The sequence below is a fragment of the Ursus maritimus genome, assembly GCF_017311325.1.
Source record: "Ursus maritimus isolate PB19 chromosome X unlocalized genomic scaffold, ASM1731132v1 scaffold_X1, whole genome shotgun sequence".
Lineage (NCBI taxonomy): Eukaryota > Metazoa > Chordata > Mammalia > Carnivora > Ursidae > Ursus > Ursus maritimus.
In genome coordinates this window covers 104,723,868-104,868,046 of record NW_024423319.1, presented here as the reverse complement: position 1 = coordinate 104,868,046, position 144,179 = coordinate 104,723,868, and the positions used below count along the sequence as shown (strand labels likewise).

At 42.4% G+C, this 144,179-nt stretch overlaps 2 protein-coding genes and 1 non-coding gene across 10 annotated transcripts in view; 1 reads left to right on the top strand and 2 right to left on the bottom strand.

Annotated features, from left to right (window-relative positions):
* Positions 1–13,141: 13,141 nt before the first annotated feature.
* LOC121103862 lies at positions 13,142–13,225 on the bottom strand. The gene has a single exon (XR_005836152.1). It is a non-coding gene; the product is annotated as a small nucleolar RNA SNORD35 (small nucleolar RNA).
* An 18,326-nt stretch (positions 13,226–31,551) lies between these two features.
* Positions 31,552–96,423, top strand: PDK3 (pyruvate dehydrogenase kinase 3). Of its 2 annotated transcripts, XM_040633390.1 has the most exons (12): positions 31,553–31,856; positions 54,257–54,398; positions 58,242–58,313; positions 61,752–61,936; positions 63,803–63,892; positions 76,732–76,809; positions 84,222–84,298; positions 85,604–85,705; positions 86,087–86,197; positions 89,336–89,449; positions 90,757–90,896; positions 95,729–96,423. In XM_040633390.1, exons 1-12 carry the CDS (start codon positions 31,751–31,753, stop codon positions 95,757–95,759), a joined length of 1,248 nt encoding a protein of 415 aa, XP_040489324.1. In that variant the 5' UTR covers positions 31,553–31,750; the 3' UTR covers positions 95,760–96,423. The 2 variants fall into 2 exon arrangements, with proteins under 2 accessions (XP_040489330.1, XP_040489324.1); XM_040633396.1 differs by lacking the exon at positions 86,087–86,197 and having other exon boundaries at positions 31,552–31,856.
* Positions 96,424–113,263: 16,840 nt separating this feature from the next.
* Positions 113,264–144,179, bottom strand: part of PCYT1B (phosphate cytidylyltransferase 1B, choline) — a 132,832-nt gene continuing 101,916 nt past the window's right edge. For 3 of the 7 annotated variants that reach the window (XM_040633353.1, XM_040633349.1, XM_040633363.1), the window contains exon 8: positions 116,268–117,256. In XM_040633353.1, the coding sequence (XP_040489287.1) occupies positions 117,044–117,256 (213 nt within the window). In that variant the 3' untranslated portion in view covers positions 116,268–117,043. Of the gene's footprint in view, positions 114,031–114,121; positions 114,158–116,267; positions 117,257–144,179 lie in introns of those variants that run through there. The other 4 variants (XM_040633371.1, XM_040633380.1, XM_040633357.1 and 1 more) reach the window with 4 other exon arrangements.

Below are 144,179 nucleotides of genomic sequence, written 5' to 3'. Positions count from 1 at the left end.
TTTGAAAGATGATTAAAAAAGGCTTCTTTATAAGTTAACTTTAAGAGGGAAAAGGAAATGCCTGGTTTATGAAGCATAAGAAATGGGGTGAGTAGAAATCAGACACTTAAAGTAGAAAAGGAAGAGAAAGGAGTTCGAGCAAGAAGAGAGATGGGTCTGGGGTAAGTTGGCACTTCCAGGGTGTGAAAGGTGCATGGCTGACCCCCAGTAGAGGGAATGACCGGCTAGCTTACTGTTGGACTTAGAGTAGGACCATTGGCTCATTGGAGCAGAGCCTCCCAGGTACTAATGCGCAGGAAGTGTGGGCAGGTGTCTTCTGTGTTAGACAGGGTAATAAACAGTAAAAGCAAAAACAGATATAGAACCACCTTCTGATTCCTGGGGAAATGTCAAGCTCTCCCCACTTTCACTCTTAAATGTCTGCATGAGAATGCTCTTTCCTGGCTGGGGTTCGCAGGAGTCCTTTCCTGAGGAGTGCCCAGTGGATCCTGGCCAGGAGGTCTGCGCCAGCAAAGCTCAGAGCTGCTGATGCATTTGCCCACATGATTTCAAAGCAGTGGTGGGTTCTGTCTTGTATTTATACACCCAACAGAAAGAATCTATTTTAGAGAAAACAGGCGAAGAAGAGAGCTGAGGGTAGCAATTTCATAGCCTGCTCTGTAATTTAGTGTGGGGTTTTGTGCTGAAGGAGAAAATAATCCCTGTGTTAACAGACAATGGAGGATGAGAGAACGAAGGATCAAGCAATTTGGACCCTGATCCTGTGAATTTTCAATGTGTTGGGAAGGGAGGAAAACTTTTGACTTTTTCTTGTTCCATTTTAACATCATAGAGAGACATTGGTTATTTGTGGAGTCAGACGCACAGATTAAGATATAGATAGATAGATAGATAGATAAATAGCGGGGTGGGCAGTGTAATAATAGGATAAGAGGAGCTGAGACTACTGACCAAGGACATGGGCTCTGAAGTCAGACTGCTGCCTGGGTCTGAGTCACAGCCACCACGAATATGTCACTTTGGGCAGGTTATGTAACCTCTCTGTGCCCCCAGTGTCCTCAACTGTGAAATGGGATAATAAGAGTACATACCTCGTGGAGCCTGGCACAAAGTAAGCCAATAAAAGTTTGCTTTTATTTTATTATCATTAGTATTACTCACCAGGATATTAAGAGAGAACAGATGAGAATCATCTACCCTAGCCTGAGAAGGTCAGAGAGAATCACCTGCCAGGGTAGTGGAGGTGGTGGGCTGGGCTGAGTCTCGGATGATTAATAGGAATTGGCAAGAGAGGAGGGAGATAATATCCCCATTCCAGGCAGACTGGGGTCTGTGGCTTAGGAACAGAGCATCTGTAAGGAAGGTTTTTATGTGATTTATATTTTTTGAATATCACTATTGCTGCCACATTTGACAAATAGGTAAACACATGTATGGAAGTCACAGTGGTTTTCTCCAGTCCATAGAAAATGACTGGAGTGCAAGGGGGTTCAAGAACCTCTTGTGATGTCTCCACATCTCCCCAGGGTCTGCAGTCTACAGTTTGGAAATTATTGCTGGAGTCTGTTGTATCCTGGACGCAGGCCCTGCTTTCCTTCAACAGTGCTGTCCAGATGGAGAGCCACTGAAAGTTTTCAAACAGGGGAACCATGATGGAAATGGTTATTCTACATCTATTTCAGTGAGTCTCCTTTCAGTGCACCTTTATGTGTAGCTGACTCAAATCAAAAAACTACATTTCCCAGACTCCCTGGAAGCTGTGCAATTTCAGTCCCCCCAATCAGATGTGGTCACGTGAGACAAATCCAGACCGCCTTTAAGTGGGGAGAGAGGCATGGTGGGAAGCTTCTGTGTTGCAGGTGTATCTTTCAAGAGGTCTGGTGTGCCTGTGAAGCCAATGGTTCCAATAGCGGCTTCCTGAATCCCCAGATTATATGTGAGGTTGGCAACCCTGGGGCCAGCTGTTGAAAGGGTGTCGGTTCGCCGTCAAGAGAACCCAGTCAGCCCGTGTCTGGTGTTGGCTGTATCCTGGACCCAGATCCTGCTTTCTTTCTACATTTAGCCAGTCCAGGGTCAACCCCACTCTCTGTGTCTCCTTTTCCCCACCTATAGCCCACAGGTTTGAGAAGGGAATCTCTGCCCTGGGTCTAGGTGACTTTCCTCCCAGAAGGCACCTGGGCTTCTTAGGCAGATTTCCCCCACCCTCCCCTTTATTGCAAATTTGAACATTTCCTTCCTTCACTTCCCCAGATACCTTGCCACAAAGTAATGCCACTTTGTGGGGGAAGAGTGATATAGCCTTGGGGGGGTCATGCTGAAACAACAGGCTCAATGATCTAGGTAAACTAACTGAAATGGAGGGGCAGGAGTTCCCAGGTTATTTATAAAGGAAGCAAGTTGAGACAGAAGGAGCTGTCCTCTCAAGTGGAAAGAATGGCCCTTCAGGATCTTGAAGCAAGCACTTAAAGAGAAGTGAGATGAATAAACTGTGGGAGTGAGCTGGGGAGGGGTGACCTACACCAGGCCCAACGAGGTCTCCACCAGTCCTAGAGACAGTCCCCAGGTGCAGTGTGGGCTGTGCGCTGCACTCAGACACCTGGCAAAGGGCACTGAGCAGGAACTGAAATCCGGCCCATGCCCCACTTGCCCAGTGGAGAGCCCCAGCACGGGGCTGTGTGCTGCAGGAGGAAGGGGCAGGTGCCTTTTAAAATCCACACTGAGGTGTCACGGGGGCAGCCATAGTTCCAGGTGGTGGGATAGGGAGGAGAGGCCCAGACACTGTCCATCTCAAAGGCTTCTGACACCTGGAAGGGTGTCCTCTCCCTGCCTCAAGGCACTGACACCCGGTTTGCAGAGTTGTCTTCCCAGCCCTCCTCCAGCTCTGAGACAGCAGTTTGCCCTTTTATTACGTAAGCACATGCGATGGGCAAGGTGGCATTGAGTGTTACTGTTTCCTCTGCCAAGTGTTTTCGTGCTATAAAACTGCAGAGTACGAACTCTGCAATCATTCTTTGGACTTTAAAAATTGCTTAGGAAAGAAGAGGGTGTGGGGAGGAAGGGGAGGAGGAAGACAGGGAGAGACAAAGTCCTCTTGGATCGCAAACTGCCAGTTTCCCTTCTAGAGTGACTAACTGCGTTTGGTCTTTTGTTCCTTGCCTGGGGAACATGTTCGACAAGTATAAAACTGAATTGGGTTGTTTATAGCAAGGCTTTGAAGATTCCAGGCTTTCTGCTGTAATAGCAGTGCAGGCTGTGTCTTCTGCTGCCTGGAACCATGGCCACCAAAAACAGACAACAGGTCTGACCAGAATGAGCTGCTTGGGCACCAAGGCCCTCAGCCTGCTGATAACTGGGCAGAACCTCTGTAGGGAGTGGGGTGGAGAAGGCGGGGAAGAAGGATGTGTCAGCAACAGCATGGGCACAGCCCTTGTGCGCACTGGGCGAGAAAAATGAAAGGGCAGAGAGTATGGTAGGAAGAAAGTCCACTTTCAGGGGTTTCAACCAAAAACGTCGATCACTAAAACCACTTTTTAACAAGCACAAAGCAAAGGGAAATGCTGTGCGCAAGTCGGTTCGCGCCATCTCCAGCAGATGCGCCACTCCCCCGCTTGCAGTCCCCAGCATTTACCATTTTCGTGCACACTTGCTCAGCTTCCGACAGTCAGCGGTGGCTGCTTGCACCTGAGACTCTCTCCAGACACAGCGCCCTCGCTTCTCAGGCAGGGTGACTCGGATGTGTGCCTCTAGTCACCCAGGGTTCCCCAGCAGGTTCACGCTCCAGCGGCCCACAGTAGCAAATTGCTTGCCAACACACCCTTAAGTGGCTCCCTTTCCTTCCCTTCATTGCCTAAGCTCCCCACTGCCCTACCGATGTTTCCTGAACTCTCCCAAATCACCTACTTGCACTGGAATCCTTCTATCAGCGCCCAGTTCTGGGGGAACCCAAGCTAAAACATCCTCCTACCTTTATCCATTTTGTTTAAATCGGCTCTCTTCCCTTGTTAAGTAGGTTTAACTTTGCTCTAAACTTCTCATCCTCAAACTTACCACCAGGTTGGAGTGGCTCTTCTATCCACACAGCTTGTTTGATACAAGGGGTATCCACCTTTTGAAAGTCCTTTTGTGATTCTTTTTTTTCTAAAGATTTTATTTATTTATTTGAGAGAACAGAGTGACAGAGAGAACACGAATGGTGTGTGGTGGGGTGGGCAGAGGGAGAAGCAGACTCCCCACTGAGCGGAGAGCCTGACAAGAAGCTCGATGCCAAGATCCTGAGATCATGACCTGGCTGAAGGCAGACGCTTAAGCTACTGAGCCACCCAGGTGCTCCTTCTTTTGTGATTTGTAAGGAACTTTGCCAATTCCTTGATAGACCTTAATTTGCTGTGTTAGATATTTGTTCTGGTACCTGAATTATAGACGAGCTTTCTCTTAGTAAATGTATTTTCTGATAGACGATGTGAGTGGGATCATGTTTAAAATATATTAAGGGAATTTAGAACTCAAACTAATTGTCTTGTGAGTCCTTTTATAAAACAAACCCAAATTTATGAACTTGCATGTATTTTCTTTCCTTAAATTTAACTATACCCACCTTGCTTTAAATGGGACTTCACCTATAGTCTCCCCCATTTTTAAAAATTTTTAGGTCATCTCTATACCCAACATGGGGCTGGAACTTAAAACCCTGAGATCAAGAGTCACATGCTCTACCGACTGAGCCAGCCACGTGCCCCTAGTCTCCCCTATTTTAATGCTACTTCTGCTAATGTCATTTAGCCTGTTTCTAAGGATCTAATACCGAACTATCTGAAATACAATATTGATGGCACAGAGCCTACAGGAAATTAGTTTTGTTCTCCAGCATCACTTTAGGACTACCATTGTATGTCTTTTTGTGTCATTAATTTGTGGAGAGATGCTGGATAAATCACAGACTCTGCATTCTTCCATTCTTCCAGCATATTAGTCAGTAAATTAATATTTGAAGTTGTATGAACTAAAGAAAGAATGGGACTATAGCCCTTCCTTAGAAACAAAATACTAGGGCTCATTTCAGTATAAAAGTAATATATAGGGGCGCCTGGGTGGCACAGCGGTTAAGCGTCTGCCTTCGGCTCAGGGCGTGATCCTGGCGTTATGGGATCGAGCCCCACATCGGGCTCTTCTGCTATGAGCCTGCTTCTTCCTCTCCCACTCCCCCTGCTTGTGTTCCCTCTCTCGCTGGCTGTTTCTGTCTCTGTCGAATAAATAAATAAAATCTTTAAAAAAAAAAAGTAATATATACACAGAGAAAACTAGAATTCAGAAAAAAGGAAGAAATGCATCTGTATGTCTTCTGCATAAAGAAACTCAGCGTCACATTTTAGTTTATTTTCTTCCTACCTCTCTATGTACAGTTTTTGTGTTCTTATTATCATCGTGGCATTGGCACGTTCTGTTATTATCTCTTGTTGGGCATCAGACATCATCTTAATAGCAACATCAAATTCCAGGGAGTACATACACCATAGTCTCCTTACCCAGTTCTCTACGTTCAGGTACTTTCTCCCTATTTTTACCATTATAAATGATGCCCAGCATGATTTAGTTTGTGTGACAGTATGTTCCCCTGGATCTTTCCCCAGCACTTGTAATCCTTGTGAGTGTTAATTCATGGTGGGTAGGTCCCACACTACACAGATAATGAGATCATGAGTTTCTGTACCTCTCCTCTGCACATCCTGAGCACCTGCTCTGTGTGGGGCACCTTGAAGGAGCCAAAGATGAATAAGACCCAGCATCTGTCTGCAAGGAGCTTGGCCTCTGGAAGAGGAACACAGACCTGTAATCCATAAATAATAGCAACCTGGTAAGAATGTTCTACACAGGGTATTAGGAGAGCACAAAGGAGCACGTCTCTGACTCTCCCTAGTGAAGGGTTTTAGAAGCGTAAGATTTTTCCAGACAGTGCAGATAAAGAAAATAAGAAAATAAATCAGGGGAGTGTGATAGCAATGGGTGGAGGGCAGCCACAGTAGACAGAGCAGATGGGATAGGCCTCTCTGAAGAGGTGATGTTTAAACTGAGACCTAAATGACAAGAAGGTTTCAGCCACTGAAGGACCTGGTAGAAGAGTGTTTAAGGCAAAGGATCAGCCGGCACCAAGGAGACAGGAGTGATCTTGGCTTGTTCAAGGAAGAGAATGGTGGGAGTGACATGAGTGAAAGTAGAGTGGAAGTAGAGTGGCTGTCAGGGAAAGGGAGAGCAAAGTGAGGTGGGTCAAATGAAAGGATAGCAGGGCAGCTTTGAGAGCTCAGCTGTTGTTGGAGAACATGTGTCAGGAGCGGTTCCAACACATAAGGTTGTGTGACTTTGTCAGCATTTCTTAGTAACACCGGAAGTAGAGAAGGCAGATGGTCTGACTGATAAATTGTTGGAGGTTGCAGAACAAGTGTAGTGAATGGACAGTGGAGTAATGGAGTGGAATGTACTGGGAATGGAGTGTTTGTAGTGTTGTGCTCTAAGGGCCAGGCTAGATAAGAAAAGAATGGAAAGTAAGAAGGTGGAAGACGAGGGTGTGACAAACAGGGAGAAAACAGAAGGCTGGGGGATTGGAGGTCTCAGAGGGTGTACGGAGCCTATGAGATGGAAACAAGGTAGAGAGAAAGCTAGAAGGACAAAGAGTTTTACTCCGAGAATAGAATACTGGAGTTTAAGAAAGCAGGTAGAGTTCAGACAGCTGTGGGTGATGTCAAGGTCCATTGCTGAAGTAAAATGGAGGTGATCAGGGAAGTATGGTGCAAGATAGGGTGTTACTTGATATAATCAAATCAAAACTTTTGTGCATCAAAGGACACCATCAAGAGAGTGAAAAGACATGAGGCGCCTGGCTGGCTCAGTTGCGGGAGCATGTGACTCTTGATCTTGGGGTCATGAGTTCGAGCCCCACATTGGGTGTGGAGATTACTTAAAAATAAAATCTTTAAAAAAAAGAAAGTGAAAAGACAACCTTCAGAAAGGGAGAAAATATTTGCTAATTACTTATGTGATAAGGGTCTGGTATCAAAAATGTGTATAAATAACTCTTACTACTCAGTGATAAAAAGATAAGTAACCCATTTAAAAATAGGTAAAGAATCTGAATAGATATTTCTCCAAAGACAACGTACAGTCAATAAGCACATGAAAAGATGCTCAACATTATTAGCCATCGAGGAAATGCAGACCAAAACTGCAATGAGATACTGCTTCACACCTAGTACCAGAATGGTTATAATCAAGTAATCAGATAATAAGCAACCCTTGGCAAGGATATGGAAAAATGGGAACCCTCATACACTGCTAGTGGGAATGTAAAATGGTGCAGCTGCTTTAGAAAATATTTTGGCAGTTTCTTAAAATGTTAAAATTAAAGTTACCATATGACCCAGCAATTTCACTCCTAGGTATATACCCAAGAGTAACTAAAGCATACACCCATACAAAAACTTCTACCCAAAAGTTCATAGCAGCATTCCTTAATAGCCATACAATGCAGCAACTCAGGGGCGCCTGGGTGGGTCAGTCGGTGAAGCATCTGCCTTCTGCTCAGGTCATGATCTCAGGATTCTGGGATCAAGCCCCGTGTAGGGCTCCCTGCTCAGTGGGGAGTCTGCTCCTCCTTCCTGCTTGTGTGCACGCACGCTCTCTCTCTGTCGCTATTTCTCTCTCTCAAATAAATAAATAAAATCTTAAAAAAAAAACAATGTAGCAACTCAGATGACCCTCGAAAATGTTATGCTAATTGAATGGAGACAGTTACTACTTTAACTTAGTAGTTGCTCATGGTAGATTAGGGGATGGAGATAAGCATTTTCTAAATGAAATAGAATAGGCTAGATTAGATTAGACTAGATCAGATCTTTATATCCCAGCACAAGTGCCATTTCCTCAAGAAGTCTTCCCTAACTGGGTCAAATCCCCCTCCCTTGGAACCTGTCCTTGATAGCACTAAGCACAGTTGGAAGTTTGTGTTTGTTTGCATGATGATTGGATGGACGTTGGGATCCCAGGATGTGACTAGAAATGCCCTGCGTCTCTAGCACTTAGCACACAGTTGATGGCACATAGCAGGTTATTTCTAAAGATCTGCTCAAGGAAGGAAGGAAAGAAACTGGTAAGTGGGGGGGGGTGTCAAAGTTGTAGATGCAAAGAATAGAGTAACCTAGAAGGAAAGGAATAAAATGGGGGATGTAGATGAGGTCTCTAAAATAAAGGGCTCTAAGACATTGTTTTTCAAACTAGGGGACACAACACATTAGTGAATTGCAAAAATGATACACTAAGTTGTGGCCAGAATTTTTTTAATGAAATGGAATAGGGTAAGTCAGAAAATATCAGAGGGGTGCCTGGGTCACTCAGTCTGGCGCTTGATTGCAGCTCCTGTCATGATCTCAGGATGGTGAGATAGAGCCCCGCCTCGCACAGGGCATGGAGCCTCCTTAAGATTCTCTCTCTCTCTCTCTGCCCCTTCTCCCACTCCCCACGCCCACACACACTCTCTCTCTAAAAGAAAAAAGAAAATATCAGAGAATATAGCACATACCAAATTTTTCATGAAACTTTTGATTCAACTGTATACACATGCGTGCATGTATATATGGTATACACGAACATACATACATGTACACATGTGTGTTGTGTCATGATTCTACTGCTTTTCAATTTTTAAAAATTGAGACACTCCTATACCATACCTTCTGGTTCGAACATTCCTGACTGTATTTCTTTTCTGAAGCACTGATCATTCTAGTAGATTGAGATACAGACTGTGAATGTAAGACCTTTGGTGGTTTGTACCAGTAATAGCATAGCATATTTTAAAAGTCATTTGTTAAGTACAAATTAAACATTAATTTCTGAAGTATAAATTGAACATTAATGGAATTTCTTAAGTATAAACATTAATTTGAGTTTTTAGGAACAAGTTAAACAATGGTTGCAATCTCTATTAAGATGTTTTTCAGTCTCTAAAATGTACCAACAATTATGATTATTTCTTTTTTTTTAAATTTTTTTAAAAGATTTTATTTATTTATTTGACAGAGATAGAGACAGCCAGCGAGAGAGGGAACACAAGCAGGGGGAGTGGGAGAGGAAGAAGCAGGCTCATAGTGGAGGAGCCTGATGTGGGGCTCGATCCCATAACGCCGGGATCACGCCCTGAGCCGAAGGCAGACGCTTAACCGCTGTGCCACCCAGGTGCCCCAATTATGATTATTTCTAATCATTTATGATTAAGAAACCCAGGAAGCCAGTGTTTAGTTTTGTGGCAAAATGCATGTCCTTAATTTAATTTCTTTTACCACGAGTTATTTCAAAATGGTTTAATTGTAAAATTTCTTTGAATGCATGGAACACATCAAATGAGCCTAACAATTCTTTCATTTTGGAACTGTGTGCGATGGGAAGCCCAGGGCCTTTGGAGCCATTCTGGTATGCAAGGAATCCTGGCTTTGTCACTTACTGGCTGTTTGACATTTGACAAGTTGGTATATTGGGATCTTGGCTTCCTTGTCTATAAAACAGAAAAAATAATTTAGGTGGAAATTGCCTTTTGTGGAGGTCAAATTGGTCAACTGTCAGCAATTTCATGTGGCTCAAACTAATGATTATCTTACCCGGTGGTTGTGAGGATCAAACAAGACAATATTTGTTTAATACCTGGCACAATGCCTATTAAATGTTAGCATTCCCTTTGATAAAGGTGAAAAATACTAGTGTCATTGTTTAATTATCTCTTTTAAATTGGCGTCATACACATTGGTCCATTGCACATTATATGCTTATTTCATTGGTGTCTTGCCTTGTTGCCGAAAGAAGTTAAGGAGACTATTTGCACATAGTTGGTACTAGATAAATATTTGGATACTAGTGAATTAATGTTTCTGTTGAGTTTTGTTTCCTTGGTCATTTTTGAGCCATCATTTGGTACTTAAGTAGAATTTGATGAAACATTAAAGAGCCCAGTTTGGACTGTTCTTTTCCAAGAGTTTGTGACAAAGTCTTGTTTTGTACTTCTATGACAGGCTGTTTTTTCATAGGAGCCAGCCCCATCCGATGGTGTCTGGTGAATGTTTAACAACAGAGTCTCTGGAAGCAAGGGTGTGTGGGTGGTGGTGGACCTAATATGTAGCACTGGCCAATTTCCATGCAAATACTTTCGTCACCTGTCACTGCTGATTTCAGGCTAGCAACTTGACATCACTGCATGCACAGTTGGGAAGAGGTGAGTGCAGTGAGCTCTTCCTAGCTAGACCCAAGATGCTCCAGCCCCACCGCTGGCCCCAAGACACATGAAACCCAACCTGAGGGCAGTGCTCTGTAGACTGGAACTGAGTGTGCATGTAGGATGTCTGATTTATATTTATGCTGCTAATAAAGAATTTTCATAATTACTGAGTATTTTTGAAAAACACAACTAACAGAGTAACTGAAAAAGTGGGACAAAACAATAATTACAATATTTATCATTATCCTACATCTGTATGACACCTTCTCATTAAATTGCTGTTCTTGAGGAGACAACCTGCAGGGTTTTGCTCTTCTTTTTTCCTTTGGTCAACTTATTATTTTAATGACTAAAATACTAAGTAAGTATTCCCCCTAAATAGTGCTACGTCAGCTTCTACGACATCGGCCAAAGCAACCTTTTTCATGACACATCTCCAAAGGCAAGAGAAACAAAAGATAAAATGAACTTGTGGGACTTCATCAAGATAAAAAGCTTCGCAGAGCCAAGGAAACAGTCAAAAAAACTAAGAGGCAGCCCACGGAATGGGAGAATATATTTGCAAATGATACTACAGATAAAAGACTGGTATCCAAGATCTACAAAGAACTTCTCAAACTCAATACGCGAGAAACAAATAAACAAATCATAAAATGGGCAGAAGATATGAACAGACACTTTTCCAATGATGACATAAAAATGGCTAACAGACACATGAAAAAAATGTTCAGAATCATTAGCCATGAGGGAAATTCAAATCAAAACCACACTGAGATACCACCTTACGCCAGTTAGAATGGCAAAACTTGACAACGCAAGAAACAACAATTGCTGGAGAGGATGTGGAGAAAGGGGATCCCTCCTACATTGTTGGTGGGAATGCAAGTTGGTACAGGCACTCTGGAAAACAGTGTGGAGGTCCCTTAAAAAGTTAAAAATTGAGCTACCCTATGACCCAGCCTTTGCAACACTGGGTATTTACCCCAAAGATACAGACGTAGTGAAGAGGAGGGCCATATGCACCCCAATGTTCATAGCAGCATTGTCCACAATAGCTAAATCGTGGAAGGAACCGAGATGCCCTTCAACAGATGACTGGATTAAGAAGTTGTGGTCCATATATACAATGGAATATTACTCAGCTATCAGAAAGAACGAGTTCTCAACATTTGCTGCAACATGGACAGGACTGGAGGAGATAATGCTAAGTGAAATAAGTCAAGCAGAGAAAGACAATTATCATATGATTTCTCTCATCTATGGAACATAAGAACTAGGAAGATGGGTAGGGGAAGAAAGGGATAAAGAAAGGGGGGGTAATCAGAAGGGGGAATGAAGCATGAGAGACTATGGACTCTGGGAAACAAACTGAGGGCTTCAGAGGGGAGGGGGTGGGAGAATGGGATAGGCTGGTGATGGGTAGTAAGAAGGGCATGCATTGCATGGTGCACTGGGTGTTATACACAACTAATGAATCATGGAACTTTACATCAGAAACCAGGGATGGGGGCACCTGGGTGGCACAGCAGTTAAGTGTCTGCCTTCGACTCAGGGCGTGATCCCGGCGTTGTGGGATCGAGCCCCACATCAGGCTCCTCCACTATGAGCCTGCTTCTTCCTCTCCCACTCCTCCTGCCTGTGTTCCCTCTCTCACTGGCTGTCTCTATCTCTGTCAAATAAATAAATAAAATCTTTAAAAAAAAAAAAAAAAGAAACCAGGGACGTACTGTATGGTGACTAACATAATATAATAAAAAAAATTTTAAAAAAATAAAAATAAAAAAAATAAAAAGTGCTACGTAATATTATTTATTGACTCTCTTGATGATCTAACTGGCTCAGATCTTGGGAAACTCCTTTTTGGTGGGATTGTAAAATCCAACATCAATTTTTTTTTTTAATGTGAGGGAATGCAAGTCACAGTTGGGGGAATTGCTGAGGCTGTGGGTTATTTTATGAGTGATGTATCTTACGATTTAAAAAATGCTTCTGCAAATTAAAGATTTTACTCTAAATCAGGGGTACTAAATGGGAGGTGGTATTGTCCTGGGGTAGGGGTGGATTTAAGAAATCCATGGTGGCATTTTTTTTGTTGTTGTCACAATGATTGGGGAGCACTGTTGACATTTAAAGGGTCGGGCTGGAGATGCTAGAACTGAACATCATCCCATGTTGTGAATGACCTTCAGATATCCTGCTGAACTGTCACGTAGGTGAAATAAACACCTAATTTTCTAAGAATGCAAACACAGTATAAGTTGAAGGATACTTGCCTTTAGTTTTGCTTAGAACTTTCCCAAAGTTGTTCACCATGTTGGGAAGTCATAGCACCATGGGCAGTACTGATTTCGTCATTTGAGTTGCCACTAAAGCCCACTGTGTCAGTCTTGGCCTTGAGCTGTCACTCACACTAATACTATGATAGTGTAAGCATTGAGCTACCTTATTTTGTCTTCTAGGATTGCCATGCCTGAGAGTTTCCATTTTGAAGTGCATGTTAATTTAGTATACATTACTTTCTCTTTATTTGTCCTTTCTGACAGGGTATTATGTTGATTTTTTTATTTTTACAATTATGCATGTGGTATCCCCTATGGGTTTCATTTCAGGTTAGTACAGGAGGGCTACTGAATATTTGTTATTAAAGGGATCATTGGGTCTGAGATCCAATAACTAATCTAAATAACTAATCCTTAACATAATATGACAATACCATTTCCGTTTCCAAGGTCCCCAGCATATCTGCCTGCAGTCTGACATTAAAGAGTGGCACATCATTGTCCCTTGGCTTCAAGACTATAAGCAGATTGTTGAACTCTGCCCCAGTCACTATCATTTGTGGCCCCAAATAACAATTTTATCCATTTTCTTTTTTTCCTCCTTTTTTCCTTCCTGGCATCAGCAGAGCCATTGGCGCTACTGCCACTGCCTACAGTGGCACCCGCAGCCCATCATGAGAAAAAATCATCTGCTGAGTTTTACCCATTTTCTTGATCAGTGCTTACAGTATTGTCATTTTGTTCGTCAGAACATCTGGTGCCCTCTTGGACAAGGACGTACTCAAAAAGTCCAGTGGATCAAATATTACGGCAGTTGTAAAATGAGGCGAACCTCAGTTTCCTTGAGTTTAAAATTTGCCCCTCAGGAGTGTGGAGGCAGGCATTAGCAAGCACTTCCGTTTTGTCTCATGCTGTGCGTAGTGGCATTAAACACCCTTGTAAGAAAATAAGCACTTAGTGCTGTGCACACAATAACAAAAAATAAATATATACTTTGAGCTGGATTCAAATATGAACCTACAGGTCATGTTGTCAACCCAGTGAAAAAGGAAAAAAAAAACTGCATCACCAGTGAATAAACCCGTAATGAATACGCGGGGCTAACCTTCGGCAAGTTTGCAGGGCGGCTGGCATTTGTTTCCAGCACTTGTATCTTCTTTCTCCCGTGCCCTTTCCTTCCCTCAGCACCTCTTGTGCCGGCAAGCCTAAGGCTCTCAGTCCATGTGGAATCAGCAAGCGTTTTTGAGCTACTTTTTTTTTTTTAAAGATTTTATTTATTTATTTGTCAGAGAGAGAGTGCGCACATACAAGCAGGGGGAGCAGCAGGGAGAGGGAGAGGGAGAAGCAGACTCTCCGCTGAGCAAGAGCTCGATGTGGGGCTCGATCCCAGGACCCTGGGATCATGACCTGAGCCAAAGGCAGACCCTTAACCGACTGTGCCACCCAGGCACCCCTTGAGCTACTTCTGGTGTTTATCAGGCAATGTGGTAGGCATGAGCAAACCCTTGTCTGATTTGAAGGAATCTCCCTGTCGGAAGGAAAGGGGGCTGATACACTTTTTTTCTCACTATAGGATTCTTTTTAGAGCAGATGGGCTCTTTCTGGCGATCAGAATAATTGTTATCCTGGACAGGCAGATGTGACTGGGAAGGGGCATGAGGGCTCCTGGGGAGGTGGTGATATTGTGTTTCTTTTTTTTTTATTGTGGTAAAATATACATATCATAAAATTTACCACCTTAACTGTTTCTAAGTGTGCAGTTCAGTAGTGTTAAGTGTGGTGACATTGTTAAGAAATAAATCTCCAGAACTTTTTCATCTTGTAAAACTGAAACTCTGTACCCATTGAACAATAACTTGTTTTTCCTGTCCCCAACCCTGGTAACCACCATTCTACTTTCTATTTCTATAAATTTGACCACTCTAGATACCTAATACAGGGAGAATCATACAGTATTTACCCTTTGGTGACGGTTGATTTCACATAGTTATGATGTCCTTCACGTTTCATCCATATTGTATCATGTGACAGGATTTCCCTCCTAATGTTGTATGATTCTCCCTGTATTAGGTATCTAGAGTGGTCAAATTTATAGAAATAGAAAGTAGAATGGTGGTTACCAGGGTTGGGGACAGGAAAAACAAGTTATACCTGAGTATGTTCACTTTGGGAAAATTCATCTAGCAGTGCATTTGTTAACTCGACACACTTCTATATGCGTGTTATACTTCCAAAAAGGACTTTAATTTAAAAATTAGATGGAAATAAAATTTAAAAATCATTGCTACCGTTTCTACTAAGCTATTAGTAACTTGTGTTAATGTTTCCCAGAGGTGTTAGGGAAGGTAATGCTTAACTTGAAGGGGTGCTTGCTGAAGGCAGAACTTCAGAAGAGATGGCTTGGGGCACTTGGGTGTCTCAGTTGGTGGAGTGTCTGCCTTCTGCTCAGGTCATGATCCCAGGGTCCTGGGATCGAGCCCCATGTCGGGCTCCGCATTCAGTGGAGAGCCTGCTTCTCCCTCTGCCCCTGCCGCCCTCCCTTCCCCCCCGCTTGTGCTCACTTTCTCTTTCTCTCAAATAAATAAATAAAATCTTAAAAAAAAAAAGAAGAGATGGCTTCACACAGGCCCTATTCAAATTTTACCTGATGTGTGGTTCTGAGCCCCTTTATACAAAAGCCTGGTACTGCCCATCACAATCCAAAATCACTAAAAATTAATACCCTGCCACCACCAAACAAGGGCAGAAGGTAAAGGGGGAAAAAAAACCCTGTCCTTAAAGAGGGGAATGAAATTGGGAAGAAAGCCCATTGAAGAAAATTTTAGGAGAAAGAACAAAACAGCGTTGGAAGACGACAATCAGGTAGGGTTGTCAGATTTAGAAAAGCAAAGAGCCAAACAGACCAGCAATCAATACAGGACACCCAGTGAAACTTGAATTTCAGATAATCAACAAATAGGTTTTTTTAAAGTAGAAATATGTTCCGAATAGTGCATAGGACATACTTGTACTAAAAACCTATTTGTTGTTTGTCTGAAATTCAGCTTCTGCTGGGTGCCCTGTATTTTACCTGGCAACCCTAGATGCAAGGGAAGGAAGAGGGAGATAAAATCATATGGAACACAAAAATGTTTTTTCAATGCAGGGAACCAGCTCAAAGCCAGAGTCTCTGACAAGTACCTAGTACTGGATAATATTCCCTGTCCTAAATGAGGAAAAGAACTGTCCACTAGGAATTGGTTTGATTTTGCAATTAAGAAAAAATTAGACTTTTCTTGAATGTCTTGCTAGGGGTCCAGAGTTTAATCCGAATTTTGTCACATTGGCTATCTCCCGGAGAGCTGAGCGAAACAATAGGATAGCCTAGGATAATGGTGTGTGGGGCTGCAGGCGGGAAGGGCAAGGGACTTCCTCCCAAGACCTTAGTGCCTGTTAGTGACTTATCTTGTCAGTTTTCATCGGAAGAAATTTTGATGTGTATAAATAGGGGTTGCCATTAAAAGTACTGCATCAGTACTGGTGAGGAAAACAAATTCCTGAGCACTCCGCCCTCCCTATTCATCAACGCGAAAGCATCCAAGATTCACTTAAGGTGAATGAAGGCATTTGTTCTGGAAGAGTTGGCCTTGTCGTACAATTTCTGATTCGCTTTGAAGCCCTGCAGTTAAACCCTTCTAATTCTGAGTCAATAGAAGGGATAATCAGGCCTGATGAATGAAAGTTCTCAGGCTCATTGTTTGAAAGAAATAATTTTTAAAATTGCAAGTATATAATAAGGATTAAGTAATTAACAAGATAAGTCTAGGCTAGAGTTTTGCAAGGCCCATTTTAATGATTTGTTTTTAAATCAGAAGTATAATTGCATGCAGTTAAATGCAGATGTCCTTTAAACAGTTTGTTAGTAGACATAGGTAAACTATATGTTCTATGATTGTTTTACACCATTAATTGCTTAGTAAGCTTTTCTTTCATAGAGTGTTTAAAGTAAACTTTGGCCTAGCTCAGTTCGAATTATCACAAAACTTTAAAACAGTGAAGACTGAATTTATTACATGGAAGCTGTATCTGTGACTGTTATCGAGTGGATATGTAGAATCTTGGATGGTACTTTTTATGGCTTTATGAAACTGTCAGTAGCCCTGACCTGTATGTCCTTGGACAGTTTCCTTAGGTGTCTATACCTTAACTTTCTCATCTCCAAAATGAGGGGGTGGATCAGATGGTCTCTAGCCTCGGAGCTCTAAAACATCATGACTAGATCACACTAAAGCTGTGTTCATCTCGGGGATCGGTAACTTAGAACAACTTACCTAGAGCTTTCCTTGGTAGTGATGTTTATTATCTTAATAAATAAAAGTAAGGAGAGTATAGAAAAAGTGTTCTCAATAGCTTCTTGTCCCCTTGGAAATCTTTCATGGGTAAATAATCAGAACTTGGGGGAAAAAACCAGAATACCCATAAAGCAATAATGTCTAGAAGAGACCAAGGATTGAAGAACCGAGACACAATGACTACAGGGGGAATAGATGCCAGGAGAGAACAACATGCCTGTCTTTGCTTCCTCAAAAAACCAGATTGTGCCTGCTTGGAACAAGAGAGTCACTCCTCGCTAGGACATTGAGTGCTGCCAGAAGCAGTATCTTCTGTTTGATTCCCATTACAGTCAGGAAAAGCATGTAATGGCAACTGTAACACAAGATGAGAGACTACGGCTGGGACGGAGTGTTTCCACCCACCCCAACCCCGAGGTGAATGGTTTACGTAGCATCCTGAGGAGCAGGCTCTCTCATCTCCAGAATCTTCATACCCATTAAGTCAAGTGTTTAAGATGCAAATTATTTGGATCACGAAACTGTTTTTGTTTTCACACTCATTGCCAAATATTTGTGCACTTTCTGAAATTGTTGTACAAATTTATAAGTGTTTCTAAAAATGTTCAGCCACAGCTTCTTGCTAAGACTCTTCCATGTGAGGCAGCTTGTGACCATGCCCGCAGCCAGCTTCTCGAGAAAGCCGCAGCTTGGGAGGGAGACTTGCAGCTGGGAGGGTAGAGTGTGGCATCAAACAAGGCAAGGTCACTTCAACTGCTTCGCCAGCTTCATTCCTTCCCCACCCCATGGCTCTGCCTTTCTCACCAAGGGGACAGAAATCTGGAAAGATATTGTAAGCGCCCCTGAGGACGGTATATGTGGACATTATGGAGTGTTTGTGCATACTGGAGGACAGACTAATCAAAGCTAATTTATAAGGGGGTCTAGGAGAAAGAGAGTTGTAATGTGGTCAGTATCATGTGTACAGAGTGTGTATGGTGTGTGATATTTTGTAGCAAACTTCAGAATTTTTTCCAGAAAACTTGGCAAAAATTTCACCCTCTTAGGCATAGGAGGTGTGGTAGGCTGAAGAATGCTCCTCCCCAAAGATATCTACCTGTTTATCCCCAGAACCTGTGACTATGTTACTTCACATGGCTGAAGGGACTTTGCAGATATGATTAAACTAAGGGTCTTGAGACAGGGAGGTGATTCTGGATTATCTGGATAGGCCCAGTGTCATTACAAAGGTTCTTAAAGGAGGGAAGCCTCTAGAAAGCAGAAAAGGCACAGACATAGATTCTCCTTTAGAGCTTTCAGAAAGAATGCAGCCATGCTGATTCCTTGATTTTAGGACTTCTGACCTCTAGAACTGTAAGAGAATAAATTTGTGCTGTTTTGAGCCACTAAGTTTGTGGCAATTTGTTACAGAAGCAATAGGAAACGAATGTAGGAAGATTCAACAGGGTGTTTTCAATTCAGCGAGAGTGGTTTGGTGAGTGTTGGGGTAATGGCAGTTGGGAATGTTCAGAGAGTCAGTTACTATACAGGGTTTTCTTGGGAGCCTGCTGTGAGCTACGAACTGAGACCTCAGTGGTGGACAAACAGACATGGGCTCTGCCAATATGGAACTTACAGCCACAAGAGGAAGACTGGCATTAAACCAAAAATTGCTATTAATTAACTCAGGTATGCAGTGTGTTATGAAGTACTTCATGGCTCTCTGAGAATGATTAAAAGGAGATCTACTCCTTCTGCATGGTCAGGGAAGGTTTCCCTGAGGATGTGATGTTTAAGGCAGACACTAAGGATGAGCAGGAGTTAGCTGTTTCAGGTCAGTGGGGGTGGAAGGAACCTTGCAGAAAGATGGAAGAGTTTTTCCAAAAGCTGTAGGCAGGCAAAGTGTTGTGTTTTAAGGAGTTAAACTAAGTCCAGTACTGTTGGAGCCAACAGAATAAGGGCTAGTACTATACAAGAGGAGATGGAGGGGTGACTGGAGGCTAGGCTAGGCAGGGCCTTCTAGGCCACTGAAGGACAATGGTATGTCCATATTTATAATTTTGAAGATCACTTAGGCTGTAGTGGATGAAAGAATGGATTGAGGGGCAAGAAAAGATACCAAGAGACCAGTTATAAGGACACTGCAACAGCCTGGGTAAGAAGTAATGGTAGCCCTGGCCAGGATGGTGGCAGTCAGATGGAGAGAAGCAGAAGGGTTCAAGAGATTGATATATGGGACAGAGAATCAAAAGATTTGATGATTGTTGGAGTGTGAGAAGTGACAGAGAGGGAGGTGTTAAGGATGATGCCTAGGTTCATAGATGAAGCAACCTGGTCAGCAGAACTTCCATTTTCTAAGGAAGGGAACAATGCTGGAAGAGAAGAATTTTGGTGGGAAGATCGTGAGTATGACTTGGGACATGTATAGCTTGAAGGAGTCACTGAGACATTCAGGTGGAAATGTCAAATAGGCATTTGCACACACAGGGGCAGGAGATTTAAACTTAGGAGTCAGAATTTCAATGGTAAGTGAAGGCCTGGGGATAGTGGAGATTGCCTAGGAAGGGAGAAGCTGGTAACAGGAGAGCCTAGGAGTCTCAAAGGAAGCAGAGGTCAGGGAAAAGACCAGGAAGTGACTAGAACACAAGGAGAAAAACAAGGAGGGTGTGGGGAAAGAGAGTTTTTCAAAAAGGAGGGAGTGGCCGTGAGGTCCAGAAAAATAAGGACTAAAAAGTATTCCTTGGACATGAAGATCATTGGAGACCTCGGCATGAATTTGGTGTGGTGGAGGAAAGGGGACAGAACCTAGGAACTGTCATCTCCTCTAAGTGTTTCTGGCAGACTCTAGTCAGAACAGGGTCTTCAGGGAAAGCTAGAAACTAGGAAGAAGTCCAATGGGAAACTGTTGCTCGTGAGCGGCTGAATTACATGCACCGCCACCGCCACCACTGCGCATGCGCGGCAGTACTTTGCCCTCCCAGAAAGACAAATGTAGGTGGTGGACAAGGCTCCGGATTCCTGGGGCCTTAACCGTATCTCCTTGTTCACTTGTCACCTTTGGCCAGAATCACTCCATCATTCCTTCTTTCTCTTAGCTCTCTGGTCCTTGCTAGCAGCCATCTCAGTCTCCATTCTTGGTTATTCTGAGACTGGACCAATGAACTCACCCTCTCATTCTCTTTCTTACTTTTGTTCTCCTGGTGTTAGAGAGATTTTGTGTCTCCAGGGAGTCTGAGTGAATTGACATTTCAGAGCAATTTTTTCTTATCCAGTGTGTATGCAGTAGTTCTTCATGGAGCATGGCCAGTCCTGTGAGCAGACAAACAAAAATAGCATATTAGGTGAGTGACTTCATGGAGAAGTGTGAGGGGAGAGTACAAGTCTCCTCCCTTGTGAGAGGCCAAGAAGGCTACTGGAAGAGCCAGAGTTGCTTCTGGTTGAAGGTTCAAATGATGGTGAGACAAAATGTTCCTTTATTTTTTATTGTCTACTGAAATCCAGCTTATATATAGTTCAGATGGAATTCCTTGACCATGACTATGAGGTTCATATAGGAGTCCAACCTCCTCCACTTTTATGAGGCAACAGAGCATAAGAATGGGAACAGGTGGGGCGCCTGGGTGGCACAGCGGTTAAGCGCCTGCCTTCGGCTCAGGGCATGATCCCGGCGTTCTGGGATCGAGTCCCGCATCGGGCTCCTCCGCTGTGAGCCTGCTTCTTCCTCTCCCACTCCCCCTGCTGTGTTCCCTCTCTCGCTGGCTGTCTCTCTGTCACATAAATAAATAAAATCTTTAAAAAAAAAAAAAAAAAAGAATGGGAACAGGTGTTCCTCGGGTTATGCTGCCAAATAAAACTTACTCAAGACCAAAGTGACTTTTCTCTCCGAAACCAGAGCAACAACAAGAATCCCGAGAAGGAAAACACACACACGCACACAGAGTGAAAGAATGAAGCCATTTTGACGGAAAGGAATAAAAGAAGAAAAGGGTTACAGAAGGAGAAACAAAATATAGCTCTGACTAAAGCAATAAGCTTGAGTGGTGAAAAAATAGTTGGAGAATAATATCAGAGTTCTGAACTTGGCTTATGAACATGAACATAGCTTTTACTTGTCCATTTGGGGGTAGTTATTCCCCCCTTCACTATTTCCTTCACCCTTAGGTTAGGAAATTATTCTCTCGAGTAAAACATTATTTTCTCTTGTTTTCTGGGAAAGTGCTTGTGCTAACTCTTCCCTCAGAATCTGTTGAATAAGTTAGTAGCTGATGAAAGATAGCAGTGGGTGACTACATTGGCATTGATAAATAATTGAGTATTATAGTTAGAGTTCTTCTCAGAGACTCACCATCTTTTTTCTAGAGATCAACTGAAGTCCAGCCCTCTCACTTTACGTATGAGGAGCTGGGCATGGAAAGATGAAGCAATTTCCCAAAGCCACAGAGCTACTTAGCGGCAGATCTAGCCCTGGGACTTTGGGGTTAGGTGTCTACTAGGCTATGCTGTCCTGTTCAAATGTACCAAACAGTCACAGTGCCCAGAATTTAAAGCTTCCTCAGGCCAGGAGGATACCATCTCCACTTCCCACAACAAATCTTTAAAGGAGGCTTTATCACTCCCATTTCCCAGGTGAGAAAACCAAAGCTCAGAGAGGTTAGCTAACTTACTTAAGACCACACTGTCAGTACATAGTAGAACTGCCTAATCTTGTGGGATAACCAAGTAGGGATTACCAGTGTCTAGTGTCCCTCAGTGGGGACAGGCGATGGTCTGCCTGGTGTCACAAGGAATGCCCAAAAGGCCACACAACCAAAATTATTAATCCAGCTCCTTGGCTGTGGTGCCTAAAGGTTGAACTTGGGGTCACTGCTAGGAAAGAGCAGAGTCCTGAGGGAATGGGATGCTGAGGAGTTATGTTTTCTTGGGAAGGGAAACTATGTGGAGCAAAGGGGAACGTTTCAGGCTGAGTAGGATGATACTTGTCAAGTGGAGACAGGGTGAGGGGAAGGGTTCTCTGAAGAGAGAACAGATCCTGTCCAGCTCCGAATGGTATCTGGAATGAGGCTGGATCTTTGAGTCCCTAACTGGGCTGAGGTGTTTATGGAATTCGATAGCATGCATTTATAGAAACTGATCAGTATGCTGTGACTGTACCATTTTCAAAGGGGGTCCATGGTTACATAGAACTGAATTAATTATAATCCTGGGCTCAAGATAAACAGGTTCATGCATGGTTCTCTCTTTAAATAAATACATGAACAAATGTGAACACTTGTGAATCCAACATCCAAACCCAAAACTAGAGCAGTTTTTGCTCAATGAAGCTGTCTGACAGTACCAAGTTTTGAAGAGGAGGATATGGCTTGACCAAACCTTTTATTCATCCCTAGGAATATCAATTAGTTTAATCAATTTGCATTATTTTGTAGTGTTAAACATTCTCATGGAATCTATAAACCCATCCGAAAAATAACCTTATTTGTAAATCATGGGGCTAAGTAGCAAATTTTTCTTCCTGCTACTTGCAAAAGCATCGACAAATACAGGACTCTTTCTTTTTTGAGTGGGGAAAGTCTAGGTCTTCAACAACACCCGCTCAGAACCCCTTTCCAAGTTACAGTTAGGCGAAAAGGAAGGCAATACTGTATCACTTGTCACCAGTCATGTGTTTGTCGAATTGGCATCTGGGACTAGGGAGGTGTAGTCCTATTTTTTAATGAGGCTTGTCTGTGCAAAGCAATTTGAGTTTTAGAGAACTCATCTACTTGCATTTGTTTGGCATCACTTCCTCTTCTCGTGTAGGTCTTCAAGTCATGGCAGAGACAAAAGCCTTGGCAACTAAATCACACCCTGAACAATAAACCAGTGTTGGATTTCCTGGCTCTACCATACATCAGCGGATGGCCATGGGCAAATTCCTGAACTTGTCTGAGCATCAGGTTTCTCATCTGTAAGTGGGTAAATTCACATGTGCCTTGTGGGGCTACTATAAGGATTAAAAGAGGGGACTGCTCCTAACCAGCTATGGAACAGAGGAGCCCAGCAGCAAATGTTAGTTACCTTTTCTATAGAAACAGGAGTGTAAGGGACACCCTGCAACGTATCTAGCCCAACACTTGTCTCATCAAAATTTAGTGTGATCCCCAAATGCGAGGCACAGATGTAATTTTACATTTTCTAGAAGCCACACTTAAAAATGAGCAAAAAAACAAATGAAATTAATTTTAATATCTGATTTAACCGATTTAACTGATGTTTCTAACATGTTATCATTTCAACATGTATAAAAATTATTGATGAGATATTTTGTATTACTATTATTATCATTATTATTATTAGCATACTGAGTCTTCGAAATCCCATGTGAATTTTACACTTACAACACGTTTCAATTCGGATTGTCACATTTCAAGGGCTCAAGAGCCCCGCTCAGCTAGTGGTGCTCTTTAGATTTTGAAATCTGGCTTCCTCAAGTCTATTCTAGTGCACATTTCAAACAGTGGGAGGTGATTGACCCCATTCCTTTTCCTTTAATATTGCTAATTTATAGTTGCCTCATAGATGGGACGTGGGTCAGATTATCCTAGAGCAGGGGTCCCCATTCTCCTTGGGAGAAACGACTGGTTTTCTTGTCCTCAAAGCTTCCAAACCTCCAGAAAATTAGGATAATTGGAGGGAGGGGAAGGTGAAAAGAGTTGGGGCTGACAATAAAGCTCCAGCGCCCCGGAGAAGAGTCCTTCCTGGGATCTTCACAAGCCTCCTCGATGGAAGGAAGTCTTAGTAACTTTGGAACTGACTCAAGTTTGCTGTCAGGTTCACGTTCAGTGGTCATGATGGTTGGGGCTGGGAGGAGGCTGCACCTTGGCCAACAGCTTGGATGGATAAGGGCTGTACTCAACTTGCTGATGTGAGAAACGCCAAGTTTTCCAGATATAGGTGGCACCTTAGATGTCAGAGTCCACTGCAAATAATGGCTCATGCTCAGTTAATTATGGGCACTAAGTAAATATTAATAGAAACTGATAAGATCATGATTTGGATAAAAACAGAAGAACAGTCAATTCTGACAAGTTGCTATATAATTAACTTTCATCTTTTGGAGTAAAGGAGAACTGAATAAGGCTATTCATGTTACCTATTCTGGGTTCATATTTTTGGATCATGTTCCCACCCAGAGACTCCAAGGATTTCCTAAATGTCAACCTAACCATGGTATCACTCAAAACGCTCTTTGGTGGTTCTTGTATTGTTGGCATTTTGCTCTGTTACCTTCCAGAAATTTTCCATGAAGTTTTTGTGATCTCTTCGTAGCTGAGCTCAAATTTAATACATCATTTCTTATCTTGCTTTTACCCACTTATAATATTTGCATTTTCCATGTTCTCATAGAGACCTCAGACAACACATTTTAATGACAGTCTAATGGTCCACTGAGTGCTTGGGCCATGATTTACTTAACCATTTTCCATTATTGTCTTTTCCTTCTGGATATTATAGGATGTAATTTTGTTTCATAACTTGCACACAGGAAACAGTACCTTTCTTTATTTTTTAAAATAAGATTAAATCTGGGTTTGAATTGCCATGTGCAGGGCTGGCAAGACACCCAACAGCAGCCATCAGTGGGGAGCTAGTCCCATGTGTATATGTAGGGTATCTGGAGAACCGCTTAGTGTGATGGCTCTGATACTTTTGACCCTAAGCAACGCAAATCTACCCAACCTGGCCTAAACTGTAAAGGAGATGTACTGGCCTGTATAACTGGTAGTTCAGAGGAAGCTTCAGGGTTGGATTGATTTAGTCACCTGACAACATTATCAAGGACCCTGTTTCTTCTCATTTCTGCTCTGCTCTCTACAAAGTCAGCCCCACCCTGGTCACAGGACAGTTGTCAGCTGATGCTACATGCTTACTTGCATGTGCTCAGAGATGGGGAGAAGGTAGAAAGAGAGGAGAGATTCTTCCAGAAGCTTCCTCCCAATAGCAAGCAGGTTTCTTTCATGGAAGCCTTCAGGAAATTTCTCCTCGTTTCTCATTGGCCTAAATTGGGTCATGTGCCCATCCCCGAACCACGAGCCTATTGCCAGTGGTCAGAGTCAAGTTCATTAAGTTTTAGATTGAGCCATATATTTCATTACTACAGGGGCGCCTGGATGCCTCAGTCGGTTAAGTGTCTACCTTCAGCTCAGGTCATGAACCCAGAGTCCTGGGATTGAGCCCTGCGTCAGGCTCCCTGCTCAGCGGGGAGTCTGCTTCTCCCTCTCCCTCTGCCTTTCCCCCTGCTGCGCTTTGCTCACACACTCTCTCTGTCAAATAAATAAATAAAATCTTTAAAAAAATTACTACAAACAAAGGAGGCTGTTCCCTCTCCCCCTGCCCCCAGCACAAATTCACTGCGTGGACAATAAACAAAAGTGGGGATAGTTACCAAGAGAAGAGGGAATGGACTTACAGAGATTACCAAAATGTCTTGTATCTTCCAACTTCTGTTTTCAGTCCTGCTGTACAGAAACAGCACAGCAGCCCAAAGCCCAGACCTAAAGTCTCCATTGTCTTAGAGGTCAGGGAAGATCAGCTACCTCTTTCTCTTGCCCCTCCAAGAGGTGCAAGAACAAAACAGATTTAATTTCTTCATAAATTATCCTTGCCACACCATTCCTGTGCTTAACATCTTTTCTGACCTCTTTTTGGGGGAAGAGAAAGACTACCAGTAGTAGAATGAAAACCCTCCTTTGTTAGAAACGAAAGGACCAGGATAAATGGACTTGAAGAGGATTTGTACCACCCAAAGTAGTTTGTCAAAAAAATCATGAATCTGGGCACTTGGAAAAATAGAGCTACTGCTTCAAATCACACTCCTCTTCACACTCTTCAGTTCCCACTCTTCAGATGAAGAGGTGAGCTGGTGAGTGTTGGACATATTCAAAATTTCCTTCAATAGGTTAATGGGTAAATAAATTGTGCTCCCTCCAAACAATGAAATACTATTCACATATAAAAAGAAATGAGCTATCAAGCCACAAAAAGACATGGTTGAACCTTAAATGCGTATCACTAAGTGAAAGAAACCAATCTGAAAAGGCTGTATGATTTCACCTGTATGACATTCTGGGAAAGGTAAAATTATGGAGACAGTAAAAAGATCAACGCTTGCCAGGGGTTAGCAGAGAGGGATGTGTAGGTGGAGTACAGGGAATTTTTAGGGCAGTACATTTGTCCAAAGCTACAGAACGTACGGCACCAGGAGTGAATAGTAAAATGCGGACTTCGGTTCATAATGATGTGTCGATGTAGGTTCAGTGATTATAGCAGATGTGCCAGTCTGGTGTGGGATGGTGATGGTGGGGGAGGCTGTGTGTGTGGGGGGGGAGACAGGGGGTATGTGGGAACTCCCTGTAGTTTCCACTGCATCTTGCTGTGAATCTAAAAATGCTTTAAAAAGCATAAAGTCTATTTTGGGGCGCAGCATCTGACTCTTGGTTTTGGCTCAGGTGATGATCTCAGGGTTATGGGGGATTGTGCCATGTCGGGCTCAATGCTCAGCCGGGAGTCTGCTTGAGATTCTCTTCCTCTCCCTTTCCTTCTGCCCCTCACCCCAATCATGCAAGTGTGCACGCTCTCCTCTCTAAAAGAAGTAAATAAATCTTTAAAAAATATTTTTAAAATTTTAAATAAATAAAGTCTATTTTAAAAATGCAGGCTGGTATCAAAGAACGTGGAATTGAGAGTCAGGAGACCTGGATTCAAATTTGGACTGTCATGTACAAGCTGTGTAATCTTAAATTATTTTAACCTTTCTATGTCTTAGTTCACTCACATGTAAAATGAGGATATGATTCCTCCATCAGACTTATGTGATTAGACAAACATAGGTCCCTTCACAGAGCACATGGTAGGTGCCTTTAAAATATGTCATTTGAGAGTAAAGAGAGAAGGAGGGAAACACAGGGAGACCAGGAGTTCATAGCCAAGTCAAATGCTGGTGGAGGCGTTTTATAACAAGTTCCACCCGCTGGTGATTGATGATGAGATAATCAGGGGTTATTTTTTCCTCTCATCTATTCCACTTCACTTCGGCTTCTGGCTTTTGGCTTTATCAAATTATGATTTAATAAAATGTCCATTATTGCTTGAATTACTCAGATTACTACCCTTGCCTTTGTTCCCTGTTGAGAGCTGACAGGAAGGAATGTGATTTGGGGTAGTTTTATTGTTCCCGTTGTTGGTTTTCATTTATTTAAAAAATATTTGTTGTGGACGTAGTGAGTGGTACTGACACCGGACATGGCAGCGAAGCAGTGGCTAAGCTAGACTTGGGCTCAGCCATCACGGGTATTGTGTCTGCGGCGGAAGACAGACATTATGAAATTCGACCAGTTTTGAGTGTTACAGTGAGAAGCAAAGAGAATCAAGAAACAGTATAGCAAGGAGAACAAATTGCCTTCCTGGTCAGGGAAGGCCTCCCTTGTTTTCTAAGTGATGCTGCTGCTGAGACCTGAGGCATTAGCTAGAAGGAACAGGGAGCTGGGTGAGAGTGCATAGGGTAGGACAGGCAGTTCTCACCCTTGAACGTGAGTCAGAATCACCTGCAAGGCATGCAGATGAGTTGACTCTTACTGCATGATAAAGTATCCAAAAACTGAATAGCTGGAAACAACGAACATTCATTACACCAAACTGTGAGAGTTTCTGTGGGTCAAAAGTCCAGGAGCCACTTGGCTGAGTAGTTGTGGCTCAGAGCGTCTCACAAGGTTACAGTCCAGGTGCCAGGGGAAGGATCTGCTTTCAGGCTCACTCCGGTGGGCTTGTCCACAGGGCTGCCTTGCAGATAGAGAGAGAGAGAGAGAGGAAGGGAGAGAGAGAAAACCCCCAAGAGGGAAAGCAGTCTTTTTTTTTAATGTTCACATTGTTATTTTTTTTGTAATACATGTTCTTTAAATGTTCAGTAGTTTTTCTATGGTTATAAAATATTTTTATTACTATCTTATATATTTTCTTTGACTAGGCTTTATTTTACATTTTGCTACCAAAAGGTACTGCTTTCTTCCCCATTTTATTGAGATATAATTGACATATATCATTGTATAAGTTTAAGGTGTACGACTAATGATTTGGTATATGTACATCTTGCCAATTACCACAGTAAATTTAGTTCACACCCATCAACTCACATAGTTACAGTTTTTCCCCTTTCGATAAGAACTTTTAATAACTCTTAACAACTTTCAAAAATCCTGGTTATAAGTTAAAATAAGTTCTGGGGATACAATGTACAACATGATGACTATAGTTAATACTGTATTGTATAATTGGCTTTATTTTATTCAAAGTTTCAGATTTACAGCAGAATTGAGAAGATAGTACACAATGTTCCCATATGCCCTATGCTCTATTTCCCCTACTTTTAATATCTTGCATTATATGTACATTCATTAAATTTGTGAACAAATGTTGATACATTATTATTAAACACATTTGGTCCAAAGTTTATCTTTTATTAAAAATTCTGTAGTTTTGGGGCGCCTGGGTGGCTCAGTTGGTTAAGCATCAGCCTTCAGCTCAGGTCATGATCCTGGGGTCCTGGGATCGAGCCCTGAGTCAGGCTCCCTGCTCAGTGGGAATCCTGCTTCTCCTTGTCCCTCTGCCTCTGCCTGCCGCTCCCCCTTCTTGTGCTCTCTGTCTGTGTCAAATAAATAAATAAATAAAATCTTAAAAAAAAAGAATTCTGTAGTTTTTATTTAGTGTCCTTTTATCTGTTCCAGAATCCCATCCAGGATAGCATGTTCTATTAGTTGTCATGCCTCCTTAGGCTCCTCTTGATTGTCACGGTTTCTCAGATGTTCCTTGTTTTTAATGACCTTAGTAGTTTTGAGGAGTACTGGTCAGGTATTTGTAAGAGTGAGGTTGTTTTATAACCTAATCTTTGAGGTGAGATCTTATCACTTCTGGCCGTCCTCTATTTGTTGGAAGTGAGTACTAAATCAAGCCCACGCTCCAAGGGAGAAGAATTAAACTCCATCTTTTGGGGGAGGAATATCAAAGAATTTGTGGCCATGTCTTTAAAACCCTCAAAGCCTGTTAAACGACAGATTGCCCCACCCCCAGAGTTTATCATTCAGTAGGTCTGGGGTGGAGTCCAAGAGTTTGTAGTTCTAACAAGTTCCCAGGTGATGATGTTTCTGCTGGTGGTCCAGGGATCTTGCTTTGAGAGTCACTGGGAGCGGGTCCGGGCAAACCCTGGCGTGTACAAGGAATTGAAAAAAGTTCATCAAGATCTACTTATTTCTTTCTTTCTTTTTTTTTAAAAAGATTTTATTTATTTATTCGACAGAGATAGAGACAGCCAGTGAGAGAGGGAACACAAGCAGGGGGAGTGGGAGAGGAAGAAGCAGGCTCATAGCGGAGGAGCCCGATGTGGGGCTCGATCCCACAACGCCGGGGTCACGCCCCGAGCCGAAGGCAGACGCCCAACCGCTGTGCCACCCAGGCGCCCCTACTTATTTCTTTCAAGATCCTTCTCTTATAACTGTAACCAGTACTGAAATCAACTCACTGGTTTAACTTGTGGATTTTGCCAGTTAACATGAGACTATTAGCTTAAAAAATATGTATTGCTATATGAAAGAGGTAGAACAATATTTTATGTTTATATTGGATATGATTTATTTCATTTCATTGTCACAGATGCCAGGGAGGGAAATCGGGTATCTCCATCTGACATAAGAAGTAACTGGGGCAGAGAAAGCCTGAGTGACTTGTCTAAGGCCACACAGCCAGTTAACGGTAGAACCAAGCTTAGGACTGGGTCATTTGAGCCCTGGACCAGCGCAGTTTATATTACACCAGAGTCTCTCATATTGTGTCCAACTTCTAGGACTTTGCCATGTTTTGGAGAAGCATCAGTAAAACTAGTCACATGACAGTTGAAGTAATCAAATCAACAGAAGACACAGATATTGTTTACTGGAAAAGGAAGGAGTGAAACAAGTGATGTGCCAGGTCAATCTTCTGCTGCTTAGGTTGGGAGAACCTTCCTATTTAGTGACTACCACAACTGCCACCAAGTGCACTCTAACATCCAGGTAGCACCTGCAAAAGTCGCTGGAAGAATCACAGGCTACGGGTCTTCTTTTTGTCTGCCCACGCACACTAGCAGGATTGCTTAGCTCTGCTGGCGAAGTACCCAGCTAAAGAGGTTGTCAGTACATCTCTTTTAGGTTTTGGTTTGAATGGAGAGGACATGGTAGTCTATGTACCATACCACCACCAAGATGCCCAAGATGTATTTGAAAATCTAGAAGTATGGGCAGACCACTGGATGCCTTTGAGTGTACGTATTACTTTTCTTTAAATTCAGAATGAAGATGCAACTAGTAAGCAAAGAATTGGGTGCATAAATACCCAATGAACGCACAAAAGTGAAATAGCTACACACTGATAATTTTATTCAGTGAGAACACCAGCCTAATCAGATCAAAAGAGTGGTCTCCAATTCCATTTTTACCTTTCCTTAGAGAACATTCTACTTTTACTTGATGTTTATACGTTGCCAAAAGTAAAGCAAGTTTTGGTGAAAATGGTTAAAGTCAGCAGTACTTCATATACCCCCATTAGGAAATCATGATTTCATATACTGAGCCCCAAGTTCAAGTTCACTGGTATGCAGAGAAAAAGTACCCAACACCTAGTGCAAGCATAGACTCCTATCCAAATGTAGTGGTGCTGGAGGTTGGTGAAGCATGAGTCAGGGAACTGTCCTATGGTGGTGGTGGTGGTGGTGGTGGTAATGAGTGAGGGAGTATGGAAGATAATGCCAATGACCTTTAATTTGATCTTTTCCAATGGTAGTGGTGGTATGAAACAGCCAGTTGGTGTGAGAGGGAGTATGGGGGTGGGAGGCACGAAACCAAGTGTCAGTGATGTTAGAATTGATACTGTCCAACGGTGGTTGTGGTGGCATGAAACAGAGTCCGTGACTGAATCTTGTCCGAAGGTGGTGGCCTCACGTGGGAAGATGGTGGGGGAAGGTTGGTGGGAACGAGGAGCGGAAGGCCATGAAACAGAGTGAGTGACCTAACATTCCTGTCCAAAGGTGTTCAAAAGAGAGCTTAAGGGTGGGGAGGTAGGGGTGGGGGTGGAGGCGGTGCGGTGGGCCTCATAACAGTCAGTGACGTGACAATTAAGCCTGTCTAAGGGGTGGGGGGCGGGCGTGAAACATAACCACATTTAATTCTGCCTAAGGTGGTGGTGTGGTGGCAGGCATGAATCAGCCACTATAGTTAAGTGATAAAAGGGACATGAAAATCAAAGTATCAAGATGTAATGAGAATCCTGAAGGGCCGTAGCCAGCCCATCCAGGGAAGGCCTCCCGGAAGAGGTGCCTGCGGTTGAGAAGGCCCTTGAACAAGGCGTAGGGTTGGATTCTGGGCGTGGACTCCGGGTCTCCTCGCAGTCCCAGAGCACCTTCGCTACCTTAGGGCCGCGAAGGACTTAGCCGGGGGCGGGACGCGGGGCTGCTGCACTTGCCCGGCGGGACTCAGCCCCAGGAGCAAAAGAGGGAGGCGCCGGCATCTGGGCGAACTCAAGCAAAAGAAAGCAAGGGCGGCGGCGGCGGCGAATCAGCAGCCGGCGCGTGCGGCCGCGCGCCCTCCCGTGCCCCCCGCGCCCTCCGTGCGCCGCGTACGTGCAGCGGCCAGCTCCGCCCCCGTGGGCGGGGCCTGGGGAAGCCGCGGGCGGCCGGCCGCAGCCCGGGAGCTGCTGCTGCTGCTGCGGCGGCTGCACCCGCGGCGCCAAGGCCGAGGCGGAGGCCGGGGTGCGAGCTTGGCTGACGTGCCGGATCCGCGCGGCTCGGCTGCGTCGGCTCTTGCGGCTGCCTGAGCGTCTTGGCTGGTCTGTGCACGGCCTCGGCGAGGATGAGGCTTTTCCGGTGGCTGCTAAAGCAGCCGGTTCCTAAGCAGATCGAACGCTACTCGCGTTTCTCGCCATCGCCACTCTCCATCAAGCAGTTCCTAGACTTCGGTGAGTGCGGGGCCGCGGGCCCCCACGGTCGCTACGGTACCCACAGCCCCGGGACGCGGGGCCGCTGCCTTCCGGGCCCGCCACCGCCGCGGGTCTCCACAGCTCCGGGCAAAGTCCGTGGGAACCGCGGGAGGGGCTCCGGGATGCCCGGGGGCTCTCCAGGGGACTCGAATTTCGGGGCGCGGAGGGGCAGGGCCTGGCAACCGCACAGCGGCCAGGGCTTTACCTGGAAACACAGAAACCGCGTCCGAGGACCCTCATCCAGGCGGGACTCCCCAGACCTGCTTCGGTAGCTTCAAATCTACTTGACACAGACCTCACCGTCCTTAAACTTAGTAGCGGAATGTGGGTAGTTTTTTAATGTTTTTACTTGTAGATTCTTTTTGTTGTTGTTGTTGGGTAAAAGCTGTTTAGAAACACCCTGAGGTTGAACAAATTATGCAATGGCATTTTGTTCCTTTTTTGCCCTAAGGTGTTCGCATGTGCCTGGAGCGGCAGGACTCGAACTATTGTCCTCTTCGTGTAATGTTAAAGCAGTTAGAGGCCTGGACTGCGAACGCCTTAGATGCTGGGAGGAGAGGACGCGTGGGCTCCTAGCGTCAGAGCAGGGTCTGATACACCCCCGGTCTCGGTGCCGGCACCTTTCGTCTTGCCTTCCCTTTTGTGTCCCACCACCTCCCAGGTGAAGTGGGCTGGTGGGCAGCTGACGCGGATTGAGGTGGGAGAGCAGAAGACCCGGCCCTCACCTTGCCTGAGAGGCCTAGCTGAGATGGGAATAGATTCCACCACCTTATGCTAACCGGATCGTGTTTCCCCGGAGTGGTGCCTTTTCAACCACTAGACGAATACTTGAAATTGCTGAAGGCGAGGGAGCTGGTTGTGAACCACCTGAGAGTAAAACAAAAGTGCGCACCCAGGTATCCGAATGGAGTTCAGCATCCTTGAAGGGGAATAAAATGGAGCAGCAAAGATGTTCTAAGCTCTCAGGGGAACATAATGGGGCGTCTCTTCATTTAATGAATTTTATGTAACTGTAAAGGGATGTTAGCAGGTGGGAATAAAAACTAAAAGTGCAGAGGAGGTCGAACATCCAGGGAAGATAAGATACGCAAAATGTGATGTTGCCTATACTGAAAAAGTTGGGATAGGAAGAGAGGACTAGGTTCAAGTCGAGACCAAATTAAATTTTAAGAACCCACTTTGCCAGAGAATGATGAGGAGAGTCAAAGTTCAATGAGATGTTGATCTTTGCGTCTTAAACTTCACTCCTGAAAGCTTTTCAGTAGTTGACCATCTCTGGCCACTTTTGAAATTTTAGAGGTTTGAAGCAGCTCCTGACTTCAGGGTTTAGAAGGAAAATGTCACCGTTGCTATAAATAGCATGTTTTCCATTTCTAATTTATAGTTTAGAGAAGATTCTGAAGGTATCAGCTTCATTGGGGTAAACTGAGTTAGGTTAATTCACAGTAAAAGGAGCAAAAGGAATCCAGAAATTCCTAATTTTTTCCACCTTCAAAATTGACGTGATAGCTCTGATAACTTGTCGAAATTTCAGTTGATTTAGTTTTACAGCAAGCTAGTATCTACCCATGTTAATAGGTGTCTTGGCAAGAATGTTACTTGAGTAGGAAAACCACAGTGGGAGATAGTGTTATCGTGGAAAACCCATGGGACCAGTATCTGGAAATAAGTGTTCTAATTTTTGCTCTGCCACGAGCTCAAGAGTGTGGCCTTGGCTGAGTGAACCTCACTGGGGTTCATTTTCTTCAATAATAAAAGGGGTGGATTGTATCGGGTAATCTCTAAAACATCACTCCTGAACTGTGTGATTGTAGTTTCAAAGGAAAAGGGATGAGCTACTGAAAAGAAAATGACCAAATCTCCTGACAGGTATTTCCCATAAAAGGCCTCTGACCTATTTTGGGAGAGGTGGAAGGAATACACTAATCTAGGATAATGGAAGAAGCCTAATAATTGAAGTCTTTTCCTTATAAGGAAGCTCACAGAAGAGCTATATATAATTGTAGTGGAATTTGCTAGAAACTACAAGCCTAGTTTGTAATATCCAGAGACAGGTGGCAGGCAGCCTGTGTTTCATGACAACTAGAAGAAGAGTGCTGTCACACAAAGGCCATCTCGACTTCTACCTTTCTTTTAGTTCTAGCTCTTGATAGTTCTTTTGTGGCAAGTAATGTAGGAATTTGAGAATTTAGATTGGATGTGGGGATTTTTTAAGGTGAGGAGGAAGAAGAGTAAAGAGGCTTTATGCCCCTTCATGATGTTGAAAACGGCAGATGAAGGCCACCTCAGATGCTTAAAGGACAAGCTGGGGAGCAGCAGATGACTGCATGAAGCCAGTCAGGTGTGGGCTGTGGCAGACTCCAGGTATGTGCTGGCTCCAGAAGGGGCAGGTGATTGGTACCAATTCAGTATATTTTAAAAGACCAGAGGCTCAAAAAAAAGTAGATATGTAGACCATATTGACCTCTAGGCTGCCTTTAGGATTTTCTCCCTCACTGTTTTACAAACAGGACATAAATTTTTGACAGGGACCAAAGAAGGGACGTACATGGAATTCAGTGTTTCAGTATTCGTTATAAGCATGCGAACAAATAAATTGTAGTTTCTATGGCCACTGAAATAGCTTTATTATACTAATCTATCCACATTAGTAAAAGGAGATTATCTTCCTTAAGAGTGAAGATGAAAACTGGTTGTTACTTCAGAAGCAGTGGTTTTATTTTAAAGAAGGGCTTCTCATTCTCAACACTCTTGACATTTTGGGACAGGTCATGGTTGGGGGTGTGTCCTGGGCATTGTTGGAAGTTTATAAAGCAGCATCCTTGGCCTCTACCCACTAGATGCCAGTACCTACTAGACGGCACCCGTTGTGACAACCATATGTCTCCAGACAGCCCCATGTCCTCTGGGGGAGCAAAATCACCCTTTGTGATTTTAGCATTTAGATCCATGGTTTTCATGCCTGGGTCCCATCCCCCAAACTTATGTAAATGGTCTGGGGGTGGGGTGCAGGGCACTGGTATTTTTAGAAGATCCCCAGGTTGTTTTTAAGCATAACCGGTGTTGAAAACCACTAATTAGATGATCTTCTGATCTAGAGTACTGTTGCCCTTTCATATGTGTGCCATATTTTTCTATGCTGTTTAAAATAATAAGAGTTTCTTGAACTCAGTCTTTACTTGAAGAATGGCCTTCCACCCAGTTAGCAAGTGTAGCAGGAATAGCAAGTGTTCTAAATGGATTATGAGTTCATAATGGCAATGGTGCATTCTAAAGGGTGGAGGTTTTTTTCTTTTTTAAATGAGATTTTCTTTTTGGTCTGAGATGGGAATTACATGGTTTCAAATTCAAAAGTGCCAAAGGACACAGAAATATCACCTTCCTACTTTTGTCCACTAGCCTCCCCATTTTTTGTATAAACAGCAGCTTGTTACAGCTCTGTCCGCCTTGCTTCTTAAACTTTATACCTTAGGGAGGTCTCTGTATCTTTATCTACAGTACTTCCTTTTCCTTTCTTAGGGCTTCTGAGAGTTTGTTTATATGAGTATTCTGTGATTCATTAGCCAACTCCCTCTTTATGGCTGGTAGGTTGTTTCTAGTCTTTGCTATGGCCCCCAGGGCTAGCGCGAATCGTCCTGTACGCGCCTCATTCCGTGCCTGTATGAGTGTGTATGTAGGACATATTCCTGAACATGGGATTACTACCTCAGAAGGTGTGTGCATTTGAAACTTTCATAAACATTGTCAGATTGCTTTCCCTAGAGGTTGTCTGTTTATCCTCTCACTAGAAGTTTCTGAGAGTGCCTGTTTTCCTTTGCTTTTACCAAATTGTTGTCGTCAAACTTTTGATAAGTAAAAAGTGTTATCTAGTTAGAATCTTTTCTCCTTGAGTAAATGATTTTTTATTTTGGAAACTTTTGACCCTTACAGAACTAGCAAGAATCGTATGTTGAACTCCTGGGTTCATTATATTGATGTCCACGTGCTGTTTGTTTGTAGATCTTGTATGTATGTGCAGTCTGTCAGATTTTCTTATCAATGCCGCGGTTGTTTCAGAAAACTTTTTTTTTTCTGTATCAAAACCAATTTATCTTTCAAATAATCTGTTCTTTAAAGATTTGGTAGTGGGTTGCCTGAGTGGCTCAGTTGGTTGAGGGTCGGATTCTTGATTTTGGCTCAGGTCATGGCCTCAGGGTCGTGAGATCAAGCCCTACCTCAGGCTCTGGCGCTGGGCATGGAACCTGCTCAAAATTCTCTCTCTCTCTCCCTCTGCCCTTCCCCCTTAAAATTTTTTTTTTTAAAGATTTTATTTATTTATTTGACAGAGAGACAGCTAGCGAGAGAGGGAACACAAGCAGGGGGAGTGGGAGAGGAAGAAGCAGGCTCATAACAGAGGAGCCTGATGTGGGGCTCGATCCCAGAACGCTGGGATCACGCCCTGAGCCGAAGGCAGACGCTTAACCGCTGTGCCACCCAGGTGCCCCCCCCCTTAAAATTTTTAAATAAGTAATAAAATGTTTACAAAAATGAAGATTTGGTAGATTCCCCCTGTGAAACCTTTTAAACCTAGTGTGTTTGGGGACTATTGCTCTTTGACAACTTTCTGTATTCTGTGGTATTGATCTGTATAGATTTCCTGTTTCTTCTAGAGTACATTTTGTTATATTTCTTTAGAAAATTATCCTAGTCATTGAGGTTTTAAGTCCACTTGCATAGCTGGGATGGTAGTCTCTTATCAGTCTTAATTTTCTCTGTGGCTATTCCTCTTTTTTATATTTGTTCTCTCCTCCCCTTTCTTGATTAGATTATACAGTAGTTTATGACTGAATTCCTTTATTAGTTTTATGACTTTTGTTTTCTAGTTCATTAATGTCCGCTTTGACTTTCTTAATTCCCTCTGATCTCCTCAATCTCCTCGTGTTTGTTATTCTTTTTCTTCTGAGTTGGACACTTGGTTTCTTTTCTGTTTTGCTCTTTGAGTACTTAAGGCTACAGTTACTCCTCTTTTACTCACTGCTTTAGCAGCTGACGTGTAAATATTTGATCCTCTCTCCTCCCAGCTCTTCTGCATCTTTAGATTCTTGTTCTTCTGTGAACTAGGAGTTGCTCGAGTTTTTAAATTTTCAGGGCAGGTACATCCTGCATTGTAATTTTCTTTATGTTTAGTTTTGTTGCATTGTGATCACAGAATGTTATCTGGATTATTATTTCTTTAATTTGTGGGTGTTTACTTCGTAGCCCAATATATGGTCATTTCCTGTGACATTTGGGCAGCAAAAAGAAGATGATGTTCTCTTCTCAGGTTACAGAGTTTGAGATACCAGATATACCATATTAATTATGTTATTTCAGTTTCCTATACCTTTACTTTTTTTTAAATCTACTTGATCCATTATGACCTGAGAGAAGTTCAAGCCTCCTAATATAATTCTTTTTCTCCGTATCTCCGTATCTCTCTGACAGTATTTCCTTCATACCTGTTTGCTGCTGAGACATTCTTAACTGTCATGTCCTCATTGAGAGATGTACCCTTTAGCGATACAGAATGCTGCCCTCTTGCTAGGTTATTGCTTTTTAGCCTGGATTCAACCTTATTTGACATTGAGATCTAGATCCTTATTTTCCTCTTGTTTACATTTTCTGGTGGAACATTGCTGTTTTATTTTGTGTTTATTTTATTTTCAGTCTTTCTGAATTACTTTGCCTTAATTGTTATCTTGAAATGTAGTGTAAAGTTGGGTTTTGCTTTGTGATCCAACTTTCTCTGTTATGTGGTTAAGTTTAACCAATGCATATATTTGTCGATACGAAAGATCTGTCATCTGTAGTGATAAACATCTATAATTTTCTCTTGCTTTCTATTTTTAATACCTTAATTTTTCTACTGTATTACATATCTCATTTTCTTTGTTTTATTATAGTTCTTTTAACAATTAGGTTTGAATTTTTGGTTCCTCTGATTATCTTAGGCCTTCTTTGTCGAATAAGGTCACCACTAGCCACTTGAGCCTATTTAGCACTTGAAATGTGACTAGTGTGACTGAGAAACTGAATTGATTTAGATTTAAATTTAAAGCTGATACTTGATTCAGTTAATTGGAAAACTTATATGTTTAGAGCAGTTTGGATATGTGACTCTCCTTTAACTGTAAATTTGATGAAATCTAATTATAGGTCAATTACTTCTGATAGAAATTTAGGTTTTGAATTGAATTGTGCTATAAGATGCACAGTGGATTTCAAAGACTTAATATAAGAAATGGTAAAATATCTCAATCTGTTTTTATATTGATTCCTTGTAGACATGATAGTATTTTGGATATGTTAGATTAAATGAAATATCAAAACTTTCACCTGTTTCTTTTTGAGTTAATGTGACTGCTAGGCAGTTTTAAATTACACATGTGTCTCACATTATTTTTCTATTGAACCGAGGCTTCAGATAGTATATATTCATTCCTTACTAGGAGTAAGAGAAGTATCACATTTTCATGTTCAGAATAAACATTTTATTGATTTTATTTCTCAGTATAACTTTTACATTTTTTTTCCCTATGAACCTGTTACTCTCAGGATTTTTGTACTAATTTGTTGTCCTTGAAGGGCAGTTCATTCTAATGGTGGCGCTTTGTAAACTTTTGTCTCAAGGGACCTATCCTACCAGAGTAAACAAAGAAAAGTAAAAAGCTCTGCCTTGAAATTTCTTAGTTTATTTCTTCTCGGATTATTTCTCTTTGTCCTGCTCAAATATATGGGCTTCCTCAAATCCAAACACAGGATTGTTTTGAAAGGAAATTAATACACAGGGAAGAAATCCTAAAGAAATGAAAATGACTTTACTCAGATATTTCTTTTTGTGTCAAACTACCAACTATAGCCCAGAGAGAGACACAATTATCAACCATTAATGGGTGAGCAAATAAAATTGTCATTGTTTATGTTATTAACGAAAAAAATGGTGGCTCTTTGTTACATTTGCAAAAGTTTGAGTTCTGTCTTTCCATTAAGTAGTTACTATGAATGAAAACTTCTCCTGGTGGTATAAGGACAGGAGGACTTGGGCTGTTAAGATGTAAATTAAAGACAGAACCTTCTGAATCTTGAATGAATTCATAGGAAATGATTCACATTTTCATTTGGACCTGCTGTTCATCTTTCAGTCTCACCCTGGCCACTTCTGGTTCCTTCACTCATCACTTTGATTTGCTCCCTGCAGACTTACTTCCCACTTGTTTTACTTCCCAGTTCCTTTGCTCTTGTCTTTTGCACAGCTGCACTGGTTTTAAAGGTGTTTGTTCCTGCCCTCCTTTTAATTTGATTTTATTATTTTATTTTATTATATTAATTTTTTTTTATTCACAACCATCTCTTTACAGAGGGCAGCCCTCGCCCCTGTGTGGAACCTCTCACAGCTTCTTCAGGCTGTCGTCTGTCTGCAGAGTTGGGTGCTCCGTAATTGGTGATTTCTGGCTCCATGTAAAGGTTATTAAACATTAAACACCTTAGTTGTTATGTAAGTTTAAACTCCCATAATGTCCACACATTTAAATATAGCATCTCCCAAATAAAACCACCAGAAGGCAGGTTGTCTGACAAAACTGCCTTCTTTTCAGAGAAAAGATTTCTACCACCAGCACACTGCTTCTGTGAACCTCGGAGCCTTTAGCTATTAGAAGGCAACAGCTAGGGGCGCCTGGGTGGCACAGCGGTTGGGCGTCTGCCTTTGGCTCAGGGCGTGATCCCGGTATTGCGGGATCGAGCCCCACATCAGGCTCCTCCGCTATGAGCCTGCTTCTTCCTCTCCCACTCCCCCTGCTGTGTTCCCTCTCTCGCTGGCTGTCTCTCTCTGTCAAATAAATAAATAAAATCTTTAAAAAAAAAAAGAAGGCAACAGCTAATTTCCTTATTTTTACTGTTCTTGAGGTTTAAGGGCCCAGCCGCCTTCTGTTTTCCTTTAGAAAGTATTTTAATTTAAGATTCTGATACCCACTGAAAAGCTGCCTTTGGTTTCAAATGACTGGCCTTTGAAAAAGTCTTGGTTTTTAAAGTCCTTTTGCTCCCCGGAGCCTGATTACCACTGGAGAGAACAGTGATTTTTGTTTCCAGGGGAGATGAAAAGATTTTTTTTTATTGTCACATTAGGAAAGAGGAAAAATAATTGTATTTTGTTTCCTCATGTGTTTATTTTGTACTTACACATATATGTACACGATACGCCTTTTCTCTAAGAAGGAAGGTTTTTCTACTATAAAGAGTTGCCAAGAATTAGACTAACCTGTTGGGAGACAGAAGCCTACTATTCAGAATTAAAGGGGAAGAGAACGATTTCAGTTTCGGTAAAGATGTCTAACTTGGCTTCATGCATCTTGATGAGTATTTAAGCTTAAAGTCAGAATTGGCCCTTTGGGGCCTTTATGATCAGATAGGGTTGGATTTCAACGTAATCTGGTTTATCAGGCTCGGGGCACTTACATTGTGGCTCTGGCTTACCTGTCTTCGCAGTTTTGTGTGGGGTTTTTGTGTGTGCAGTTTTGTCTGTAGTCTTGAAGGGGGCACATGGCCACACTTGCTGACCTACCGATGGGTGGTTTCCTCCCACTTAGCGTTAGGAAATTCGTTAGGCTGTTGGCAAGATTTGAGAAACCTTGGATTTATTACTGGATGGAATCAGAAAATATCACTGCTTTTCCTTTTCCTTTATATCATACAGGCATTTAATTACTTGACTTCCATGATAAACTGAAGTCGGAGTTGGGCAAATGCTTTTGTTTTAGGAATACCATAGTGGAAGATAGGTTGTCAAACTATACAGCCTGAGAGCCAGACTCCTGTTTTGTTTTGTTTTGTTTTGTTTTGTTTTATTAGTAGACCTTATTTTTTATCGTTTCAGGTTCACCACAAAATTGAGCAGAAAATACAGGGAGCTCCCACATACAGCCCCTCCCCAAAGATAGCCTCCCTCACCACCAACATCCCACGCCAGTGTGGGACGTTTGTTAATAATCAATGAACCAACATTGGCCCATCATTATTATCCAAAGTCCATAGTTTACATTAGACATCCACTCTTCGTGTTGTACACTTTGTGGGTTTTGATGACACCTGTTTTTGTAAATAAAGTTTTACTGGAACATGCCCATTTATTACATACTGTCTGTGGCTTCTGTCCATTCACAACAGTGGAGTTGACTGGCCCAGAGAGCCAAATGTGTTTACCAGGTGGCCCTTTACAGAGTTTTCCACCTCTAGTCTAAGATAATTGTATCCTGTTAAAGTAGCTTGCAGTGATTGATCTGAATTTGTGTTTAAATGATGGCGATCTGTTTCTCCCATTTGCTAGTGAAAGTAAATCTTGGCTATCTGGAGCATAATTTGGAGTTAGCTAAACCTTTTCCAGGTAATCGGTGGTTTACCTATAGGGTGTGTGCCCCTGAGTGGAATTATCATGTGGAAGGCAAAGTTTAAGTGTACTGGTTTCTCCACAGCCCTGCCACAGTGAGGTTTTATGATTTTAATTGTATAGTAGGTAACACAGAAGCTAAACATTTTCCTTTTTCCCCGTGTGGGTTTATTCTATGCCTTTTGTGTGTAAAGTGTCCTTGACCATTTACTAACTGGAATCTGGAGTTTTGATCATTTGCATGAATTCCCTGTATCTATTTGGCATAGTAACCTGTTGTGCTGTGTAAATATTGTTTCCCACTGTGTTCCCTTTTTTTGTAAAGTAATTATAAAAGTATACAATTAAAGGCATTTGGAAAGAATATCACCTCTAATTCTTCCATCCATTTTTTGGTGATAGCCTTCTAGCTTTTGCCCATGTATTTATGTATGTTCATGCAGAATATGGTTTCCTTTTTATTTAGTGCACAGTCTGAGTTTTTATATACTCAGTCATTTACAGTGCTTTTATCATGGTCAGATTTATCACCTGTAGCATTTTGCAAATTGTACTAAACCCCTCTGGAATTTATTGCCCTTTCTGACGGGACTTTTGTAGCTAACTCACTTTTGCTCTGTTCTGTTGTCTAGTTGTGTAGCAACAATTATTAAGACCGCAGATCTTTCTTTGTTTCTGTTTTATCACGTGCTCAGTTCACAGAGTAGTTTATATTTGTGGATTCTATTCAGTCGGACTTTTCTGATTTTAACTAAATATATGTTAACTTTTGCCTTGTAAGTTGTCTTGAAATTTGGTAAGGGCAGTTCCTTATTTATTACCATACATTTTTAGAAATTCTTGCTGTTCTTGCCCACCTATTCTTCTTGGTAAATTAGTTAACTTACAGGAAAGTGTGCTAAGGGTTTGTGGATGGCTTGCCTGGCATTAATAGAAACAACCTGGAAGCATTCAGCTAGTCCATTTCCCTTTTTATGGGGGGGGGGAGGTCAGTCAATTTACCTCCATACTTACCCTGGGGGCAGAGCTGGGTTTGATTGAGACCCCTGGTGGTATCCTTCATATCCCTCAAGGAGAACCCTGTTTCTGGTCAGTGTCTCATCTTTACTGAGATGATACTTTCTGCTGCAATGAATGGCACAAAAATTACAGCAAACTATTACATTTACAAAGGCCTTTATTTATCTTCCCTCTAATTGAATAGTTGGGGTTCTAACCAAATCATAGATTATTTCCTGAAGCATCACGTAAGCAGTCATGATTTTGTTTTCATTCTTAGACTTGATATGTGGTTCCGCTGGACCATTTGAGTTGTACCAGTGTTGTGTGCTTTCTTACTAGGGCACAGAGGTCAGTATATAATAGTTTCACTATTGGGAATAAATTACTAAGTATCTCTCTAACATTTTCCTGGAGCAGAAAGTTAAATATTCCCCAATGTCTCCTTGGCTAGAAAACAGTAGGGTCCTTTGAGATTTGTAACATACCTATCTTTTCCCAACAAATTGTTACATTTTCACTTGACCAGAGCATACTCCAGGTTTTATCTGAACCTTTCCTTGGCTCTGTTCTAGTAGAGTACAATGTTTCCTTAAACTTGGTAGCAGATATTCCGTGTATAAATTTGGTGATTTCCTCCCACTTCCGATGTTAAACAGAAAGCGAAATGGTAATTGGCATCTTGCTCTTCCTGTACTGGTCAGGTAATGTGCTCAAGTGAGCACTTTATTTCTAATCATCCCTTCGGCTACTTGATCACAGTGAGTGTCCCTTTCCCTAGAAACTGCCCTTTATATAGAAGGAGACCACTTCTTTGGTTAGCCTTCTTTCCAGATTCTCTGCCATGTCATCTCAGGCCTACCTACTCCTATTTCTGCTTCTTTAGCCTCAGCTTGGCTTCAGCAAAGCTGTTCAAGGAGGAAATGAAAATGGACTCTTTGGAAACTGAAAAAGATTGAGTAGATTCAGCTGGCGTTTTCGGAGTACTTACCAATATTGGTATAAAATATAGTATCGTGGACTTCTCACAATAGTCGTGTCCATGTTACTCAGGGCAGGTAAGAAAAGTACCCACACATACAGTAGAGCCAGGGGACCCAGGATCTGCTCAACTTACCGCCCCTCTGTAGCTGAGGAAGTAGCTAAGGATCGGGAGCAGTGTGGAAACAAAAACACACTAGAGGGGAAGGAGCGACAGGTACCCAGTTGCCGCTTGTCAAGAGTCACGGCATCCTGAAGTACAGCCATTTCCTTCATGAAACGTGTTCAGCAGTTTTTATCTTTCCCATGTAGGATCATCTAGAGAAGGAGAAAAAGGATAGTTGGTAACGCTGAAAAGTCTCTTAAAACTATGAGGACGTTCTCGGCCAGTTTCCTAAGAGGCTGAAACAAATCTCAAACATGAAAACAGAGACTAAAAATAGATGGACAAATAGCTTCTGTCTGAGCGTAAGGAGGTTTTGATTTGTTTTCCCTGGTTGGATTTTTTTGTGAGTCATGTTAGTCCGTGGTCTTTAGTCCTGCTGCTCATGAGAATAATCTGGGGGTGGTGTGTGTGTGTGTGTGTGTGTGTGAGAGAGAGAGAGAGAGAGAGAGAGAGAGAGAGAGAGAGACACCTGCCCTTCATTGAGACCAATTAAATCAGTCTTTGGAGGTAGGGGCTCCAGTGCTGGTATGCTGGAGTTACCCGGGTGATTGTCGTGTGCTGAGAACTACTGTGTTAGATCCAGTAGACTCTTTGCCTAAGCCTAAGGGCTGTGAACCAGTTCAGGGGCTGGAGTGTGTGAGATGCTGAACGTTGACACTTAAGTAGTTTAGGAGTCCATCAGCATTACTTGAACACCTGGATTTGGAGTGAAGTAGAAATCGAGAAGCTTTGGGAAATTGTCACTTCATAGTCACTACCTTTGAGAAACTTACAGATAAGTGAGAAGCAGGGAAAGTACATAAATTTATATGTGCTAGCCAAAATTTATGAACCGTGTGGCTTTGTGGCATGCTTTCCTGATGTCCCTACCGGTCCCTCAAAGGTTCGTGTAATAGGGGTGGTTTCTGGGAATGTGTGACATGTTTACCCTCTTGTCCTTCATCCAAAGTGTCCTTGGAGGCTTTCTGGGTGGAGAACACAATTAGAAGAGCACACAGAAAATGGTGTACTATTTTTCTTGATTTCTGGCTCCTTTCCTTGGCTGCCTACTCAGAGCAATGCTCTCTCCAGACTTGTTCGAGAATTGACATTATTAGGCAAGGTTGGTGTAGGATAAATAACTATATAGAGATACAAACCAAAATCTAACCCTCTCAGATTCATCCAGTGGGGGCTTGAGGTTAGAGATCATCTCTCCAACCTCCCCAGTTTTATCTGTGAGAAAGTAGAACTCCCAAGTAAGGAAGAGCCTGCCCGAATCATCAACTAGTTGTTGACATGACATCTTTGCCATCTCTTCCAAGGTGAACCAGAAATTATTCTCTCTAGGAGGCAAAGGGAACTTATATTTGTGTACCATTCCGTGGCAGGCACAATAGTAGGCAGATGTAGCTATGATTCTCCCAACATCCAAGTGGAGTAGATACTTCCATTTCCTGGATGGGGATGCCAAAGCTTAGATGATTTAAATATCCTGCCTAAGCAAAGTTAGGGGCAAAACCACACCTAAAATTCAAGTAGATGGAGTTTTTCTTTCTTTTTTCTTTCTTTTTCGTTGAAGGGTGGGTAGACGGGGGCGTGTAGGGGCAGAGGGAGAGGGAGAGAAAGAATCTCAAGCAGGCTCCACACCTACCATGGGTCCGGCTGGACCTCACAACCCTGAGATCACAACCTGAGCCGAAATCAAGAGTCAGGCGCTGAACTGACTGAGCCACCCAGGCGCCCCTCAAGTAGATGGAGCTTTTAAACCTGTGCTCTTTTCAGTTCAACATAGTATACCATTTCATTTAACATAATATACCACTACCCCCAATGCCCTTCCTTCCAGCGAACATAGTCTGTGTTAGTAATACCAAGGTTTTGTCTAAATTTATTCTGCTAGACAATCAGGAAATTGCATACTCTACCGCTCATCTAGTCTTACCATTTCCAAACTCTCAGACTGGTACCTACTTCATTTACTTACACTGAGACAGTTCTTATTCTGGGGACCACCACCAGTTGTTAGCCTGCTTATTGTCTCTGAGAGTGTGAGCAGCAATCTCTGTGCACTTGTACTCAAATCTTAATTTCTGGTGCCTACCAGTAGCGCGAGTGTGGGCAGATCACTACCCTTCAGTGTCTTTAGCTACAAAATAGAAACGATAGCATCTCGTCATAGCCTTGTAATACTGGTGAAATTGAGAACACGCAGCACAATGCATGGCACATGGTAGGTGCTCAGTAGATGTTGGCTATGCTTTTATTATGGGAAGTCAGTGACACAGCATTTCCTGGATGAAATCAGCTTCCTGCTAAGAATAAAAGCTGCATAGGGAGCTCTTAACCTTGAATGCTAATTATCTTAAAGTTTGTTGGCTGAAGGTCCCAGCTCTAAAAACTGAGCATTTTCCAAGAAACAGTACTTTCCGTTCATAAATGCTTTGAGAGTTCCTGGCTTTGGAGCCTCTTCATTCACTGTAACGGTTAACTTAACATTTTGCTTCAGTTCACCTCGAAGATGAGTACATGGCGACCTTTACTTAAATGTTCCTGCTTCCATGACGACAAGGCATCCTGTAACTTACCAGTCCACCGTTAGGACTAGATCCTAAAGGCCCTTCTGGAATTAGGTTGATAGGAGTCTTTGCGGTGGCTTTGGCTACAGTTGTTACTCACATGCTCTAGCTGGTCAGAGCTCTGTTTGTGATATCAGTTCTGAACACATCCATGCCTTTTTCCTCCACTCCCTGGCCTGACACACCATACTGACAGTTACTGCCACTTTATTATCACCTTCCTTCCTACCTTTGGCTCCTCTTCCCCTAACTTGAAGGATTTGATACCTCTGACCAAATATGTAGAATGGAGTGGTCTACCTATAAGAGGAATTTACCATTACCAGCAAATATGACCTTGCATCCCTGAATTTTATTTGCTATAGTAAGTTTCTATAATAGTAAGTTTCCGTATAAACCTATATATTTTGATTTTCAGTTCTAATTAGGAAATATTTACTAAATACATATGGTGTGTTGCATATTGTGCTAGTAGACTCTTCAGTGTTCTGAGGAATCCTGGGACCCACAGGACATAGAACTCAGTGACTGGGGGGAATGGCAGAGGGGTTGCCTAGGCAGAGGGCACAGATTGTGGACTCAGTGAAATCTATTTACAACTTGCTTTGGCCTCACCTGGCATGCAGAAGGGCAGGCTTCTCACTAATCTGTTTATGAACACATACCTACCTTCCAAGAGTCAAGAGGATTCTGAAGAGAGAGGAAGAGGGCACTAGTGGGAGTTACTCGCTTTCCCTCCGCACAGAGGTGGCTGCCCCTCAGGGAAGGGTCCAGTAACCCTCGCCTACCTTAATTAAGAACCCCATCATGATCACCCTGTATCCCTTTTTCCTATAAGAACAACAAAAATCGGGGCACCTGGGTGGCTCAGTCGGTGAAGCGTCTGCCTTCAGCTCAGGTCATGATCTCAGGGTCCTGGGATCGAGTCCCGCATCGGGCTCTCTGCTCAGTGGGGAGCCTGCTTCTCCCTCTCTACCCCCCCATCTTGTGCTGTCTCTCTCTCTCATGCTCTCTCCTCTCTTGCTCTCTCGAGTAAATAAAATCATTAAGAAGAAGAGAACAACAAAAATCATTACATGAGCATGAGCTTCCCACCTCCATTACATATGGTAGCACATTCTATATGAGATGTTTGTATTCTTTTTAGAAAATAAAAAGGCTCTAGTTATTGGAAGACCTTTTTTTAGAAGACTACTTTTAAGGGGCACCTGGGTGACCCAGTCCGTTGAGTGTCTGACTCTTGGTTTTGGCTTAGGTCATGATCTCAGGTTTGTGAGATTTAGGTTGTTTACAGTGTCCCTCCCAAATCTTTATTTGAAAAAATTTTAGACCTTAGGAAAAGTTGTAAGAATAATACAGTTAACACCCATGTCTAGCACCTAGATCCACCAGGTACTTTGCCATATTTTTTATCTTTCCCCTCTCCATCCATCCCTCTTCCTGTCTCCTTTCCTTCCCCTTTCGCTACACATGCTTTTTTGGCTGAACCATTTGAGAGTGAGCTGCAAATGTCCTGATGACCCCTAGATACGTTAAGTGTGTATATCATAAACATAAGAGTATTCTGCTAATAACTGCTAATCACCATGATACACTTATCACACTTGGGGAATTTCTCATTGATATCATAATAAAACTGAATATTCAAATTTCCCCTCATGGCTGTTGCCTCCAGTATCAGACAGCTCAGATCTAGAACCAAAAGGTACTGTGGCCAACAAGGCTGCTGAGCTAAATGCAGAGCCCAGGAAGGGCTTCTGCCTCAGTAACGTACGATAGAGAGAGGGTGGGAGTGACTGGTAGGGCTGGCTGGCTGAAAACCACAGGATGACCAGGAAGTCTACAGACAGTAGGGTCACCCTGGACCCTGACCATCAGAACGTTAGTAGGCAGGCAGTTATCCATCGGTGAAGGGCAAAAGGGGGTTCTTCGCTAATGACACTGAGCGAGCTACTCAAGGAGAATTAGGGATCCTGTGGTGTGGTGTTGGGATCCCACCAAAAAGCCCTATGTAACCAGATATTTGGGGTCCTCACTTAGTTGGTCTTTGAAGGCTGCTTCACTCTGAAGCATTACTGAACAAGTGTAGATCACCAGATGTCTGAGGGAAGCCCACAGTGAGAAAGAGAAACTAAGATAAATAAATGGCCCCCAAAAAATGACCCCAGAAGAAACAAGTTCAGGCAATAAAAGAGTGCTTTAAAATGTAACTTGAGGAATAAATCACCTTCACCTCATGAACATCTTAGGGCAGGTCGCACTTTGTAAAGATGGCCATGATGATGCTTTTCTAGCATGTGCCCTTGCCAGCCCTCCCTCAAGAGGAGGGGGAGTCTGTCCCCTTCCCCTGGAGTCTGGACAGGCTTTGTGACTAGCTGTGTGACTTCTGAGCCCGAGTCATAAAAGGCCATGCAGCTTCGCCTTGTTTACTGAACCCATGCAAGAATCCAGCTAACCCAAGGCCGCCATGCTGAGGAATCCTATGGAGAGGCCACCAGTTAGTGCTCTGGTAGGCCATCCTAGTTGGCAAGTAATCGGCCCAAGGTTCAGACTTGTAAATGAGGAGACTTCAGAAGCTTCCAGCTCCCCACTGTCTAGTCACTGCTCCCCCCTCCAGCCCTAGCCTTTGAGTTTTCCAGCTGAGGTCCCAGACAAGCCATCCCTCCTGCTTCCTGTCTGAATTCCTAACCCACAGCGTCGGTTATGATAATAAAATCAGACATTGGACTGAAAGAAGTAGTGCAATGTCTGGATGTTGTTGGGGCATTGAATTTGATAGGGAAGGAGGTGTGTGTGAAATCCCCAATCTTTGGCTCTTCTGTTCTGAAGTTTCTGACTCACTATTAGTAATAATAACCAAAACACAGTCTGGCCTAGAGTGGAGGCAGCCTCAAGTTTGGTAGACCCCAAGCTACCTCTATTGATCTCTGTTTATATTCAGGAATAAGTTTTTCCAAATAAAGGAAAACTGAAACTTCTCAAGCAGTGAAGTAGTATTTCTAGACACAGAGTAAACACTTAAAAAGTATACGAAACTTTTCTTTTGAAGGACAATTCAATTAATCATTGCTTAGTGCTGGTAAGTCCAAAAATTAATTACTTAAGATTCTAAAATTCAGTGTTTTCAAAAGATTGAAATCTTCTAAAAGACATAACTGGAGAAAAATCAGAGCTGTACCTGAAGTATTTTCTCAGTTATATTTTGCCCATTTTAGCATGGTTAATGGTAAAAATACATTGCAGACTCAAACATTTCGTTGGCAGTATTTAGAAAAAAAAACTCAGCATAACTGGAATGAGTTTATTATTCTGTTGGTTTTTGATGCCTTGCTATAATTTTTTCTTTTCTTGCTCTCCTTTTTCGCTCCCTGATTCCCTTACTGCCTCTTCCAAACCATCCCCAGCAAGTGTTAAAACTGAAAGATGTGGACAAGGAGAGCCCTCAAGTAATCCAGACAGGGGACTCTCCATATTGGGGGGCCTGTGCTCAACCCTCTGCTTTAATTGTAAGATACATGATCAAGTCACTTTATTAACTGAAGAAATGTTCTGCTTCCTGTAAATTAATCAGAAAGAGGATTAAAGATTTACCAGACATACAGGCCACTATGGAAACCAGGTATAAAGAGTAAGTCTGAACTCTTGCTCTTAGAAGGTGGGTCAAATGCTCTTCTCTTACCATAACTGTCACTGAGACGGCTCCCTGCACTGGCTTGAAAGTCATATGTGTTTCTGTGTCTATTCATCTTATGTCTTGGTGAATGGAAAGTTATTTGGAACCTCTCTAGACAAAGCAAATCATACCTTTTCCAAATGTAGTAATTGTCTCCAACTTTTCGATGAAAGGGCAAAGTATGAGAAACAGAACGGAATGGGGTGCCTGGGTAGTGCAGTTGGTTGAGTGTCTGACTCTTGGTTTTGGCTCAGGTCATGATCTCAGGGTTGTGAGATCGAGCCTTGTGTCTGGTTCAGCACTTGGCATGGAGTCTGCTTAAGAGTCTCATTACCTCTCGCTCTGCCCCTGCCTCTCAGATAAATAAATGCATCTTAAAAAAAAAAAAAGGAAAACAGAAAACAGAGAAGAATTGAAGGGTCATCAAATGAGCACAAAAAACTGAAGAAATATGAGCGAATGCTGTGAAACCAATGACTTCTTTGCATTCACCAAGTCAGAATGTTCCCTGCCCCTCACCCACTCCTTCATCATCCTCTGAAGTAATGCTAGGAAAAAATTTAATTGGTAAAATTGAGTAAGGTGAAGCATACAGAGAAATGCAGAATAAAAATAGAAAATCAAAATTAAGGAATGTAGAAAAGCCAAGTAAGTGGGGAAAAAATGAAGCTGAGTAACTGGAAAGAATCACTGGAAAATACTTCGTATGCCAGAAGCCTTATAAAACCTGAAGCCTTTGAGAGGATATTCAATTAAAACCAAAAGGCGCTTTTTTTTAAGTTGACCAAAGGGGAAAAAAAAAGATGGTTGGAACTCTTTGATTTAAACTGAGTATCCAGCATTAGTACATAGGATAAAATACTTTCAACTTCCATGAAAACCACAGAAAGGTTGAAAAAAAGTTGGACCTTTCATATTTATTTTTAGGTTCATTAATTAACTAAAAAAAGGCTTACCCCCTTGTTTAAACTGATGTATAATTAAGGTATCTGAGTACAAAGAATTCATCTCTAAAGCTAAGTAAGAATGTAAGAGGAGGGGCGCCTGGGTGGTTCAGTCGTTAAGCGTCTGCCTTCAGCTCAGGGCGTGATCCGGAGTCCTGGGATTCAGCCCCACACTGGGCTCCTCTACTGGGAGCCTGCTTCTTCCTCTCCCACTCCCCCTGCTGTGTTCCCTCTCTCACTGGCTGTGTCTCTCTCTGTCAAATAAATAAATAAAATCTTAAAAAAAAATGTAAGAGGCAAAATCTGAGATTTTTCAGATATTCTTTTTTTAAAATACAAACTTCTGAAAGTATTCTCTATCTTCCCAGTAAATCATTGAGAAACTACTGTAGATCAGCTACTCTCATCGGTGCCACGGGGGATCCAGAGACAAAACAAGATTCTTTCTGTGCTCGTTCATGACCAGCTGATAACCCAAGATGTCTAGAATAAAGGCCTCCTGGTATTAGGTTATCTTAGACCATACCTAGTCATTGAATTCTCTGGTTAGTGCAGAGATGACCAATGGACGCATCAAGGCCTTTTATTTTAAAATAAATAAAAGTGGATGGTAGGGACACAACATAGTTTAATCCTTTTTAATCCCTTTTTAATTATGTAGGCTCATCAAATGAGCAGAGGTAACCGCACTGGACCAGAATGCAGCAGAGCTCTCAGGGCTTAGCCAGTATCAGGTTATTTGACCTGGCACCTTGGCCTTGGGCTGTTCTGCTTTATCATCACTTGCAGTCAGTAGTGCTGGCTCTTTAATGAGCCCCCTCTTCTGAATTTTAAGTTGTCAATGTTAAATATGAAGTTTAATCCTTACTACACCTCTATGAAATAGGTACTGTTCCTGTAGCGGGCCACGCTGGCTACACCGAGGCTTACAAGCGTAATGACACTTGTCACGTCCATAAAGCTTTGGAGGCTCAAGTCAGGATTCAAATCCACGTCTAACTCTGGCACATGATCTTGGCTTACTACATTGTTCCGGAAGTCTCCAGTCTTTTATCTGAATTCTGAAGTTCAAAAAGCTCTAAACTTGCAGTTGTTTTTTTGTACCTTTGGTGGCAAAACACGACCTGAGCTACTTCAGGCCGTGGTCTTTTTTCTGTTCGATGTAAATGTTCCCAGATTTCGCCGCAACTGCAGCGTGTGTATATCATAGACAGTGGATGTACGTACTCATTTTGCCTGCCGAAAATCGGAAAACCTTGACATTCTGAAACCATCTGGCCCTGTGGGTTTCCAGCGCAGACATGGTCTGACAGCCTCTTGCCACCTGCCAGCCAGCTCCCACTTCTCCCCGTCCTCCCCCTTCCCCTGACCCTACGGTTCCAATTTGCTGCTCCTAATATGCTGTGGACATGGTAGTTGAAACATGTAAACTTTCACGTCCGGAAAATTCAGGTAATTTTTTCGACTCCTGAGTTCATACTGCTATTCACAGTTCCAGTTTAACCCCCGTGAGCCCCTTCCTCTCCTCCTAAGATTCCCTCACTTCCTTCTCCTACAGGGAGAACAGTGACATTTCTTTTGTGCTTGAAAAAAAAAAAAAAGGTGTCCTTTCTATTTAACCAGGATGTATTTTGCTGGTATGTGAAAAGTTAGATGCGCATTTTACCTTAGATAATAACAGGTCCTTCAGTATGTGATCCAATTCACCGTGATTTGTTTTAAGTATCGGCACTTTTAGTGCACTTAAAATGATTTGTCTGTGAGAATCATATAGAACGTTTTAGGAATGATACATATTATCTGAAGCAAAGCAGCCAGAGTCCTTTTAAATGTTAATCATCTGAAGCCAAATAAATGTTTATAGAGCAGATGATGGAAGGTCATTGCTGAGATGTCACACCCCTTCTCCCCCACTCAGGGGAAAAGTGGAAGACAGAATCGTTGTTGAGTTAAAGATGCACCAAAGGCCTTCAGTATAGTCACCTAGAATGAGGGAAGTAAGGGATGGGTTGTTTAAGACTAATCTTTTATTCTCTTTTTTTTTAAATAGAGAAGGGGACTCAGGGGTCAGTGGGGGGAAAGAAAGGTTCTGCAGATGACTTTCACGAGTGGGTTCTTTTATTTCTAGTCTTATTCAGTGGGGAGAGAAAAGGAATAAACCAGAACTTGGCCGCAAGTGTTAGCAAATCAGATTTACTTCTGGATCTCTGGTTTGCAGCCTGTGTCACATTTGGAAGAATGAGGAGAGTTTAGAGGAGAAAGTGTTCCCTGAGCCTTGCTTGTTTGTCTCTGGGCCTGGCCCCAAGGTTGCCCATCTCCAAACAGCCTCCCGGCAGTACGGAGCATCAGGAAGGCCTATGGAGTGTGAGGGAGTTGGGATGGACCCATAAGTACCACAGAGGACAGAAGAAGGACTAATGTTTATTGATCACCTGCTTTGTGTCAGGCTCCATACATGTTACCACATTTAGTCTTTACAAAAACTGAAATTTCATCCCCATTTTATAGGTTAAGGCAGCTGCGATTTAGAGCAATTAAGAAGCTTACCAAAGGTTTCCTACCCCCAAAATGGAGGAGTTGGGGCTGAAGCACGTTTCTGTCCCCAAAGCTCATGTCTTTCTCTCATGTCCCCCATCGCCCAGTCATCATCAGGTTTAAAGCAGGACTTGGGGGTCATGCTACTCTGGTCAAAACAGCTGGGGAAGGGGCTTGGGTTTCCTCGTTCAGGTTGCTTTGTACCTTTTCTCTCACTGTGTCCTAGTTACATAAGTTTTATGCACAAGCAGCTTAGGGCAACCATCCAAAGACTCTGTGGCCTCTGTCTTCATGGTTAACACCAGATCTTACCCTCTCAGACATGTCAGAGTAGACTACTCTGCTTCTGAGCGCACCTGTGAGCTCGTTTCTCTGGTACATCCTGAGCCCCGAGTCTCAATCAGAGCAGGTCTGCGACTGCTTCCCAGAGTGACAAAGCTCTGATTCCTGGAGAAACACATTTGAAGAAAACCTCAGGAAGCAGTCGGCAAACAGGAGGTGAATATTTGTGAATGAATGGATCTGTTGCCTTCTGGAAACCCCTGTGAACAGGAGTGGATTTACGTGTTCTCCTACTTTTGTACTTGGCAGTTTTCCCACAGTGTTTATTTGAAAACAAATTCAGATTATATCCCAGGTCATTTTTATATCACTAACCAGAACACTAGAAATGTATTTGTATTAAGAAAAAAACCCTGCTTTCAAGGTTGCCTCTTGGAATAATGTTCTTTTTCTATTCTAATTAAATTATTTTCTTTTTTTTTTTAAAGATTTTATTTGTTTATTTGACAGAGAGAGACAGCCAGCGAGAGAGGGAACACAAGCAGGGGGAGTGGGAGAGGAAGAAGCAGGCTCTTAGTAGAGGAGCCTGATGTGGGGCTTGAACCCAGAACGCTGGGATCACGTCCTGAGCCGAAGGCAGATGCTTAACCACTGCGCTACCCAGGCACCCCTAATTAAATTATTTTCTTAAACTTGTAATTTCAGAGGACAAAAATTTTACTGGAGACTACAGGACTGTTTAATTTTCTCCTCCTAACCAGTAACCATGCTATCATGAGAGCACTTTATTATTCCATCTGTTAGATTATAAAATCATGGACCGTTTATTGTCTCTTAATAGGGAGAGATAATGCATGTGAGAAAACTTCATATATGTTTCTACGAAAGGAGCTTCCTGTAAGACTGGCCAACACAATGAGAGAAGTTAATCTTCTGCCGGATAACTTGCTTAACCGCCCTTCGGTGGGGTTGGTTCAGAGTTGGTAAGTAAATAATGTGGCTTTAGATGGGTCTTCCCATAATGCTCTGAACAGCTGGCATTGAGCCCATATTCCCTAAAAGTATGTCTACTGCATGTGTGGGAATGAGTCATTTGGGATAGCTGCAATTTTCCAAGCAATTAAAAGTTTTTTTTTTAACTGACAATTTCAAATTGTCTTAATGAAAAGACTTCTAAACTGTACGAGACAGCTTTCTTGACTTTTCAAATTTTATTTTTCTTGTTATAAATGTAATTGCTCACTGAAACAAAAATTAGAAAGTATAGAAAAATTTAAAGGAATAGCAACAGTGTCCCACACGAACGAGTCTACAATCCTTTGGATAAGGGGATGTTGCCACTTTTTGATCAAGTCTCAGCCTTGCTCTTTTTGTTTTCTTGTTAAAAGAGTTTCTTGGTGGCAATATTTCTGTTAGAGAAAATTAAGTCATTTAAAAAGGGGAACCTTGGATTGTGAAATTACCAGTACCTAATATGCTTCATTTGCCTTATGAAAAATAAAAAAATCTCAACAGAGAATGACATAAAGTTTGATCACGTACAGCTCTGATGCAGCAAGCATGTGTTATTTAATTGAGGAAGTTGAATTTGTGACTAAACTACCCACTAGGTCAACAGGGTGAGGTTGATGTGTGGTAGGATGTAAGAGCAGGTGGTGTATTTTCAGAAAGGGATTTGCATATATTTGAGAAACACTTGCATGTCTCCTGTGTATTATAAAAGCAAGTACAAGTCACTGTGGAGAAAGCTGGAGGAGTTGGGGAGGCCAGATGCAAAAAGCGCTCTCGAGCCAGTGCAGAGGAAGTCCTGTGGGCACGCAGAGGAGCGGGGAGAAGGGACTGCTGTGGCTTTGCACTGCCCCTGGGGGGGATGGAGGGAGTGGACAGGGATAGGGACAGGGAGAGCATTTTAGGGGAAGGGAATGATGTGGACAGAGAGAAGGAGAATAGAACTGTTAATTAGTTTGCATTTAAACGGTTAATGGCAGCTGGGCTACTGAAAGGGAATGGACATCTAACAGTTACTCCTCAGTAATAGTAATTATAATCTGTTCTTAGGGCTGAGTGTGAATCGTCTGAGAAGCAGTATATTGGGTGGCCTGAGCAATTGGGTGCCCAGGCCCTGTGCCAGAGAACTGCAGCTCCTCCCTGTGGCAGGCTCAGGGGCTCCAGGGCCCCGGGATCCAGGGGAGGTCAGAGAGCAGCCCGGGCGGGGGTGGGGAGACACAACACTTCGCTCTCATCGTCCATTGCTTTCTACCCCAGATGCATAGTTTGTTCCAGCGGGAGCAGCAAGTGCTTGTTTGCGTGAGATTTCTGTATTGCTTCAAGAGTATCATCAGAAAATTTCCAGCAGGAAGTGTATACTCACTATTGGGGTCATTGTGGTGGGGATTGGAGGTTGACTAGATGACCTTCAAGTCCCCTGGGCCTGGTGGCAGTGACTGACTGTCGCACATCTATCGCTTATGTGAAAGTTACTTTGGGGGCTTCAAAGTGAATTGCTGGCGAGGTATAGACTCAAATGACGGGGTCAGCTCTTTTTTTTGTCTCACATTTCTCTTCCGTAGGCATCCCAAACACATACGTGTCATGTCTTCCTTTTTTTTAAAATTCAATTTTGAAATAATTGCCTATATAACAGATAGATGTGGAAGACTAGTAGCAAGAATTCCCATATGCCTTCACCCAGATTCACTAATTGTTAACATCTGGTGGCATTTGTTCTGCCGTTCTCATTCATATTCTCTCTCTCTCTCTCTCTCTCTCTCTGGATGTGTGTATGTGTGTGTGTGTGTGTACACTTAGGGTATATCAAACACGTGGTACACACATACATATATGATACACATTATTTTTTTTCCTAAACCATTTGGGTTAATGGTAGACATGCCTCTCTACCCCTAACGACTTTGGTATGTATCTCCTTAGAACAACTCTTAGAAAACCACAGTATGATTATCAAATTTGGGAATTTAACATTGATCCAGTAATATTTTCTAATGTGGGAGAACTTGTTCTCATTTCATTAATTGTCCTAATAGTGCTGTCTTCTTTAAAAAATTTTATTTATTTATTTGAGAGAGAGAGTGAGAGAGCACATGAGAGCAGGGAGCAGCAGGGAGAGGGAGAGGCAGGGGCTGGATCCCAGGACCCTGGGTTCATGACCTGAGCCAAAAGCAGATGCTTAACCCACTGAGCCACCCAGGTGCCCCAATAGTGCTCTTTTTTCCCCCAGCAATCCCCGCCTCCCCAATGTAGGAATCCAGTTTAGGATCACACATTGTGCTGGGCCGTCATTTCGTTTTCCTCTTAAAAGTGCCTCTGACTCATAACAGGCCGTGAAGCCCACCTCAGCTACAGTGTGTTCTCCTTGTTCTCTGGACTTTCAGGCGGGGAAGCTCAGCAGCATCTTTGGCTCCTCTCCACTCATGACTTTGCTCTTTAAGTGAACTACCCCCTTTGGAAAGGATGGGTTACCTCCCTAGAATCCTGCTGGTGTGTGACAGAATAGAGGGCCTTGTTGCCTCTGGCTGACTTTGCCCTCTGCAGGAGGTTTGACCTGATGATTTCAACAGTGCCTGATCCATAGCCTGATTTGCCCAGAGGCTTTTAAAAAGTATATCCAGAGATAAACATACTTTAGTATCACGCATTGTTACAAAGTTCAAGTGAGGCTGATTAATACAACATTATTCCTGTTTATGTATTTATATGCTTCACAGTCATTTTTTTGTTACTGGAGTACCGTCATCCTCCCTCCGAAGCGGGATAGTAGGATTAGTGGTAATTAATTGTTAGAAATAATTATATTAAGGGATAATTCTTTCCGGGCATGTTCAGATCCAAAGCAGAGGTGACACACGTCTGAGTAGCTGGCATCTCTGAATCCCCTCCAGACCCAGCGGGTTCTGTCTGGATATGGCTGCCTCAGTAATGTGCCTCTCTGGATCCCATTTTTCTGTGTTCTCCAGATATTTATTTTGGACACATTATTTCCTGTACTGGCCCTGATTGAGATATGTAGCTATTTTTAATCCAGAAGCTGTTTCTGAGGACCTAAGAGGCATTCCTTCTCCTCCTTTGCAGTGTTGATGAGATTAGTTTAACTCTGAGAAGGAACATTTATTCCTAGTTTCTAAGTTCTTAGCATGCACTTTAGTGTCACACATGTGTTCCTTACAATTCATATGCATGTCTTGGCTAATCAAACTGTGCATTTGGTGTACCAGTTGGAATATGTTCGTGAGTAGCAAAAAATCCAACTAAACCAAACATTGGCTCATGTAGCCATAGAATGAGCTTTTGGTGTTAGTTCGATTTAGAGGTTCATGAGATTATCAAGGCCCTGCTTTCCATGGTGTCGGCTTTATTTTCAGGTTGGATTTCCTCCTGGTGACAGAATAGCTGCAACATTCCAGGGTTTACATCCACATAGCCCACTGTACAAAAAGCAGAGCAAGTTAATTTCTCTCCCAAACACCCCCACCAAGTCTTCCCTCTTATTTTACTGGCCTGAATTGGGGGCAGTGTGCCCATTCCTGAGCCAGTCCTTTTGTTCAGGGGACAGCAGTGCAATGACAGGCTTGGGCCTAGACTATTGGACTAGTTAGTATTCACTGACAAGAAAAATACCATTACCAAGGGAAAAATCAGGCCACCCGGGAGCTTTGCATGGCATCGGCTTCCCCTGCAGCACTTGGGCTACAATGGGGTAGGGGGGAATGGGGGAGATACCTGAGTGAAGATTTAGGGTACTCTTAGGCAGAGGGAAAGGAGGAATGGATGTTGGGCAGGCAATTAACAGAGTGACTCATCTTTTTTAGGTATATGCAGAGCTTTCTTGAACTTTTAGAATACGAGAATAAGAGCCCTGAAGATCCACAGGTCTTGGATAAGTAAGTATGGTACCAAACTTAACTGACAGTAAAAACATCCAGGTTAAAAAATGTTTTGGTAAATGGAACTCATGTCGTTCAGAACCAAGAAGTATAATTTGGATGAAAGCATTAAGCTTGTTAATGGGTAACAACTCAGTATCACATTTTTAAATAATGTGAGTTAATTTAACATAGTACAAAAGGAATAATGACCCTTCAAAATGTGTTTCATGATCTAGGTCTTAATATTTTCACTCCTGGTGAACTGGTGCCAGCCACTCACTATAAATATTGCAGTAAACGTACCACCTAGTGGTAGTTTTAAGAATGCAGTGGCCTCTGGATATCTGAATTTATCTACTGAGGCCTTTACAATTTTTTTTTTCAATTTTTAAAAAATTTTCAGTGCAGTTAACAGTTGAGCTCAGAAAACCTATAATGCAGCATCTAAGAGTGTGCTTTTAATATACCGACCTGAATTCTCTGCTAACTTCTCATGCTCATGGAAAATGTTTCTGTTCTTTCATCTTCATTTAACTGGAAAACACTCACCCTAGCTCCCAGTGTGTGTGTGTGTGTGTGTGTGTGTGTGTGTGTGTGTGTGTGTGTGTTTTTACCCCAAGAGAAGTTAAGTATCCCCTTCACATTGCTTTCCTCCTGTTTCACGTACACACGAGGGACTGCACATGGCAGGCCTGTTGTATGAAGAATTTCTTTCTGCGGAGAAGCCTGGTCCACATAGTTGTGACACCAAAGACCTTACATATAGGTGTTCCAGCAAAAGAACTAAGAAACACTGTGTTACAAAAGCAACCGTAGCTCGAGGCATTCAACCCAACCCTTTAGTTCGCAGTTAAGGAAACTGAGGTCAGAGAAGAGAAATGACTTGTTCAAAGTTGTAACATTAGTTGGTAGCAGAGCTGGCTCTGTAAAGCCTTGTTCCGTGTCCTTCGTGCATGGTTCTGCACAAAGTCACATTGCCGGAACCAGCGGTGTGAGCCTTGAGCAGCTAGCTCCAGTTTAGTTGTAAATTAAAATATAAGGGGGCAGAATCCCGACCTGTCGTATACTTTGCTAGGTGTTTTGTGAATGGATTTGTGATTTGTGGAGGGAGGCATTGCGTCAGAGCCCCAGATGCACTGTTCTCCTGGCTATAGGCCATTGCTGTCATTTAACGTATTGAAATTAAAGGAATTGAATCCAGCAGCATTGTTTTCTCACAAGTCATTAGCTAGTAACAGTTTGTTTTGCTGACATCCTAGAAATTAGGATTGACTTCTCTAGCTTCAAATTTTAGGGTATAGATTTGTGGAAGTAAATAATATTAAATTGCTGCCGTATGTTCCCCAGAATCCTGTCTCAGTTTCTGGAACAGGTTATTGGTCAGATGCAATTTCTGGACATGAGCCCACTTTGGAAACTGCCAAGTGCTGGATCCAGTGCGCGTGAGATCATAATGATAACCGCTCTCCCTCAGTGAGTTTTGGTGACTTGCCCAGGTTCACACAGCTAGTTGGGATAGTTGGGGTTTCAGAAGCCCGCTGCCCTTAGCGAAGGAAGGGAAGGAAGATGAGCTAGTCGCTTTACTCAGAGTAGGAGCCTTTTCCAGTCCGGGCAGGGAGCTCACTTAAGTGAAGTGAAAGCAGCTTAGAGAACAGGCTTGTTTCTCTTAATGATAAAGTTAAGAAGACCCCAGAAGACTGGGGAAGCATTCTGAGAACTGAGCCCTTGAGACAACTCTCCTCCCTTCTGATAAGTTGAGGTGCTTCTCTACTGTAATGAAATCTTCCACTTTAGTGGTATTGAATTTATGAATACATTAGAAAGAACATTATGTAGAGGACAGATTGTCCATTATCGATTTTCTTGTGAATAATTATGACCTTCCAGTTTCAGAGTTGATTTATTCATCTCTGCTGTCTTTGTGTGTATTTGTTACAGGAGTATTTCATCACTGAGAAACGTTAAGACTATTCAGATAAGTGAAAAGAAAGTCACTCCAAATTTCCATTACCAGGGGACAACCACCGTTAACATTTTCCTTCCATTCCATACTTTTTCCTAGGCATCCATATTTTTGTATGTGCACAATATGTTTTACAAAAATAACTGTGGACATTATAGATCTCTATACCATTACTAATGGTTTCAAAATGGTCCGTCTACAGGTAAGTCATGTGATTTGACCTCCTGTCATTGAGTTGTAGAATGGTTTGTATTTTTCTTGCTACTCTAAACAGGGCTCTTAAGAATAGCTCTTAAATACAGCTGTTGGCCTTGTCCTGTTATTTTCCTGGGATCAATTCCTGGGAGTGGAATGACTCTCTTTGGTCTTTTGATATATGTTGCTAAATTGCCCCTAGAAATACATGTTACACATCCACACTCTAGAGGACACTGGTTATTCTTTGCCGGTGTGATGAGTGAGAATAGTACTGCGTTGTTTTGCTTTTCTATTACTATTTTGAAGGGGAAGTTGTTGGCATCTGCATTGCCTCTGTGGTAGATTTCCCATTGATACCAGATCCCTTGCCTCATTTTCTGTTGGGGTGCTTATCTTTTCCTTTATTAAAGATAGTAGCTCTGCAAATGTATTTTTCCCAGCTTTCACTTTATTTTTTGACTTTATAACCTGTATCCCTGTAGAATTAACGAAATTCTGCAGAGTCCTATCATTTGTTTCTTCAGGGTTCTACCTGTGGTATTAAGCTTAGAACAGCTTTCCTTGCCCCAAGGCATACTATACTATATACTTATTCACCTGATTTTCTTTTATTTTTTCTGTGATGTCATTCTTTTACGTTTAAATCTTTAAGTTTTCAGCTTAAGGGTTAAAATCGGGATGTGATTTAAATTGGTAGCCAGCTGTCCCAGTTAATTTGATGGTTTCCCTATTGACTCGGAATGTCACTTTATCAATATGCTAAATTTTTATGCACACATACTTACTTGCCGTCGGGCCTTGTTCCAAGCTTTTTATTTGGTTCCATTGACTTGTCCGTTCTTAGTTACCATTCTTAGTATATTTTTCCCTCTGTATCTTTATAGTAATACACCATAATTCTTGACTTGGTTTGTTTTAATTGACTTTGTTCTGTCTACATTTCATCACTATATTTTACTACTATGAGAAATTCATTTCAAAATTTTACTCTTAAAAAGTTTCACATTATTTATTCATGGAAGCTGCTGCTTTAAGACTTTCTAATAAATCCCTGGAAGTTTGGGGGGGGATTGTCCTCATGTTGTCAGAAGAAATATTAGAAATATTATTTTTTTATAGAAAGTTTCAAGCAAAACCTTGGGTAATACTTTAGTTTCTCCTTGTAGTCCATAATGATAATATCTCTACTTATAAAAATACCAGCACGTAAATAGTCTGGAGACAGCTGGGAAGTTTATGCATTAGTGCGTGAGATATAAAGACTGACCACTTTTTGTTTCCCTCCCACACAGCTTTCTGCAAGTTCTGATTAAAGTCAGAAATAGACACAATGATGTGGTTCCTACAATGGCACAAGGAGTGATTGAATACAAGGAGAAATTTGGGTTTGATCCATTCATTAGCAGTAACATCCAGTATTTTCTGGATCGGTTCTATACCAACCGCATCTCTTTCCGCATGCTTATTAACCAGCACAGTAAGTTGGATTTTTGGTCCACTTTCGAAAGGGCACCCAGAGTGATTTCTCCCAAATGTTTTCCTGTTGCCTCACTTAGAATTTACTATCTGTAGAAATTTCATTTCTAGTTTAGTTTTTCCTAAGTAAATCCTATCTATTAAAAAGCTGTTGTTAGTATTCTTCGTTAATGGAAATCCTTGAAATTTTGATGTTCATATTAGAGACAGGAACTCTGCCTGCCTTTTAAGCCTCTGCTGTTAAATTCCTGGTGAGGGCGAGACAATACTTTAATGTGTCTCTGAGAGTGTGTGCTAGCCTTTATCCAGGATGTTGTGTGTTTTTCTTTTGGTTTTAAAAACGTCGATACTGGGAATATTGAATTGGCATTTTGACAATCTGAGCAATTGATCTTTAATTTCACAGTGATCATTGAAATCAGATTAAGCAAGTTGTCAAACTGTAGTCTCTATGGAGAGTTTTAATTCACTCACCAGGATGATAAGCAGATAAGAAAAAAACAACTAAAATTCTCACCACAGAAAAACTTTTTGGCTCATTTTCAGCATTGTCTCTTTGCCTGATTTCATAATTTTGTGAAAAAGCATCTACATGTCTAGAGTCTAAATCATCCTCTTTGCTGAAGCAGAAAATGGGCAGAGCATCTCTACTAATTTGATTTATTTGGATTAGTGATTGTTATATAATTATTATGTGTGGGTTGGTCCCAAATGTATATCTTTTAAAAATAGAAGTGTCTGATAGTGTATAGGAAATTTAAATGAAAAAAGAACCTAATTACTATTCAATTAAGCTACTTACATAACTACAATTTTTTTTTACCTAAATGTGTTTGTCTACATATATATGTACATGTTCTTAGATCACTGATTAATCTTGTACACCTCTGTTTTTCTTCCACTTAATCATTTGGAAGTTTATGTATTGGCCTAATGCCCTTGTCATTTTTCATAATTTAAAATCTCCCCATTTTTTAAAAAAGATTTTATCTATTTACTTGTGAGAGAGAGAGAGCACAAGCAGGGGGAGCGGCAGGCAGAGGGAGAGGCAGACTCCCTGCGGAACAAGGAGCCCAATATGGGACTCGATCCCAGGACCTTGGGATCATGACCTGAGCCGAAGGCAGACACCCAACTGACTGAGCCACCCAGGCGTCCCAAAATCTTCCCTATTTTATTCCCTAATGTAAATTCTCCTTTTGTGGAATCTAAGTTATCCCCAGTTTTTGTTTGATTTGAAAATAAGTACACCTATAAACATTTGGATTCAGATTACTTTTTTCTTTGGGGCTCCTTTTGGCCTTTATTCAGAAGTAGTATTTTGTAAATCTTGTGTATTGTGGAAGTATTTGAATGTAGTTTTAAAGATATTTGACCAAAAAAATATTTGAACAAATATTATTTGTGTATACTACATTGAAAAATACTCCCCGTGATAGAGGCATTTGAAATGTTCACAGTGAAGTCACTTTGCAAGCCTGCACTAACAGTACAGACTGCATTTTCCAAATAAGTAGTGAATGTTGGAGTCAATGTCTAGAGTAGTACCGAGAAGGTGAGTAAACTTGGCTGAGGATACAAATAACTTTTTCATCCAGGTCACATGGGGTCAGGGCAAAAAGGGCTGGACCCCTGGCACGTGTTACTGTTTTCAGACCTGCTAACTGTAACCAGCAGATCTTAGAATGTGTCCTTCCTCCTTTGCTGTCCAGTAGAGCTGATCACCCCTCATTGTATGTGTTCTGTAGCTTTAAGTCACTCTGGATGGTAAAATGATTCTGACAAATAAGACAATCCTTGCAAGACTTGTAAGGCTACATTGTCTGCTTTGTTTTTAATCGCTCCCTTGCCTTTTGTGTTTGTTTAGCACTTCTGTTTGGTGGTGACACTAACCCCGCTCATCCTAAACACATTGGAAGTATTGATCCCACTTGCAATGTGGCTGATGTCGTGAAAGGTAAGTCGACCACTATAATGTTAGTGATTGTAGTCCAAATAGGACTGTGGTTTAATTGAGGCAGCTTGGCCACAGGGTTATGGTGCTGAGTTCTTTGCTGATTCATCAGGCCACTCTGGGCCCAAGCCACTTGTGCCAAATAGATGTTCTTTCTAGGCAGTTCAGGAAAAGATGCATAATTAGCAGTGTTTGAAATGGGAGTTTCTACCTCATTGACCAGTTTTGTCTTAAACAGTAAATGGTTGTTAGCTTAAGGAACATTCTAAGTTTTGATTGCTCCCATTATCTGAAACTTCCAGAAAATGTAAATCCACATTCTAAAGTTTGGCTAAATTCACATGTTGTAAAATTCCAGCATCTTTCTGGTGTGCACCCCAGATTTGGGAATCTATGTGGCATGTGAGCTTCACGGGTTCACTGGCCATCGGGCTAGATGGACACTGTTCTACTAGTAGCCTTAGGGTAGAACAGAGCCCCACAGCCATACGTCCCTGGTACCCAGGCACTCTGAATTTGAACAGCGGTTTCCTCATTATTCATTTAAGGTGAGTGTCACCTCCGGAAAGCCTTCCTGGTTGTAAGTGACCCACCAGGTGCTTGGACCTTTTCAGATTTTTTTTTTTTCAAAGTGCTATGGTTACTCTGTGCAGCCTCAGATCCCCAAACTATGCCTTCCCAAGATTGGATCTCCTACTGTGGCCCTCCTCTCTCTCCTCTAAACACACACAAGTTTTCATGACCACAGCTCTCCCAGTTTTCATCACAGAGTTACTCTTACTTTTTCTGAACTGTGTAGCTCAGTAGGAAGCAGACGAGGGCCTTGTCTTCTTGGTGAAGCTCTCAAGCCCACCTCAAGCAGAGTGACCTTTGCTGTTTGAGCTTAGAGAGCCAAGGGAGGTGGCCTAGTAGGTGCAGCCTCCCCAGTGGGGGAACAGACCAGACCTTCAGTGGCTATCAGTAGGGAAAACCTGTACTATTTGTTTACTCGGAGCATTGCTAAACCCAGGGAGAAGGACCCAGGCATGATGGCCTCAGCTTACCCAAGGATCGTTGAGCTGTTCTGGCCTCAGTTTAGGTAGGATACATCTACTCAAATTATTTCGATTTTAAGGTGAATAGGCCCGGCCTTAGCGCCTTAAGAATCCCATAGGTTGCTCGCTTGCAAGGTAACCCTGTGGTTGATCATGACCTCTGCAGGCCCCAGGGTGGAAGGGGAACAGGATCAGTCTTGTCCTAGTGTGTGTTCGTCAGACCCTAGCCCAATAGCTTTTATGAATCAGAAATCCTGGTTCAGGTAGTTGACTGCCCTTAGAGAAAAAGGCACAAATTCAGAAAGTAAAAGGACATTATTATGCACTGCATATATGCCTTTTCTTTTGAACTATAAGCAATTTGAGGTTAGCTTTTATGTTTTACATTTGTTTTATAACTCATATAGAATGTATATGCCTTTAAGACAGTCAATAAATATTCCTTGGTTTGATAAATGTTAAACCTTTTGATAATTTACTTTTTTAAAAACAGCCTTATTGAGATCAAATTCTCATATACCATACAAGTCACCCGTTTAAAGTGTACACACAATTCAGTGGTTCTTAGCGCCGGTGCACAGCCATGCGTCCATCACCACCATCAACCTCACACCGTGGTCACCAGGGAAAGAGACTCCGTGACCGCTGGCCATCGTTTCCCCCCACCCAGCCCTCGGCAACCACGGGTCTACTGTGTCTCTCTAGATTTGCTATTCTGGACATTTTACGTAAGTGGAATCACACGATACGTGGCCCTCTGTGTCTGGCTTCTTTCACTTAGCAGAATGTCTTCAAGGGTCATCAGCGTCACACTGTGGGTCAGCGCTTCATTCCTCACTGCTGAGTAATGTTCCGTTGTATGGATATACTGCATTTTGTTGATTTGTCAGCTGATGGACATTTGGATTATCTGGGAAACCTTGAACATGTTATGTTAACTTCTTTGGGCCTCAGTTTCTTCACCTATAAAATGGTGCTTTTGGTTAGTCATCTTTATCATAGGGTTAAATGAGTTAATATAGAGAGAGCTCCTGAAGCAGGGATCGTGCCCAGGAAGGACTGCAGGCAAGTTTACTAGCAGTGGTCCTTGGGCACCGTATAAGTCATTTGGCTTCTTATTTAAGCCACTGATTGTATAATAGATTGGTGCCTTTACTTTTGTTTCTGGCGTAAACTATGAAATATTTTTAAAAGTCATTCAGGACATTTATAAGACAATTGGATATTTGACATTCAAGAAATATTGTTCATTTTTTAGATGTGATACTGGTATTGTGATTATGTTTTTTAAAGGAGTCCTAGCTTCTAGAAAGCTGTTTTTGAAATGTTACCCATGATAGAGAATGACATGTGGGTTTTGCCTCACAGTGACACACAACAGAAAGGACTGGGCACGTGTTGAAAACTGTTGAGGTTGGTAATGGGTATGTGAGGAGTCCTTATACTGCACTCTGTATCTTTGCATATGCTTGCAATTACTCATAATCACATTGTAAAAACAGACTCGTGTTTATCACCTCATTGTTTCTTCACAGTCTTTCATTCCTTTTCAGAGAGATTTAAACCATGAATTGGTGCAACTAGATAAGTAAGAGAGTTCTAGGCACCTGGTAGCACTTCCCTGGCACAGAGAGAAGAAGTGGCGCTAATGTGGGTCAGGAAGTCAGGTCGTGAGTCAGTAAGTCAGGTCAGAGGAGAAGATGAGGAGGAGCCTGCTGCACTTGACTCTTCAGGTGCAAAGAAGCTGCCCTTTTGCGGCACTTCCTGTCTGCGCTGCTCTTCCCGCCCCTGTTCTGTACTTCCGGTCGTGGTGAAACTTGTACTTCCCGTTGGTCTCTCTGACCGCGCCGTAAATTTCTCAAGAGCCAGAATTGCTCTTACCACTTCTGCATCACTCCTAGGGACAGCAGTTTTGTAGTGAAAACTAGCTGAAGGTGATGTGCAAAGCAGTTCAATTGATATGTGAAAGAAAGTGGGAAGTTTATGCTTGCGGTCTACCTCATAGCCTCCTGATTTCTTTGCCCTTCGGAGTCAGGGTCTGACCATGGGCCACATCGTCTCCTTCCTCCGCTCCCTCCTCCTGTGCTTACTCACAGCTCTGACTCCACTTTCTCCAGCGCTTTTCTACTTTTTACCCGGGGGCACGACTGTTGTACTATGAATAAAGCTTCAGCTGTGTCCTCATGTAATCATTCCAGCCACTAGCGTAGAGCCTGGATTCCTGGCAATGCTGGGGCCTGTGACAATCACCCCCTCTGCTCTTCGGCCACTCAGATTGTCACTTCCCCCAACACCCACGCTTGCACACACACTCCTGCCCTACGCTCATGTGGTAAAGAGGAAGGGCTCATGTGCTCTCTGTTCCCCACCGCGTCTTTCAAACCAGGTTGTTCGTTTTTTGACAGCCTCTTCCGGTAAGGAATTGAGCAGCAAACGGTGGTTTCAGTTTCGGAAAGTGCATAAACACATCGAGCTATGTTCACACAATCAAGTCTCCTGCCGCCCTTCAGTCCCTTCACAGATCGTGCCTGCTATTACCCGGGGCATACTCAGTATGCTCGTGCATACTTTCTAGAATGCTCTTGTGCTTCTTCCACCTGGTGAAGTGGATGCTTACTCAGGGCCACTTGTCCTCAAACCGGTGGTATAAGTTTTCCACCTGTTGTGACTCTATAATTTATTTCAGTATTATGTAAACTGAAGAAATGCGAGTACAGAAAAGAGACTTATCTCCATTAAAATCAAGTTGAATGCTTTGGAAAGACTTGATAGAGTCTCTTAAAAATGTAAGGAATGACAGTGAACAGGTAACTCTTAGGTTACGGGGCAGCACTGAGTAAAAATCTCAGAAGGAACCTGAGCACATGTTGCTTCACAAATATCTTTAAGTTTATTACTCTTTAAAGGAATAGGGATTGGAATTCACAGATATATGTAGCATTGTTTATCTCAGAAAGATGACCTAGAACCCCAAGCCGATCCATATTGAAGGAAGAGACTTTGGTCATATCTGAAAAGTTTGGCAGAGGATAATTATATCTTTAAATGTGCATTTTGAAGTTAGTATTAACAATAATAGTCATACTTCAGGGCTTCCTACTTTATCCAGCATTTTTGTCAGTTATCCAACTCCTGGCCCCAGTTGGGTCAGTTGAGAGGACTAATACCGTGGTACCAAAATACTAAAAAGTGCTCATTGAAGAAAGTTTAGAAAATGTGGGGAAAAAGAAAAGAGAATAAAAATACCTGTTTTCGTAACTCAGTGAGAATGTTGTTTTATACATTTGAGTGCATACCACATTGACAGATGAGTATGCAACAGCAAATAATGTGAGTAATCCTTATCTTTACAAAATCCATAGTATTTGTCTGTTTCCCCTTCTCCAGCACTAATGTGCATCAACACAACCTTCCCGGATGAATTTAGCACCTGACGGTGTAGCCTCTTTTCCGTTCTTTGTATCATTATAGTTGGAGTCCTTCCTGTATCTCATCTGCTATACTCGTAATCTCTGTATTCGAATGGATTTTCCAGCTGCGTGTGTATAATCTTTATTCCTCAATGGAGTATTGGCCTTAAATCAGGTCCCTTTCCTACCATAGCAAAATGAGCTGGGCAACCTAGCCGGAAACTGGAAAGTCTCTTCTCCTTGCAGACTAAAGCACATTTTAACAGTCAGCTCTCTGTTTGATTGCTTCTGGGCCCACTCTTAATTCTCTGAGTGTCATGATACCTGAGCAGATGCTCTTTCTGGCTCAAGGTAAGACTGAGAGAATGAACGAAGTGAAGAGCACCAATGGTCAAAAGGCCTGCAAATTCTTCCGTGTCTTCTAGCAAAAAGGCACTTGAGTCTCTACCCCCAGATGCCCCAGGAGCAATGATCAGAAAGTCTCATAGGGCCCACGCCTCACAGTTATTCCCAGTACCCCTGAGTGCTGTCAAGAAGAGGAAGAAAGGTGTGTCAGTGTCTTTTGACCCTTGGCGAAGTCTTACTGTTTCCTTCCTCTTTTTGAGTAGTTGGTATTTTTTCATTGTTTTTTTATCTTCTCACGTTCTACTCGATTTCTCAGTTACTTTACTTGGTGTAGCTCTATCTCAGATGTTGTTTTCCTTTCATATTGTTTTCGGAAGCTTGATGTGGAGGGAGTAGGGGTTCTGGGTTTCACTGACAGCTCTACTATTGCTTTTCGCAGCTGTGAAGCTCCTGCGTGAGTTAAGCACGGTCACATCTCCAGCCCACACGCCCTCCGTGCCCACCCACGTGGCTGTGTATGTGCATGTGTGTGTCTTACAGCCTTATGGAGCCTTCATGAATGAACAATGATGCCATACTTAGATCTCTTGAAACAGACTACAGAACACTTTTTGTAGAAGGGTAGGGACAATATTTTTATTTTTGACTAGACAATTGTATAAATGTGTAAAAGTGGGGTGCATCGTGCATAACACTAATTAAATGTGCAGAACACTGAAGCATGCCTCCTTGCTGCTTCCTTAGCACATTAATATCTACCTTTACACATCTGCAAATTATAGACTCATGGTAGCGAATGCTAGAATTAGTGTTGGAAAGCTGTTCTTAGTATCCTCTGGGAGGTACCTAACATTGTGACCCTTTTCTCTCCTGTCTTAGTAAGAAACCAGGAAATAAAATGGAAAATCCTGTGGTAAGATCATTTTAAAGGTGGAAATTTTTAAATGCATGGTACAGAAGTCAGCTCTCACAGTGATGTTGGCTTGCCTGTGTTATTCCTCCATGCTCTTATTGCTTCTCATAACGGCATACAAATGGCATCCTGAGAGCATGTCATTATTCTGGTTCAGAAATAATGTCTTGCGCTCTTACTTAGGGCTCTTCAGGCTGCAAGGTACAGAGATCCACTTGTGTTAGCACAAGAAACAGACTTATTGAAAGAAACTAGTAGGTTCCATGGTAATCCAAAGGCAGGAAGCACATCACGGTTGGAGCTATAGACATTGGAACTGGGAAACAGAAAACAAGGTTGTTTTCTATGTATATCCTTGCAACTGGGGTTGCCAAGTCATGGCCCCTCCATCTTTCTCTTGTCTGTAGGCTAACTGACTTGTTTAGGGCAGCTCACTGAGGGCAGTGGTGGGCATTCCAGGCCCTCTAGATCAGAAATACTCTCAGTGTGTCCTTTTTGTCTTCTGCCCTGCCTGAGTGTCTCCATTCTAAATTCTCAACAGATGAATTTAGTTGGCTTAGCCCATCTTTTTGCCCATGACCACAGGTTTTAGGATTCTGGTCAACCTGTAGACTGGTTGCCCTACATTAGATGTTCTGCCCCCACTTGTCTAGTTGGCTGTGGTTTGGAGAGTAGGAGAAAGTCCAGTGCTTAAAAAAACTCTGGTTCCCACTCAAGATGGGTTCTGGGTAGAAGTGTGATAAACATACCTTACTAGAATTGCACTGTAGCTTAAAAGGGTTTCTAAAGCAGCATATCTCTGACTTTGTAATGCTTTATGGTCACTTATGTTACCTCTTCTGGCAGTGGCTTTTTAAACTTGAGCTTGACAGTTTTTTATATCCTGTTAGACCCAAGTTAGGGACCTTGGCACCTTCATATTTGTTTTTTTTTAGCACTCACTCAGATTTATCCTTGTCTAGCCTCTTGTAAGAGATTTCTAAACTTGGGATGCCTGGGTGGCTCAGTTGGTGAAGTGTCTGCCTTCGGCTCAGGTCATGACCCCAGGTCCTGGGATCGAGTCCTGCATCGGACTCCTTTCTCAGCGGGGAACCTGCTTCTCCCTCTGCCCGCCGCTCCCCCTGTTCATGCTCGCTCGCTCTCCCCCCTCCCTCTCTGACAAATACATAAATAAATCTTTAAAGTATATATATTTGTAAACAAATGACTATGTGTCTTCACAATAGGGGCTAATATTTGATAGCAGAATTCTGTGGTGAATTTTGAATAGGAAAATCTTCTGATAAAAAAGTCTAATAAAAAATTTTCCATAATCTATTAAACATTCCTGTATGCTTTTTTTTTTATAACTAATTCCTGGGGTGCCTGGGTGGCTCAGTCAATTGAGCATCTGACTTTTGATTTTGGCTCATGTCTTGATCTCAGTGTCCTGGGATGAAGCCCTGCATTGGGCTCCACGCTCAGCAGGGAATCTGCTTGAGATTCTTTCCCTCTCCCTCTGCCCCTCCCCACCTCGTGCTCTCTCTGTCTCTTGGGGAAAGAAATAAAAAATAAATCTTCCCAAAAAACCCGTACTTCCTGGCTAAGTTTAATTTTTTGGGCTACTTGCTGTGTGAACCTTCACCCTACCCTTAAATAAAATATATTTAGTCTTGTGTGTTTATAGTTTGAGTAGCCTGAGGAGGTATATATGTGCCATACCCACCATTTTGTTACTTTATGATCATTATTTTCCTTGAAAACAGATTTTTAAAATAATAGCATTTATATTCAGTGACAATAAAAGTCATTTCCTGATACTTGCTTTTAAAGATTGGTGGTAAATGCTGGCCCAAATATATTGCAGGCAAAAATAATTAGGTAAATTATCATATTTTAAAATTTTGGCTTCTAATTAAAAACTAGAAGTGTTATTAGAATGCTTATTATAAGTAGAACTTGCATTTTACTCTAGAATAAAGGAAATGAACTAATAAGCCAGTAGTTGGATTTTGGTTATGTTGTTTTAAAACTTTTTCATGTTTATGTTATTTAACTTAAACAGATTGTTTTGTTTGAGTACATATGTGCTGTCATACACCCCAGTACCCCATGACCATTCATGTCCTGGGAGAGACAGTGACAGAATTAGCATGACCTAGCCTTAGCTTTCTAGGCAAGTGGGCCCCAAATCTAGCTTCTCTTCAGAATTACTTACTAAGTTTTTTTTAAAAGATTTATTTATTCATTTTATTTTTAAAAAAATTTTTAAAGATTTTATTTATTTATTTGACAGAGAGAGACACAGCGAGAGAGGGAACACAACCAGGGGGAGTGGGAGAGGGAGAAGCAGGCCTCCCGCCAAGCAGGGAGCCCGATGCGGGACTCCATCCCAGGACCCTGGGATCATGACCTGAGCTGAAGGCAGATGCTTAACCGGCTGAGCCACCCAGGCCCCCCATATTTATTTATTTTAGAGAGAGAGAATGTGCAAGCAGGGGGAAGGGCAGAGGGAGAGAGGGAGAGAGAGAATCTTAAGCAGACTCTGCACTGAGCATGGAATGCAGGGCTCAATCTCACAGCCCTGAGATCGCAACCTGAGCCAAAACCAAGAGGTGGATGCTTAACTGACAGAGCCACCCAGGTGCCCCTTAGTTTTTTAAAATACGGATTCCTAGGCCTCAATACAGACCTACTGCATCATAATCTCCAGGGATTCATTTTATAATCTGTCCATTTTTTTTTAAACTTGTTAATGAATTCTACATATAGCCAGGTTTGGAAAACACTCTAGACCTTAGTTCGCAGTCTGACCAAAAAGAACATCTGTCATCAGTATAACTGCACCTTGAAAACTTTCTCATGGGTAGGAGGATTGCTCTATTTAACAATGCTCCAACATTGGCTCCAGCCAGCCAGTGCTCTATTGGCTGAGCCAGCCAGGTGCCCCCGTAATGCAGTTTTTAATGACAGCACCGATACACTATAATTAGGAGTATGGTTTAAAAATTCTTACGTGTGGTTTTAGGAACCATTCTGGGTCTCCGCGTTTCAAGTTGCCTGCTTCTTTCTGGACTCTGTCATCTTGCACAAGTTATATTTTTGTAATACTTTTTCTGTATAATGCTCTTATGATCTCATGTGCCCGGCCAGGCTAATGCCATGAGGGACCAGCACTTTTAGCAGGACTGGGTCCTTCTCCTTTTATAGTGAATGGAAGAATGATGTTTAAACGTCTTTAAAGGTGTTATATACTTGGGGGAGTTGTTTTGTGGAGGTGTGTCGGCTTTGTATGTGGTTAACGAAGCGTCATTTTCAGATTTCAGTGTTTGTTGGTTGAAGGCAAGTGGCCTTGCAGGTTCTCAGTCGGCTCTGCTTTCGTGTCACTAGGTGGAGATGTAACATTGTTTAGTGGTGTCGCCAGAGCAGAGTGAGTCTTGATTTCTCGTCTCTTTACAAGACTACTTTGCACATATTTGATGAGGTTTCTTCTACTCTAAGGAAAAACTTGTAAGTTTAGTATAATTCTAAATTTTCCTTTTCTTTTATTAGAGTTTAAAATCAATCCTACTTTAATGTCTGTTTTCACACTGATCAACTCTGTTTTAAAAAATATTTTTTTCCTCTTAATAACATGTCCTTTGTCTACCCCTCGTTGTTTCATCTTGTCATAGTTATTCTAATGTCTCTGTCTGTGATTCTTTACAGTGGTTTAATTTTAAAAGTCTAATAAAATAATCGGAATTTTTACTCTGAGGTCAAATATGATGTAAAATTTTAATTTGGCAGCAATATGAGGTAAATGAACCAAAACTTCCAGTCTGAACATACCTGAATCTTATCTTTATATTATTTTAGGTTGACAGTGTCAAATTCGAACATTTAAATTCTGTAGGGGTTACTCCCCCCCCCCCTTTTTTCCATTCCTCTTGAATCTTAAGTGTCTACCGTATGCACAATATTGCTGTAGGGGATTTAAAAAAACTACAAGCCTGTCTCCAAAGAGCTGGTGTCCAGTTGAGAACATTGCAAACGCACCTAGGAAGCATTTTAAGGTAATCTGAATATCTGATCTTCAGAAACTCTGAAGGTGGAACTTAAAAAAAAAAATCTCACTTTGGAGACGATTCTGGCCGTTCCTCAAATGTTTAAACATTGTGATACCTTATGATCAGTTTTCCTCTCCTAGGTATATATCCAAGGGAAATGAAAACATATGTTCACCAAAAAAATTTGGACATGAATGTTCATAGCAGCATTATTCATAATAGCCACAAAGTGGAAACAATCCAAATGTCCCTCACCAGGTGAATGGATAAACAAAATGTGTGTGTGTGTGTGTGTGTGTGTGTGTGTGTGCAGTGTAATACTATTCAGCTGTAAGGAGGAATGAAGCGCTGACCCACGTTGTGACGCGGATGACCCTTGAAGACATTCTGCTAAGTGAAAGAAGCCAGACACAGAAGGCCACGTATCGTGTGATTCCACTTACGTAAAATGTCCAGAATAGCAAATCTAGAGAGACACAGTAGACCCGTGGTTGCCGAGGGCTGGGTGGGGGGAAACGATGGCCAGCGGTCACGGAGTCTCTTTCCCTGGTGACCACGGTGTGAGGTTGATGGTGGTGATAGATGCACGGCTGTGCACCGGCGCTAAGAACCACTGAATTGTGTGTACACTTTAAACGGGTGACTTGTATGGTATATGAGAATTCGATCTCAGTAAGGCTGGTTTAAAAATAAGTTATCAAGAGGTTTAACATTTATCCAAGGAAGGAATATGTATTGGCCATCTAATAGGTATATACTAAGGTCTATACGAGTTACAAATCCAGTGTGAGGCACAAGCCCTGAGCCCAGATTGCTTACAGTTCAAGAGAAAAGGCACCGGTGCAGTCTATAACAATGGACTTTGCTTTCTGAATGTTTCCCGTCTTTTGGGTTGTAACTGCCTGAATTCTCTTCCAGCTATTTCTTTAATAGCCCTGATCTTCTTACCCTATGTCTTTTTTTCCTTTCAAAAGCAAACTGTTGCTCCTCAGACTTTGATAAATATTAGGCCGAATCTATTACCTTTAGCTAACTTAAAGAACATTATTTAAGCTATGGTAGTGTCCCTAATAACTTAGAGTGTGTGGCTCGTGGAAACCCATTCATTCAGCAAATACTTACTGATATTTCATTACAAATAATTGGCTAATCTTAAATCTTTTGGCATTATTATTTTTAAAAAGTATTTTAAAATTCTTTTTATTTCAGTTGATGAACCAACACTGCTATGTTACCATTTTTTAAAAGATTTATTTATTTATTTTAAAGAGAGAGCACATGTGGGAGAGGCAGAGGGAGAGGGAGAGAGAATCTGAAGCAGACTCCCTGCTGAGTGCAGAGTTCGACTCAGGGCTCGATCTCACAACCCTGAGATCACGACCTGAGCTGAAACCAAGAGTTGGCCACTTAACCAACTATGCTACCCAGGCACCCCAACATTGATATATTATTATTAACTAAAGTCTCTAGATTATATTAAGGCTCACTCTTTGTGTTGTGTAGTTCTCCTGGCTTTAACAAGTGCATAAGGACATGTATCTACCATTGTAGTATCCTACAGAGTAGTTTCACTGCCCTAAAAATGCCCTGTGCCCTACCTATTCATCCCTGCCCCTCCTACCTCCCCTTGAACCCCTGGAAACCACTGATCGTTTTATTGTCTCTATGGTTTTGCCTTTTCTAGAATGTCATATGGTTTTTAATTAAAATTTTTTTTTTATTATTGAAGTATAGTTGACATACTATGTTACTTTCAGGTGTACAACATAGTAATTCAACAGTTCTAGTCATTACTCAGTGTTCACCATAATAAGTGTAGTCACCATTCTGTCACCATGCAAATCATACCCACAAAAAAATACCACCTCACAGCAGTCAGAATGGCTAGTATCAGAATGACAAGAAATAACAAGTGTTGGTGCAGATGTGGAGAAACTCTTTGGGGGAGTGTATTTGGTCCAGCTACTATGGAAAATAGTATGGAGGGTTCTCAAGAAACTAAAAATAGAAGTACCATATGATCCAATAATTCCACTTCTGAGTATTTACCCAAGGAAAACAAAGACACTGATTCAAAGATATATGCACCCCACATTTATTGCAGCATTATTTACAATAGTCACAGTATGGAAGCAACCCAAGTGTCCATCGATAGATGAATGGATAAAGGAGCGGTATATACATACAGTGGAATATTACTCAGCCATAAAAAAAGAATGAAGTCTTGCCATTCACGGCAACATGAATGGTCCTAGAGGGTATTATGCTAAGTGAGATAAGTCAGACAGAGAAAGACAAATACCGTATGATTTCACTTACATATGAAATCTAAAAAACAAAGCAAACAGACTCATAAACACAGGGAACAAACTGGTGGTTGCCAGAGGGGCTAGTGGGGGAGGGGTGAAATTGGTGAAGGGGATTAAGAGATAGAACTTTCCAGTTAAAAAATAATTAAGTCACAGAGATGTACAGCATAGGGAATATAGACAGTAATATTGTAACAACAAATACCTTTTGCTGCAATTTAGTCAGGTTGCATGGTGTTCAAAAAGTACAGTCTTGACTTTATAGATTTTCATGGAAAATGCCTTTTAGGAATATTTAAAAGCTAAACAAATGTACGCTTAGTATAGAACTGGCCATATTGTCATTAGTGCAGTATTTTGATATCATTGTGGTCATTAAAACTTTACAGGAGGAGAAATTTTGGTTCAGTCATAATAATTCGATTATAGCCAAAAAAAGACTAGCTTTTAAAAAGCAATAATTAATTCTGAATCCATCAGGTTCGTAACTGTCCTGTTTTTGTTTATTTTATCTATCTGTCTGCTTGTGTCTAAAGCTAAACTTTTTTTTAAAGTCTTCTTTTATTTTTATTTTTTTTTATTTTTTAAGATTTTATTTATTTATTTATTTGACAGAGAGAGAGAGACAGCCAGCGAGAGAGGGAACACAAGCAGGGGGAGTGGGAGAGGAAGAAGCAGGCTCACAGCGGAGGAGCCTGATGTGGGGCTCGATCCCAGAACGCCGGGATCACGCCCTGAGCCGAAGGCAGACGCTTAACGACTGTGCCACCCAGGCGCCCCTAAACTTTTTTATTTCTTTGCAGATGCCTATGAAACTGCCAAGATGCTGTGTGAGCAGTATTACCTGGTAGCTCCGGAGCTGGAAGTTGAAGAATTCAATGGTAAAGAAAACATCGTTTTAACCTTACGTACAAGGAAGTTGACTAAAAATCTGATGATGCCTGAGCTGTATGTCATTGAGATCCCTCCAAATATGCTGCTTTTTCATTTTTCATTTCTTTTTAAAGCCTTTCTATCTCTTTGGTCACCTAGGTATATTGTTGTAAGGAGTTTTTGTACAGGAGGATGTAATCTATTTGAACTCAGAGATCTTGGAACAGAAGTCATCAAGGTAGAAAGTGCACAAACATATGAGTAGGCAGGTCTCAAAATAAATGCCAAGCAGTTAGTAAACATATGGAAACGTGTTTAACTAGACTCATCAGAGAAGTACAAACAAGAATGGAGAAGTGCCATTTTTGTCTTTCAAAATGGCGGTGATTATTATGTTGTAATGCTTTGAATTGGTGCCCAGAAAAATACTCTCTTGACAACACTCACACATTTCTGGTATAAGTTTAAATTAGTACAGCCTTTCTCAAAAAATGCTAGCAATGTCCTTTCTCTTGGCCCAGTAAATTAAAATTCAGTAATGGTCATATTCTTTGGTCTGGTAAATTAAACTTCAGAAAATTTATTATGAGAAAATAAAGGTGTACACAGATGTATGGTTTTCTAAAACAGAAAAATTAGAAAACAACCCAAGTTTTCCACAATAGAAGATTATTTAAATAAATTGTGGTACGTCCATAAGATAGAATACTAAGCAGCCATTCAAAATAATGCTTTAAAAGAGTATTGAATGTATGGAAACAGGTGAGTTTTTAAAATACAGGCTATAGAAGTTTGTAGTGGTGCAAGTTCAATGGAAAATATTTTGAAGGATTGATAGCACCAAAATACAAACAGCTTTCTGGGTTATGGGGTTATAGCTGATTGTTATCTTAGTCATATAATTCTATATTTATTTGCATGTTACCTTTATTTATTTGTAAGTTACAAGAGTAACATGCTCGTTGGGAAAATACAAACAATACAGAATGTAGAGTAAGAAGTGAAAGTCCCCTCACTCTCTCGGGACCGTACAGAGCTTTGTTTTTTTATGTAAATGGGGTTGAAACTATACATGTTTTATAACTGGTGTTCTTCACTTCTCCTTGAAGATCTTTGCATGTATTTATGTCATTTAGAGATTATTCACGGTGTAGATTGCCATTATTTAGTCATTTGACATTGAGCAGACTTTTAGAATTTCTAATTTTCCCATGTTCTTTATAATGAACAGTGAAGGGTGTGTCTATGTCTGGAGGGTGGGAACATTTTGAACACGTGGAAGCATTTCTGTAGGTAGGGTCCCTAGAAGTGGAATGACTGAATCTTACATAGGGTGTGGGCTTTTACAATTAAAGATAAATCAAATTCCCTCTCAAAAATATGCCAAAAATGTATTTTGCTTATAATGAGATCAACATGTGAAAAGACGTTAGACCGTTGTTGTAGGACAGTCGCCCCTACATTCTACTGGAAGGTATGGAATCAAAGCTGCTTTCCAAGTCTGTTGGGTTCTCTGAGAAGAGTTGTGCCCGTATTTTGGATCAGTACACTGCCTGGACTTTGCTGGAGTGGTCCTGAGTCGCAGCGTCTCGGTATTCTCTCTTCACACCAGCTAGGCGAGGCCTGACTTCACCATGCACATTTCTCTTTGTCCAACACGGAACTTAAATTCGCAGGTATTACCAGTCGCTCTTTTGAATGAATGGCAGCCTGACTCACTCTAAAGGCCACAGCAGCTAGCCTGCTCCTGCTGATTCCCAGGAGCCAGCTGTGTCACACATTTCTTCTCAGTGAAGCCGCCACACCGGGCAGCGGACCTCCCCAGGAGAGGAGATGAACGACTATTTTTGGCACTGTCTCATGCATGATTTTTGAAGTCCCTCTACCCATCGCTAAGTTAAATGAGTGCTGCGGGTTATAGGCAGCCTCTAGTTTCCTGTTGCTTTGGGTAATGTGTTTATGATTTCTCTTTTATGATTTCTGAATGTCAAAGCTCTTTGTGGACATGGCTAAGGGCTGTGCTTCAGCTCTAACAAGTTCCGAGGTAGAGATGCAGTTCAGGGGTTGGTCTTGAACACCTTAAGTAGATGCCACTTTGTAGAGAGTGGATGTTTGCCACAGCATGTCGCCTATCTCCGTTTTCCTGGAAGAAAATCCATCAGATCTAGATTCCTACGGATTCATTTTCAGAGCCCGTGTGAACTAGCTACGCTGCTTCTTTCACATTGCTTTCATTACCCGACGGGTGCCTTGAACAGTAGTGAGTAATAGTGCTGCCCTCTGCTCTGCACTTGAGAACAATGATACTGCCACTAACCCGAAAAAACCTGCGTGGCTTCCTGAGACTCATTCCATTCTTTTGACATATCATCTTTCGTTCTGAATCTTTGGGTTTTTCTTCTTTCACATTGTAGACCCCTGAGAAAGTAGGGAATAGGACTATGGAGAACATACATGAGTATTTAACAGTCATCACTAGAATTCTGGATATTGGGAGCCAGCTAGAATAAACTTTATTATCCATTTGATAACGCTTCACAGGAGCATTAAAAATAACAGATGTTTGTTTATCTTCTATCAGGTTTCAGATTTTTCCGACTTGCCCTCGGTGGCAACCCACATTGGTTTCTCCAGAGAAAAGCATCCATTTTGTCACACTTGTTCTCGTTTTAGCTCTCTGATTCTCCTGAGAAATCACTTGCCAGAACATGAAGCAAAGAAACCTCTTTTCTTACCTGTTTTGGATCCCTGCGGTGAGGCAGCATGGCTCAGAGGAACGATGTGAGCTTTGTAGCTAGCCAGGCGGTGGGAGGGCACACAAGGAACAACTTCCTTGTCTCTAGACACTCTAGATCACCTAGTGTGGTGATAAAAGGATACTGTTTCTAGGGCCTTAAATACAGCTCCAGACACGAAATAGGTATTTTTAAAAGGATGGCTACTGGAAGTCAGGGTTGGCTTGGGAAGGATAAGACTTACTATGATTACTACGTGGATTTCTTCACCACTTCTAGATTAGTCTTTCCTGTCAAGAGGTTCGTTCATGCCTTTGGGTTTGGTGGGCAACATGACAACTTCAAGTCATGGGTGGCTCAGTCAGTTAAGCATCTGCCTTCAGCCCAGGTCATCATTCTGGCGTCCTGGGATCAAGCGCTGCAAAAGGCTCCCTGCTCAGTGGAGAGCCTGCTTCTCCTTCTCCCTCTGCCTGCCGCTCCCCTTGGTCATGCACGCTCTCTCTCTCTCTGTCAAATGAATAAATAAAATCTTTAAAAAAAATTTTAAAAAGACAACTTCAAGTCATACTATATATACTTTGTTAGAAGAGGTTCATAGTGATGCTGGGGTGGCTCAGTCGGTTAAGTGGCTGACACTGGATTTTGGCTCAGGTCATGATCTCAGGGTCGTGGGATCAAGCCCTGTGTCCAGCTCTGTGCTCAGTGAGGAGTCTGCTTGTCTCTCTCCCTCTGCTCTTGCCCCTGCTTGCATTCTCTTGCTCCTTCTCTCACTCTCTCTCTCTCTCAAATAAATAAAATATTTTTTTAAAAAGAGGGTTCACAGAAAGGTGTGTATCTACCCTGGGATCTTTGATTTCTAGTTTCCCTATATTGGATACTTTTGTCGGTATTTTCAGTCAAGGAGTTCTGTACAACAGTTGAAAAGCCATTGCTGGTAGCCCTGTTAACACCATAAAGTTTATTTTTTAGTAATGATACTAGCCAGCATTTATTGACTACTTACATTGTGGTGGGCCCTTTGCAAACTAGTTTATCACTATTATCCCACTTAATCCTTGTATTAACCCAGTGAGATATGTACTGTGCCCATTTCAGGTATGGAACACTGAGGCCCAGATGTTCTAAATACCTATTACTGTGTCTATTAAATGCCAGAATCAGGACTTAATCCCAGTATGATTTTGAATCATGCTGTGTACTGTTTCTAATAGCCTTATCCATTGACTTTGGGGCTTGATTAATCACCTCTAAGTGCCCAGCTACCTTTTCTCTTAAATGCATTTCTTTTCTGCTTAGCCTCTAGTTTTTTCATTCTTACAGGAGAATTATCTGAAAATGAAATTCTTTGTATCCCATGTGGAGTTCTGTTGGTATTTATTAAGTGTTGTTTCAATTAATGGTTTTTAGAGCAATGACTCTATAACATATAGACTCAATTATTTCTTGAGTCTTGAGCACGAAAAACCTGGGCCATTTTTTTCATTTACTTTTAAAAATGTACCCTTAGATGGAAAATTCATATTGCACTTGTGTTCTATTTTAGAAAGTTAATAAATATCTATTAAGGGTCCACTACATAAAAGCCATTGGACCCAGGATTAGGTTAAGAGTCATGGACAAAAGCATTGGGCTCGGTTTTAAAAGGAAAGAAAGATATCTAACCTATAATGTTCCCAAAGAAAATAAAAGTACAAGTAATTGAGCAAGCCTACAGATGATTCCTAGAGAATGTTGGTTCAACTGAAAAGAAAAAAAATATCAAAGATTAGATTTGGAAGAAGATTTGGAGTGAAGAGGTTGAATTCAGAAGGCTGTTTATATAATTTATCATGCCTTTTGGTACAAGATAGCCTGGGTGTTCAGCTTGTTCCTGGGGATCCATTAAAATGACAATAAAGGAGTACAAACAAACACAGCGAAGAAACCAAGAGCAGTCATCAGTGGACCACGGGTCCCACCTCCTGCCAGAGGGTAGACCGATGGAAGTCTGCTCATTACAGATGGAGCAGAAGAAGCCACAAAGGAGAGGCTACAGCAAAGACGGAGGGACCCCGGGAGCAGAGCCAGTAGGTGCAAAGTACTGGAAAGGGAAGCCAAAGGGTGTACGGGTCAGTTGAAAGCTGGTCTAAGGGAGAGCACAGAGGGGTGATGGGGAGCACTGGGCTCAGGCTGTCCTCTGCATACAGTCAGTCACAAGCATTTTTCCTGGGTAGAAATTAAAATCAGAGTACTTTCTTCAAGAATAACCTTGGAAAAAGTGGGGCTGTTCACGTACCTGTTGTTAGCCCAAAGTAAAAGCCCTCTTCTTTGAGAATTTGGGGCACCCTCTGGTCAGAAGCCAGCTTACTGTCTGCATATCCTAAAGTCACTTGAGAAGTCTTGACCACATATGCAGGGCTCCAAGTCAGCCTTCTCGTTTAGTTGAGGGCTCCAGGGGGACTGGCTCCCTCAAATGATTCATCCAGTTCCTCATTCTTCAACAAGAATATTACTACCAAGGTGTATTAGACCTCAGGTGACACCCAGCAGCGTGAGGAAAACCTGGCTAGCATTAAACTTACCAGCTGCACTGTCATGGCCAGGAGACTACCCCCCCCTTTCTAAATTCTGAGAGAAAATGATTTTGAATGCAGAATTTTGTACGAAGCCAAACCTTCAAGGGAGTCAGAGGTGTAAGGATTGAGAAATGTATTTCCCAAGGGCACCTTTCTGAGGTAGGCTATTTAACTGACTTGATGGCATATATAATATGGGCATAAGAAATAGTGAAGAACATACTAGAACTTCAATCAAAAACAGTTTGAGGGTGATAGCTATGCGGCATGTTTGGAAGGCCATCAATTATAATTTGAAAAATTTTGAAGAATGAAATGGATACCACGCACTCGAATAGGAAGCTGGAAGATCTTAGTGATATGGTAAGGAAAGCATGTTTCCTTATAGGAAGGGTGGTTAGAAGCTCCAGGAAACAAACAAAACTGTGTAAGAAGGACACAGTCTAAATAGTCAGTAACCTAAAAAAGGGTAGCATGATTTTGGAGGAGTTGGTGGAGGATTAAGAGAATCCATTTCACCTTAAAGCTGAGAACATTCTTCTTCATGTGACCCATGAAACATGTCACTGGAATCGCAGGGAAGGAATGTTGTTCAACTACACTGTCACGGCCACTCCGCAGTGATCCATATTTACCTAGTTATGATGTTCCCAACACTGTCAATTTTCAGCTTTTTTTAAAAAAAGACTTTATTTATTTGAGAGAGAGAGCATGAGTTGGGGGGGAGGGGCGGAGGGACAAGCAGATTGCCCACTGAATGCAGAGTCCGATGTGGGGCTCCATCCCAGGACCCTGAGATCAGGACCTGAGCCGAAGGCAGATGCTTCACCGACTGAGCCACCCGGGTGCCCCTCAATTTTCAGCTTTTAAAAAAAGAACCTAGAGACAAAGTACAGAAGAGTTCATTAGCATTACAGACCAGAATGGAAATATTATCAACCAAAAGACTAAAGCAGAAATAGTAGCAAGTGGCTACCTCTGGGTGCAGACTGGGGGATGAGATGGGAAATGGTAGAATGACTTTTACTTTTCTTCTTTTTTTAAAAATTTCTTTATTTATTTTACTGAATAATTTCAAAAGTAACTGATCATCAAGGAGTTCAGGATTCAGAGTCAGAAGCTCTTGGTTCAGTTGTCCAATTTCAGACCTCTTCTGTTTCAGTAGGCAAGTCACGTAGCCTTTGCACAGCCGTGTCCTCGCCCATAATCCACCTTCCCTGTGAGCCACACTGTAGTGTCATGAAGAGTCACTTGGATAATGCATGCGTAAGCTTTTCATCGACTGCTAAGAACCTAACAAATGTTTGCTGTACTTTATATCCCTGTTACTTACTTTATTAGAGGAAGTAGTTAGGTTGAAATTATAACGTGGGTGACTATGTCTATGTTCTACTTGGAATGTTCACGTAGTTTTAGTCTTTTAAGTGATTTTGGGTCATGAGGAGGAAGGACCAAATTTTCCACCATCTATTCTGTAGCCCACGCTGTTCTTGGTGCTTGACATGGATTCAGTGTTTCTCGTATTTTCCTCCAGAGATCCCCGATGCAAGGAGGAAAGACTATGGGTCTTTGGAGGGGGGGTTGTGTGTGGGGGTTGTTTGCTAGCTACTAGTAGGAAAGTTATGTGAACCTTAAATTCTACTCTATAATATGTCTTGTTTGTTGAAATTGAACAGACGTTGACATTGCTCCTTAGTCTAGTCTGCCAAGAAGATGCACCCCTTTTCCTCTGTGGCTTCACATTCCTCATGATGACCACCTGGGTCATCACTGGGGCTGGTATCTCCGAATTTGAAAAACACTGAACTTTATTTAGATGACTTATATAATGCTCAGAATATTATGACATACGTGGTAATATTCCAAGTTTGCTCAACTAAGGTTCAGAGAGATTGAGTAACGTGCCCAAGGTCACATGGCTGGTAAGTGAAGGAGCCAGATTTCTCCCCAGGTTTGTTGGACTTCCAAGCATATGCTTCTGCTCAGCCCTGCCTTTAGAGGTGGAAACCTAAATTAGCCTTTCATGTAGAGTTCTTTTTTATGTACTTGGAAAATAGAATGCCAGCAACATTCTTGACTTTCTTATAGTTTTGGCCCTTATTCATTGATGGTTTTTGTGTCTGTTTTCAGCCAAAGCTCCAGACAAACCTATTCAGGTAGTTTATGTGCCCTCACACCTGTTTCACATGCTATTTGAGTTGTTCAAGGTAAGTGGAATTTAAAAACACGGAAAGAAGTCTTCATTTTAAATTACTTTGATTCAGGGCATAATGGATTCATTAGATTAGCATAAGAAAAAGGTTTTGCATAACCATTTTAAAAATTCTATTTCTGATACCCTGTGGGTTTTATAATTTGTACACTGTGGGATGAAAAATTGCTGTGTATGGTATAGTTTTCATGAATATTAGTACATATTGATTTTGAAGCTTAATTGTACTTTAGTGATTTTATGTAAAAATCCATACTGTTTTTTCTTCAGTTATGAGATTAGAGATGCTTTTTAGTTTCCAAACCTGGCAAAGGCTTTATTGATAGTAGCCAGATCAAAATAAATACATGTTTTTGCATATTTATGTTTCTGAACAGTAAGCACGTTAGTGCATCGGCAGTTGTTTTAGTACTGAGAGATCCCGTAACCCCTTTACGTATTCGAGTCCATTCAGAAGATCTGATGGGAGCAGAGGGGAACATAGGGAGGGGCTGGACCAAAAAGAGGACCCCTCCCCAAAAAAGAACAAAACCTCTTTAGACTCTCTACAGCTTAGCTGTTGCTTTTGTCAATCAGTAGCTCATGGCATTTATAAGAGCAGTATTATAGGCACAAGGTGTTTAAGCTAAAATTTCATTTCTTCCGATGTGTAAAATGCTAAATTGAACACCTGAAAAATCAGTTATGCTGATTTGCTTCCCAAAATTATAATGTTACTGAGGTAACACTTTAAGGTTGAGATGGGCATTCAATTGTGAACTTTCTCTTCAACAGCTGTGGCTTTTTCAGAATTTCTTTTTAACTGACATTGCTTCTACGTTTTTTTTGTTTTTTCAGCCAAATGATTAATTTTTGTGGGAAGCATGAATAGTCTCAGGTTTTCCGCCTTCTTTAGAGGAAAGGTGCTCTGTAAATGCAGACGGATAAGTAGGATTTAAAGTGCATCAATGAGCCTCTGCAGCCTCGTTACATGTGATAAAAACATTTCTCTTGGTTAAGAGTTGAATAACTTAAATACCCTAAGGCAAAAACAAAAAGAGAAAAGAAAGAAAAAAATACTTAGTATGATAGATGGAAATAAAACTAGATGAAATCAAAATAAAGCATCGGGCAATTTTTCCTTGATCCAAACACACATTTAGCTAAGTTCTTTAGAGAAAAAAAAAAAGGTGTATAAATCCAGCTAATACTTGCTCCACAAAAGCATTATTGTGTAATAAGTAATCCTGTGCTAGTTTCTTTTTTTAAATTGTGGTTTGTGAGTCAGCGGTATGCTACAAAAAAAGCCTTATTATTTCAGAACTCAATGAGAGCGACAGTTGAACTCTATGAAGACAAAAAAGAAGCCTACCCGTCTGTTAAAACCCTTGTTACTCTGGGTAAAGAAGACTTGTCCATTAAGGTAACTACTTTATTTGCACATATATTTTATCAGTTAATTTAATAGTACCCAGACCCTGAGGAATCCGAGGGAAGAGAAGAAAATGGACCATGGATGTCTTATTTGTATGTACCACGTCGGATCTTGAGCTTATTACCTTATTTAAGCTTATCAGAACCCCATTTTTCAGGGAGCTGAGCAAGACCTGGGCCCAAGGATCTGTTAGATCCTAGTGCCCTTCCTTGCCTCCTTTGTTTTAGGTTATTCACAGTGGAACCATATTTCCCTGGGGGTTCAAAGCCCTTGTACATTTTAGAGTTTCCTGGTATGTACTTTAATGAACTTCTTGCCTCGGACTAAGTATAGATTGACTTTTTAAAAAAGCCATTTTGTACATTACAGATAAGTGACCTAGGTGGTGGTGTCCCACTTCGAAAAATAGACCGTCTTTTTAACTACATGTATTCAACTGCTCCTAGACCTAGCCTGGAGCCTACAAGAGCTGCCCCTCTGGTAAGCATCCTAAAGTGCTGCTTAAGGAAAGACCATTAACACAAGGAGGGACTCCAACAGAGCGGCCTTTCTCCCTGGCTTCTTACCCTAGCCTCTTTGAATTTGAATGTTTCCTGCATGATTTGGAGGAAGGGGGACTTTATCCCACTGCTACTTTCTTTGTGAATCCTTTGGACTTAGGTTTCTTTAATTTTGTCTAAGAAACACTCAGAGCTGAGCACCTCACTTCCTAATGTAGAGAAAAAGCACTTCCCTTTGGTTGAGACTGCTGTGAGAGCACCATTTCCCACCTGGCGCTACCCTCGGAGCGGGTGGAAGGTTAATAGCCCACTAGCAAGGGAGCCCTGGAGCGCTTATGGCCGCTGCGCGTGGTCCTGGGCACTTGGGCACCGCGTACTGTGGAGACCCAAATCACCCGGGGCCTTTGAATTTCCCCCACCACATCTGTTTATATAATTAGAATGTTAAATTATGAACACATTAAATTTTGTATAGTAAACAGCGTAAGCAGGAAACATATAGGTGGCGTATGCCTTTTCAGAGCCCTTTCTGTCTCCGCTCTGTTAGGCAGTGAGGAAAGCCTCAGGTTACCATGGCAGCATTTAGACCCTGCTAGGGCCACACTTTGTTCCCCTGCTGAGTGTTTCTAATTGACAAACAACAGTTGAACCCTTTGTCATTAAACACAGCAACATATCTATCAGTCTGCAAAATGGTTGAGGGTACAAATTAAGTTTCATTTTCAAGTTCTACCTGACTGATAAACATGTGAGGTTATATTTTATTTGTGTGAATAAAATCCAAGACTTTGCATCATTTATTTGAGACAGAGTTTGTTAACTAGCATGTTGAAAACGGAGAGGAAGTAATTTTTATAGGAGTCAAGAAAATTCTTGGAAGATCAATTTTGAAAGGCATTGCCTTTCAATGCTCTGGTACCTACTTAAGTAAGTGTTAAAAGAAAAAAAAAAACACTACAAGCGAATCTGGAGACTTCCCCAGTTGTTTAAAAGGAATATGGATCCTCTCTTCCAGGTCTGAAGAGAGCAGCTTGAGGACAGCTGTTCTGTCATCTTTTTTTTTTTTTAATGAAACTGAATTGACGTAAGAGACCTTAAAATATTATGTATCCAACCTCCCATTTTATAGATGAGAAAATAAGGAGGCTAGTGCCTTTGCCCAAGGTCATTGCACTCATTAGGGCACAGCTGGCACTGATCGCATCAGCGTTCTTTCCCGTGTCACATACGGCCTCTCCTTTTGAAGAAAGACTTCCACTAGCATCTGTCCCAGTTATCAACTGTATATGTCCCCAACTCCTGTCGGGTCCTTTGACACCCTAGGAAAACTTGGGTGAACCTCATCCAATCCGAGTTAGAGACCCCTCTTCTGGGTTCTCACGGCTTACCTGGCTTCTCACACCCAACGATGGCGTTGGGCTCAGGCGTTCTTGGCTGTTTCCTCATATGAGGGCAAGCTCTGGGTCTTGCTGGAGTGTAGGAGGCAGATTTCCTTGGCCTCTTGCTGGACTGTTCTAGTTTCTTTGCTGTGGTGACCACATTCATCATCATGGGTGCCTTGTCCTCACCACCGGCCATATTCTTTCAGTACTAAAGCCCTGGAATGACAGTGTGCTCGGTCATACCCAACCCTTTGGGTTAGGCCCTGCCCTAAGGAAGGAATCCAGGAAAGATGCTGGCAGATGGTAGAAATCCATGTAACCTGGTAAAATTGCTGCTCTGTAGTAGCCATAATAGCAGCTTCCGTTTATTTACTCTTACGAGGTCTTAGGCACTGTGTCAAGACTTGACACTTGTTATATTATTTAATCCTCAGAGCAGCTCTGAGGGAGGCTTTTTATTACATTTTCACATGACAAAACAGTCTCAGAGGGGTTGAATAAACTGCTCAGAGTGGATTTCTACTTAGGTCTCTCTGAGCCTAAAGCCTGGGCAGCCTCTGCTCTATGAGCACGTTACCCCATTGCTTCCCTCGTTAACCTTGTCAGTGGATTTCATCAGAGGGGCCAAAGCTTGCGGCACTGAACCTACCCCTCCACTCCAGACTTAACTGAGATTAGTCTCAGTTGTTCTTATTGTTCTTGTCAATATCTGAGACCTTCGCTTTTTTCCACAACCTGTTACATTCAGGGTTCTATGACATGAGGATACAGGAGGGTACTGGAATTGTTTTCTCATCTCTAAACATATGTGATCTACCAATAATCAAAATATTTCAGCATTCCCAGAATCTTAGGAAGTAGACTCTCAGGAAATTTTCTTTTCAGCGCATTAGCCTGGGTACTGGGAGATTTGAACTCTTGTGCTACTCAATTTAATTTTCATTTCAGAGAGCAAGAAAATCTGATAATGGAATTTTGGGATGATGTGGTTTAGTTTTGTTACCAGTTCAAATTCCACTTGATTTGGAATTTGCTTTAAAAATGCCAACAGTTTGCTTTAAAATGCTAAAAAAGCATTAGTCAAAACCTGGAGTATTTCTAATATTTTCCAAACATAAGAGAAGTGTTTTTGCAGGGTGAAAATAGATTGTTTGCCATAAATGAACATATACATCATTGTAAAGGTTGGATCAATAGTTTATTTGCTTTAAACCTGAATTAAGAATTCCTTTTGGGGGGGGCGCCTGGGTGGCACAGCGGTTAAGCGTCTGCCTTCGGCTCAGGGCGTGATCCCGGCATTATGGGATCGAGCCCCGCATCAGGCTCCTCCTCTCTGAGCCTGCTTCTTCCTCTCCCACTCCCCCTGCTTGTGTTCCCTCTCTCGCTGGCTGTCTCTATCTCTGTCAAATAAATAAATAAAATCTTTAAAAAAAAAAAAAAGAATTCCTTTTGATCGGGACCCCTGGGTGGCTCAGGCAGTTGGGCATCCAACTCTTGATTTTGGCTCAGGTCATGATCTCAGGGTCCTGGGATCAGGCCCTACGTTGGGCTCCCCACTCAGGGAAATCTGTTGAAGGATTGTCTCTCCCCCTCTCCTGCTCGTGCTCTCTCTTGCTCTCGCTCTCTAAATAAATAAATTTTTAAAAGAGAATTTCTTTTACTCTTCTGAGTAGTCCTCATACCAAGTATTTAGCATTTGTGCATGTCTCACTGTATTAATTTTCTTTTCTCGATAGGCTGGATTTGGTTATGGCTTGCCAATTTCTCGTCTGTATGCTAGATATTTCCAAGGAGATCTAAAACTCTATTCCATGGAAGGAGTCGGTACTGACGCTGTCATTTATTTAAAGGTACTACACTTTAATTAGTTATATGAAGGCATCTTTGCTTTTGAAAGCTTTAAGTGCTAATAACTAATGGAGAATAGCACTACATCATCTCTTACATTCATTTCAGATTTACTTCAGTTTTATGGGAAAACCAGGGTATGTCCTGCCCTTGATTTTATGCTCAGATATAGCAAAATATGAAACATGGAGATGTAAAAACTAAAATACTGATTTTTAAAGCCATGATTCTTACTTGTGATTTTAAATTGCGTAAGCATTGAAAGGACTAATCTAAGGGGAGACAGATTTTTCATAAACTGAAGCGTTTTAGTCTTTTACTTTAAAACTCACTGGCTTTCCCAGAGTTCCAAGAATTCAGTAATCGTAATGTGGTGATATAAAAGGCTGATCTAATAACAAAGCTTCCATAACACAGGTTTTCTCATGCATTGCTGGCATCAGACTTTTACTTATTTCTAAACTCTGGAATATTTGGAGGATTTTTTTGAATAGGCAATATAGGCACGTAGTAAAAAATTGAGAAGCTACAAAAGGGAAAACTCAAGTCTTTCCCACCACTGTCTCTAAGTCACCCGCTTCTCTTTCCCAGAGGTTACCATGGTACCAGGTTCTCATGGAGCCTACTGGAGTTGATTCTGCATTGATAAACATATGGGGGGAAATAATTTTTTCCCACATAATGATTATTTCAGCATTTTGCTTTTTTTTTTTTTTTTTTTTTTTTTTAGCTTTCCTGTATAGCTTGGAGATCTTTCTATACCCATTCATACAGAGCTGGTCATTCTTTTTAACAGCTGTGTAATGTGTTACGTGTTGTATGTAATGTGGTACACCATTATTTATCCCGTTATTTGGAGCGTTCATCTTAGATGCCAATGCATCTGAATGATATGATATTTGATATCACCTTATGGGCTTATGTTTATAAACTTAGTATGTATGAAACTTTATTTCTGTATGGGCCCTCTGAGAGAGCAACTGGCCGGTGAATAGTGCTTGGCCTAAGACCATATAGTCAAGATGATGGAGTATCTCAAAGCAGTATTAACTGAATTAAAATGCTTTTTCTTCTGGTTACTTTATGTACTTTAGTACTGGTTTTGAATGAGTGAATGTTTTTATTCCTTTAAGAGAACTTTAATTTCATCCTGGCCAATCTAAGTAAACTATGAAAATGTAATATTAATATAATTCTAAAAATATGCATTAAGGTTTCTAATGTTTTAAATAGTAAAATTGGCCTTAGTATCTCATCTGAGAAAAATGACACTGTGGACCTTCGGTGTATATTTTTGTCTGCCTCATAGGCACTTTCAAGTGAATCATTTGAGAGACTTCCGGTTTTTAATAAGTCTGCATGGCGTCATTACAAGACCACACCTGAAGCTGATGACTGGAGCAATCCCAGCAGAGAACCTCGGGATGCCTCAAAATACAAGGCGAAACAGTAATTTCCCACTTTGCTTTCTATTATCAAGTATCTGATTTTTCCCTAGAATGTACCAGCCAGATGATACCTTTAGCCAAATCTTCTTTGTGGTTTTATTCACTGGAAGAGCAAAATGATCTCTAAAGAAAGGTTGGAGCAGCTTTTTCACTCCAGACAGGAAGGACAGCAAGAACTGGGTAGTCAGAGTAGCCCTTCCCCTAGAGGTGCTGATGTTCTAGGAGTCCTTATACTGTGAAGGTATTGAGAGCAGTGAGCAAGGTTTATCCTGCGGTAGATTTGATTTTGAAAGTAAGTTTTGCAATTTGTCATCACTTATAGAGATTGACAGGAGAATGTTTAGAGAAAGTCTGTGGGCAGGTTGAATCTGAAAAAAATGAAGAAGTTAAAATTGTCAGTCAAGATAAACAAGATGTGATTTATCCATACAACAGAAAAGGACACATACTCTATGATTCCACTTAAGTGAGGTACATAGCAAAGTCAAATTCATAGGGACAGAAGGTGGAATGGTTGCCAAGGGCAGGGGGAATGAGGAGTTCGTGTTTAATGGGTACAGAGTTTCTGTTGGGAAGATGAAATTCTGGAGGGGGATGGTGGCGGTGGTTGCACAACACTGTGAATGTACTTAAGCCACTGAACTGTGCACATAAAAACAGCCATTTCTTACCATGTTACCAGATAACAAATGTTATGTCTCGTTTACCACAATAAATAAATGAAGAAAGAAAAAAGAAACCTAATCACAGAACAACAGCTTTTACTACTTTATGGTAATAAGGGCAACAATCCAATCTTTGGTTTCCAATTATTTTCCCTTCTGACTACTATTAGGCTCCGGCTCTACTAGCAACAATAACGGCTCTATTTATTTAAAGTAACATTTTATTAACAGAACAGTACTATATGTGCATTGTAAAAAATTAGAAAATGTAAGTAAGCAAAAAAAGGAAAGAGAAACCACCATATTCCCACAACCCAGATACTTTGCTATTTGTATGTGTACGTATTTTCCCCCAAATGAGATCTAATTATTTATACTGTTTTACAACCTGGTTTTATTTCATTTAACCATTTTCACCTTTCCACGTCAGTAAATTTTCATCTTGAAAATGTCCCTGAATTGCCCAAACCCGGATCAGTTCCTAGATTGTATAACAAATTTGAGTAGATTTCAAGTTGCTTTTAATCTAGAACAATTTTTTTGTTGGTGCCGAGAGACCATCCTAGTTGTCTTGCAAAAGTATCCCACCTTGATTTATTTGGTTTCTTCTTTGACATGTCATTTAGCTTTTCCCCCATTCTCTGTATTTCCTCTAAACTGTAAGTTCATCTCAAGATTCAAGGGAGCATTTCTCATAAGCACTGTTTCAGAATTACACTGTGAGACGCATGATATCTGATTGACCCACCATTAGTGATGTTAAGATTGGCCATGTTTCATGTTTCAGGATTGACTGACTGATCCCTCCATGGTATAGTTGTTTTTCCCTTCTGAACTAGAAAATAATCTGGGAGCGCCTGAGTGGCTGAGTCAGTTAAGCGGCGAACTCTTGATTTTGGCTCAGGTCATGATCTCAGTGCCCTGAGATTGAACCCCATGGCCGGCTTCCCGCTCAATGGGGAGTCCGCTTGAAGATTCACCCTCTCCCTCTGCCCCTCCCCCTGCTCATACATGTATGCTCTCCCTCTCTCTTTCTCAAACAAATAATTAAATCTTTTTTTTTTTTAAAAAAAGAAAGTAATGTGTGTAGCACTATTTCAGCTCTGTGCAACCATCACCTAACGATTTTTAACACCAGTCTGTAATTATGGCCTGAATCAATAATTTTATTAATGTTTCTAAGATGACTTATTTTTTTAAGATGAGTTATTTTTAATATCATTCCTTTGACAATTATTAGCTGACATTCTCCTGTAAAGTTCTTCCTCATCAATGCAGGCCATTTAGATACCTTTTTATTTTTAGATTTTATTTATTTATTTTAGAGAGGGTTAGAGAGTGGAAGAGGGGGGAGGAGCAGAGGGAGAGAGAGAATCCCAGGCAGACTCTGCGCTACGTGGGGAGCCGACATAGGGCTCAATCTGAGATTGATTGAGAGCCATAATCTCAACCTGAGATTATGACCTGAGCCAAAATCAAGAGTTGGATGCTTAACCGACTGAGCCACCCAGGTGCTCCCATTTAGGTATTTTTTGAAGTACAGTTCCTCCTGACAAGACAGGATAAGAATTTAAATCTTCTCTTTAATTACCAATTTTCAAGGTAGGAAGTTGAGGTAAAATCCACCTTAAATTAACAAATGCATTTCTGGCTTTCTCTTTTTCGAGCATTATTATGGATAGTGTAGACTTTCCTTCAGTATGTTTCAATTAGAACTTAACACACACACACACACACACACACACGTATATAAAGTGCACAAGTCTTAAGTTTATAGCCTGACACATTTTTACATCTATATTTCTAGCACCTGGAAAGGGCCCTCCTTTCTGATAAGACTCTTCCCCCTTTATCATCCCCACCATGTAGACATTATTCTGACTCTGTCACCCATTCTTATAAGTGACTCTATCACTTCTTAAACTTAAAAGGAACGTGTAGTATGTACTCGTTTTGTGTCTGGATTTCTGTGAAGTTCATCGATGTTATCGTGTGTAGCAGCCATCTTTTTGATGATTAAATTGGCACACCTTTGGCCATTGGTAACTATTTCGAGTCATATCCTCAGTGTTCCTTTGCTAAAACCCCACTGATCTTTGAGAGCTTTTTCTGGCCCAAGATGATATCGCGGTCACATCTTATACCTTCCCTGCCTCCATCCTAGAAGCAGCCATTTCCCTCAAGGAGTCCTATTTGCCTCTAACAGGTATTAGAGACCCTAATCTGGAAGTTGGGGATGTACATTATACCTTATATAGTCCCCTTTTCTGGACAGAACTATACAATACCCATTTTTAAATCATAAGTTCAGGGGCGCCTGGGTGGCTCAGCCGTTAAGCGTCTGCCTTTGTCTCAGGTCATGATCCCAGCGTTCTGGGATCGAGCCCTGCCTTGGATTCCCTGCTCAGTGGGAAGCCTGCTTCTCCCTCTCCCACTTCCCCTGCTTGTGTTCTCTCTCTCGCTGCCTCTCTCTGTGTCAAATAAATAAGTAAAATCTTTAAAAAAATAAAAACAAATCATAAGTTGTTTTCAATTGATGTTTTCAGTTCGATTTTAACATTGCAATGTATTTTAATTGTGCATCTTTCTTCTTACCCTGAAAATCTTGACTCTTAACGTAATGCAACAGAAAGGTATTTGTATGCACATATAGTTGATATAGCTTTGTGATTTTGCCCCATTATAGTAGCGTTGGTCTTTTCTGATTAATGATATAAAGGGCATCTCTATTGATTTTTTCTCTATGGAAGCATTGTGATGGACCTCTGTAGAGTATTGCTGGACCAGTCATTCATCTCAAAGAGGAGTTTGGTTTGTGCACGTGAGTGCAAGCGTCCCCACGGCTGTGCATACAGACATACACATACCATCCCTGGCCAAGATGAAGCTAAATCAGCTTGAAACAATTGGATCCATTTCCCTTGATTTGATTTTCAGCCTCTGTGTCAGTCAGGTGACATGTTGGGCATCACTGTGACCAATTAATACAAGCTCTTGCTCTGCTAGAGGGAGTTATTTGGGTAGTACAGAAGCAGTCTTTCTAAATCATATGGTCCGTTTGGACTGTAAAAAGATGGCTTTAATTGAATCTTGTTTTAAATGCCATTTTAAAACTCTAAATAGTTTAGTAGGTTGTATACTAATTATGAGTCTTGATTTCTAATATATTATTAGGTAAACAACTTTTAGCAGAAAGCAATATTTAAAATTGGAAAATGGTTAGCCTGATGATTAAAATTGTTAAATTATACAAATAGGATAATTGGTGGTGATCTTGGGAAAATATTTAGTGTACCTATGGTAAATTCACTAGGTGAATGAAAAATGCTACAAAAATGTATTTTCTAATCAGATTTTTCTTTTTCTTTTTTTTTGGCTTTTTAAGTTTTTATTTTAATTCCATTTAGTTAACGTGCTGTGTAATACTAGTTTCAAGCGTACAATATAGTGATTCAGCACTTGCACACATCACCCAGTGCTCATCACAATCTAATCAGATTTTTAATAACAGCTTTATTGAGATATAATTCACATACCCCCATAAAATTCACCCCCTTAAAGTGTACAGTTTTATGTATTCACAGAGTATGCGACCCTCACCACCGTCTAATTTTAGAACGTTTGTACCATCTCAAAAAGAAACCCTTTACCCATTAGTACTCATTCCTCATTTCTAATCAGGTTTTTAACTGAGGGTAAAGAACTGTTTGAAGTATGTATAAGGGGAGTGCCTGAGTGGCTCAGTCAGTTAAGTGTCTGCCTTCATCTCAGGTCATGATCCTGGGGTCATGGGATCGAGTCCCGCATCACGCTCCCTGCTCAGCGGGAAGCCCGCTTCTCCCTCTCCCTCTGCCCCTCCGCCCTACTCATGCTCTCTCTTGCTATCTCTCTCTCTCAAATAAATAAATAAAATCTCTTTTTGAAGAATGTATGAGGGATGTGAGGGCGATCTGGCTGCGACATCTGTCACCCCATTGATCGCCAGGGTTGAAGTATGTACGAGTAATAAATGGTAATTCTTTTTCTGTAGTAACCATAGAGAATAATTTTGAGATAAGACAAAGCTTTTTGAATTATCACTGTAACTAAATGCTCTGAGTAAATCTTGGTTAAATAGAGAAGGTTGTACTCAAGCTCACTATGGATATTCCTGTTCTTTTCTTTGTAGGGACAAGATCAAGACTAATAGAACTTTCTAGAGAACTGAATGCTCATGTCATCTCTGAGAAGAAAGATTGTCTTCTGCAAGTCAACCAGAGAGAACTCCTTTTCTCCACCAAGTCTGAGCAAGGCACTATAGTTACTCCAGTGCTTGAATGTGTAATTTCTCTATATGAGCTGGACCTTTTCCACAAAAACCTTCCTGTAGCTGCCAGATCGTCACTAAAGTAGTAACCTGAGCAATTTTTCCTAGTACGTTGCCGTGGTTTGGTTGGCTCCCGTCGTAAGAGAGTGCAGAGCCTCGTTAGTGCTCTGCTGCCCTCATGCTTCCCTCCTCCTCGTCATAAAGTCGAGTGTCTACATTCTCCCCAGGATTCTAAGCTCCTTCCTCATTCCAGATACAGCCAGTTTCTGCTGTTGCTCTTTGTGACCAAACACCATGGTTTTCCAAACCACCCACTAAGGCCCGGGTGATCTAGAAGTTGAAGACACCCAGCAGAGTGTGTCTTGATCATTCAGTCCTGGGGCCCTTCGTCTCACATGCGTCCTTCCTCACCCTGTGATTTCAACTCTTTCTTCTTCTGTCTGATCTGAGTGAGGTGCGGCTCCTTTCACATTAGCTCTTACTCTCTGATGCATTGCTTTTATTTTAAAATTCATTTGTGTACTTCCATTCTGTCAATTAAAGCGTTCCAAAAGTTGTCTTGGGATTTTTCACTTAACCGCTTGGTTTCAAAGATCTTAAGTGAAAAACTACCTTCCGGTTATTATCGAGTTTGTGAAAAGTGGGAAGTGGAGTTTTTGTGCTATGTAAAAATTTTGCTAGTCTAGTTATTCTATTCTATTGCTTTGTAGTTTTCTGAGGAATTGGAAGTCCCTGTGTGAGGTGCTTTACCAGTTGTAAGATCGGCTACCGAAGGGAAAAGCTCTTTCTAGTTGATTTTGAAAAATGCCCTAGGTCTTCATAATTTTCATTTTCATGAATTTTTGGCCAGTTCTGGAATTGTCGATCTGATTTTCATACTCCTTTACTTTTTTGCTGAAAGCTGGACTGGGCAGAGGCCTTGGGGTGAGGAAAGAGAAGCGGTGTTGTGCTGACCCCTCAGCCACGGAAGCCTTCCAAGAGTCCAGATTAAAGGCACAGTTTATACTGCTCCACAGGATGTGTTTCTTTTCACTGTATTTTTCATATCATCTACTTTGGCTTCTGCTTTCTCTTGACGCCCATATAAATGCTTTCAACCAATTTTCAAGTATCGAGTGCACTGGTGGAGAAGTCGTCATTTGTCAGGTATTCCCCTCCTTCAGTGCCACGGCAGCGGCGGTGAGGTTGCCCCACTGTGGTCCCCGTGGGGGGCCTCCCTGGGAGGAGTTGTGTTCTGACCAGCTGTGCGTGGGTCAGTGGCACCCCTTCTCTTCGTTCTGCGGAGTCTGATTTTGTTTCATTATGTTACCTGAGCTCATGGTAGTTCCCTTCATCTTTAGTTCTCCTCTCTTCCATCCTTAGGAGGATCTCATCAGAGAACTCATATAATCCATCAGAGAAGAGAAAGACAGATGGACTTCTGAGAGAGCGGGGACGGGATGGCCCATATGGAAGCCTGCAGGCTTGAGGACTGAGTCTGTCTTGGGGATGGGCTGTTCCGTAGGATTGTTTCCTCATGTAAAAGATGTGAAAATAACGACCCTTTCCATTTGAAGTCCCTGGCTTTCTTACGAACATTAGATAATATATCGTTATCTTACTAGGCCTCCATTTCTAAACATGCACCTTTATACTTTCAAGTATGAAATACCGTAGGGGGAAGGAGGCCACAAATTCAGGACTGGTCCCTCCTGCCTTGTTCTGGCAGTGTTTTACTGTGTTGGGCCCTCCCCACAAGCTCCGTAGGGTTGAAGAAGGAAAATAAGGGGTGGAAAACTCCTATCACACTCTTCCCTTTACAGGTCTTTTTCAAAAGCGAAGATTTCTTTCTTGTTTTAATGACTTCATTGGTAGTCCTTTTACTAATGGACTTTCTGGCTCACTTCTATCCATCTAACCCCAGTAGTCTTGGCTCTCCTGTCTGCTTTCTGCATTAAGAGTTGAACTTTGCTTCCAGAACAACCATAAGAAGAGTTGTGGGAACATCTCACAGCTTAGTGGCCCGCACATTCATTTTTCCTCTTGTCGCCTGTACATGCTTCTCTGAACCCAGGTGCGTCCCTCTGGCTGTTTGCTCGGGTTGTCAAAGCAAATGGTCAAATTGCACATAGAGCTTGTAAAATAAATAGACATTGACCCTTTTTCAGCTAAATTCATTTAGTTGTCCCATTTCTTCTGTGTTTCCCTCTCATTTACTTGATTTTTAGTATTGGGGGACTACATCTACTCTTTGGAATAACTCCTGGCCCATAGTAGGGGCTTAATAAATATGAGTTGAATCAAAAAATGAAAATTGATATTTACCTTGGGTGGTGGGCAACATCTTTCTACATTCTTAAAGTGTTTTTCTTTCCAAAGTAGAAACATTTCAGGTCAGGAGCTGTGGAAATACTGAATCTCCTGTTTATAGGGCTGAGAAATGACTTCGAAATGTAGAGAAATGAAAGGAAAGAAGCAGGGATGGACCCACAAGAACTGTCTGTTCCTTTTTTTTTTTTTTGTCTCTGACTATCTGATTTTGGCTCTTTAATATAGTGGGTTCTTTCCATCCAGTCACATGAGACAATTTTATAGCCTCGCTTACAGATTCTAAAGAACCTTACATAAAGCATCCCACTTGATCCTCAGAGTGCCGTGAGGTGGGCCACGCACGTGGGACCTCTGATCTTCATATGTGTTCTAAAGCAGTTCTTTGGTTTGCCGAGGTGAATGGAAGAACCCAAGTGAGTAGTTGGGCCGTGTTTTTCCTAGGCCTGTGCTCTCAGCGGCCCACCAGGTAACCAGCTTCATCACTTTTGAGGAATTTCTTGGTTATATTAACACTCAAGGGTAAGGTAAAAACCAAAATGTGTCTATAGTGCAAGAGAACTGCATTCAGGAGAAGTTTTCTTTTGTGTGTTTTCATTTTGGCATAGTTAGTTAGAGGAGATTATCAAATGGATTTGGCAGCTTTTACCTAGAAAGACAGGCAACTTAGAGGGTATAGCTATAGGTAGTTACTGGAGTTATTTAGACTTAATTCTATGTTTCATATAACTCTGTGTTCACTGCCAGCCCTTTCATACAAAGACTCCACATTCGGTACTTGCTTTCATCCTTTGGTGGCCTGGATTACAGCTCCAGTTGGATTTTCTTGCATATTTACAAATATGCTACTGTTGCCGTTCCTTATGAGCAGTAACTTGGCTGCCCATCAGATTCATGGATCACATCCTTATTCCCTCGATTCTGTGGATGCATCACTTTATTGTCTTCCAGTGTCTGGTGGTCCTGAGAGGCCTGAGTCCAGACAGATTGTACTTCACCTTTTGTAGATGACCTGCTTATTTGTACTACGTACTTGGGGCTGCTTGTTTATCCTTGAAATTCATGACTTCGTTCGTGTCTGTGTCAGAACTGACAGTTGTCTGTTGGCTTTTTCTGCTCCACGATGAGCGATACACATTGACATTCGGGCCTTACTCCATGTCTTATGAGTTTGTTCTCTTCTTCGGTAATTTGTCCCCGTGTTGGTTCTGTGTTAACTGGCCTTCACATTATCTTTCCTTTGATTGGTTTCATCCCCTTGTCTTTCTTGATGCTGTGGATTTTTCCCCCTCAGCTCTGAGGCTCCCCAGTCACTAACTCGGTGTTCTGTGGCGTTGATGGTAGGCCTAGATGCTCACAGTGTGAGTTTCACTTCTGTTACAGTTTCATTTTTGATCTCTTTCTTTTTCTCAGCTCTGCCAGGTGTTTTCTTTCATTCTGTTATCCTGACTCCTTTGTTTCATTTCTTGGAAGGCTGAACTGTGTTATCTACAATTTTCACGGTTTCTGAAATCATTCTGTTTCCAGAACGTACTTAGTTGTCTTAGGCTTCTTTCCTTCCTTTTCTCTGGGTTGTTTTGCTCTTTTATTGTTGCACAAGTATCATGATGGGTTTTTTCGGCTTATTATTTGTCTTTGCTTGGGGCCAGTTCTAGGTGCTCAAGAACAGTGTGGAGAAATCCTCCTCGACTCTTCTCAAGCGAGAAGTGTTTGCATGGTCACCTTAGCACTTAAACTGTACAGCTAGATATTGCTGGATTGTAAGGGTGGAGGCTGGTTTTGTTTCTCAGTCTGCTGGCTGGATATAGGGGAATAAGGAGTGAAGCAAAGTCTCTTTGGGACATTTTGTCTTCCGAGTGCCTTCCGCGGGTGCTGCTGAGTCCCCTGCCCTGGGGTGGCCGGCTCTCACTGGGGGAAAGGGATTCCGCTTGAGTTTCCGCATGTCCGCTAGGTGTCGCCCTAGCAGGGGTGTGGAGGTTTGAACCTGCACTCTGCTGCCGGATGCACGCGTAGTCAGCATTTGTGTGCTTGGCTCCTGAGTTAGTGTTTCTCTCCTGCGCACACAGATGCAGCACCTGAGTTCTCACCCTCCCCTCCCAGGTTCGGCTGTGGAAATGTGCCTGCACACCGTGCACTGGGCTTCTCCAGACCGCCGGTCCTTGTGTCTCCAGGTTAACAAATGATTGGTCCGGTCCTTTGGCAACCTCTCCTGGAGTGCCCAGCAACTGTGGTCTGTTTGTTTGGCAAATGCGAGAATGCTCCTTTGATTAGTCCCCCATTTCGTTGTATCTGTCAGACACTCCCCCTGGAGTCCTTGGTATGGGGTGCTGGCTTTTATTAGTTTCATAATGGACAGCTTCTTTTTCAGGTTTTGGATGTGTGTGTTGAAGGGCGGGAGCACTTATATAAACATGAGTTTATTCTGCCATCTTCCCCACGGTCCAGGTGCATAAACATTGACTTTGAAGATAATGTCCTTCATGGTCATAATCTGTATGAAAGTAAACAGAAGAAACCAATGTCGCTAGCAGGAAAGAACCATTAATAACTTAATCAATACAGGATTTTTGTTTGTTGTTCTGTGTGGAAAGATAACTTTTAACTCAGGTTCCTGTTCCATTGATTAGAGGTATCAGTACCTTCTGGTTTGAAAATAGGGGACATTATAATGAACTTAAGAAGTTATCAACCACTGACAATTATTAATTAGTTAATTAAATATGATAGAGTATTTCAAACTGGCACATAATCAGAGTTATCAACAGAAGTGGAAGCTATTTTCAATTAACAGGTTGCTAGTCCAGCTGTCTTACTGAGGGCATTGACCCTGGTGAGAGCTTGATTGTGACGCGGGTTTTCTTACCTGTCTTTTCATTTCACCCCATTTTAAAATTTGGTTCATTGAGAGAGGAGTGCAGTCCTCATCAGGATTATTTTTGTTATTCACGAATATACCGTGAGATGGTGCGTAGGTCTGGGGCCTACTCTAGAGGCACACAAGTTCATGTTTCCAAAGTGCATTTACAGGTGGACGTCGGGGTGGGGCTTTACTGGGGCCGTTTGTAGGGTTGAAGTGTCCTTTCCTCGGGGGCCAGCATATTCCACCAGGCGGACTTTCCTCACCTTCGGAGCCCAGCATAGTGATCAAGGAGCATGAGTGACAGCCTTGCTCTAGGTACCAAACCCCACCATGCAGTGCCTTTCCTGAAAGTCAGGGTGTCTGCCCTGTTTCTGTCCTGGTGTGAAATGGAGAACCGAATGCGCGACGACGTGTCAGGGATGAATGAAATGAAAGTGGTGGATGGAGGAGTCGTGGAAAGGAAAGCTGGGTTCATTCCTCCATTTGAATAATGAGTGTCTGCAGTGCGCTATAGCGCAAGTGTGCGAAGCGTTGGGCACGCGGCAGGGATCAAGCAAATGGAAATCCCTACCTCATGACCCGTTCTTGTAAGGGAAACCGACAAGACACAAAACATGGAACGTTTCCGGTACAGTGGAGAGAGAAATAGAGTGGAGCAAATCAGTCCAGTGGAGAAAAATAAAGCCAGGAAGGGGATGCTTGGGGCGAGTTGGGGGCCCCAGACCCTGTAAATGTTGTTTTCGTCGTGGACAGATGTGTTCTGTAGATGAGGAGGTGTTTGTGATTCCGGAGTTCTCTTCACTTTTGTGTTTTTTCCTGGGCATCGGGAGAGTCCATCTTGCGTGCTTGGCTCTGTGTGCGGCTCCGCCGGGGACCCTGCCCAGGGTTGAGCACGCCTCTAGGTAGGCGGAGCCCCGGAGCCTGTGGCGTCTCCCCGGGTGGGAGGGGCCCCTGGTCAGGTGAGAGGAGCCAGCTGTTACTGTCCGTGTTCATTGAATGGTGTGTGCTGCTGTTTCCTCATAACCAAAATGCAATGACCGCAGGTTCCAGGTGTCTTTTTAGGGCCTCAGAAATCATTATTTAAATACACCTCTAACAAGGGGAGGATGCTGCTGGAGTTAAAATAGCAGCTTGTCAAGAGGAGAGACCCTCTTGACCACTTCCATACTGGTTTTAGAGGAGGAGGAAGGGATTGCCCGAGAAGGCTTCCCTCTCAAGCCCTCGGGTTGGCATTAGCGGTGGTCACCCCTAAAAATGAAGAAAATAAAATGACAGCAGTATGGCGGTCACAGGCGCCTTGAGAAACCTATTTTTCCGCCTTCTCCTCGGTCTCTAAAATAGGGACCCGAACTGCCCCTGATCCCAGCGTTAGGGTCAGTGTGGCCTCCGTGCAGCCGGGACAAGGGCTGCTCTTCATGTCGTGACCCAGTGGCCCTCTGCAGTTTCAGAGGGGACAGGAGACCTGCCCTGGACGCTTTCACCTGTCGACACGCACTGTGGCCGGTGGCCCCGTGGTAGAGGGTAGAGCTGAGGGACTGGAGAAGGAGCTGAGATGCCTTTCATTATTCCCATAGGTAGGGCCAATTTGTCACCCTTTAAGCTGTCTTTTTCACATATAAATAAAAGCACCTTAAGGCCTCACTCCCGAAAGCATCCCAACAAACCTCTGATACAGTTCCGGCCCTGCGTTAAGCAAGAGCCCACCGAGAGCCCACTGAGAGCACCGCCTGGCACACATGGGTGTCCTCACAGCGCAGCTTAAGCCCGGAGCCCGTATCGCAGGGTGACTCCCTGGCTCTGCACCCTTTTCCCTCCAGCGCTGTCAACTCTACAGGGCAGGATGCCTCCCCCCTCCTGGCCGCAAGCCACTTCAGCCCTTGATGGAGCCTGCGTAGCTCTGGAGAGTGCCGGGGCTTGATGCCTGGAGTCCCGTGGCCCAGTTTAGACTCCTGGACATATTTTTTGTGGGGTGTTGGGAAATGTTAGAGAACTAAGGAGTAGATTGGTGGTGATACTGGGTCCAGGGAGCTCACAGTGAGAGTATGAACTTAACCTGCAAAATATTTCTCTGTTCTATAAATCTCTCGGTGACATTTGGATTAATCAAGCATAATTAAATGTAGTTAGATTTTTGTCAGATTGTAGTTCAAAATAATACTCATCTATGGAGAGGGTAATATATTCTGTAGAAATTTTATTAAGCACTTTAGTTAAGCAAACACTAAGGAGAACAAAATCAGCCTCAGGAAGGTTAATTACTAAAAAAAACCAGTATAGTAGATTATGTAAATCATTTTAATTTTGAATACCGTGGCTTGAGCTTTAATTTACATAGAGAGGTATTTTGGATTTGTTTTTCATATTTTCCAAAAGTACAGAATTGCAGTTGCATTCTTTGAAAGTTCTAAGCACTAAGTTTCCATTAAGTTTGCTTAAGTTTTTCATGTTACAGTTTCCAAAAGGGAAGAATTAGAACCGCATTCTTTAAAACGCAGTTAATGATTTCAGTATTCTACTAAGCTTGTTTCAGCCCTAAGAACTGCATTTTTATTTCTGGACCTTTAAAGAAGTGATCTTTTGAAGGCAAGTCTGAAGAGAGAGAATGGTTGTGAAAGCATCCCGCTGTGCCTGGCCTTTCAATAAATGAAAAGAAATTTTTTTTTAGAAGGTAAAACATAAAGAGCTTTGACTAGTAAGATAAAACTTTTTATTTTAATAATTTCTTTAAAGGGAAAAGTAGAGAAACCAAAATGATTTTAAATGTTATATTTTTTTGTACTCTGAGAATTACATTTTCACTACCCTTGCATGTCTCAGGGAATATAGCCTTTGATAAGAATCCCCATGCAAATATCTGAAGCTGTATCACAATGTATTCTGATTTGATAGTTCTCGTCTAAATTTCTAGAAACAGTTTCAAAAGTACTGTCATCTCAGGAACACAAGATTACCCAAGAAACTTGAACCTCACATTTATCACCACTCAGATTCTATGTGCTTGAGGCCTTTTCATAGTATGTGGCATCTAAATGTCCTTTGGTAGGTATACAGAGGTGTCCATCACACTTATCTGAGATGTTCGTGGGGAGAAAAACCCTGCAGTTTGATTTTGTTTGCTAAGTTTGCTTCTTGGCCTTCCAGTTTTCTACTGGATTCTGTTTTCTATTGGAATCGAATCCTTTGGAGATAATAAAATTTTATGTAAAAGAACATTCCATTAAATACTTCTAACTTTTGCCAGCCTAAAAGTGGCCTGCTAATGTGAATTCTGTGCATAACGTTTATGAATGGACCAAAATAGCACAAATGTCAAAGAGCATATATACTGTAAGCAGTGTGTTGCCCCATGGTGAGCAAAGTATTAAGAAACGTCCAGCTCTGGTGCTTGGGGCTGTTTTCCCAGCTCTTCAGTTGCTCCTTACCTTCCAATCTGGTCAAAAATGGCAAGCTAAGAATGGAATCCATATTACTGACAGAACTACTGAATGTTTTAAGATATTCTTACCTTGAGAATCTTTTAGTGAGAAAGGAAAAAGAATCCTCACATTCAATTCTGACTCTGTTTTGGCTCTTCATATATGCCAGACATTAAAAAGACAATTACGAATGTTCAACCTGATTGGAAGTCAAAGGCATTCATCAGTTAGCTGTGCTAACATAGTGTCACCAGAAGAGTTTGCGAAAACAGGTAGGATGAGCATAAGATTTCATACTGTTGTTTATAATACATCCTGGTACCCCCTTCTTCTAAATTCCATTTTTGTCCTTTGAACTGTTAAAACCGTGGGAAACCTCAATCAGTATTTTAAAAGGCACTATATTTGTATTAAGAACTGGCTTATGCCTTTATCTCAAAAACTGCTGAGGTTACTCTCCAATGTCTGTAATTAGAACAAATGCTTTAGAATAATTGCAGTTAAAGCCTTGCAACTGTGGGGATCTGGAAGCACTGGAGACAGCCCACCACTGAAGAGGGAGCACACTGAATCGCGGGCCTCGCGCCTTCCTGAACCTAGCGCTGTCAGGAGGCGGAGTTGGCCTGGCTGAGTGGGGAACCCCAGGTAAAACGGAAAATAGAAGGGGCTAGGTCAAGACCATGTAGCCGCCTCTAGAACTCTTCCTGGGGAGAGCATTGCTAAAGTCCCTTGGTATCTTGCCTTTCACTTGTAGAAGTTCCTCCTAGTGCTGCCGTGTGAATCTGACCAAGGGATTGTGCATATGCTGGAACTGACCCCTCAGACTGAACCAAACCAAACGTACCGTGACTCTGGGTAGACAGCCAAGGCAAGGTCGACCTAGGAAACAGAAAGTACTGAGTGTTTCACAAATTGAAGCTGACTTCGGAGCTGGAGGAGTGGAGTTCCAGCGCCCCCGCCTCTGCTTCCATGATGCTCATCGCCAGAGCGCCCACTCTCTCACGCCGCCCTGCGCCAGAACCGGCCGCCGCCCTCGGGTCCAAACCCGGGCTTGCGCTTGAGCCCGTCCCGGACAGACGACCACGTTTTAGCCGGATGGGGCGCACCGCTTGAGCGGCCGGCGCACCCTCATCTCTGCCGGGGGCCTCGGTGGGCACGTCGTTCGCGGTTGTAACCGCTGCTTCAGGTGTGTACACAGCACACCATCTGTTGCTCTAAGTTCACAGCCGCACAATAGTACACAAGTGCTTGCAACTGAACTATTTTCCACATTTAGAACCCAGATTGCAAATACTTAGGAAACGCTTGAACCAAAAAAGAGAAGTCATTGCAGAGTCAGATATACCATCGTGAACATATCGAATGCTGCATTTAAATGTAAAATTACTTGCTAGGCCAGTTTTTCATCAGAACTCTTTGACGCACAAAAGCAGTGCCTACGCTGGGAACCATAGCTGATGTGACAAGAGAAGAATATTAACTTAAATGAAATAAAAGTTCATTACAATTTTTGTACCTGTAAGTCCAACTCTGACCTGGTTCACTCTGCATCTGTCACCGTAGTTACAGTGATAAATATACGCGTGTGTCCAGTGTTCACGAGCTGCCTTGTGATTCACAGAGTCAAGTCCAGCCCCCTCATGTTCTGTGCTGTTCTGTGGCCTGGCTGGTACACCCTGTCATGAGTGAGGGATGACTTTGGTTTGACATAATTTGCAGCCTCACGTTCTGTGGAGAAAAGTGTTCTGTTGTTGTGATTGTTGCAAAAACACAACCAGAGCAGTGTGTGGCTCGGATAATGTTCCCCCTGAATTGCAGAGCCATCTGTGGTGTGTGTCATAGCCACACTAGTCCTGGAGCACGTGGACAATTCTGTACCAATGTCATCGAACAATAAAACAGTAGTTGTGATTCGCTGTGCGTCAGCGTGGTCTTTTCCTGCGCTCGGTCTGCAGTCTCATCCCTGCCACCTCTGAGCCTCGTCTTCTACTCACTTTTTGAAATTCAGTAAGTGAGGAGTACCAGGCACCTTTGTAAGTTGCTGGGAATGGACAAGGACACTTACGATCTTAAGAGCCATTGGGGTTATAGGTTATTTGGATTCTCGGTAGCAGGGAACATCCTGTTGGAAGATAAAGGAGCTGTTTAACAGTAAATAGTTTTCACGATATTTTTCAAAATACGATCTGTGGATCAGAGAAAGGGGACCATATATTGTCCACACCAGGAGAGTTTTGACAGTGAAAAGAACACTTAATAATTACACTGTAAAGCGTGTAAACCACAGCTGTGCTGGGCAAATTGGGCCTCACTGGTCATGGACCATCTATACCAGAATGACCTGAAGTGCTGGTTACATGCAGACTCCTGGGCTCTCCCTCCACTCCAATCATTCAGATGCTCTGGGCTGGGGACTTCGGAATCTATATTTTAACAAATGCCATGGGAGAATTCTTTAAAAAGTGTAAGGTGGGGAACTGTTGCCATTTGGAATACGCAGAAGATAAACAACTTGAAATTTGCAATTGAAGGGCTATTGGTTCCATGGTGTCTTTTGAGGAACTGGGGCAGCACCGACACCAGAACCCAGGGCCTCCGAAGACATGTGGCTGCACTTCTGGACTTGCTGAAGAACTAGGAGCTGTGGTCTTCATGTTATTTACCGGTGTGTCATTCTTTCACGCAACAATCAGTGGTGAATGGTCTTTTTAAAATTTCAGAGCCACATACCTGCTATCTTGTATATTTATCACTAAAAAAAAAAAAAGACCTAGAAAATTCGATGCAAGAAACGGGTTTGAATGATTCTTGGGGCATGCTGGTATCAGGAAATCAACACATCTGCCTTGCTTCTGCTGTGCCTTGGTTTCCTTGTCCATAAAATTAGGGAGTTGAACTATATGGTTCCAAAGTTCTTTCCAGGTCTGCTGTTTTATGGCACTCTTTAAAGCCTAAAATAGGAAGCAAGTACTAATCAACTGCTTTCATGTTGTGCTCTATTTTGCCCAAAGCATACAACAGCAGTGGCTCTTGAAAGTGACCATGGCTTTCGTTCGTATTTTTCAATTATCTATCTGAATTTTATGAAAAGTCAGCCGCTGTGCTAATACATCCTTCATGACTAGGGAATAGCGTTCTTGTCGCAGCCACTCCTGCCGTGTTTTGAAATCATACAGGAAGTATGGTTTAGGCTCACCAAGAGACCCTCCAACTCAAACGTCGGTGGTTTTGGGAAGCCGCTGCAGTGCACTGCCCTTCAGTGTCCCTTTTGACTTCCTTCTCAGTCTTTTCAAGGTTTTCCAATGACTTAATGCATGTTTGCAAATGATTATCTGCTGATACTTTCAGATGTTCACTGTGTGCTAACACATAAATGTACTCTTTGATAACATGAATAAATCATAAGGTATCGTGTAGGAGGGGTTGCCTCTGGGAAGGGAACCTGTAGCTACACCACTGTCCGTGACGAGAACGCTGCAATGATGGGAATGTTCTTTATCTGTGCTGTCCAATATGGCCGCCACTAGTTGCCTGAACACTTAAAATGTGGTTGGTTCAACTGAGGAACTGAATTTCCCATTTAAATTGTATTCATCTAAATTTATTTTTATTTTTTTAAAGATTTTATTTAGAGAGAGCATGCGCGAGCTGGGGGAGGGGCAGGGAGAGAGAGAGAAAGAATCTCCAGCCGGACTCTGTGTTGAGCGCAGAGCCCAAAATAGAGCTGGATCCCAGGACCCTGAGATTGTGACCTGAGCCGAAATCAAGAGTCGGACGCTTAACTGACTGAGCCACCCAGGCGCCCTATATTAATCTAAATTTAAAAAGCCCCACGTGGCTAGCGGCTACTGTGTTGGACAGTGCAGCTATAAGCAGCCATTACATGCTTTTGAATTTTTTTGTTAACATTGGGCCCCCATTTTCACCAGTCATTGGGCTGGGTACTTAACAGTATCTTTGGCATTTCTAAATATTGGTCTTAAAATGAATCCTTTGCCCACTGCCCATTGATGACACTTTTATCACTTTAATAGTCTCTCTTTGGGTAAGCAAATGATATTTAGACCTTTTCCTGTCACAGCTGTATAGCAGATCAGTTCTCGTCTTCGTCATATAAGTCGTTGACCATCAACTTCTGAATCCAGTTACTCCCCAAGGCTCACTTTGTTCCCTCAGTTCAAGTATAGCCCAGAGGGTCTCAACCTGGTCTTATTAGAATCTCCGAGTCCTGGACACCCCTTCGGATCCATTCTGTCAGATAGTCTCTGGGGAATACCTTTTTAAGAGTTCCCTAGGAGATTCTAACATGTGACCACATGTTAGAATGTTAGAAGGAATTAAAGTTGCTGGTGAACTTAAGTAGAGAGATTTTCTTGCATTATCCAGGTAGGGCAAATGTAAACACAAGAGCCCTTATAAGTAGAAGAGAAAGGCAGAAGGCTTGTTGGAGTAGTGTTGCGTGAGAAAGACTGCAGTGGTTAGAAAACCACTGAAGAAGTCTAAACTACAGACCCGCCTTTGAGAACAGTAGAATGCTGGCAGCAGCACATCCTGTCTCCCTCACACAGAGTGGGTCCCAGGGGCCTTGCAACTTTATTGATGTTCTGTTTCACATGTAATTGGAAAATACTTAGAAGAGATCAAAGGCCTTGTTGATTTGAATTTGGGGCAACTGAGCAGCCTTGCTGTTTCTTACTGTACAAGAAACTCTAAGCTAATGGTACTCTTACTGTCCCCTGGCATTCTTGTCCAAACAGAATTTGCCAGTCCTCAAACAAAATAAACATGTTAATGATTTTTAATAACAGTGATGGATGCAGAAGCTTCCACAGTTCCTTAGTAACGGCTTCATATAATAGTGTAATTATTTCTAAAGTTAGAGATAATTATTGTCACCTTGCATGGTAATTGGAACAGAACTTCCTATATGAAAACTGCTCTTTTCCTAGGGCTTCAGCTGGTAAAAAATAGCAAGTTTATGAGGGCAAATACTGCCCCATTATCCAGGTGAGAGAGGCCCGTCAGTCACACTGCAATCGAGGAATTTCGGGTGAGACCTCAGATGGCCACCTCATTCATCGAACAGCTCTGTCCACATAGGAGAGTTGTGGCCCAAGCTCCGCACGTGTTGTGAAGGCCTTGAAGGAAAGTGTGCTGATGCCTTTGGACTTTGGTAGCTCACCTAGAGCCTTACTGTTGATGGGTCTAGCTAAGGGGCGGACATCATCAGCCTCCTCCATTCAGCATCCTCAAAGAGTGGTTTCTAATAAACTGAAAATCTATTTAAAATCTACTTATTTTCCCCCACTCCGAGTAAGAGTTGGCAGTCCTTGCACTCGGAGAAAGAGCACCCACACCCAAAGAGATGAGGAAAATAGTGTGAAATCAGTTGTTAGTAAAATCATTGTAAAACTCTATTTGGCAGAATCAGAAACTTGGACTGTTCATCAAGAGCTCAGAAAGTCAAAGGTAGGGCCAGTCAGGAGAGGCCAGGGTTGAGAGTCAAGCTACTGAGCTGAAATTGGGGTGGGGGACAGGATTGTGTCCTCTTTAATCTTTGCATCGCCAAGACTAGCAGCTCACTCAAATGTTTATTGAATGCTCCAGACAGGAATGTATGGTAGGCCTTAAGTTAAAATGCTAATAAAAGGCCACAATGGGAAAATGAGTTACTCTAGATAGGAGCATGGCGTACTTTGATACTGGATGGCTGGAAGTGAGTTCTAGCTTCAAGTGGCTGTGGTCAACATCCAAGGACCAGAACAACCAAAAACCAAAAACCAGACGGAGAATAGGCAGGAAACAGATTCTGCCTGATAGTCAAAAATTGTATTCCTGGGCTTGTTTCAGCAGGAACATAGCCAATGATCAAAGGCTTTGGTTAGCTGCCCTTTTGCTTCTTGTCTTCTTGAGATAGCCAAGTATGAATTGGAGGATATGTACAGAGAACGGGGCAGGCGGACTCTTAGACTTCCTTCTCTACCAGCCATGACTCTGTGTTCGTGAGTTGAAGATCCAACACATTTCTCCTCATGGACCAATTAACATGTCCATTTGGGTCAGACATCTTCCATTACACCTATTCTGTGCTTCCCTTGTGGGCGTCAAGGCTCAGGAGAAACATTTTAAGCAGGTTCATCATTAGTATACACAGGAATGTTGAAAAGAGGAATATGAATCTATCTGTGTGAGGGTTACTATTTCTCAATTCAGAAACTGGAAAAAGGTTCAAGGGTTTATGATGATTATCTTCAGTCACCTTGTGGTAGATAGCATAATGGCTTCCCAAAGATGTCCACATCATAATCTCCAGAATTTGGGAATATGTTATATTCCTTGGCAAGAGGGAATTAAAGTTGCTGGTGTACTTAAGTAGAGAGATTTTCTTGCATTATCCAGGTGGGGCAAATGTAAACACAAGAGCCCTTATAAGTAGAAGAGAAAGGCAGAAGGCTTGTTGGAGTAGTGTTACGTGAGAAAGACTGCACTGGCCATTGTTGGCTTTGAAGATGGAAGGGGGCCATGAGCCGAGGAATGCAGGCAGCTTCTAGAAGCTGGAAAATGCAAGAAAACATTCTCCCCGCCAGCCCCGCTGACACTTTAATTTTAGCCCGGTTAGACCCATTTTGGACTTCTGAACTCCAGAGCTGAAAAATGATAAAACTCTGTTGTTTTAAGCCACTGAGCTGGTGACAGAAGTAGGAAACTAATACATGCCTCTTCAACTTCTTTCTACTATTGTTAATTCCTGGGTACCAGATATGGAAAAAAAATAATCACTAACTCAGTTGTGTTCATGTTGATTTGTGGGCAGACTAGTGAATAGCATCTTGTCAACGTCCGTCCAGTGGAACATGACGACCAGACGAGAAAGACTGGTTCCCTCCTCAAGCTATGTAATCAGTCATGTCCTGCCACGTGCATGGGGGAAGATGACAGGTTGTCTTTGAACTTGGAAATTTTCGAGTGACAAGTTCATTTGCAAGTATAATTAGCTGAAAAGGTCCCTGTGGAAGGGGTAAAGTATCCCAACTCTTTCAGGTATAGATTCATTAATTCTTTTAAAATGGAAGGTTATGTATCAAATATTTTAGTTATGTCTAATCCCTCCATCAGCACTCTGCTTTTGTGAATACAGTACAGTAACCTGGCACGTCAGTTCCTTTCCCTGCCCCCCAAGAGAGAGAATGAAGGTAAGGAGAGCAGAAATTGCTTGTAGGAGACAAGTCAACTCTGCACTCAAGCTTTCGCCTAAGTTTCCCACATTCGGTCAGCAGCGGCTGAGGTTCAGCTAATAAGGTTCTTTTTTGTTTCGGTTTGGTTTTCTAGAATATAAGTTATGGCAGTGCAGCTGGGCCTAACAAAGGTCAGTTAGCGCTGACAGATATTTATGCTCTTAATGATATTTTCATATTTTAATGGTTTATTGGTTTTTACTTGATGATTTCTTAAAGGATTCCATCACTGGGTATGTATTTCAGAGCTGATGAACTGTCAGGCTTTATCCCAATGGCATCTCGGTGGGAGTCTAAGCGCTCCGCTGAATACCTGAAGAAGTTGCCTAAACATTCAATTCCAAGAACCAATGAGGACTCCGGTACCAGGGGACTGTGTGTGTGTGTGTGTGTGTGTGTGTGTATAAACATTTTTGATAACGTACCTTTTTTATCCTGGGGCTTCTGTTTATTAACAAAAGCCAATTCTCTTCAGGGCAAATATTAGAGTTCTTCAGTATGAGTTTTCTTATGCTTTAGAACGGATTTTTCCGTCGTGAACATTTTTGAGGTAGCACGAAGTCAAGAAGAAACCTGTAGCTGTTACTGTAATTACGACCTGTCAAGAGTGTGTTTGATCTGGGTGGCAAAGCCAAGGACTATGGTCTGCGAATAATGGGTGTTCTGTTTTTAAATGGGTTCCCTGGCTGCATACAGGCCTGGCTGGTTCTTCTAGAGTCCAGGCTAATGTTGGAACTGTGGTGGGTTCGCGGCTCAAGCTCACCAGATGGAGTTCATAGGAACTCCGATTGGGCCGGGGAGGGCTGCGCGCAATTCCCGCCCGAGAACCTCGGCCTTCATTGCCGGCGTTCGGGCTGCTGACTGCCGGCTTCCCTCCTACCGGAGGCGCTTCCCTCCTACCGGAGGCGCTTCCCTCCTACCGGAGGCGCTTCCCTCCTACCGGAGGCGCTTCCCTCCTACCGGAGGCGCTTCCCTCCTACCGGAGGCGCTTCCCTCCTACCGGAGGCGCTTCCCTCCTACCGGAGGCGCTTCCCTCCTACCGGAGGCGCTTCCCTCCTACCGGAGGCGCTTCCCTCCTACCGGAGGCGCTTCCCTCCTACCGGAGGCGCTTCCCTCCTACCGGAGGCGCTTCCCTCCTACCGGAGGCGCTTCCCTCCTACCGGAGGCGCTTCCCTCCTACCGGAGGCGCTTCCCTCCTACCGGAGGCGCTTCCCTCCTACCGGAGGCGCTTCCCTCCTACCGGAGGCGCTTCCCTCCTACCGGAGGCGCTTCCCTCCTACCGGAGGAAGTCGTTTGACCGAGGTCGCAGAGCCAGTTAACAGTGGAACCTCCAGCTCAAGGTCCCGACTGGGCCTCCTAGTGTGACCTCGCCTCTAGGTGGGTCTGTTCCTAACGAGCTTTGCCGTCAGGTGTGGGCCCTTTGGCACCTGCAGCCCATTGCCCCGCGCTACACAGCACGGAATCCGCATCCTCGCTGCACGTGGGCAAGACCGCCGCCACCCTGGTATTTGTCCACCACGAGCCAAGTTCACGAACGGGAACACAGTAGCACACTTGTAAGAAACACGACAAGCCACAGTGCAATTACGTATCCCTTTATTTATAAACAAGTTGGGAATGCTGTGTCCAGTTGGGGAGCGGGAGTGGGTTGGGGAGGGACGAGGGGCCAGGGGTGGAGGGCTGATTCCAGTAGTTCGCGTTATTCAGCACCAGAGCAAATGCTTGGGCGTAAGGTCGTACTTGAACCCAGACGAGTCTTCGTCTTCTTGTATGTACAGCAGAGTCTTAAGTATGTATGCTCTTCTTATGGCTTTGTCCCAGGACACATCGCAGTGACAAAACAAAAAAAGTCTAGAGAGAAGTAGAAGTTGCAAATGCCTCATGAGCTGATTCTATTATTAAAAAAGAAAAAAAAAGTCTGGTGGCCTAGACTAGTGCTGAACGGATGCCTGAGGAACAGGAACACCTCTGCTCCAAACGGGCTCATCTGATTCAGCCGAGTCTGTTACGCCATCCCGTATGTCTCTCTGGGGTATGTCTGGGTGCTAAAGTAAGTCCTGAAGATGAAGAGAAAACAAATGCACACTCTTCCCGTCCCTCCCTCAAGGGATGGACTCACAGTGACTACAGCCCGAGGCCTGGAGCAAGACTGCAAGCCCACAGAGCAGGTCGGAAGGCAGCCTTAGGTCTCAGGGTCGCTCCTCTTGAGGTTTGTTTCCTTTACCTTTCTAAGGTCCAGGCACATGGGAGCTGGCTTGCCAGAAATGGGCCGTTCGGTGTGACTAGGATATGAGAGTTTCCCCTGTGTTTTTAGCTGGTGGAAGGGTGAACTTTGATTTCAGGGCCCTGGGAAGAGGAGGTGGCAGCGAATGGAGAAGTGGTGGAACGGGGGAGCTTGGGGGCACAGCACCCCCACCCCTCATGGGTATTCACTAACCTTGGGTGTCTGTGAAAGGAAGCCTTCCTTCTTCACCTGTTAGGGGGTGAGCGACACTTTGAAGGGGAGCAGAGAGTCCCTGCTCCCCCACTCCCTCCCCTCCAGCCCGTTTCACCCACCCTTCTTCCTATCCTGCCCCCTCTTCTGCAACCCTCAGTACTGTTCTGTAGTCCTCAGTCTAAAGCTTCCTTCCCTTTCTAGGGCAGAAGGAACACTTCCTTGCTTTCTGTCATTTCTGCTTGCCTCTTCAAACCTGCCCGTGATTTGTATGTCTCTCACTCCAGCCCTGACTCACTCATGGCCATGACTGTTGATGGGTTGACCCAAACGAAGGGCAACCCCATCTCCTCCTGGGAAGGGGGAGCTGGAAGACACTGATGGCCAGGAGCGTTACAAGTTGGGTTGCAGAATCCCTGCCCCCATCCCTTCTCAGTAGTCTCATAGCCTTAGGACAGCAGGGAGGGATTGTTAGAGGACAGCGTGGGGACATAAGGTGAGATTTAGAATGGTTTGTGGGTGGTTTCGGCCCGTCCCTGGAATAACCCAGGTGTCGGTCGTGTCCCATCACCGGCAGCTGTGAGGGCACTGAGTCTGAGTCACATGAGGGGCACCTGTCAGTATGGTGTGTAAGGCCTGCAAGCCCAGAATCAGCCTGGGAGAGCCCCACATTACTCGCTTCAGAGCACAGTTCAAGGAAGAGTGGATCTGTCTGCTCTGGGCCATGGAATAGCACATAAAAGGCCTTCCCAAAATAGTTGCCCCTACACAGTGAGGTCCAGAAACTGGTTGAGAGCACAGATTTTCTATAATGGCCTTCCCTCTCTCCAGGCCCCTCTTCACTCCTTTTTTCTGCCCTTGTTCTCCCCACCTCACTCTGCCTGGCTGTGCTCATCCTTGCACTGCCCCCAGTGTCAACCAGCTGGAACGAGGTCTCTGTGCCAGTTGGCCCTGGCTGCGTGACGGAAGAGCGAGCAGAGGGGCACAATGGAAAGCTGGGGCCTCGCTCCCTCTGCAGAGCAGTGCTCTAGGCCTTGGCTACAGAAAGCTTCCTTTTCACGCGCCACGTTCCCGCCAGCCCTTTGTCCCATGTGAGCGCTCAACAGAACTCTGGAGAGCGTGCCAGGAACAAGGGGATTCCAAGCCAGCTCGGCCTCGTGGTTTTGCTTCCCAGTAAACACCACTTATCTCCAGGTGGGCAGGGAGGTAGTTCAACCCCGACACAGGGGGGAAAGACATGCCACCTTCCTTCGTTGGTTGCCCCACATCTCACCCAGAAGGCAGGTTCCCAAGGCCTCTGAAAAGGGGTGTTTCTGTCACAGGAGATGCTGAGCTCTGCCCACAAGTTGCTGGTTTGGGCCTCTGCTCAGCCCGGCCCCAGCTCTCCCTCTGGCTTTCCTGGCACAGACAGGCAGTGCCTCATCTACCTAGGAGCGTGGTTCTACACCCTAACTCCACCTGCTCCTTTCCTACCTGTCACTGGCGGACAGTAACTTCAAACCACTCAGCAGCAACGCTTAGGCTCTTCATCTCATCTGGCAAACCTAAGGCCAGGGCTAACTATATAACCACGTAGACCATTTCAATGCTAAGATCACACTGAGGTTCCCACAGTGCTCTGGGAAACTCTTCAGAGCCTCCCTCCAGCCCAAAACATGATGGGAGGCCATGAGAACAACATACTCGTTTCCTGGTTGGGACAAGACATTTCTACAGGAATCCAGGATGGATTTTTGACAAAGTGCCCAAGTCACAAGGGAACCAGGTAGTCCTTTAGACCAAGGATTTCAGCAGGGGATTCGGATGAGAGCGGGAGCGTATATTGTAAAAGGCTACCACCATATATTCATATTGCATATGGTATACACCCTGGATAGCGTATTGGGAGCACACAGAGAACAGATACGTGCAGGTAGCACCCCCTATCGGTATACTATGTGGTTTCGCACATCAAACTGTTACTTGAGGCCTGTGAAATTGTTAACTGGTCAGAAATGGGAAAAGCCGTTCCAGAGTTAGCATCCTTTAAGGAGAAGCTCCAGGAGACGTTTACCATCTCCTAACTCAGAGCCAAAGCAAAGCAACTCCTCTTTATATATATATAATATATACATATATTATATATATATATATAACCATATATATACACACACATATAAAATGTTTTTCTTTGTTGCATTTCCCACAGATTAAGGTAATTTCTAGAAACCATAAAGTCAAACCAATGATGAAAAGTACAACTAGGAACATTTTAGGCCTTCTATGGCGTTCTCCTCAACTGAACTGTCCTCTGAATAAGAAGTTAAGGTTCATGCTAGATGGCCTTTTATATATCTGGCCTAAAGCATGTCTTCGTCTATGCACCACATTCCTAGAACTGGAAAGAATTGATGTGTTGCAACATCAGGCCTCAGTGGCTAAACTGAGAAGATTGGAATTTGTCTTTCACTTGACTATTTTAGAAGCACTTTGCCACCTCTCTCGGAAACAACTTTATTCTGGCAGAGCTTGGGTGGTAGGAGGCAACGTGCAGGGCCCTTATGAGCTGGAAGTAGCAGATTGAGGGAACAGCCGCTTCCATGGGTGGTGGACTTGGTAGGGGTGAGTATAAGGACCAAAGCAGAAGACACCCGAGTCAGTGCGAGTCTCCTGGGGGTGCTCTGCTTCCTTCCTTAGCAAGGTTAAAGTAGAGTGATTCTAGATGCTGCTAAGAAGGTTTGTAAAGGTTGTCCGCTGGAAACCTCCATGCAGAGCCCGAGTCTTAGGCTGAGTGGAGACCGAGGGAGAGCTGGTCCCCAGGCCTTCCTTTAGCTGAGCTGCAGCTCCTGCGACCACCGTTAACCTTCCAACCCCACCCAGGCACACCGGTGACCCTGCCCTCGCCCCAGCCTGTGTGGTGCGGCCCTTGCTGTCTGCCGGCAGCCTTTACTTCTCATCCTCATCCCCCTCACTCATGCTGCTGATGGAGGCTGAGGCTGCTTTGGGCGAGGAGGGGGGTGAGGTTTTGTTGGGGAGCCACGAGAAGGTGGGCGACGGGGAGCGGGAGGGGGACCGGCTCCTGGTGGGGCTGCTCACAGGGCTCTGCTTCGGGGACAAGGCCTGCAGCATCCGGCTACTCCTCTCCTGGAACATCTGCTTCTAGAGAGAAATTGGAGAGAAAGCCTCTGTTAAGTTAGCCATCTGAGGTGGCAGGAAAACAAAAAGGGAAGGCAGGAAGGAGAGCCGCCACTCCACAACACCGGCACCCACAGACTGGTCCTACAGTTGATGTCGTCCAGGACGACGTGCGGGGGGCAGCTGAGTGACATTCGGGGGCAGTGGGATGACCAGCTCTGCTGGTTCTTGGGACTCTTGCCTTCTTGCCTGCCTTTACTCCAGCTACAGAGTTTAACTGAGTGTCTGTTCTCTCCCAGGCAGATAGTAATGTCCAAGGTACAGCAGGGCAGTGGGAAATAAAACAGAAGTCCCTGTCCTCATTGACATGAGGACGGATCACACAGTAAACAAATGAACAAAGTGGATGTCAGACGGAAGTACGGTCTGTGAGAAAAAATACAACGCGAGACGATAGCAAATGAGGGTATGAGTTTGGGGGGTGCCTGGGCGGCAGTTGTAATGAAGGTGCCCAGGGAAGGCCACAAGGAGAAGATGCTATTTGAGCAAAGACCTGAAAGAGATGAGGGAGGGGCCCATGTGAATGGAAAGCGGGGGCAAACACATTGCACACAGAGCACCCCAAGAAGGGAGCATGCAGCACATGTCCGAGAAGGAGCAAGGAGGCCATCCATGGCGGCTGGAGTGGAGTCACCCAGGGTGGAGAGGAGCGGGTGGGAGGGGGCTAAGAGGAAGTCACCAGAGGAGTGACTGTGTCATGTGGGCTCTTGGGGGCCACGTGAGAACTCTGGCCTTTACTGTGAGACTAGAAACCTCGGGAGAGTTCCTTTACCTCTGAAGTTCCGAGTGCCAGACTAAGGAACTCTGACTTTGGTTTTAAAAGGACCACCCTGGCTACAGTGCAGGGAACAGACTACAGGGAAGCCAGAGCAGGATCCGGGGCAATGGTGAAGAGCCCACTGTAGTAAGAATCCAAGTAAGAGGAATGATGGCGCCCTGGACCACGCTCATAGCCACGAGGTTGAGATGAGGTGAGAAATGGTTGGAGCCCTGGTAGATATTTTCCCCCATAGTTTTAGTAAGGTATAGTGGACTTAAAGTAAAAGCCAGCCTTTTTAGTCTCCGGTTCTGTGAGTTTTGATAAATGCCTGCAGCTGTGTGACTGCCACCACAGTCAGGGTGTTAGGAGGGTTCTATCAGCTACCCAATCCCCACGAGATCCTTTGTCACCCTCCCCTAGCCTCTGGCAACACAACTTTTTCCTGTCCCTCCCATTTTGCCTTTTCCAGAATGTCCTCTAAATGGAATCATGCAGTACCATAGTCTGGCTACATTTTGAAGGTAGAGCCCACAGGAATTGCTGACAGATGGGATGTGGGGTGTGGGAGGAAGAGGGGACAAGAGACTCCAGTTTCTGGCCTATGAAACTGGAAAGCCAGCAGTGTCATGTGCTGGCGTGGGAGACTCCGTGGGTAAAAGGGGTTTCACCGGTAAGACAGATGTTCGCGCTGGGGATCTCCAGTGACTACTGCCCGGTGCTTTCAGAACTGAGCCTTTCCCTGGCACTGTCCTTCGGCTTGATGGGTCTCCCAGTCCTGGCCTAGCAGTGGTGCCCGAAGATATGCCCTTCTGCTCTGCCTGCCGCTCAGCCCCGCACATGTACCCATATTCCATTCCACCCACCCCTGAGCACCCTGCCCATGCCGCCTGGGCTCTGTGCCCTCATTTCTCTCCCTGGCTTGTCACAGAACCTCCGCCCCCAGCACCTCAGTCCAATGTGGTGATCCTAAACTGGCCCTGAGAGCCATTTCTCCTGTTTGCCATGTTAGACTGCTCTTGTCATTTGAGTTACTCCACAAACCACTACAGAGCCCCCCCGCCCCAAAGACCAGGTGCTATGTCCAAGCTGGGGCTCCAGTGATGTACAGGAAGGGGGGGTTGAGGTGGGAAGGAAGGCTGTGGAGCTGGTGGAGGGGTGACTTTCCAAGCAGAGGGTGCTGAGGAGAGAGTACTACGTACAATTCTTGGCATGACTACAAGCTGAGTGCCTAAGGGGTTGACCGTAAGCTGGGGCTGCAGTACCAGGAGCAGCTGGAATTTTTTCCCCAAGAGCCCCAGGAAGATTTCAATTAAAGGAGGGGTATGATCAGATTTGTGTTTTAGAAATATCTTTGAGTGGGAGCATAAAAGCAAAGAGACAAACCATAAAGGAAAAGATGGGTGTTCGGCTATATGAAAGTGTAAAACTTATGTACCCTCCCCCCCCCAAAAAAAACCACCACGAAATAAGGTAAAAGGCAAATGAAACACAGGGGGAAATTCTTGCAATATTTAACTATAAATAATGGATCTTAGTATATAAACAGAGCCCACAAATTAAAAAGAAGAATGTAAAGACGTTCACAGAAAAATGAGCATATGCCTTGTTAAGGCAACGCACGAAAGACTGACAAACGACCTATAAAAAATGTTCAGCATCGCTAGTAAACAAGTGCAAAATGATTGTTACAGGGTTTATCTTCCCAGCATGTAAAAAAAAAAGATTTCCAGTTTTATTGAGATGTAATTGACACAGCACAGTTTAAGGTGTATAGCGTAATGATTTTACTTATGTATATTTTGACATTACCACAGTAAGTTAATGTCTGTCATCTCATAAATATAAAAAATACATATTTTCCTTATGAGAACTCTTGTGATCTGCTCTTTCATACATACCACACAGCATGTTAAGCATAGTCTTCATGCTGAACATTACATCCCTAGTACTTATTTATCTCATTAAGTGGAAGTTTGTACTTTTTGATCACCTGCATCTGATTTTCTGTCCTTCACTCCTTTCTCTGCCCTGATAACCACAAATCTGATTGCTTTTTCCCTGAGTTGTTGTTTTTCTCACTTGTGAGATCATGTATTTGTTTTTCTCTGACTTACTTCACTTAGCATAATGCCCTCAAGGTCCATCCATGTTATCACGAATGGCAGGATTTCCTCCTTTTTAATGGCTGACTAATATTCCATTGTCAACACATACTGTACTTTATCCATTCATCCACTGATAGACACTTAGGTTGCTTCCATGTCTTCACCATTGTAAATACTGCTGCTATGAATGTGGGGATGCAGAGAGCGCTTTGACATAGTGTTTTTGTTTCCTTTGGATATATTCCCCAGAGTGAAATTGCTGGATCATATATATGGTGGTTTCAGTTTGAATTTTTTGAGGAACCTCCATACTATTTTCCATCACGGCCACACCAATTTACGATCCCACCAACAACGCACAAGTGTTCCTTTTAATCCATGTCCTCATCAGCATTTGTTATTTCTGGTCTTTTTGATGGTAGCCAATCTAATTGGTGTGAGGAGATAAGTCATTGTGGTTTTGATTTGCATTTCCCTACTGATTAGAGATGCTGGGCATCTTCTCATATACCTGTTGGTCCTTTGTATATCTTCTTTGGAAAAATGTCTATTTGGGTATTAACCCATTTTTTGATTGGATAATTTTGAGTATTTGCTATTGAGTTGTAGGAGTTCTTTATATATTTTGGATATTCACTCTTATCAGATAAGTGGTTAGGACATGTTTTTCCCGTTCTGTAGATTGTCTTTTACTTTTGTTGATGGTTCCCTTTGCTGTGCAGATGCTTTTCAGTTTGAGGTAGTCCCACTTAGTTTTGATTTTGTGACTTGTGCTTTAGGTGTCCTACCCAAAAAAGTCACTGCCACAACCCATGTAAAGGAGCTTTTCTCCTATGTTTTCTTCTAGGATTTTTATGGTTTCTGGTCTTACATGGACATCTTTAATCCATTTCAAGTTAACTTTGGTGAATGGTGTAAGGTAGGGATCTGGTTTTATTATTTTATGTGTGAATATGCAATTTCCCTAGCACCATTACTTGAAGAGACAGTCTTTACTCCATTGAGTATTCTTGGCTCCCTTGCATGGGTTTATTTCTGAGCTCTCAGTTCTGTTCCATTGGTTTATGTGTCTGTTTTTATGCCAGTACCATACTGCTTTGATTACTATACCTTTATAATATAGCTTGAAATCAGAAGTGTGGTGCCTCCCACTTTGTTCTTTCTCAGGATTGCTTTAGGTATTTGGGGTCTTCTGAGGTTCCATGTAAATTTTAGGATTTTTTTTTCTGTTTCTGTGAAAAATTCCATTGGAATCTTGATAGGGATTGTGTTTAATCTATAGATGGCTTTGGGATGGTATGGACATTAGTAATATTAATTCTTCCAATCTGTGAACATGGGATACCTTTCCATTTCTGTCTTTAATGTTTTCATCACTATTTTACAGTTCTCAGTGTACAGATTTCTTACCTCCTTGTTTAATTTATTCCTATGTATTTTATTGCTTTCAATGTTATTATAAATGGGATCAGTTTCTTTTTCAGATAATTCACTGTTAATATGTAAAAATGCTACTTATTTTGTTATGTTAATTATGTGTCCTGCAACTTTACTGAATTTGTAGATTACATATAACAGTTCTTTGGTGGAGTCTGTCAGATTTTCTGTATATAAAATCATGTTATCTGTACGTAGACAGTCTCACTTCTTCCTTTCCAATTCTGATGGGCTTTCATATTTTCTTGCCTGATGGCTCTGGCTAGGATTTCAGTAACATCTTGAATGGGAGGAGTGAGAATGGGCACCCTTGTCTTGTTCCTGATTTTAGAGGAAAGGCTTTCAACCTTTTGTCATTAAATACCATATTGGCTGTGGTTTGTCATCTACAGCTTTTATTATGTTGAGGTCAGTTTATTCTATACCTAATTTGTTAAGAGGTTTTATGTCATGAATGGTTATTGACTTTTGCCCAATGATTTTTCTGTGTCCATTGAGATGATCATAAGATTTTTTCTTCTATTCTATCAATGTGATATATCATAGTGATAGATTTACATCTGTTTAACCATGCTTGTATCTCAAAAATAAATACCACTTGATCATGGTGAAAGATCTTTTTAATGTGCTGCTGAATTCTGTTTACTAGTATTTTTTAAAGATTTATTTATTCCAGAGAGAGAAAGAGAGTGAGTGAGTATGATGAGGGGAAGAGGAAGAAGGGAAGCAGACTGTGTTGAGCACAGAGCCCAATGTGGGGCTTGATCCCAGAACCCCGAGATCATGACCCCAGCCAAAACCAAGAATCGGACACTCAAGTGACTGAGCCACCCAGGCATCCCCTGTTTACTAGTATTTTATTGAGAATTTTTGCCTCTATATTCATCAGAGATAGTGGCCTGTAATTTTCTTTTAGTGTTCTTTTCTGGCTTTGGTAATGCTGGCCTCATAAAATAAATTTGGGAGTGTTCCCTCCTCCCAAACATTGAGGAGTCTGAGAAGTGTTTACATTAATTCTTCTTTAAATGTTTAGTAAAATTCAGCATTGAAGCCATCTGTTCCTGGGCCTTTCTTCCTTGGGAGATTTTTTTTTTTTAAGATTTTATTTATTTATTTGACAGAGATAGAGACAGCCAGCGAGAGAGGGAACACAAGCAGGGGGAGTGGGAGAGGAAGAGGCAGGCTCCCAGCGGAGGAGCCTGATGTGGGGCTCGATCCCATAATGCCGGGATCACGCCCTGAGCCGAAGGCAGACGCTTAACCGCTGTGCCACCCAGGTGCCCCCCTTGGGAGATTTTTGATCACTAATTCAATCTCCTTACTAATTGGTCTGTCACATTTTCTAATTCATTCTGATTCATTCTCGGTAGGTTGTATATTTCTAAGAATTTTCCATTTCTTTTAGGTTTTCCAGTTTGTTGACATATAGTTGTTAATAGTAACCTCTCAAGATCCTTTGTGGCATCAGTTGTAATATTTACTTCTTCAATTTCATTTGTAATTTTGTTGATTTGAGTCTTCTCTTTTTTTTTCTTGGTTTAGCTAAACATTTGTCAATTTTATCTTTTCAAAAAACTATCTCTTAGTTTGGTTAGTCTTTTCTGTTGTACTCCTGATCTCCATTTTATTTGTTTCTTCCCCAATTTCTATTTCCTTCCTTCTGCTAACTTTGGGTTCACATTTTTTTTTTTTTTTAGTTCCTAAAGCATAGCATCAGGTTGTTTGAAATATTTCTTGTTTCCTGAGGTAGGCATTTAATGCTATGAACTTCACTTTTAGAACTGCTCTGTCTGGGGCGCCTGGGTGGCTCAGTCGTTAAGTGTCTGCCTTCGGCTCAGGACGTGATCCCAGGTCCCTGGGATCGAGCCCCGCATCAGGCTCCATGTTCCGCTGGGAGCCTGCTTCTTCCTCTCCCACTTCCCCTGTTTGTGTTCCCTCTCTCACTGGCTGTCTCTCTCTGTCAAATAAAATCTTTAAAAAAAAACAACTGCTCTGTCTGCATACCATAAGTTTGGGTACATTGTGTTTCCATTTTTGTTTGCGTCAAGATACATTTTACTTTCCCCTTTAATTTCTTCTTTGACTCTTGGCTGTTCAGACTATTGTTTAATTTCCATGTATTCGTGAATTTTTCAGTTTTCCTCCTGTTAATGATTTCTACTTTGAGACCATCATGGCCAGAAAAGGTACTTGGTATGGTTTCAATCTTCTTGAATTTGCTAAGACTCGTTCTGTGGGCTGACCTCTTTATCACTGCATAATAATAATTGTAAAAGACCTTCTTTGTCATGTTTTACCATTTCTAGATTTAAGTTTATTGAGTATAAGTATAGCTACCCCTACTTTTTTGGTTGGTTGGTTGGTTGTTTTTTGGAATACCATTTGCTTACAACAACTTTTTCCAACCTTTCACTCTCAGTCTGTGTGTGTCTTTAGGACTAAAGTGAGTCTCTTGTGGGCACATATCATTAGATGTTTTCCAAATTTTACCACTCATTCTACGTGTATTGATTGGAGAATTTAATCCAGTTAAATATAAAGTAATCATGAATAGGTAAGGACTTACTTAGTTTGCCATTTTATTAATTGTTTTTGTGTCTGTTTTATAGAACCATGATTCTTTGTTCCATATCCTGCTTTCTTTTTTTGTGTTTCAATGTCTTCTGATACCTGTATGGTTTCACTTCTTCATCATGTACTTTTGTGTAATTATTACAGGTTTTACCCTTGTGGTTACCACAAGGTTTATATAAAATATTTTAAAATTATAACACCTTATTTTAAACTGGTAACAACTTCAATAGAACTTCTGAACTTTACGCTTTCATCCCCCCCACTCATTTTAGGTTATTGATGTTAAAGTTAACATACTTTCTATACTGCATAACCAGTAACAGATTATTGTTGTAATAGTTAGTTCTACAATGTTTTCTAACATTTTTCAAAGATTTTATTTACTTATTTGACGGAGCACAAGCAGGGGTGCTGCAGAGGGAAGGGGAGAAGCAGGCTCCCCACAGAGCAGGGAGCCCAACGTGGGGCTCAATCCCAGGACCCTGGAATCATGACCTGAGCTGAAGGCAGATGCTTAACCGACTGAGCCACCCAGGCGCCTCAATGTTTTCTAACTTTTTTTTTTTAAGATTTTATTTATTTGTCAGAGAGAGAAAGAGAGCACAGGTAGGGAAAGCAGCAGGCAGTGGGAGAGGAAGAAGCAGGCTCCCCACTGAGCAGGAAGCCCGATGTTGGGCTCAATCCCAGGACCGTGGGATCATGACCTGAGCCGAAGGCAGACGCTTAACGACTGAGCCACCCAGGTGCCCCTGTTTTCTAACTTTTAAAATAGAATTGTTAGTGAATTACACACCACCCTTACCACATTATAGATTCTAATTTTGACTATATATTTACCATTACCAGTAAATTTTACACTACCTTATGCTTTATGATGTTCATTAGTGTCCTTTTACTCAAAGAACTCCCTTTAGCGTTTCTTGTAAGGCTGGTCTGGTGGTGGTGAACTCAGCTTTGTTTTTTGGGGGAAAGCCTTTATTCATTTCTGAAAGACAGCTTTGCCAGGTACAGAATTCTTGGTTGACATTTTTTTCCTTTCAATATTTTGGACATACCATTCCATTCTCTCTTGGCCCAAACCAATTTTGTTGAGAAGTCCACTGATAGTCTCATGATGGTTCCCTTGTATGTAATTTACTTCTTTTCTCTTGCTGTTTTCCAAATTTTTTCTTTGACTTTTGACTATTTAATCACAGTGTGTATCAGTGTAGCCCTATTGGGGTTCATCTTATTTGGGATCCTTTGTACCTCATGGATTAGGATATTTTAAGCATTACTGCTTTAAATTTACTTTCTGTACCCATTGCCTTCTCATTCTCTTTTCCTTCTGGAATTCCCTTAATGTGAATATTGTTTGTCTTGATTGTGTCTTTATGTCCTGTATGCTTTGTTCACTTTTTTCATTCTTTTTTCTTTTTGCTCCTCTAACTGGATTATTTCAAATGTCCTGTCTCTAGGTCACAGTTTTTTCTGCATAGCTGAGTCTTTTAAGATTTTATTTTTAAGTAATCTCTACACCCAACATGGGGCTCAAACTCACAACTGTAAAGAGCTGCACCCTCTACCAATGAGCCAGCCAGGAGTCCTGAGTCTTCTTTTGAAACTCTGTTGAATTTTTTAGTTCCGTCAATGTATTTTTCAGCTCTACATTTTTTTTGATAGTTTCTATTTCTTTGTTGAACTTCTTGTTTTGTTTATACATCATTTTCCTAATTTTTAGTTTTCTATGTGTTATTGCAGTTAACTAAACTTTAAAAGGATTATTCTGAAATTATTCATAGATAGCCATTTCTTTGAGGTCAGTTATTAGAGCTTTAGTAGTTTCCTTTGTTGGTGTCATGTTTACTAGATTTTTTCATGATCCTTGATTCTTTACGTTGCTCTCTGTGCATTTGAGTGGGCAGTCTCCTCTTCCAGGCTTTATGGGTTTGCTTTTGCAGAGATAGCTTTCTGCCAGTCCCCTCAGTGTGGGTTTCTGGATGTGTCAGCTCAGCTGGTAATATCCTTAGGTGGGTTTTGCCATCAGGGTCAATTTCTGGGTGAGGCCCCTGATTGAACTCTGAGGTTGGGGTTAGGGGTGCCACTGTCTGAGAATGGTTGGATAAGATTGCTGGTTTGGTTCCTTACCAAGTGAGACTGTACCAATTGCCTGGGTTCTCTGGTCAGGCTTACTAGACTGGCAGGACTCCATACTAAGCAGCAGGTGGAGGTATGAATTAGCTTCTCTGCCCTCTTGGGGCAGGAGAATGGGTCTACAAGGCTCATTGTTTCAGGACCTAAATCAGGCGAGGCTGTGTACTGAATTCCCTGGCTAAAATGGGTCAGCCTGTTTTGTTCTGCAGATGAAAAGCACCGTGGGCAGTGATCTCTGTGCAAGTGCCATATAAGTAGGTTTGTTGGTTGGGATACATAGTTTTCTGTGTGTTCTAGTTAGGTTCCCTGGTCAAGCAGGCCGAAAACTGTATTCAGTGGGCAGGGCTATGAATTAGTTTATGTATCCAGGCACAGCAAGAGAAGTAGCTCCAAGACCAAAAAGGCTTTCGGTTTATGGTCTTGACTCAAGCCAGCCTATGCCACAAGTTCCCTGCCTGAACGGAGCCACTGGCTTTGCTCTGTAGACTGTCAGCTCTGCCTGTTGGACTCTGTGCTTGAATGTTGCTGGGCTTTGCAGCCTCCCTGGTCTTACAGCCCAGCTTTCTGTTTGGGTGGTGCTGGGAGCTTTACTCAGCAGTAGATGGGGCCGTGACTCAGCTCCCTTGCCTGGGTGGGACAGTAGGGCCAGCTCCAAATAGGCTCCCGGTTTTTGCAGATCAGGCCTTCTGGTCGGTGGGGGTGGGGGTGGTCAGGAGCTGCACTCAGTAGTGGGTAGGCTACGAATTAGTTCCAGTGCCTGCGTAGAGTCAATGAACCCTCAACACCTAGCCCTGGCTTTGCAGGCAGTCAGCTCTTCCTGCCGTATTCTTGCCTCAAGTGCTGCTGGCCTCTGCAGCTTCCCAGGTGTTCTCGCCAGCCTATCTGGTTTGGCAGGGTTGGAAGCTTCACTCAGCAGTAGGGGACAGAGGGCTATGACTCAGCTCACCTTCCTGCACAGAGGCAGACCAAGCTCCAGGGCCAGAAGAATCTCTTTGAGGGCCAGAATCGGGCAGACTTGTGCCCTGCTGAGTTCCCGGGACCAACTGTTCCACTGCGTTGGCTCTGCAGATAAGCAGATCCACTAGCCAGGACTACCACTGCTTGGGTGCTGCAGGAAGGGACTCCGTCAGCCAGTACCTCCCCTTCAGATTCACAGTAGCCGATGCCCACAGATTGCCTTGTTCCCGTAGAATAAGACCAGAGTGGGGGCTCCCAAGCAGTGACCTACAATGCTGGGGGAGCTGGATGTCCACCCTGGACTCTCTTTTCCCACTATAAAAACCGGAGGCTCAGCAGAGACCTCTTTGTGTAATGCTGGGCTGGCCTGGTTAGAGGCAATAAGGTCAGCACATAGCCTCACCCCCATGTTCTAGGATTTTCTCAGTGGTGTCTGGTCTGTGAATAGTTGTTAGTTCTTGTGAGGGGGGGCAAAGTCAGGAATGACTTAATGTCACCATCTTATGAGCTTAATCCTCCAAGATTTTTTTTTTTATTTGTAATGGCCAGTGCTGGTGAGGGCTCAGAAAAATGACCACACTCCTGTTACTGCTGGTGGCAGGGTAAAATAAGGGTGCCCTTCTGAGGAGTAACTGGGCAATAGGTAGAAAAGCTTTTGTTTCCTGAAGAGATAATCTGAGCTATAAATAAATATGGGGTACACGGATAGTCGTTGCAGGGTCATCACAGACAAAACTGCAAATCCCTGAAGTAGGTGACAGAAATCTTGCACAGCTCTGAGGTGATACATTAGGTGGCTGATGAAAATCCAGTCCTTACAGAATATTTAATAATGTGAGAATGTTCGTGAGCTACTGCACGGTAAAAATGATTTGGGAACATATGTTCTGCATGATCCCATTTTGTAAAAGGAAACATACACATGCAGATGGAGAAAAGATGGGCGCGAATATCCCAGTGACTAATCCGTGCAGTTGGACTGCAGGTGCTTTTTAGTCTCTTCTCGTTTTCTTTCCTTTCTCCTTTCCTTTCCTTTCCTTTCCTTTTAAAGATTTATTTGTTCGTCAGAAAGAGAACACAAGCAGGGGGAACGGCAGGCAGAGGAGAAGCAGGCTCCCTGTGGAGCAAGGAGCCCAATATGGGACTCAGTCCCAGGACTCTGGGATCATGACCTGAGCTGAAGGCAGACGCTTAACCGACTGAGCCACCCAGACGTCCCATTTTCTTTCCTTTCTCACATTTCTGTAATGAACACACATTACTTTTATCACCATAAGGAAGACACAGATGACTGAGGCACGGAGAGGAGGCCACGGGGCCCTGCATTAATGACACAGAATGGTACAGCCTCAGGCACTTCATCAATCCCTCCCCCCAGCTTACAAGCTCTAGCCCGTTACTTTTTAGGATCTCAAGTTTTCTCTAGCAAATATAATTGATATGACTTGCTGATCACTAAGAACATTTGCAGATTTAAAATTCCACAATCCTAAGAACCTACCAATTATTCACCTTCCATTAAAGGCATTGATAATTCTGCCAAAAGACATCCAACCCCCTCAAACTCTAACGGAAACCAGGTGCAGTAGTACAACATCATTACCTTAGAGGAAGCCCATTTATGAGACAAAATCAAATGCTGAAAGGATAGGGTGGCCTATTATTAATAGCAACATTAAAAGAATCCTTGAACTTCTAGCAGTCATTTGAAAATAAGTATTTTTATTACTATAATCTCTAAGTGTATTTATAGTGGCAGCCTTTAGCTCTCTTGCTGTTAATGGATTGTCAGCATTTCCATTAGAAGCTCACTTCGTAAGTAATCTACAGCTTGTCTACTGTAGTTTGACTCAAGCTCATAACTAAGAATATTATGCCTAAGGTAATGCAATAATTTGAATCCTTAATGATAAACAATGGTGTCACACTTCATATAATGTGATATCCATGCAAAACAACTCTAGGTCTCAGTTTGGAAGCTCTGTGATCTGTTTCTGGTGCATAATGAAGCATGATTCTTCTGCAAGGGAGTTAAATTGGATCAGGTCAGCAGACAATTTGTAATGAGTTTCCTGGTAAGAAAAGCACTTAAGGAATACAAAAATAAGACCGTGGCACGGCATTTTCGTAAAGAAAAGGTATTTAAATTATGTCTGTAACTGTATTAAGATACTTCCATTTATAAAGTTTTCTCCCAAGAAAATAATCCCATTTACTCCTGTCCTAGTAAAACTAATTTTCTCTCTCTCTTCCTACAAACTTCTCCTTTTTAAAAAGTTCTTCACATCTACTGAGACAGTACATGTCCTGACCAATGCTTTCCAAAGTTTCAGGATTTCAGAGAGATTCCGGCTTACCTGCCACAAAAAGAAATGAAAAATATCCTAGTTATATCTGGTTTGGACTTCTGGTAAGCACTGTGGAATTCAAAAAGCGAGTTTATTTCAGCCAAATCAATCAACAACAAAAACTAACCCTTACAAACAATGCCCGACATATGCCTAGGTGCTGAAGGGCTTTAGAGTGCGACAGTTTCATCCACCCAACAACCCTACGAGTTACTGAGGCAAAGGAACTTGGCCAAGACACCCAGCTAGGAGGTGAGTCCTGCTCCTGACCAACTCTCTGTAATTAGCCACTTTCATAGTAGGAAGCTTTTCTGTTGACTCATTTGCTTGTGCATTTGTTGGAAGACAATTTTTTGAAACCAACTGTCAAAAGGCTTCAAGTAGGAAATTAATTCAGATCCACTGAATTTTATGTTCTGTAAAATCAAAACAGTCTTAAACATCAACATGCTATTACGATGATTATATACCTATTATTTATATGTATAATATGTATTATACATAAATATTCTCTTTACACACACACACACACAGGGTAGCAAGCACTGGAGAGAATGTGGAGAAATCAGAACCCTTGTGTACTGCACTGGAATGTGAAATGGTGCAGTCAGTGTGGAAAACAGTATGTAAGTTTCTAAAAAATTTAAAAATAGAATTACCGTATCATTTAGAAATTCCACTTCTGGAAATGAAAGGAAATTAAACAGATATTTGTATAGTGATGTTCATAGCAACATTATTCGTAATAGCCAAAAGATGGAAACAATCCAGATGTCCATTAATGCATGAATCAATAAAAAATGTGGTATATACAAATAATATCCCATTATCTATATATATGTATATATATGTATGTGTGTGTACATGTATATATGTATATGTGTATGTATACACACAATCTGATATAGATTCTTTTCCCTCAACTTGCATGAAGTAGAGTATTTCCAAGATGGATGTTGACAAAAAACCATTTTGTGTATTATAAAATATTATGGAGGGTTTTCTTGGCATGGAGAATCTGAAAGTTGACCACTCATTCCTTCAACAAACATTTACTGACAGCACACTATGGTTCAGGCATAAATCCAAGCCCTAAGGGTATAGCAGTAAATAGGGGGGAGGGGGTGTCTATGCTCATGTTTGTTTTTTTATTAAGGTATAACAGACATATAACATTAGTTTCAGGGGTACAACAGGATGATTCACTATTTGTATGTATTGTGAAATGATCACCACAATTAGTCTAGTTAGCATCCATCACCATATATGGTTACAGTACATTTTTGTTCTTGTGATGAGAACTTCTAAGATCTACTCCCTTAGCAATTTTCCATACTCAATAGAGGATTATTAACCATAGTTACCATGCTGTACTTACATCCCCATGATGTATTTTATAATTGTAAGTTTGTACCTTCTGACCCCCTTCACTCGTTTTGCCTGCACCCACTCCCTGCCTCTGACAATCACCAATCTGTTCTCTGTATTGATGAGCGTGGTTTTTTTTTTTTTTTTGCTTATTTGTTTTAGATTTCACAAATAAATGAGATCACACAGTATTTGTCTTTCTCTAACTTATTAGCATAATGCCCTCATGGTCCAACAATTTGTTCCAAATGGCAAGATTTTCTTCTTTTCTGAATAATATTCCGTGGTGTATATATACACTTTCATTATCCATTTATACGTTGATGGATACTTAGGTTGCTTCCATGTTTTAGATATTATAAATAATGCTGCAGTGAACATGGTGGTACATAGATCTTCTCAAATTAGTGTCTTCATATCCTTCAGATAAATACCCAGAAGTGGAATTGCTGGACCATATGGTAGTTCTATTTTTAACATTCTGAGGAGCCTCCGTAGTGGCTGTACCAATTTACATTCCCACCAACAATGTACAAGTGTTCCCTTTTCTCCATATCCTGATCAACACTTGTTAATTTGTTGCTTTGATAATAGCCATTCTAACAGGTGTGAGGTGCTAGCCGCTTGTGGTCTTGATTTGCATTTCCCTAGTAATTAGTGATGTTGAACATATTTTTCAGGTCCTGTTGGCCATCTGTATGTTGTCCTTGGAAATATGTCTATTCAGATCCTGTGCCCATTTTTAAATCAGATTGGTTTTGTACTATTGAGTTGTATGACATCTTATTTTGATTTATTAACCCCTTATCACATATGATTTGCAAATATTTGCTCCCATTCAGTAGCATACCTTTTCAATTTGTTAATGGTTTCCTATGTGCGGAAGCTTTTTAGTTTGATGTAGTCCCACTTATTTATTTTTGCGTTTGACGCCTTTGCTTTAGGTGTCAAACTAAAAAACCTAACTGGCAAAACATGTCAAGGAGCTTATAGGAGCTCCTTGGAGTTTTGTTTTCTCCTAGGAGTTTTATGGTTTCAAGCCTAATATTCAAGTAAGATAGTGGTCCAGTTTCATTCTTTCTGCATGTGGCTACCCAGTCTTCCCAGCACCATTTGTTGAACAGACTGTCCTTTCCGTATCGTATATTCTCAGTTCCTTTGTAGTAACTGAATTAACCATGTATGTGGGGGTTTATTTCTGGACTCTTTACTCTGTTCCATTGATCTCTATTTGTCTTAAATACTGATGCCATCTTATTTTGGTTACTAAAGCTTTGTAATATAGTTGAAATCAGGGAGCCTGATGCCTTCAGCTTTGTTCTTCTTTCTCAAGATGGCTTTGGCCATTTGGGGTCTTTTGTGGTTCCATACAAGTCTTAGGATTGTTGGGTCTCTTTCTGTAAAAAAAAAATGCCATTGAATTTTGATAAAGATTGCATCGAATCTATGGATTGCTTTGGGAAGTATGGATATTTTAACAATATTCTAATCCATGAGCAAGAAGTATCTTTGTTTACTTCAGTTTCTTTTTTTAAGTATAGATGATATACAACATTTTATTTTAGGGTGTACAACACAGTGATTCACGCATTAGGAAATGCTCACCATGATAAGGGTAGTCACCATCTGTCACCATGCAAAGCTATTACAATGTTATTGACTATATTCTCTATACTGTACTTTTTATCCCTGCCACCTAATTTATAACTGGCAGTTTGTACCTCTTTATCTCTTCACGTAATTCATCCACCCCACTCACAGCAACCACTAGTTTCTTCTCCGTATTTATGAGTTCGTTTTTTTTTCTCATTTTGATTTTTAGATTCCACATAAAAGTGAAATCATATGGTATTTGTCTTTTTTTGTCTTATTTCACTTAGCATAATACCCTCTAGATCCATCCATGTTGACGCAAAGGGCAAGATTTCATTCTTTTTTATGGCTGAGTAATATTCCATTGTGTGTGTACACATATTTGCGTGTATACATATCTTTACACACATCACATAGTTATCCATTTGTCCATCATTGGACACTTAGGTTGGATCCATTACTTGACTATAAATAATGGTGCAATAAACATAGGGGTGCATAACATTTCACAGGAGTGTTTTTGTTTTCTATGGTTAAATACTCAGATGTGGAATTACTGGGTTGTATAGTAGTATTGCTGTTTTTAATTTTTTGAGTGTTTTCTGTAGCGGCTGTACCAAGTTTACATTCCCACCAACAATGTACAAAAGTTCCCTTTTCTCCACATCCTAACCAACACTTGTTATTTCTTGTGGTTTTGATAACTGCCATTCTGACTGTGAGGGGATGATAGGTCATGGTGGCTCTAATTTGCAGTTTCTTGATCATGAGCAAGGTTGAATATTTTTTCATGTGTCTGTTGGCCACATGTATTTTTCTTTGGAAAAATGTTCAGGTCCTCTGCTCATTTTTTTTATTGGATTGGGTTTTTTGGTGTTGTATAAATTTTTTACAGATCCTTTCCAAATATCTTTCAATTCAGTAGGTTGCCCTTTTGTTTTGTTGATGGTCTCCTTTTCCGTGCAAAAGCTTTTAATTTTAATGTTATGGCTGATGTCAAAGAAATGACTGTTTATGTTCTCCTCGAGGATTTTTATGGTTTCACGTCTCACATTGAAGTCTTTAAACCATTTTGAGTTCATTTTTATGCATGGTATTAGAAGGTGGTCCGGTTTCATTCTTTTGTGTGTAGCTGTCCAGTTCGTCCAGGACATTTGATACTTGATTACATTTTCTTTCTCTTTGTTCAAGTTCTGTGTTCATCCATTCTTTTTTTTTTTTTTTTGACCTTTAGGAGATTCACTTTATTTTTTAATTATTATGCTATGTTAGTCACCATACAGCACATCATTAGCTTTTGATGCAGTGTTCGTTGATTCATTGTTTGCGTGTAACACCCAGTGCTCCATGCAATACGTGCCCTCCTTAATGCCCTTCACCGGGCTGGCCCATCCTCCCACCCCCTCCCCTCTAAAACCCTCACTTTGTTTCCCGGAGTCCATAGTCTCTCATGGTTTATCTCCCCCTCTGAACTCTCCCCCTTCATTTTTCCCTTTCTTCTCCTAATGTCCTCTATGCTACTCCTTATGTTCCACATATAAGTGAAACCATATGATAATTGTCTTTCTCAGCTTGACTTATTTCACTCAGCATAATCTCTCCAGTCCCGTCCATGTTGATGCAAATGTTGGGTGATCATTCTTTCTGATGGCTAGTAATATTCCATTGTACATACGGACCACATCTTCTTTATCCTTTCGTCTGTTGAAGGGCATCTCAGTTCCTTCCACAGTTTGGCTATTGTGGACAATGCTGCTATGAACATTGGGGTGCATATTGCCCTTCTTTTCACTACATCTGTGTCTTTAGGGTAAATATCCAGTAGTGCAATTGCTGGGTCATAGTGTAGCTCTATTTTTAACTTTTTAAAGAACCTCCATACTTTTTTCCAAAGTGGCTGTACCAACTTGCATTCCCACCAACAGTGTAAGAGGGCTCCCCTTTCTCCACATCCTCTCCAACATTTGCTGTTTCCTGCCTTGTCTATTCTTGCCATTCTAACTGGTGTAAGGTGGTATCTCAATATGGTTTTGATTTGAATTTCCCTGATGGCTAATGATGTTGAACATTTTTTCATGTGTCCATTAGCCATTCGTATGTCATCATTGGAAAAGTGTCTGTTCATATCTTCTGCCCATTTTTGATTGGATTATTTGTGTTTTGGGTGTTGAGTTTGAGAAGCTCTTTAAAGATCTTGGATACCAGCCCTTTATCTGAAGTGTCATTTGCAAATATCTTCTCCCATTCCGTGGGTTGCCTCTTTGTTTTGTTGACTGTTTCCTTTGCTGTGCAGAAGCTATTTATCTTGATGAAGTCCCAGTAGTTCATTTTTGCTTTGTTTCCTTTGCCTTTAGAGACATGTCATGGAAGAGGTTGCTGTGGCTGATGTCGAAGAGGTTACCGCCTATGTTCTCCTTTAGGATTTTAATGGATTCCTGTCTCACATCGAGGTCTTTCATCCATTTAGAGTTTATCTTTGTGTATGGTGTGAGAGAATGGTCGAGTTTCATTCTTCTGTATATAGCTGTCCAATTATCCCAGCACCATTTATTGAAGAGACTGTCTTTTTCCCATTGGATGTTTTCTTCCTGCTTTGTCGAAGATTAGTTGACCATAGAGTTGAGGGTCCATTTCTGGAGTTTCTTTTCTTTTTTTAAAAGATTTTATTTATTTATTTGACAGAGAGATAGAGACAGCCAGTGAGAGAGGGAACACAAGCAGGGGGAGTGGGAGAGGAAGAAGCAGGCTCATAGCAGAGGAGCCTGATGTGGGGCTCGATCCTATAACGCCGGGATCACGCCCTGAGCTGAAGGCAGACGCTTAACCACTGTGCCACCCAGGCACCCCATGGAGTCTCTTTTATGTTCCATTGATCTACGTGTCTGTTTTTGTGCCAGTACCATGCAGTCTTGATCACAGCTTTGTAGTATAGCTTGAAATCAGGCAACGTGATGCCCCCAGCTTTGTTTTTCTTTTTCAACATTTCCTTGGCGATTCAGGGTCTTTTCTGGTTCCACACGAATTTTAGGATTGTTTGTTCCAGCACTTTGAAAAATGGCATTGGTATTTTGATCAGGATGGTGTTGAAAGTATAGATTGCTCTGTGTAGCACAGACATTTTAACTATGTTTATTCTTTTGATCCATGAGCATGGAATGTTTTTCCATCTTTTTGTGTCTTCTTCAATGTCTCTCATCAGTGTTCTGTAGTTTCTAGAGTATAGACCCTTTACCTCTTTGGTTAGGTTTATTCCGAGATATCTTATGGTTTTTGGTGCTCTTGTAAATGGAATCGATTCCCTAATTTCTCTTTCTTCAGTCTCATTGTCAGGGTATAGAAATGCAACTGATTTCTGTGCACTATTTTCGTATTCTGCCACATTACTGAATCGCTTATGAGTTCTAGTAATTTGGGGGTGGAGTCTTTTGGGTTTGACTTCTTCTTTGCCAATTTGAATACCTTTTATTTCTTTTTGTTGTCTGATTGCTGTTGCTAGGACTTGTAGTACTATGTTGAAAAATAATGGCGAGAGTGGGCATTCTTATCATGTTTCTGATTTTAGGGGAAAGGCTCTCAGCTTTTCCCCATTGAGAACGATATTTGCTGTGGCCTTTTTTATAGATAGTTTTTGAGGAGTGTACCCTCTATCCCTATACTCTGAAGGGTTTTAATCAGGAAAGGATGCTGTATTTTGTCAAATGCTTTTTCTGCATCAATTGAGAGGACTGTATGATTCTTGTCTCTTGTCTTATTAATGTGTTCTATCACACTGATTTGTGAATGTTGAACCACCCTTGCATTCCAGGGATGAATCCCACCTGGTCGTGATGAATAATCCTTTTACTGTACTGTTGGATCCTATTAGCTAGGATCTTGTTGAGAATTTTGGCGTCCATATTCATCAGGGATATAGGTCTGTAATTCTCCTTTTTGACGGGGATCTTTGCCTGGTTTTGGGATCAAGGTAATGCTGGCCTCATAGAATTGAGTTTGGAAGTTTTCCTTCTGTTTCTATTTTTTGAAACAGCTTCAGGAGAACAGGTATTCTTTCTTCTTTGAATGTTTGGTAGAATTCCCCAGAGAATCCATCAGGCACTGGACTCTTGTTTTTTAGGAGGTTTTTGGTCACTGCTTCAATCTCGTTACTGGATATTGGCCTATTTAGAATGTCAGTCTCTTCCTGTTTCAGTCTTGGTGGTTATAGGTTTCCAGGAAGGCACCCATTTCTTCCAGTTTGCTTAATTTATTGGCATATAGTTGTTAATAGTTTCTAATGATTGTTTCTATTTCCTTGGTGTTAGTCGTGATCTCTCCCCTTTCATTCATAATTTTATTAATTTGGGTCCCTTCTCTTTTCTTTTGGATAAGTCTGGCCAGTGGTTTATCGATCTTATTAATTAATTCTTTCAAAGAACCAGCTTCTAGTTTCTGGATCTGTTCCACTGTATTTCTGGTTTCTAATTCATTGGTCTCTGCTCTAATCTTCATCAGTTTTCATGTGTGGCTTAGGCCTGTTCTTCTGTTCTATCTCCTGTTGTTTAAGGTTTGAGTATAGGGTCTGTATTTTAGATTTTTCTGTTCTTTTGAGTGAGGCTTGGATGGCTATGTATTTCCCCCTTAGGACCACCTTTGCAGCATCCCATAGGTTTTGGACCGATGTGTTTTCGTGCTCATTGGTTTCCATAAATTGCTTAAGTTCTTAATTTCCTGGTTTACCCAAACATTTGTTTTAAAGATTTTATTTATTTATTTGAGAGAGAGAGAGCACGAGAAGCAGGTTCCCTGCTGAGCAGGGAGCCTGATGCAGGACTCAGTCCCCAGACCCGAAGATCATGACCTGAGCCGAAAGCAGATGTTTAACCGACTGAGCCACCCAGGTGCCCCTTAAAGATGGTCCTTAGCTTCCAAGTGTTTGAGTTTCTTCCAAATTTTTTTCCTATGATTGAGTTCCAGTTTCAAAGCATTGTGGTCTGAGACTATGGAAATAATCTCAGTCTTTCTTTTGGTATTGGTTGAGACCTGTTTTGTGACCCAGCATATGGTCTATTCTGGAGAAAGTTCCATGTGTCTTTGAAAAGAATGAGTATTCTGTTGTTTTAGGGTGGAATGTTCTGTATATATCTGTGAGGTCCATCTGGTCCAGTGTGTCATTCAAAACTCTTGTTTCTTTGTTGATTTTCTGCTTATATCTGTCTATTGCTGAGAATGGAGTGTTGAGGTCTTCTACTATTAATGTCTTATTATCTGTATGTTTCTTTACTTTGGTTAACAGTTGGCTTATGTAGTTGGCTGCTCCCCTGTTGGGGGCATAGATATTTATAATTGTTAGACCCTCTTGTTGGATATACATTTGAGAATAATATAGTGTCCTTCTGTATCTCTAACTACAGTATTTAGCTTAAAATCTAATTTGTCTGATATGAGAATTGCTACCCCAGCTTTCTTTCGAGGTCCGTTGGCATGAAAAATGGTTCTCCATCCTTTCACTTTCAGTCTGGATGTGTCTTTAGGTTCAAAGTGAGTCTCTTGTAGACAGCATGTGGGTGGGTCATGTCTTTTTATCCAATCTGCAACCCTGTGGCGTTTTATGGGAGCATTTAGGCCATTCACGTTGAGAGTGATTATTGAGAGACAGAATTTTAATGTCATCATGTTGTCTGTGAAGTCCTTGTTTCTACAGATTGTCTCTGTAAATCTGTTCTGTATCACTCTTGGGGTCTTTCATCTTTTGTAGAACCCCCCTTAATATTTCTTGCAGGGCTGGTGTGGTGGTCACATATTCTTTCAGTTTCTGCCAGTCTTGGAAGCTTCTTGTCTCATCCATTCTTAATGACGGCCTTGCTGGATACAGTATCCTTGGCTGCATCACTCAGTGCTTCTGAATATGTCTCTGAATCTTCTCACTCAGTGCTCTGAATATGTCTTGCCAGCCCTTTCTGGCTTGCCAGGTCTCTGTGGACAGGACTGACATTATTCTGATGTTCCTCCCTCTGTACATAAGAAATCTCTTCCCCCTCGCTGCTTTCAAGGTTTGCAAATTGTACTATTATATGTCATGGTGTCGATCTGTTCTCATCGATCTTGGGAGGGGTCCTCTCTGCCTCTTGGACACGAATGTTTGTTTTCTTCCCCAGATTAGGGAAGTTCTCAGCTACGATTTACTCAAATATGTCTTCTAGATCTCTCTCTCTTTCCATCCCCTCAGGGACCCTGATAATTCTGATATTGGAATGTTTCATTGAGTCAGTAATCTCCCTCAGTTTAGCTTCTTGAAATTGGATTCTTTTTTTCCCATGTCACCTCTTTTTCCTTCTTTTCTAACAACTTATCCTGTAACTCACTAATTCATTCTTCTGCCTAGTTTACCCTGGCTGTCAGAGCATCCAGTTTAGACCACATTTCATTTATAGCATTTTTAAGTTCCACCAGATTCGTTCTCATTTCAGCCCTTAGAGATTCTATATTTTTGTTAATATTTTTCTCAAGCCTATACATCATTTTGATAATTGTTACTCTGAAATCCATTTCTGACATCTTGGTTAAATCCATATCCATTAGTTCTGTGGCAGAGGCCATAGTCTCTGTTTCTTTCCTTTTTTGGGGGTTCCTCCTCCTCGTCATTCTGATGAGGAGAGGTTGCGGGGATGTACAGAGCCCAAATTATTGACCAGGATCCAAACAAGATGCACCTGTTTTATAGGGACCTTAGGGATGTGGGCTTCTTGATTTTTCAGCCTGCCTTCTGGGGGAGGGGCCTGACACGCTGATACTCAGGCAACCCTGTTTGGGTAGAGTTGCCCTACCCCCTGTGGGGGAGGGATGGGCTCAGTGAGAACCGGTTTTTGGGGGGGCTTTTGTTCTCTGGCGGCTTTCCCTGGCAGCTTTCTGTGTCTCTTCTGAGAGAGCGGCAGTGGCCGTATCCAAACCTCTGTCTCAGAACAGAGAGATCGCAGTCTGCTCTCCACTGAGCTTTCCTGGCCACACTGACTCCATTTCTGTCGGTGCTGCTAAAAACCCCGCAGCGTCCCGGGTTGTGTGCCCCACAGCCGGTCTCCCAGTCCTCGCTCCCAGGGCCGGCACATCTCTGTCCTTTGTGCTTCTAACACCGCTGGCCGCCCCGGTTCCTGCGCGCGCTCCCGAACTCCCGGTCTCAGTCTAGTTTCCCGGAGGCTACCGTCCCGCGAGTCCGCCCGCTCCCCAGTGCAGGAGGCTTCTGCTTCCCGGCGCCCGAGTGCAGCGGCTCCCTCCCCCTTCCGTTTATATTCTGATATCTGCGTGCAGACTCTCGGCTCCCCGCCTGATACCTCGAGACCAAGCACCGGAGATGTTCTGTTTGCAGGCATCCAGATGTATCTTCTAACGTCTCAGGCTGATTTCGTGGGTGTTCAGGATGGTCTGGTAGATATCCAGCTCAATTCAGGGGACCGGCTGAAATAGGGTCCCCTACTCCTCCGCCATCTATCCCCCTTCCTGTGTTCATTCATTCTTTTCCCAAGTTCAGTGAGCACCTCTATGACCATACTTTATTAAGTAAATCAGTTGTCTCCATTTCCTTAAGGACTTTCTCTGAGGTTTTCTCCTTTTTTTAAATTTTGAGCATATTCCTCAATTTTCCTTGATACCAACCGTGTTGGTTTCTGTGCATTAATTAGATACAACAGCCACCTCCACCCGTGCGGAAGGAGCAACCTCATGTCAGAGATGAAACTTACCATTCAACCCTCCCCCAGCTCTTGGGTTGTCTCTCAAACCTTTGTGATTGTCCAAGCAGTGTATTTTATTTTTAGTGGGTCCCAGTAGTGGAGGGTGTACCGAGGCCTGTCAGTGTCCCAAAAGGTAAGATCTCGGTGAGCACCTAGATTCAGCTGATTGGAAGCCAGACCCTCAGGCAACAGTTTTTAAAATATGCAAATATAGGCATATTTCAGAGATCCTGTGGGTTTGGTTCCAGATCACCACAATAAAGTGAACAATAAAGCAAGCCAAAATAATTTTTTGGTTTTCTCGTGCATACAAAAGTTTTGCTTATACTATACTGTAGTTTATTAAATTTGAAAGTGCGTTATGTATGTCTAAAAAAACAATATAGAAGTTTTAATTTAAAAATACTTGTTAAAATAAGCTATCCATTTTCTGAGCTTTCAGCTAGTCAGGATCTTCTTCTTGGTGGAGGGTCTTGGCTCAGAGTGGATGGCTGCTGACTGATCAGGGCGGTGGCAGAAGGCTGGGCTGGCTGTGGCAATTTCTTAAGACAACAGTGAACATCTTCCCAAATTGGAGTCCATCTTCTCAAACCCCACTACTGTTGTCTCAACTAAGTGTATGTAATATTCTCAGTGGTTTGTTGTTACTTCAACAGTCTTCGCAGCATCCTCCCCCCGAGTAGATTCCATCTCAAGAAGCTGCTTTCTTTGCTCCTCCGTAACAGATGGGGAGTTGCTGCTTAATGTTTCGCCAGGAGACTGTCGCAGTTCATTCCCATCTCCAGGCTCTAATTCTCCTGCTCCTTCCACCACATCTGCAGTGTCTTCCTCCCCTGACATCTGAAACGTCTCAAGATCATCTGTGATGGTTAGAATCCACTTTTTCCAAACTCCTGTGAATGTTGGTATTTTTACTTCTTCCAGCGAATCACAAATGTCCTTAATGGCAACTAAGATCCTTTCCAGAAGGTTTTTAATCGACTTTGCCTGGCTCCATCAGGAGAATCACTAGCTCTGGCAGCTCTAGCCTTACGAAATGGGTTTCTTAAATCGTAAGGCTTGAAAGTCAAAGTGCTTTCTTGATCCATGGGCTAAAGAAGGGATGTCGTGTGAGCAGGCATAAAGCAACATTAATCTCATTACACATCTCCACCGGAGCCTTTGGGTGACCAGATATGTTGTCAATGTGCAGTAGTATTTTAAAAGCAATCTTTTTTTCTGTGGACTTACAATATTCAGTAAACCATGTGCTGTCATCCACGCTCTGTTCCATTTATAGAGCACAGGGTCGATGTAGCATAATTCTTAAGGGCTCTAGGATTTTTGAAATGGAAAATGAGTAGTGGCTTTAACTTAAAATCCTCAGCTAGGTTAGCCCCTAACCAGAGATTCAGCTTCTATTTTAAAGCTTTGAAACCAGAATTTCAACTCCCGTCTCTAGCTCTGAAAGTCCTCGGTAGCGTCGTCTACTAGACGGCTGTTTCGTCTATGCGGAGCAGCTGCTCAGTGCAGCCGCCTTCACGCGTTTCCGTAGCTAGACCGTCAGGGTGACTGGCTGCGGCTTCTGCGTCAGCACTTGCTGCCTCACCTGATACTTCTATGATCGTTCTCTCCTGAAACCTCGTGACCCCACCTGCGATGGCTTCAGATTTTCTCTGGGTGGCCTCCTCGCCTCTCAGCCTTCACAGAATTGGAGAGAGTTGGGGCCTTGCTCGGGATGGGGCTTTGGCTTCAGGGAATGTTGTGGCTGCTTCGGTCTTCTATCCAGACCACTGAAACTTTCTCCAGATGAGCAAGAAGGCTGTTCCACTTCCTTATTGTTGTGTGTTCACTTGAGTAGCACTTTAAATTTCCTTCAAGAACTTTTCCTGTGTATTCACAGCTTGGAAAACAGGTACAAGAGGCTGAGCTTTCAACATACCTTCCTCACTAAACTTAAGCATTTCTAGCCTTAGATTTCAAGTGGGAGACTTGTGACTCTTCCTTTCACTAGAAAACTTAGAGGCCATTATAAGATTATCAGCTGGCCTCATTTCAGTATTGTGTCTCAGAGAATAAGTAGCCCCAGGAAGGGGAGAGAGGTGCGGAAAAAACTGCTCACTGGAGCAGTCAGAACACAGACATTTATCAGTTAAGTTCGCTGTATTATCTGGGCATGATTCATGGTGTCCCAACACAATTACAAGAGTAACATCGAAGACCACTGGTCACTGTAACCAATATAAGAATAATGAACACGTTTAAAATAGTGCATGAATTACCAACACGTGACACACAAAAATAAGCAAATGCTATTGGAAAAATGGTGCCAATAGACGAGCTCAGTGCATGGTTGCCACAATCCTTCAATTTGTAGAAAACACAGGATCTGCAAATATAAAGTGAAGCCCAACAGAATGAGGCACGCCGCCGTACCCACTCCTGCAGGACTGCAAGCTAAGCTCCTGCTGAGCACCAGAGTTCAGTCAGTGAGAGGTACTCGTCCATGGCAGTGGTTAAAAGTCAGGACACCTGACCCAGGTACAAGTTGCTTTCTAGTTGATATCGGTGACCTGGAGCAAGACAGGGTGAGTGCAAAGATGATGTGCAATGGCCCCAGCCCTCAGAGTGCACCTCATTAGGTCCCTAGATCTGTGCCAAACCGAAAGCCTTGCTTAGGCCCCAGCTCCTGGACAAATGAATAGGCCTCTTTCATAGAAAGGCTGGGGGTGAATCTCAGCCTGCTGTCTGGGCAGTGCCCTGGGGGTGGTGGCTAGCCACCAGAGGTAGGACATCGAGGAGCATCCCTCAGGTGGCAGCCCCAAAGACCAGGACACCAGACACATGTACAACCCCCTCCCAGGAGCTACTGGTGCTCTTCTGGGTGGAAGACAGAGTGTGAAGGTAGCACCGGCCCTCCGAGGTCTCGGAGAGGCTTACGGTCAGCCCTTAGACGGGTGTTTAATTAGAAGCCTGCCCCTCCAGCCACAGCTAAAAGTTTTATTTCACAGAAAGATGGGTCTCTAACCTCTTGCTAGGCCCTGGGGGTGGTAGACGGTTGAGAATGCTTTCTCAGTTGGTTAGTCTTAAGGGACCCTGGAGGGGAGGTTGCACTGGCTACCAGATCCAGGAGATCTCGAGGTGTCCTCTCGGTGGCTACAAGATGGGGGTACCAAAGGATGGTACAAGCTCCTTTCTGGGAAATGCCAGTAAGCTGGAGTGAGTTAAAGGGAAAGTGAAAGTTGACCTCCACCAGCCTCTGTACCTAGAGACTAACCCAGCAGGCTCCTAAGCTGTGTGTTAATTGAGATGCCTGCCTCTCAGGCCAATGATTTAAGATAAGCAAATAAAATCCTTTCACAAAGGGATATTATTCAGCTTTAAAGAGGAATGAAATTCTGACACATGCTACAACATTGGTTCAACCTTGAAGACATTATGTTAAATGAAATTAGCCAGATAAAAGGACACACACTGTATGACCCCACTAGAGTCGTCAAGCTCATAGAGACAAAGAAGGGGGATTCCCAGGGATTGGGGGGACCAGATTATATAAGTACAGAGTTGCAATAGGCATGATGCAAAAGTTCTGGAAATGGATAGTGGTGATGGTTGCACAACTATGAATGTATTTAATGCCACTGAATGGTACATTTAAAATGGTTAAAATGCTAATTTTTTTATCACAGTTTGAAAAAATTAGTAGTGGACCTCACATGTAAATCTGTTCTTTCTGAAAAACTAACACATCATCAAGGTTTTTAAAAAAGATATCTCCTATATTAGATGCAAATGCCTGTTTGGTTTGCATACGGATCAATCTGACTAATTGGATTGGGGCCGAGGGTATTTGTGGTCTGGGGTGAACTAAAAACTTGGACCTGACCTAAGGTTATTCTCTCTTGGTGCTCCAGGAAAAGGTCTATGTTC

Coding starts and splice junctions, on each gene's coding strand:
- PDK3 (XM_040633390.1), top strand. CDS start 31,751: ATGAGGCTTTTCCGGTGGCTGCTAAAGCAGCCGGTTCCTAAGCAGATC. Junction 61,937..63,802: donor CATGCTTATTAACCAGCACA/GTAAGTTGGATT, acceptor GTGTTTGTTTAG/CACTTCTGTTTGGTGGTGAC. Junction 76,810..84,221: donor GGAAGTTGAAGAATTCAATG/GTAAAGAAAACA, acceptor GTCTGTTTTCAG/CCAAAGCTCCAGACAAACCT.